Raw genomic sequence first — 144,179 nt, 5'->3', positions numbered from 1 at the left:
TGAAAATACTATGAGCTCTAAGTGACACATGATATGATATTGATAGAAAAAATGTTAGTTCCAGATTTATCATAATATCATTTATTATAACTCCTCGAAGACATTGCCAAAAGTTGACAGTTGCGGTTCTACAGACATGTGACCACTAACCATGTAACATTAATTTGTGTGCCGTTTTAGATTTGTGCCAGTCATGGTGACAGTGTAAGATCAAGTGTATAAGGCCCCAGTCACAAAAGCTTAGAGAGTGATAGGCAACCATCTGGCTGCCACCAACCATGAGGGGAAAAAATGAGTATTCATCAGCTGGTTAGGAGTAGTTGCCCTAAGTGGATGGCATTCGCAAGGAACATGAAATTAAATGGAAGAGACGGCCTTGTCTACAAACACTGTCCAAGCTACTCTGCAAGGTGTAATGAAACAGAAAAGTGAAACACAAATGGGGAAGGTTAGCCTTCAAAGTTGCACCAAGCATGTAGACTGCAGTGCTGAGGTGTAATTTTTTGAAGTCAAAACTTCTTCATTTCCAGTTTGCTACCGTTTTACTACCCCTCAGCTAGTAGTTAGCATGTATTTTCAGACAAACATGAAAAACTACGAGCAACCGTGGCAACCTGGTACCAACTAAAGCACATACTAGGACATTTTCGGTGCAGCATTTCACCCAGCCACAGCAAACAACTGGAACCACTGCTAGGCAGACCGGGAACATATAGTTTTCCATTGCAACCAGTGGTTGTATCAAATCCAGTAAAACAGACAAATTTTGAACAATGTGTGCATGACATCACGACCAAGATTAGCAACAGAGGCTTTAAGGCACAAGCTTTAAAGCATGTGCCTTAAAGGAGATGCAAAATTAAAAAGATACTTCCTTAAACAGATCTTTTATTTCCAATATGAACTCTGAATTTAATTTAGAAAGAAAATGAATAAATGCAGAGAAGAAGAATTTCAAGTTTTGTTGTCACATTATTTTTGGTGACATTTGGGCACCTGAGCCTGAATAGGTTTTGAAAAGGATGTTGTTTGGGACTTCAATACATCATGTCAAAATGTTAAAGCTGTCTTAGAGAGCGTGTCTGGCTAAAAGTCTAGCGTGCAAAACCAACTAATGTGGTTGTTTTATGAAGAAGGATGACCTCCCACAGAAACACACATTTTGAATGCCATAATTAAATAAAAATACTCCTCAAGGTAAAATCTATTGTACATTTTAGTTTTAAGGGGATATGTTTTTGAAGACTGAGCGTTTCAGGCAAAGCAATAGTCGCTGTTGATAGAAAATTACTCTAATAAAACCATGGTGAAATGTTTTTCAATTTATTCCACATTGTGGATTTTATTTTGTTTTGTTTGGATCTGCTGGACAGCCGCAGGAGGTCTACGTCTACAAATATCCCAATTGTGTCTTCTCACAATACGGCCACTTAAATCTTTTTTTTTTCTTTCTTGGTCTTCAAAATGATCTACACACAAATAAATTTGACTGATCGCTTGATTGAGTGGGCACACCTGTAGCACCATGCTTGTCTTTGTCTTTTTCCAAACTGACTAATAAAAAATTTACTGTCCCCTTGACACCCATACGAGAGTGAAATATTGCTTTACGAGAAGAAGATGACCAATCAAAGTTGAAAGGAACAGTTTCATTTTATTCTACAGCAAATCCAAGATTTATCTGAAGAAAAAAAAGCCAAAATTACTAACATGAAATAGGAATAGGAACAAGTTTTACTTACTTATTGTGGTGTAGGTGGTACACAATATGCATAAAAGGATAAATGGTACACATTTTTATGTTCAATAAAAAGTAAAAGAAAAACTTTAGGAGGAATTTCAGGAAGAATGTTTCTAAAATAACATTGTGCGCCAGATTTATTTAGCACTGATGTAGAGAGCTAATGTGGGTCATTCTGTGTATTACAGACAGTAAAAAGCAGCTTGAACACAGATGGTTTGGTGTATGAACAAAGCTTTGTCACCAGCTCTGTTATGACCCCAGAGGTCAAAGAGATGGAAGGATCAGATGGCCTCCGTCTTAAGAATGCTAATGAGGATTGCGTCTAAGGACCCACTATACACAAGGACCCTGTTGTGCAACACATACGCATCTATTTTTACAGTAGCCTAGCTAAAAGAGGATTTTACATTGACTATATATTACTGACCTTTAACCTAAATTATATCTCAAAAATTTTACTTTTAAGCTAATATTATTTTATTCATCATTAAAGTTATAACACACCGGAGTGTGACACAGCTGGTTTTTTGTGTAATATTTGGTTTTGAAGCTTGGTGGCAATAAATGAAAGGTTAGCTAGCTAGCAGACAGCTGGCTTTGCTAGCCAGCTAGTCTGGAAGTATCGAGAGCATGAGCTAGCACTTGTGTTTTTTATACTCCACAGAGAATTTTTTCACCTGTGTAAGACAATATATTTAATGAAAACTAAGGAAATAAATTTATGTTTGTGCTTATAAATGTATAGCTAGCAAACTCTTTAGCTTGCTTGTTTTTTTATGGCTCAGTCACACTATTTTATTTAATAAAATAGACTGCAACCTCTTTACAATTAGAAAAAAACACCCTGTAATTGGATTAAAATTTTGTTGCTATTGTTGACCGATTATAAGTAGATACAGCAAGCAATAGGTCACCTGGTGAGAGTAGCAACTTTTCTCCAGACAATCACCATCTGACTGAAATCACTCTCAGGCTAACTGGCAAAGGATTGCAAATAAATGCGCTGTAAATTATGAACACAGAAAGGCTGCCAACATGTTGTAATCAGTATGGGTCTGTTGATGATGAGCATGATTTGTCTCTAATGCGTCTTTTCGCAAAAGGAGACTTGACTCAGCTAGTTGCCAACTCGATATGTTTTGGTTATATTCATATATAAAAGTAAGGTTACTGAATGCCTGTTATTTTGCATGCATCCAGCATTATCAACATCACTTTTTTGTGGAGGAATCTCTCTGTCATATCTGAGGTTGGTAACAATTTGTAATTTTTAGCCCATTTATTCTATTGAGCTCAGGTTTATTTATTTATCACCAAAACAAAAAAAGTCAGATCTCAAGGAGCTTTATACAATAAGGTGAAGACCTTAAAGTCAATTGCCATATTATTGCAAATTGCAAACTTGACCTCCATTCAGTCGTTAATTAATAGCAGACTAATTGCACTCTTATCTCCATCTTGACCCAACACACTTGATTTGCGAGTGGTCACAGATCCGGACCCAACTTTGGAGCAGTCATTTCAAATTCATAATAATCTTTAGGAAGGTTGGTCAACCACTGGTTTCCTAGTGTGACCATCACATAAAAAGATACACTATTAATTTCTCTGTAACGCTGTCACATCTACACTATTTTATTTCACAAGAGCGTTGACTTTTTTTTTTTTAATTCTAGTTCTCTCAGTATTAATTGCCATGGCCTGCTAATAATTGGTGCTAGATCCTCTCAGCTCTGATGTCTGACCTAATCTACCCTGACCCAGTTAATCATCACAGCTCCTCTCTGTGCATCCCTCCAGGTGATCCAATCTAGCATCTGCCCTTGTTAATTAGTCATTGGCAAAAAATAAAAATAAAGTTGGTTAAAGTTCAGTTTAAATAAACACATAACACTGCTTTGGGTGGCCTTTACTGAATTTGCAAAGTGCAGGAATTACATTTAAATGAAAACAAAAGTCAAATATTCTGAATGTGAATATGTTTTGATACTAGCGTGACCTGGATTTAACACCGCTTCTCACAAGGTAAGCAATAAAAAAAATATCCACCCACTGGATGTTTACAGCTCCCTTTTACCTTATAAAAATCACTTGTTTTTCTAATCCGACAGCAGCCTTGTCAGTTGTTTATGGTCCAATATCGAGCATTTTTGTTTTTACTAGCAACGTGGACAGAGGGGGAAAAAAAGCACCGATGGTCAGTGTGTAGGTTTTTATTGGCACATACCAATGGTGTAAGTCATGATGCTGTCAGAAGCATTTTACAGCACTTTGACTGCTTGTTAAAGACAATTCTCAGTCAGATATGATTGGATTTGTCATATATTCACGACTTAATGCAGATCACCTGCATGTGCAATATGCGCCATATGTTTATCAAATCAGTCTTGTTTAAAACTAACAGGGTGCTGGGGACCAACACCTTTTTCTCCCCCCCCCCCTCCCTTTCTTGACATCATGCTGTGGTTGTCATAGCAACCATGCAATATGACAGAGCTGATGACAGAGGAGCGCTAAGCGGAGATCTGTCACTGAAATAGCCTCATATGGTGGAGCCATGCTATAATGATGTGTATACCTGTCAGCCTGCGTATGTGCGCGCACAGGCGAATCGGCGCACGTGTCATTACTTCTTCTTTCTTGTTCTGCTGTGTCCACAGAAAAGCCTGAGCATTTTTCGTTTGATTTGACCTGAGAGTTCTCCTTTCACCAGAAAGATGACAAAGGAGCGGTGTCGAGTGTGCTTTGCTGGTGTGTCATCTACTGATAGCAGACAAAAACTAATAAGGCTTTTCTGTTTCTTCACTTCACTGAAAGTCAAGGTTATGAGCAACCTGCAGAAAGACCTCTTGCTACAATAAAACCTGTCTGGCAAACAGTCTTTACAAAAAGCAGCGTACTTTTTATTTTTCAGGTCTTAGATGTTTCAGGTGGAGGCGGTATAAGGTGACGCATTTACACCGGGGATGAAACATTTCAGTTGTGATGTGTTGACTGAGTCCCCTCTTTGTGCTGTAAGGCCTGCGTGTGGTGTTCAAGTACTGGAACTGACAGTCCCTCTAGTTTATGGCTGTCACATTTTACTTGAAGTTAAACTACTTTCAACAATAAGGAAACTAAAATTCACATTCACAATTAAATACATGATGGGACCTTTTCTTGATTAAAAGATTCTCAAACATCCATTAAAAAAAGCGATGCAAAAGTTAAAGTAGTGCCAATGATGTCCTTTATGAACATAGCAAAATTTTGCTTCTGGTACTTTCAAATGGTTTTTTTTTTCAATAACCAAACAAATCCAAAAAAATTCAGCAATTGGGGGCAAACTCATCTTTGTTAACAAGCCACACAACAATATTGTGTAGCTGCTTATATTAAAAGAGCACAATTACAGGCTACTACAAATAAACCACCCTTAATATAGAACGAGGCAGGAATTTTACAAGTGGGATAAATGTTTTATTTTATTTTATTTTTTGGTCTTGAGCAGTCGTTTTCCAGGGTTTTCTGAAGGTCTTTCAAAAATTTTCTTTGGACATTTTCAGCTTTATACCTATTTTCAGTCCACTCATTTGTTGTTGTTGTTGTTGTTGTTGTTGTTGTTGTTGTTGTTTGTTTGTTAAGCCAGTTAAACACTAACCTATTAATCACTTAAGCACAAAAAGGCACCTAACTCAAAGGATAACAGTTCAACAAAGAACTGTATCTTTGCAGTCACAAAAAAAGAAAATTGATGGAATTATATAAGTGGAAGAATACCATCAGATTTTAATTCACCATGCAATATCATCTGGAAGGCACCTGATGACAGTGATTCCAAACATACTGTCTATGCAGTAAAAGCATACCTGGGTAGAAAAACATGCAATGGAACATTATTAGTCCTGTGCAATTCAATTTATCTTTATGTTTGCACATGTTTCGATAAACCGCTGCACCTATTTCCCTGACTCAAGAGTTTTGCACAGTAGTGTGGAGCTGAGTGGACATTGTGGAACTGTTTCACCAATTAAAGTTTCACAAAAATTTCACAAATTAAAATATTGCCAGATTTTTGTCTTATTTATAGCACTTTCTAAAATACTTTAGGACTGTATTTCCCCTCTGGCTGTCCACCTCAAAAACACACTGTAGGAACATTTGAACAGAACTGTGTGTTTAATGAGTGTTTTGAGATTTGTCACTTAAGTCCTGATGGAATCACTTTCATTGTTTGACCTTTAGTGGTCAGTGTGTTTGAACAGATCATTAGGGCGTGTTGGGGTCACCCTGTGTCCCAGTGGGGAGGTGTCCTCTTTGGTCACAAAGATCAAAATGTTTAAGAGGTTTAATCTCATGAGGGTGAAGCTCTTCCAAGACAGGGCCAGTGAAGTGTCAGAGATCAGAAAGCACCACTCAACCTTCTTGCTTCCTTTTCTAGCTTTCGTCTTCTGGTGGTAAGTTCTACCAAAACAAACTCACCAGGTGAGATGATGTAGAGAAGGACTTTTGTTACAGTCAGAGAGACAAAATACTTGAAGGTTAGAACTGAGGTTGTCACATACACAGTATGAGGGTAAAACTACCAACATGCTGCATTCCTCCTGGTCTGATTCTTCAGCATTCTCAAGGCAGAAACATCTCACTTCATGGATTTATTGCTGTTTTTCTTTTTTAAAAAACTCTACTGCGTTGGAGCAGTGGTGCAATGCAGTAATTTTTCTGCTATGTTTTCTATACAGGGTACAGGAACTACAAGTGTGGTGCTAAAACATGCAGGCAGCTGTGCAAAATATGTCTGTGTATAGGAATCTCACCCTTTTCACACCAGATATTGCCACTATTATAAATATAAAATTAAGTGTGTGAAAATATGATGTAACCAATAAAAAAAATAAAACGCTCCAAGATTAAAAGTGAGAAGCTTGCTCCGACCTCACTGCTAAGTATCTGGGTTATCTGTGAGGTTGCTTGACCTCAGAGGCCACGTTTTTGTTTTATGATAATTTCAACTTGGTCTGGGCTTGCAGCGCCCATAAGTAGCTTCAAGTGCTACCATGGCGAGCAAGACCACTCAAAGCTTTTAAAGCATTGAGGGATAAAAATACAAAGAGGTCTATTAGAAGTCCCAGCATCTAATCATACTAAACATAGTCGCAGCTCAATGTAATAGGTCTTAATGGCAGAGCATTAGGTCCATTTATTAGGCCATTTCTATGTCAGCTCACATGCTTCCCCAGCTCTTAACATTTCAGCACTATTTCTTTTCCTACACTGGCTATTTTTGAATACACCATTCAAACCAGTCATCCATGTATTTTGCTCCCAGCATTTCTAGAAAACTACAGAGACAGAATTTGTATGCACCTGTTCAACTGCTCATTAAAGCAAATATCTGATCAGCCAATTTGGTGCTAGATGGGCTGGTCTGAGTGTTTCAGAAACTGTTCTACTGGGAATTTCCCGCTTTGCCATCTCTAGGGTTCACAGTGAATGTTTTTAAAAAGAGAAAACACAGATTGTGCAGGAGTTCTTTGGGTGAAAATGCCTTATGTCAGACTGCTTTAAGTTAACAGAAAAGCTACAGTAGGTAGGGTATCAGTAAAAAACAGTAAAAACAATCACTTCTTACATAAAAACCTAGTGGTGTATTGCTGTGGTGGATATTTTTTTTGGCACACTTTAGGCCTCTAGGTTCCAATTTAGGAAAACAGGAATAACCAAAACATTAACAACTTGGTACACCAAGGTATGCAGCAGATTATCTCTGAATGCAAAACACATCTAATCTTAAATCACATGGGCTAAAGCAGCAGAAGACCACACCTGATGTCACTCCTGGCAGCTAATAACACAAAACTAAAGCAAAACTTTTGTGAACTTACCAAAACTGGTCAGTAGAAGATGTAAAAATATTGTCTGGTTTGGTGGGGACATGGGAGGGTCAGAATTTGGATTAATTATAAAAGCATCCTACCTTGTGTCATTGGGTCAGTTGGTGGTGTAATGGTGTGGGGGTATTTTCTTGGCAGACTTTTGGTCCCCTTAGTATAGACACAGTATTCAAACTGGTTTCTTGAATAAATAGTCTACACAGTCACCAGATGTTAATCCAACAGAGCACCTTTGGGATGTGGTGGAACGGGAAATTTATAGACTAGAAGCAAAGGGGTAAAGGGTGAGGGACAGAATGACAAAAAAACCAAAAAGTACAGCTTTGTTCTCGCCCTGCCCTATATAAGACAAATGGCAGTGTTGTGTCAGTATATAGTACATTGTGTATATATGTAGTTTGTCTCCCCATCTATCGGTGCCTGTCATGCTACGCTGCTTCCAATGCATGGCAATTATCCTGCTCCAGACTGTGAAAACAATAAAACACACAGCTCCATGAAATGACAACCTGCCAGCACAAAACTTCAGCTTTGGACAAGTACACTGTGGCTGCAAAACGTCTTGTAATAGTGTGGCTGTAATGTATGGAAACCATCAAAACTACTTAAGATTTAGGGGGACAAAATTATGATTTAGGTGCAAAACACTTGTCTGCAATACTGACCCTGCATACTGAAAAATATGTTTAAATAGCATGTAACATGACACTAGGGATCCTGTCTAAATGTAACAAGTTGGGAGTGAGACTGGGCTATCAAAACTTTATAAAAGCTGTTATACACTTGGGTAAAATTGTATGAGAGGCTGTATGTGCTATTTCATCAGTGTGGAAGAAGCCTGTGTGTGAGGAAGTGAGTGCTGACAGTGGATGAGAATTCAAATAGGGTTGTGTTAATAATCCATTTAAAAAAATACAAAGTAAATACAGTGTAAAATTCTGTAATATGTGGGATTCAAAATATGGTCTCCAGTGTAAACAAGTGAATAAAGCACCACACTGCCTACACCTCCAAATTCCAGATTTAAAGCTCTTTAAAAAGAGTAAAGATTAATTTTGTGTTCATAAACACCAGGAGAAGCCAGTCAGAAAACAAGTCATGTTCAGGGACACAAAAATAAAATTTGGATATTTGTGTCTGAAAACACGGAAAAAAGAAAAAAAAGAAAACACGATGCAAACCACTAAGATAATGAAAAGTAAAAACTTAAATATAACCAATGCGGTTTAGGGTTTCAGGTATTTAATCCCCATCAGTTTGCATTTTCATGCAAAAGATACCAATCATGTGCATGTAGCAAGTGTCAAATGTAACTCAAAACACGATGTCCAATTATCCCCCACAACACTCTGTAATATGGATTTATGTCTCTTTATGTCAGAAGCCTTTGTGTCCTTTTAGCAGTGTCACAGGTCATATACTTCATGAGTCACATAAGGTCAGATGGCCACAGAGGTCACATCAGAGCACATCCTTTTGTATTTATCATCATCAGCATGCATCAAGCCCACATAAAGTGATTGAAAATAATGAGAAATTCTGTGAGATTCTTACAGTAATAGTATTACTATAGTATTAATATCAACATTTTATTTGTTATTTGTGTTTATGAGTTAATTGAATCAATAAAAAATGATTGCAGCTCATAAGGAAAATCTTTAACAGTATATTCTGCTGCTTTGTAGAAAACTGTGAAATAATTAGGCTGCTTTCAAATTACAAAAACCTATATAAGCTTCAAAGGCTTCGTAGCAGGGAATGAAAAATGAGATATTGAATTTTAACCCGATATAAAAGAGAAGAGCATGGTGAATGTATTATTTAGTGTGTTTTTCTTCTCTACTTTTCAGGAATGAAGGATTTCTTCTTCTTTTTTTTTTTTTACTTTCAAACCGATTTATTCCTCTAATTAACCAAATAAAACCCACAGAAAGAAATTTAAGTGGCAACATCGATTTCAAGAGCTGATTCAAATTATATGAAATTGAACTCACAAACAGTGACAAACTAAAACAAGATCCATTAACTTCCACAAATTGGCACACCCCACAAAGACAGACACAGGCATACACAGTCCACGCGCATGGTGAGAAAGATTACAAAGACAGAGCCTCACAAATGAAAATAATTAATACAGATCAACTGATGGAGTTCAATTTTCGGCACAATCATGAGATGCTTATATCAGTTAAACACAGGGTACTTAAATGTTGCATATATTTTTCATCATCTTTGAAGATGACAAATTATACATACATTCAAAGGGCACTTTATAAAGATCACTAGTTCAGCTAGTCATTAATGCAATTATCTAATCAGCCAATGGCACATGGCAGCAATGCAAATGCTTTTAGGCATGTAGACATGTTCGAGACCTGCTTAAGTTCAAACTAAGGATCAGAATGAGGCAGAGAGGTGACTCAGGTGAACATAACATGGTTGTTGGTGCTAGATAGGCTGGTCTGGAAAAAAAAAAGCTGTTGATCTACTGGGATTTTCTCACTGAGGCATCTCTATGGTTTACAGAGAATGGTATGAAAAATAGAAAATAAAACCAATTTGGCATAAACAATGTGGAACAGATGAATCTACAGTAACCTGCTTGTATGACTGTGTGAGGATGGTGATTGCGTAATGTGGTGTAATGGTGTGGTTCATATTTTCTTGGCACTTTTTGGGCCTCTTAATGCCAAGTGAGCTATGTTTAAATGCCAGAGTCTACCTGGTACCTGCTAACTTATCTTCTGATAGCTGTTTTCAGCAGGATAACATCTCATGCCATACAGCTCATATAATCCCAAACATGTTTATTGAACAAGACGATGAGTTCTCTGTACTCAAATGCCTCCACAGCCACCAGATTCCAATCCAACAGAAGACCTTTGGGATGTTGTGGGACAGGAGTTCCCAATCCAACAGAAGACCTTTGGGATGTGGTGGGACAGGAGTTCCTTCTCATGGATGCAAGCCAACAAATCAAGAAACAGCGTCAATGTGGATCAAAGTTTCTCCAGCACCTTGTTGAATCTATAGATGGTTTTCAAAGGAACAGGTGGTCCAACCTGGTACTAGAAAGTTGTACCTACTAAAAATGCCTGTTGAGTGTATGGCTGCGTATATGCAGTAATTACAGTATAATAGACAAGATCATGTCAAAGTGTGATATAGAAATAATTCAACATTTCTAGAAATATGTATGTGTTCTTGTTAAGAGTTGAACAAATCAACATTTAGCACTTTCAATTCTGCAGATGAAACTGCCCCTTTCCTGTGATTAGATTAGTACAGAGACAGACTGTTGTAATAATTGATGAGTCAGCTTCTTGTGTGTGTTAACGGAATAGCACAATGCTTTTCTGTTTCACAGGTTAGCTCGTGAGTGGGATAGCTTATTTAGTTTAGCACAAAGAAAAGCAGGGGGGAGTATTTGCTAAGCTTAAGCTAGCAAACTTCTAATGGTAACTTCATAGCCTTAAAAAATACGAGCGAGTAGTTCTATCACCAAAAAAAAAAATGTTTTAAAAAAGTTGCTTTAACCAGGATGGTCTTTGTATTGTGTGTAAGATTGAAAAGCCTATTTTAAATGGCAATAGGCCTTATTGAGAGATTTAAGATAACTGTACTGCACATTCCCTTTGTTTTATAACCTAAAGCAAAAATTAATGTAGGCAAGTACAGTGCCAACATGTAACTTCAAAAGGTACTCAAATGAATAATGAGTGAAACAAAACACTGATTTTCAAGAAAGATTTTTCCTCCGGTTAATCTTGAAATGTGTTTTTGCAGCATAATGTGCAGATACAGGAAATTTGGAGAATTAATTAAATTACTAATTATATGAGAACATCTTACACTTTTTTTTTAGTAATGTTAACTCTTCTCCCAGTTGCAGAGTAGATATTTCTTGTACTCTTAAAAAGTACTGGAGTAAGCAATTAGCACACAGTCTTACTGTATATCACGTGTTTAAATCAATGCATGCTTCACATAGCATACACAGGAAAACTGCTGGAAGTACAGATAGCTCGCACACACATACTCACTGATCAATACCACAGCAAGTAGCTGTGTTAAGGTTTTGCTGGTCTTAAAGTAACCTTGTTTGAGGATTCAGAACTGAAGCCGCATAGGCTGATAGAGATTTGTGTTATTTGTTTCGCTACATCCTTGTAGCGGGAACCTGTTGACCCCTTTGTTCAGCTGCTGATTATCTTTTCACTGGCAGACAAAAATATGTTTCTCATTACAAGCATTGGAGATTGATTGTGGTTTTCTTACCTCAGCGCAGCATGTCTGATTGGCCCGCGGTGGAGATAATTGCAAGTCTTGTTGTCTCAAGAACAGGTTCTCATACAGAGCCTCTTTCGTGTGGCTGCCAATACCGGAGCACTCCGTTTTCATCAGTCCCAGGGTCTTCAGGTCACAGTTTCGTTCTGCACTGCACATGCAAATATGCTCCTCAGAACAATGGTTTCTATCTTTAGTTCTCGCAGAGGTTTTAGATATCACTCATTATAGAATAAAAGGTTGGACTGTGCTGCTCACAAAAAAAAAATAACTTGAAACTGTTCAACATCATCAGTGCACTTCTCAGCACCCGAAACTCTGATCTATCCAAACTCTCTGTTGAACAAGAAGCCTTTTTAAAACGTGTCACAGTCTCCTGACGTTTAATGTCTTTCTGGCCCGGTTTGTCCAGATGCTACCTGTAATTAGGAACCGTTTCAAAAAGCTCCAGACGCACCACAACAGCTTTGTACCTCTCAACAGACAAATGCGATTCATCAGCTACGTGCCGTGTCAGATTTTCAGTGACAAGCTCTTGCTCCTGAATTTGGCAGATTGTTTTGTTATATGAAAGCAAATGTTTCCAAAGTATGTGTGACAATGTGCTGAGAAAACGCAGTAAAATAAAGCAGTCATTGAAGGTGTCAGACTGATTTTGCTAGGCTAGAATTTGCGGCAAAATAATGACTTTGTGCAGCCTGCTTTTACCTGTCAAACGTATTGATGAAGAATGGATTAACAGCAGCACGTCCCTCTCCCCTCTTTCCCCTGTCTTTCCTAACAACGGTTAATAACTATAATTACTCATCATTGGTAGCTGCATCTTAAACTCAGCTGTCATTGGGTTCATTCTGAAAGTTGAAAGGTCAAGAAATAATCTTAATCATTTTTTTTTTCATACCACAACAGCATCTTTTAAGCCACACTGTGTTAAAATGCATGGAAGAACTGATTAGAAACGTGATTGCATGCTTGCATGAAAGCATAAAGCAGGTGTGTAAGACTGCAAGATGCTTGATTGAGTTCAGATGAGCAATAGTGTTAAATATTAAGAAAGATAATTCAACAAATGGTATCGACATAGTGATACTATATTTATTCTTTTAATATTTTTTGAGTTAGATGCTGCAGAACTGATCCCAAACCAAAAGTTGATGGAAGCAAATGAACATGCACATAATAAGCATGCTTTTTTGTTTTTTCAGCTCTTTGAAAGTTGTTTGCATTAAGAGTACAGTGATGTATCACTGCCTGACCTCATTACCCCAAAGACCCTGCCCTCTGACCTTTAACCCCATCCTGACGTTTCCGTACATGCTAGGATCATACCCCTTGTTCACTATTCTCACTACCTTAACCATTACACAGAATTAAGGCCAGAAAGTTTACTTGTTCATCCTCACGTAAGCTTTTGTTTTACCCCATTTGTTGATATGTTGGGGGGGGGGGGGTTGTCTTTAAATTGAATAGGCTCACGTGTAGTGATCAGCAAGCTATCCTCTCTACATTTAAGTAATTTAAGAAATTGGTTTAGAAATCACATCTGACAAAAGGTAGCCTGAAATCAATAGATGAGGGCTTACTGTGCAGATGGTTAATGGCTTGTTGAGAAAGGTCTGCTTTTTAGGATTTGCATGTGAACACAATCATAGACCAGACTTAAATCTGAAGTGAAATATGCTGTCTCTCTGTGAGCTGATCTATGAATGACCTGGCTTTGCTGGATATCTTTACATGAAAATTAAACATAAACTATTTTATTGAAGCCATTTTCATTTCACTGCTGATAGCATAAATAAAGAAATGTTATTTTTCAATTTAATGTAGGCTGTCTTTTTACTAAGGCCAAAGTCACACATGCTTAGTAATCGTTCGGGGACCCCCTGGCAACCTCTGGGTGCTATGGAAAAATGTGTATTCCCCAACTAGTTGGCAAGTGGTTGCTAAAGGTTGCTGGAAGCAGCAGAGCAAAATCAATCCCAAAGACAGCATTGCACAAAAACACCTTTGTGATTGCGATGTTCGTTAGTTGTCGCGATCACCAGTAGTTTGCTGATGTACCTTCTGTGAGTGTTTACATACCAAAGTAGGTTGATGATCACTGTTCAGTAAACATATCTACAGTCAACATGCAGGCATGTTAGCATGCTTTCATTATGGCACTTTCCCATTTTCACTCTGCCACCCTCGCACATGGCATAATTAGTAGTTAAGGTGGGAGTACACAGGCAGTCAATGCTGGATGATGTTTATTAGTCAGTGAACTCCATGGAACACACATTTATATGTAGATTTACTCTGTTTCCGAGACAAAACAGGCAGAGCACTTTCTTGTAGCAGACAGTGGTGGAGGGCGTTATAACCAATCCCATTTGATTCTTGTTAGTTTGAAATAGCATTTAATGCAACAAACCCTCCACATGAATACTCCATGTCAATTGGGTAGAGAGAGAGTGTGCAGGTGGTGGAGGTAAATTGGGTTTATTATTTCGTTTTTATTCAGCAAGCAGCCAGTATAACTTTTAGTCCTTTTCCAGGGCACATGTGGAAGACATGCAAAATAATAAAATACTCTTGTTAACTGTCCTTGAGTAAGGCGTTAAATCCCTACTTGCTCACATTTCTTTTATATCTAAAAAGAAAGAGACCCCTGCTGTTTGACTTTGAACTTCATGCAATCTTTTATCCAAATAGAACAATCCAAAAGAAGAATTCAATATCTCTTTTCAAAGAAAAGGCTTATGAAGGCTTGCTCCTTCCACCAGATCATATAAGCAACTAATCTACTTCCACAGAAGAGCTCTTGTGACATCAGCAGGGCTAAGGCTTATAGACACAGCTAATTTGTTTAATGTTCAGGAACAATGGAAAGAGAGGATTCACTGTGTCATCCATCAATGACTAATGCAAAGCTGTAGAATCACCTCAGCTGGGAATTAGCGGGACATGCCTCTTATTGTTTGAGGGGTTCTTTACAATGAGGTAGTGATGTCATACCGGGCGTGTGAATGTGAAACGAGTGAAACCTTTTCCTCCTCTCATCAGTCTTCACCACCCTGATGGGCAGCTGGTATAGAAAAGGCTCTTGCAGGTTATTTGTGCAGTCCTGCATAGGGGGAAATTATACCATTGCAGGCAGCGTGATGTTACAGTGACATCACAGACATCTTGCTTTCCAGGCCTACAGTGCATTTTAGTGTTTTCAGCTCCTTTTTTGTTTATTTGTTTATTTGCAGATGTTACAGATCTACTTTTTCTTTTCTCTTTTACCTCAATCCCATACCAAGGGGCAGACGTCTACCTAACTGAGCCTGGTACTGCTGGGCGTTTCTTCCTCTTAAAAGGGAGTTTTTCCTTCCCATTGTCGCCTAGTGCTTATCCATCTGATGGGCAACTTCTGATTATTGGGGTTTTTCACTGGAATACTGTAGAATCTTTATCGTGCAGTATTAAGCACCTTGAGGCGAGTGTTGTGATTGGGTGTAATATAAATAATTCTGAAATGAATTGAGCAGACAGTCCTGCTGGGCTGTCTTCCAAAGGTCTTGAGTTAACTTTTTTCAGCTTACACGGGTCGTCCTTCACAAAGACAATCATAAACAGAACACAGATGCTTCTCCAACCATTTTGCTGGGGCATCATTAAATAAATGACATTATTTCATGACAAGAGAACGTTAAGCAGCCTCATGTGGAATGAAACTGGCAGTCTTCTTGGAAAGATGGGTTTAGGAACTTTCAAAAAAGCAACTCAAACATCTGCTGTGCTGTTCATTTTAGCACCCAACTGTGGCACAGGCTGCAGCCAACCGTACCTCCCTTGAGGTTTCAACAACTGACAGATGGCAGCAAAGGGAAATCAGGCTGTGGATGCATGTGCGTCTATGTACCTGTCTATGCATGTATGCGTATGTGCAGATTTCTCTGCATCACATATCCAAAGGGAAAAAAAGAAGAAATGTGCACTCATCTTAACATCAGTTTGTGTCTGTCTGTATCTGACAAGTGGTCCCTGCAACATAGCAGCGCCTTCTCTTTGATATTGCATGATTCTCTCCAGGTGTCACAACCGAGTTAAAATGCCACATCTTGAGTGTCGCCAGAACTTGGAGATGAATCCCACTGAACTAGGGAGGGAAACTGAAAATGTGTCTGGACTAAAAAGCAGTGAACATTAAATGTATTTGTATAACCATGAGCTGACGTCTGTGCATGTCAAACAAATGTTTATGTTTGTATTTTGTTATGTGAATTAAACAATTATGTCTTGGGAGTAATTCTAGTCTGCACAAGGAGCCTCTAAATTGCATACCAACCCTTTCAGCTTTTCAGGAATACACCAAATGCAAGTTAAAAGATTTCACCTGGGGGAAAGGACTGCTACAAGTAAGTTTCATCTTTCAGCAGTAAGCCAGAATCATGGCTGAGCCATTAGCATTTTTTACTAACTTAGCATAATTTGATGCCTCTCTTGCTTTGAGCTAGGACTGGTCATTAAAAATGCATCTGTCTCAATTAAGGCAGTACCGCATGAACTCATTCCCTCACAAGGCACACTTTCACCTTTTGTTTTTGCATTTACTAAGCAAAGGTACATTTACGAAGTCTGTAAATGTACCTTATCTTCTGTTGCTCATGTGGAGATTTGCCAAGTGTAAGAGCAACAGCCTAGGTGTATCTCCGGGTTGTTATGAGAATGCATATTGGGTAGGTTTTGGAGATTTTCACTTAGAACTAAAGGTCACAGTGTGTCTGTCTGAATTTTAGCCTTTTTCTGGAGGGTTGGGGGTGGTGGAGTGCAATGAGAAGGGAAGGAAAGTTTCTCTGTTGTTTAGTTGGTTGACCTTTTGGGCCAAACTAAACAAACAGGGTTCCCAGAGGTTGAATCTTTCTGATTTGCTGTTGACTTTTGGGTGCTGGTGTCTGCTATTTAATGAAGAATCATCATAATATTTGGTGCAGACTTTTGTGGTTGTCCAGTAGTTTGGTTTGTGGAATGTATGAACAAATATCTGGATGGCATTCTAATGAGTTTTGGCAAAACTGCGTGGCAGGTCCAGATGCTTCCTCTAATTAACAAATGTTTGATAAAGCTATAGACACATTTCTGTACCTGTCAGAAACCATATGTGATTACGTTGCTATTTACCACACACCTGCTTTGGAAATTCTCTCTCTCTAATATAGAAGCATTTTTTTTTTTATATTTAGCACAACATTCAGTGGTTTATAGCCAGACTCCCTTCTGTGGATTAATAATTATTAAAAAAAAAAAAAATCCTAAATTTTTAGCAACTGTCAATTTTCTGCCATTAACAAGTAAACTGCTATATTAAAGAACTACCTCCTGTGACAAGCAATTTGTTAGGATATAAAAAACTTTATACACTCAAAAGACACTTAAAAGTTTATTAGTTGCTGATTTGAAACTCCTTTGTGCCTTCAGAACTACCTTAATACATTCAGCAAAGGTGCTAGAAGCAGATAGAAGAGATTTTGGTTCATATTGACATGACAGCATCACACAGTTGCTGCAAATTTGTCGAATCTACACCCATGAGGCAAATCACCTGCTTCATCACATCCCAAAAGTGCTCTCATGACATGTGGTGACAGTGTGTGTGAACTCACTGTCATTTTCAAGAAACTAGCTTGAGATGCGTTGTCCGCTTTTGGTGAGCCTGCTTGAAATGTCGCTTTAGTTTCCTGTTTTTAGCTGATAGAAGTGGCTCCTTGGTGTTGTCTTCTTTAGAGTTAAAGGTATTGAAAGTTCAACATTCTGAGATGCTCTTCTGCTCACCTCGGTGGTTATTTGAGTTTCTGTTGCCTCCCTATCAGCTCAAAGCATTCTGGATCTTTTCTCTGATCTCTGACAAAGCATTTTCTGAAAGAGAACTGGTTCTCACTGGATATTTTCTCTTTTTCAGACCATTTTCTATATGAGCCCTAGAGATGATTGTGTGGGAAGAAATAACAGTAGATCAGGAGTTTCTGAAATTCTCAAACCAGCCAACAACAATGACACATTGAAAATCACACAAATCCCCTCTTGTCCTCCTCATTCTGATGCTTGGTTTGAACTTCAGCAGGTCATCTTGACCATGTCTACATGCCTGAGTTGTATTTGTATTTGACCGATCAGATAATTTGCGATATCACATTTTCAGTGTTGGTCTCCATCCAGTCACTGTTCAGTCTACTGTAAATACTTCTTTGCATAGAAGGCTGATATTGGTAGCGTTTCCTCCATCACATTAGGAACAACAAGTTTGTTCATTTCCCTTCAGAGCAGCAGCTTCAACCAAATTAAAGCTTGCTGTTTTGTAGCCATAGCATCAGCATAATTTTCCCCCTCAGCAGTTCTCACTACCCTCGCTGTGAAGCTCTGCTTAGCTTGAAGGTGCTTTTCAAATTATAAACTTGGACCTCCTTAGCAGTAACTAAATAACTAATTCCCTGGACTCCATCGTAATAAAAAAAGTAATTAGAGTACTTTAAATCTGTAATCTGAAGACCAAAAACCACTCACAAGAACCAGAACTCAACATGCATGCTGCCAGCTCTGAAAGACACAGCAGACACTTGATATTGCCATTGCTTTCTACAGGAAATAACTGCAGGTTTAACAAAAACTACATAGAAATTTGGAAATAAATGTATGCATCTATCCATTTGCATATCTGTCACAGACATCCCTGATTCTAGTGTCAAAGTGAGAGTGAAAGCGTCCCTTTCGAAAGGCAAAGAGCTTGGCTTTAAGGCACGATTGTCATATCTGTAGCCGTGTTCTACTTATCTACCCAAGCAGGACATTACAGCTGTTTGAGATCAGTGTCATATACTCAGATAAAGAACGGGGTAGCATTGTTAAACCTGACAATGAAACATCTTTGCTACTGTTTGACCCACAAAGGGAAGTCATCATTCATAGGAAGTGACATATTTAGTGTTGTGTTGTTGTTGTTTTTCTGTAGAGATAAAATTTTATGGCTGAGGGTAGAGAACACTTCTCACTGAGGTGGACAGCCTCCACTGTGTACAGGTGACAGGCTGCATCTTCCATTTAATGCAATATCACTAATAACTCTTTATGTAACAACTCTTTTGACAATAGAGCTTGTCGCGGGGGCTGAACCTGAGCTTGTTTGTGCTCATAACACCTGGTGCAATCTGCTTGCCTTGCAAACACGAGTCTAAGATGAACTGAGTGTGTATGCGAGGAAAAAGGATTTCATTTGGCTTCCTGTCAGGGAGGAAAAAAAGGCAAAATCCCCCAAAGAGCTGCTTTTAAAACAGAGACAAAGGAAATTTACATGCACAAACAAAATATGCAGACACTAAAAGACACCGCACAGGTCCCATCTTGCTGTGCATCTGTTCCCACTTCAGATTTGGATGAAGTCATTTTAGACTTTTCAAGATGACATTTTCATCACAGCTTCCAGACAGACAGACATCTTGGAGCACACGGGCAGGATATTTTTGGAGGTTGTACCTAGGCACTGCTTTTAAACTATAACTAGATTTGCACTTTCATATCATCTCCTCACTGCTGGAAAAAGCTACCCGGTGAACAGGGACTGTGTGATAAATCCTGCCATTATACAGTGGGTGTGTAAAGGGGAGGATGGAGGTGATCATCCTGTCTCACGGGGACTGATAGAGCCCAACGTCATTTTGAATTTCCTTCCCCTTCCCTCCTTCTATTTCTCTCTTTTTTTCTGCCCCTCCCTGCTTGCATCCCTCCAGCTTGTCCTTCCAAACAACACAGGTATCACATTCCTCCTTTATCAACTGCTCATTCATCCTTTATTCCTGTGCGACAACTGAGAGCCCGTCTCCCCTGTCCACAGCACAAACAAGACAAGATTGCACTGATATATAACAGGAAAGATAAAATAAATATCAGACATTTAATAGGTGAGTTTCTACTTATATTCATTTGGAAATCCAGATATTATACAACCTCAAAGAGGTTTGATAACAAAGTGAATGCTCTATCAAATGATTAAATCTTGTTTGTGTCATTTCCCTCAAGTTGATATCAAGTAATTTAAATAGCTGTTTTACATGTTCGATATCAAAGTGTTCCACTTCCCTTTCAACCACAAAAAGAAATTAAAAATTTACTTACTTTAGTTACCAGCAGATAAGGAAATAATTTAATAAATGCATTGTTAGAAGTGGTTTCACTTAATAAAAAAACATTAAGTGGTGAGTAATTTGAACACTTTGCTCTCCTCCCTCGTAATCATTACAGGAATAGCAGACAGTTCATATCCTATATAAGCGCCATAGGTTTGTGCTAAATAATAAATGAATTAGACTTGATTAGACTTGTAAGGTTGTGCTTTGTGGGGACAGCTTTGAGCTAAACACTAAAATGGGAACATTATCACAAGGCTAATTCTGACACTAATAGACAGACTGCTATTTTCATCATGTTCACAGTCATGTGAAAGGTTTTTGTCACTGCTTCCACAGGAATTAAGAGTGGAAGGTATAAAAGCAGAAGATCTGGTAGTTTGCTGATCTGGCGCATTCAGGTGTGTTTAAAGGCGATGCCACAATCTTTCTAGGAGTGGACGTCCCAGCAAATTCACTTTAAGCTTAGACTGTGCAGTGCTCAGAGAAATGGCAAAATAAACAAGAACTATTTCTCAGACTCTACAGGACTCAGTTTGCATGTTAAAAGATCGAACAAATGTGGCTTGTTTAGAGTTTTCCATTATAAAGCTCTAAAAACAAACACCACCACCCTATACTGGCTGTCAAGTATGCTGGTAGAGGGGTAAAGATTTGAGCTTGTTTTGCAGTACTCGGGCAACTTGCAGTCAAGAAGTCGACCATGAACTCCTCTGTGTACCAAAGCACTCAAAGAGTCAAATCTAAAAAGCTAAAACCTGCCCCAAATGGGATCATGCAACAGAACAATAAATCCAAGCACACCAGCAATTCTACAAAACAGAACGGCTGTAAAACAAAAGAAGCAACCTACATGAAATGCTGTGGCAGAACGTTAAGAGACTGTGCATAAAAAATTCCCACAAACCTCAAGGAACTGAAGAAATAATCTAAATGAGTGAGGAAAAAATTCCTCGACAGTGATGCGAGAGACTGATACAGTCCTACGGAAAATGATTACTTCATGTTTTTGCTGCTGACAGTGGTTCTACAACCTATTGTAGCTACTGTGTACCTGAATACTTTCCTTTAACATGACTGGATGAGGTGGAGGCTTATATGCACACTGCTATATACATTAGATTAAATATCACCCAGGAGCTGAACATATACTTTCTGTTTAAAAGTGCTGCTACAGAGGTCAAACTATGACACATTTAATTGTTTATTATGTACGTACTGCCTGTTTTGCCATTTCAGCAATCACGCCGAATGAACATTTTCAAAACAAACCTGAAAAGGTATTTATACCGAGAAAGGTTCCTGGCTCTGTGTTAATCTTTAATTGGACTAAAAAAGGATTGGAAGCAGTTTTTCTGGCATCAGCATCAGCAAGCATCAGGTCTGCCAGCACAAGACAGAGACGAAAACAGAGAGGATTTTGTGCGTCTGCCAAAGCAGACTAGGGGGTCCTGGTGCAGAGTGAACACAAATCTGGCAAGGGACTGATGAGCTACACAAAACCAAGTCACACAGTAGTAAAACCTGTGGGTTGTTATTTCAGAATACAGACTGCACTGTTGGGTGTTAGATATGTAAGTTTCACAATTTAGGCAGTGTGCTTTCTGTGAGGGGAATACAAAGCGCAGTAAGCAATCAGTTCCCCTTCAATGCCACACAGTACAGCTAAAATGGTTCCCCTCAGCCTCAAGGTGCACATTCTTTGTTCACTAATAGTGAGACAGCACCAACATAAACCATTAGCCTGATAAAGTACCACCATCAAAAAGAGCCATATGTGAAGTAGCTATTCCTCACAGACTAAACAGGGTCATAAACTATCCATAGATGAGGCAATTACTTCTTGACCTGACACAACAACCCATTTCAGCCAATCAAACAGCAGTAGGGACCAGCATCCATGGTGTTACAGGCTGCTAACCAGGTTAGCTGTGCTGCTAACTCAGGCTAAATCTCTCACACTAAATTGGATGGGGAGATTTAGTGTGGCTCCTTCCAATCCTGGGAAGCCATCTGATGTTGCTCAGTAGTCCTCTCTGCTCTGTGGGACCAGTAGTAGTGACTTCTCTAGTCTGGGATAACTAGCTAAAAAGCCAGGGGGTCCTGCCAAACGCATGTGATTTACGGGCCAGTGCAGGCTACTTTGCATATGTCCTGGTTTGGCTCTTTATTTTAAGCCTCACCTAGTGCTCATAGCTTTCATAGTATTACCTTGTGTGTAATCAGAGTAGTTGAGAAAAACCCTGCTTACATTTATAGATTGCTGCTGCACAAAGTACAGTCTCTGGTTTATGGATAAAGATGGGGATAGCTTAGAGAAGGGAAATAGGACTAAAAGGGTTGAGAAAATTCAATAAAAATGCAACAATCACATGCTGGAGGCAGGAAGTCACACATGCTGAACCTGCTTTGAGCACTGAGGGCTCCAGCTCTATTACTAAGTCTATTTATGTACCTCACACCATCACAGGTTCAATCTGACAGCAAATGGATCAAATGGAAAGCAGCAAAGGGAATATCTAATATATAAATAATCAGCAGCATCCCAAAGAATTCAGTGTGAGTTTATTTACTGTATCTATCATATGCAGTTAGTTTTCCTTTTTTTTCCAGTGATCTGTAAGTTTGCAGTGATCTGTGGACACCTTAGGTTGGTGGTTCCTAACCTGCTATGTTAAATTATTAATTGTTGTCATGGTCCTGGTTCTTGGATAAAGGGGTTTTGATTTTCTTGTAGTTTTTCTGGTTTCTTATTGTTTGTTGGTTTTCATCGTTCCTTTTGCTCTTAGTTTTCATTCATGTTTGAGCTTTGTTGTTGTGATTTTTGGAGTCTTGCTTTTATCATCCTTCCTCCATCTCAGTCTGTATTAATTTCCCTTTGTGTTTCCATTCTCTGTTCATCTTGTTAAGTGTTAGTATTCAGACTACTACAGTTTTTCTCAGGTTATTTCCATTGTACTTTGTAGGTTAATTTTCAGTGGTGTCCTGTATTAGTTATACTTCCCACCCTCATTGTCTCTGTTGTGCTGATGTTAATCAGTTTCACCCGTGTCTGGTCCTCCACCTGTTCATCATCCCTTCATCCCATTCTTAAAATTATCTCATGGAGGTGGGATGTTGCTTTAAGCAATGCATTGGCTACAAAATGAAATAAATATTAAACAGTTATGTTGATCGTCCACAGTAGTGCTTCATCGATGGATCATTAATATCCCTAATATATTATACAGAACTTTAAAATTTGCTCATTGAGATTAAACTCATTTTATTTTCTGGACAATTTCTTCTACATGAATTTTCTTGTTGTTGTTTTTGAAATAGACATGCATCAAAATTTTTCTGCAGTACTTCAGTAAGTAAATTTAGTTCCCCTCACCGGTTATAACAATAATTCATTTATTAATTTCCTTTCAAAAGGAAGAAATGTAATTTCCTGGCTTGACTCCTAAATTGTCTACTGTGTGTGTGTGTGTGTGTGTGTGTGTGTGTGTGTGTGTGTGTGTGTGCGTGTGTGTGTGTGTGTGTGTGTGTGTGTGTGGCAGGTTTCCTATCATAAAAAAATAAATAAACTCCAAAGTCCAATATTTGTCATAGACTGCTTTAAATAATTGTTCAAGAAAAATAAATGGAATCAATTGCTCAAATGAATTCATTGAAAGCATATTCACAGATATCAGTGCTGGACTTCAGTTTGCATATGTATTATTCATCAGGTGATGTAACCCAATCGCCTTTCTCATTTACAGTAATGATCCAGAGGATTTTTGTGCTTCCTGCACATATCGATGTTCAGTATAACACATCCTCAAAGTGACAGTGTTCAGCTGCTATATGTAATTTTCTGAATATACATGTTGAAAATTAGTCTCATTTATCAAAACAGCCTCAAGTTCTGCTGACAAACTAAACACAATTTCACTGCAACAAACTCCAACAAAACTAACATTTAGCAGAGCTACTGCTGTCCCAGCCACAAACAATATATTTGTGTTCATTGTCCAGAGGAGATCTATACCAAGAATGCTAATAAAAGCTGAAGGAACCATGAATCACAACAGGCTTTTCAATATCCTTCTCTGGAGGACGACTCGTTCCCCTGCCATGGAAGACTCACCTTTGCACATCTGCTGTGATTGTTTGTAAATGACTGCAGCACTGATTTCAGCCTCGCATGGGATTTTCAGTGTTTGTGTAATTTGTTTGAATGGAAGGAGGTAAAATGGGAGAAAAGCTGGTAATGAAGGTGGCTGCAGGAGAGATAAAAGCCACCCACAGAGACTACTGTACTATATACAAGCAAGAGCACAAGTAAAAAGCATGGACTTACAAAAGCCTCCTTTTGCTCTCCAACAGCATCACAGATATTATGGTCATGCTGTAGCCACTGCTTTGGACTAAGCAAAGCAATACTGCAGTAATACGCTGTATGACAAAACTCCCTCTGGGATGCAGTGAATCCTTCCTTCTTCGTCTCTCTATTAGCTTGGAAATACCATAAAATCTATACTATAAATAACATAAATATAGAAAACTATGGTGTTTTTTTTTTAAGTTCTTCATTTATTAATGTATTTATTTCCACCCTCGTCTCACTATCTAGGATGTACGGATACAGAATGTTCTGGTGGATGCACAGGGGTGGGCAGCATGGGTCAACAGGTCACTGTTTCCATTTTCTTGACTACACACATCAAAGTCACTACATCACTAGACCAACACCCTAATAAACAGACTCCCTACTTTAGGTGTGGGGGCTGTTTTGGAAAGGGTCATGCAGTGGGTCAGCTGTCTGCTGACAGGCTTTGGGGAGGGGAGAACTCAAAACTGCACAATATCAGTCACAACAACAACAACAAAAAATCCCTCCATAGTACTTAAAACAGAGACAATCAACATATTTAACCACATAACAACAATTTCTACTCACCTGGTTGACCTATATGTTTCCAGTGCCATTAGCCAGTTGTTTTTAGGTACACCTGTTCACCTGCAAATATCTCATGAGCCAATCACATAGCAGCAACTCAGTGCATTTAGGGATTTAGACATGGAAAGACAATCTGCTGTGGTTCAAACTGATCATCAAAATGTTGATTTAAGAAAAGTGACTCTGAATCTAGCATGGTTCTCAGGGTGGTATCATTATTCCAGAAAATCCTGACCCACTGGGATTTTCTACACATCCATCCGTAGAGGCTTTAGAGAGAATGGTCTGAAGATGAGAGAAATGACTTGTTGGTGACAAAATTTAGAGCATGCCCAGACTCCTTTTAGTGGATAGGAAGGCAAAAGTAACTCATATAGCTCAAATAGCTGCTCAAATAAAGTATTCAGAAGAGCATTTCTAAGTGCACAACATAGCCGGCAGCGATTATGATACAGCAGACGACCACACTGGGTTCCACTCCTATCAGCTAAGAATAGAAAAATGAAGCTACAACTCACAAAGGTTCACCAAAACTAGAAGATTGTAGAAGATTGTGGAAGACCACAGATCCCGAAAACATTGCTTAGCGTGATAACTGTTTACTTCTGGTGCCCATTATCAGTGGTTTAGGCCACAGTGGTTGTATAATCGCGTGGCATACAAAATGAGCATCATTTAAACATCACAACCAACCTGAGTATTTCTGCTGACCATGCCCTTCCCTTTATGACCACAGGATAACACGCCATGTAGCAACGCTAAAGTCATCTCAAACTATGTTTTTATGAATATAATAATGAGCTCACTGTATATTCAAATGGCGTCCACAGTCACCAGATCTTCATTCAGTAGAGCACTTTTGGGATGTGGTGGAAAGGAGATTTTAGGCAAACTGCAGTGACTGTATAATGCTGTCATGTTAATATGGCGCTAAATCACAGAGGAATGTGTCCAGCACCTTGTTGAATCTATGGCATGAAGAATTAAAGCAACAAAGGGCTTAACACAGTATAAGCAAAGCAGCATAAGCAGTATGTGTATGCTAACATACCCGCCAAGCTCTCTCCCTGTTTTCTCTACAAACAGTGACTGTTATGGAATTTTATTCAGGTTAAGAACAAAACACTTTGCAAGTACAGTGATGGGTAACTAAAACAGTGGCTAACAACATGTAGCTGTACTGCCATCTGTTGACTGAAAACACACATCATATTTCCACAAATTCTCCAAAAATAATCAAGTTGTGTCATTTGTTGGGACTCAGTTGGGACGCATTGAGAAACTTTCACAAGAACACAGTTGTCATTTGTTTGTTGCATTCGGTTTAATGGTTTTGCAGCTTGACACAAAGGAAGTTAGCGTACAGATCCAGGTGATATACAGTAGTAGATGTCAAAGCGATATGCCTTTCATTGTTAATAACTCTGAATAATAATTTAGAGTCATTGCGAAACCCACAGCTCCCCCACCAACATTCTGTCCCCATCATTGGTAGCATTACTCCTGTTTCAATAAATAAATTTAAAAAAGAAGAAGAAAAAACGCTATTCACAAATAACTTATATACCTTTCATAAACACTTTTTAAAAATAACCAAAAGCATTTCTTATTATATTTTGTGTACCCACTAATGACTGATTTAACAAGCAGAGAGATGGAGACTGTGTAAAAAAAAAAATCATAATTTTTCCAACAAAAAAAATTAATAGAAAATAACTTAAGAGACTGGAAGATCGCACTTTTTGCTTGACGAACAACTTAAACTTTCTTTTCCTTGTGCATTTATTTCTATCTACACAGTGTTTGGAAAATTATGTGCCTTGTCATATAATCCATTCAAGACATTTTAGATCTTATCATATGATGGTATACAAATATGGTTGGTAATTGGTCTAGAAAAGCGTTTGGATTAACAACAAATCTTATTTTTGAGAAACAATTTGCTTTTTCCAGTGTTGTGTTACACCTAAACAAAAGCTAGAAGGATGCAAGATGTGGCATCTTAGACAGTGAGCATCAATGTGAAGACTAGATCCTCAATATGGTCCGTGTATTTGCTTCCCAGAGTCTGTTATATACATGTTGCTTGAGGCAGGCTTAAATTTCCAGTCCCACAACGCACAGTGCCAGCAGCACCAAAGACAGCAGGCTTAAGGTGGGCGTGATTGTAGATGCATGACCTGAGGAAGAAGAAGAAACAACATCAAACACACAAAAAAGTGATTGAAAAGTAGGTAAAATGGGTGAAGACTTTCATTTTTATTTAATGATTTTTCTGAGCTTTACCCAGAATCTTAATCCTCCTGATTGGGCCATCTCCTCCTTCATAACGGCCGCGCACCATCAGTTCATAATCTCCAACCTGAGGCATGGGGAAGTCCATGAAGTGCCAGCCAGTGATGTAGACCTTCCCATAGATGTAGCCTGACTTTCTGAACATGACCTGGCAGATGATGAGACACATGGAAGGTCTTCAGTAATCCTGTTATCGCTATACGACAGACGTGAGAAACTTGTTTTAACTCTAATTAAAAGAGTTAAAACAAACACTTTACAAACCTTGTAGTACAGCGGGAAGGAAATATTACCAAACCAGTCGTACTGGATATGATCCCACCACACATACAGCCATTTCCCTGTCCAACTGATGTATCGCCACATCCTGGGAGGATCTGGTGGTGCTGTAAAGAGATCGTTTATTGAGTCTCCAAATGCAGTTTTGCTCCTCATTATAAATCTTATTGTAGTTATGCTGTGAGTCGTCTGTCTTACGTGGCCTCTTGGTGAACATCTCACACATTTCTCCAGGGGGTCCGAGGCCTGCTCCATTGTAGGCACGGACCTCGATGAGGTAGTGTGAATCTGGCAGCATATTTTCCAGCCTTGTCTGATTGACTGAGGCTGAGACAAAAATACGATGGGCACCTGGTTCCGGATCATCATATTTTCTCCAGTATCTGACCTAGATGACAGGATATGGGATTGTTATGGAATGGACCCCTGTTCAACTGATTGTTAATGCAACTATCTAATCTCTCTGTGGTTCTGTACCTGGTATCCCTCAATATACTGTTGTAGGCCTGTTCCAGTGTCAACCACTGGCAGCCACCAAACCAGAGCTTCAGTGGAGGACACAGGCCTAGCGTAGATATCTGTTGGAGATTCTGTAGGTACTGGAGAAGATGGAGAAAAATGAAATTGAAAAAGGTGCTCATAGTTTCCACGGTAATAAAAACAGGAATGTGATCAAGCTCAAAGCAAAGTTCTTACCATCTCGTGGATAGTAGATGACCTTTGTGAGGGTGTAGGGTCCGTCTCCTTTCACATTAAATGACTTGATCTTCACCTGAAACTCTCGCACTTGGAAGTCTTCCTCAGTGGGGATGAAATAGGTGTCTCTGTGAACGTGTCGTCTCGTCTCAGGGTCCGAGATGGTCTCGTACCACCAGTCGTAAGCATCGTGAGGCTTAAACGCGACAATGTAGCCAAACTTCTTACCGTAGAAGTACCAAGGCTCCACGGGCTAAAGGTCACAAGTTGAAACAGTTTCCAGTAAAATTCAACTGTTAAAATGGAACTTGCGAATGAGGAAGTCAAGCGGAGACACCTACTGTCCACGTGATGATTATCTCACCATTTCGACCTCCATAACCGGCCAGATTGGTGGGAGACACAACTGGTGCTGAGGGCAGGAAAATAGTTTATCATTAGTATTTTTAGAATAGCATATCTAACATATCACAACTTCAATTTTTTTTTTTATCCTTACGAGCGTCCCAGGTTTTGATCTTGAGGGAGGGGATACTGGCCTCTCCAGAGCCATACTCATTAGTAGCAATGATCCTAAACTGATATTCCATCCAAGGATACAAGTCTGTCACCTCTGCTTTCTCCATACTGCCATCAAGAACAGTTGGAGCTGAAGGACACAAGGAACATTTAAATGATACAAATAATAATAATAAATATATCTATTATTTTTTAAGTAATTTATATCCAAAAGAATCACAGATCATACTCATTTGTTTCAGAGCCTAAAAATAGTAAAGGATGCTTTAGTTTATCATATCTGTGGCGTGAGTTGGCCCCCTGCTGGCAGCGAGCAGTACTCACAAGTGCTGGCATTCCTCCAGTCATCTTCATATAGAGCCCAGTAGTGTCTGGTCTGAATGGTATAGTAGAGAATAGGGCTATTATGCTCAGCTCCTTTAGTCCACCACAGCTTCACCCACGTGTCCCCAATCTCTTCCACCCGAATCACACCAGGAGGACCAGGAACACCTGGGGTTTGGGGATCAGATGAGGGAGGAGAATAAAAACACATGGAAAAATGAGTAAAGGGGTATAATCATAATATGATAAAAATAATTCCAGTTGTTCTGTAGTCTGTTCTGCACCTCAGAACAGACTGTAATGGCAAAAGATGTCATGCCTATTTGCTAGCATGGAAAAATATTGAGCTGGAGGTGGGTTCCAAAGTAGCTTGCAGATCTGCAGCAACACTAGGCAGGCTACAGCAGCTTACATAGCATACTTTTATATGAGATTTCCTCATTGGATCCATGAAAATGTAACAGCTTTGCCATCACTTGCTGATGTGGGCTGGCACTGAGAACTTTGCTTCATAGCTTTCTAAGACTATACTTGACTCTTTACATCTGTGTTCACCTCATGCTGAGACTGACCTACAATCTTGAGATCACAGTAGGCAGTGTCACTGTCCACAACAGTCTGAGCCGTGCAGGTGTAGCGACCTTCGTGCCAAATTTGAGTGTTCAATATTCTCAGGTCGCCAACACCATCTTCGTTCTAAATGACAGGAAACAACAGCATAATAGAAGGAAGGAAACCCAAAGGAGAGAAGGATAATGAGAAAAGTGGGTGAAGAAGACAGAGGATCTTTAGTCTGCATCTTCGAAGAAGGTTTAACATAACAATGGCTGTAATAAATCACCAATCCTACCATGACACGTTCATATTGTTGCCACTCTGCATTAAAGTCGATGACTCTGAAGTCTATAGCCCAGATAAATGTGATGTCCAGCATAGGGTCGTATGAAGCTTCACACTTCAGGATCACCTCGTCACCAACTTTGACCTCAGTGTCCTCAGGTGCTGCTGTGATGCTGGTAGCCTCTAAGTAAAAGAATATTATAAATACACTTAAAAATCATTCTAGATTGTGGGATCTTTACTCTGTTTAGATGCACACATATACATGCGCTGACCTGTGATGGTGAGATAGCCAGAGCTGTTGGCCTTTCCTCTGTCATTCTCCGCAAAGCAGGTGTAAACCCCTTCATCGTTTTTGGTGGCATTCAAGATCTCCAGACTCCCATCAAACATGATTGAAATGCTGTGAATGTGGACATAAGCAGTTAAGCTTCCTGATGTGCCCTTTTTCAACAAGCAAAGGAGTAAAGCTGAGGTATTAGGCTGACCGTGAGCTGTTGTAGAGGAGCTCTTTGCCCTTTGTCCAGGTGAATCGAGGTCTAGGAGCCGCTCTGGGTTTACACTCAATCACCACACGTCCGTCTTTAGCTCCGAGAAGCTGCCTCTTCACAGGGTTGAACTCGAATGTTGGCGCACAGGCTGGAGGGAGGTTAGAAGTGTCATTTTGTGTTTAATACCTGTCTTAAACCATAATGTAGCAGTTCAGTTGTGCTTTTAAATGTCAAAATTCACTAAATCAGAGTACCGATGACTCGCAGCTCAGCGTTGGCGTACTTGATGCCCCAGTAGTTCTCAGCGATGCACTGATACATCCCGGAGTCAGCAAAAGTCAGGCTGGAAAACTTCAGCTCACCTTTACCATACTAGAAAACACACAACCCAAACGTGTACTTGAGCCAAAGAAGACTTACACACAGCAACTGTAAAGCCAAGCTGAGATATCATATTGCCCAGTTTCACACAACATGTCAAAGAGTTTTTACCATATATCCATCTTTATACCAGCGGATGAAAGGGAAGGGTTTCCCTGATGCCACACAGCGCATGGTGTGCTCTGAGCCAATGTCTTTCATCGTGTTATTGATGGTCTCTGCCCACTCCGGAGCAGCTGGAAAAACACAATTGGAATCACTATACATTACTGGATAACACAGACAGGCAAGACACTCAGCTCTGACAAATGACTTACACTCAACGTAGAGCCAGGCCTTGTGCCAGTCCTTTCCTTTAGTGTTGATGGCTTCACAATCATAAAATCCCACATCTTCGTACTGTACATTAAACAGATGAAGCACGGCCCCCGATTCACTGATTTCATGATTAGCTGGGAGGTCTGTAGCATCAACCTTCCTCCATACAATATGTGGGATGGGACTGTGCAGAAAATACAGTTAGTTTGTTGATGTGAGAGTAAAGCAAACTAACCAGAGGCTCTTCTTTGATGCAGTCCCTACAGATAAAGGTATACAAAAAATAAAAGTATTTTAAAAAGTATAAAAAAATGTCTTAGACCACCAGCCAGTTTAAATTAACAGAACTGTTCATTACCCAAATCATTTTTCTATTTCTGTAATAGGCAATCCAAGAATATTCACAAACTCTTTGTACAAAATAATCTTAATGTAAAATATAATTGTTCTCCATAAATTTTCAATTTTACTGTTGTAAAAAAGCAGAAAAAAGTAAGACTCATTATTATTTTTGGATTAAGAAGCAAAATTACAGTTTTTTACTTGCATACTTGAACAGAAAAATTTGTTTTAATGAGATCTCCCTATATTACGAGATAGGGAAAATGAGGAAACATGGGAACCGTTTGGAATTAATCTGCATTCGTTTTACATAAATCGATTTGGAAAACACTATCTAATGTCTAAAGTCCTGGTTAAGCTTAGGGATAAGGTTATGGTTAGGTTTAAGGTAGTGCTGTCAGCGTTAATCTCGTTAAAATGACGTTAACGCCATAACCGCATTAACGCGGCAAATCTTCGTTAGTGAGTTAACGCGGATCTCCCCGTGTGTGGGGCTGGACTGCGCTAACGCATTAATGAGCTAACCACGCTGATGCGTTGACACCGTGCTGACAGCACTAGTTTAGGGATAAGGTTAGGGTTAGGGCTGGAATACATGGCTGGGACGTGTATTACCCCGGGAGAGTCATTCTACTGGATTTTATCCATAACCCAGCGCGTAGCATAAGAACGCGGAAGGAACACCTCAGGACTTGACAAAATCATCACTGTATTACACCTCGGGAGTGAGAACAGGCTGAATTTGAACATAACAATGTGAAGTGAGTTTGTAATTTGCCAATACAGTTTTTAGTTTTACACAGATTTTTGACAGATCACTCGAATAGTTTTATTTTCTTGTTTTTATGACAGTTAGTCAAATAAATTGGTTAGGCACTGTATATGAATGCAAACTTAAGAATAATTTAAACGATATAACACAAAATATTCAACAGATATAACGTTCCTATCTGGAACACGTAAGTATACCACCCCTTTAGTTACAAACTGTTTCCAAGTTTTTTTGAGTTTGAAACAGGACTATAATATTTCAGTGGTTTTTAAATATGGATTTTGACTCAGTCATTTAACAATCCAAACATTTTTTTCTTTTTGAGCCATTCTTCTTTGCATTTTTCTGCATGTGATTGTATTTCTATTGAAAGTCCAGTTTCTGTAAATGACTTACAAATGACTGCAAAAAGTTGTTTTTACGTGGCATCTGCTTGCATTTATACCAATTAATTATCAGTAAAAGGGAATCAAATGTGTGCTCTTGTTATCTTGCCTAGTTTTAAAAAAAAAAGTCAACTATTTCCATTATTGTTTCCACATAAACTCTTTCCTATGGTATTTGAATGCATCAGTGTTATGCAATGCTTGCATGTGTACATGGATTATACTAATAAAAACTTACTTTCCAAGAGCAAAGCATTCTAATGTAATATTAGAGGCCAGCATGGCAGTCGTATCTGGGAACTTCACCCTGATGTCTGCTGGGTATTTTCTCTCCTCACCTGGGAGAAAAGTCTTCATTATATATACAATAATAAAGCATGCAAAAATCCTTTTCTGGTATCGTTGCAGCATGGTGACTAACCATCGTCAGGAGGTAAGGGGATGAGAGGGATGAATTTGGAGAAAACACTCTTTCCTAATACAGGACTAGAAACAAAGCAAGAGTAGTTTCCTGCATCCTGAGCTTCCACCTTGGCAATGTAGAGGTTCCCAGTCTTCTGGGAGACAAACCTACGACGGTCTGTGTTCAGGAACACTGGGAACTCATTGTAGATCCAGCGGTAGGTAACCTCCTCTGAAAGGGAACAGAAAGAGGGAGAGATGCATGGGCCACTTTTTCTTGTTTGCACCTCTGAAATCTACACACTGTTTGAATGATGAATTTTAGGTGTAATTCTTGAAGACATGTACATACGTGGCCAGGCTTTTGGAGGTACACACAACAGAACTGCTCCCTGTCCTTCTTTGACATAAACTGGCTCTCTCTCTTCATCAGGAAACTCACCCAGAACTAGACAGAAAGTACACGGGGGCCAAGTTCAGCCACTGCAAAACTGCTCAAAGGTGTGAATAAGCTTTAGTCATTAAGGAGCTCAATGAGTCAACACAGTATTTGATAAGTATTATGATTCAAAGAGCTTGAATAATTGAGTTCAGGTCCAGATGGAATTACATTCCCTCAAAGATGAAAACTTGCTGTGTTGCTTTCTAGATTTTAGTCTCTGTTGTCCTCTCTTCTGTAAGTGGTACTTACATAGTGCCTTTCTACGTAGTTAAACGCTCAATTTGCTTTTACTACAAGTCTTTATCACCCAATCACACACAAATTTGTACTGCTCTTGTACTGGTAGATTTACTGGTAGCTTTTATTTGTTCGATTGGTAGAAGACCCATTCTACCACTGGAGCCTCAGCCTTAGTGATTTGGAACTGCCATACCTGGCTTAGGTTTTCTCCATTTGATCTCCACTTAGTCTTTATCTGTATGCCGTTACAGCTGAAATTAATACATAAATATCAACACTAAAACAATCTGGACCAGTCAAGGAACTCAATCGTCACAACCTTAATGAGTTGGAGATAATGCGCTGTCGAACCTGAAGCTAAAGCCAAGAATATATTAAGCTCAAGATGTCAACACTGAACTTAAGCAGGAATGCCGTGCTTGGTGGTATTCACTTTCAAATACATTTTTAATTTTATTTCTTTGACTTTTTGCTTTTAATTCAGTTCAGTTTCAGTTTAGTTTAAAAAGCAGGTTTGCTCATTTCACTTGCTTTTTTATTTCTTGGAAATGGTAAGTTTTAGTTTGGGTTTTAGTAGTTTCAGCCTTAGTTTTGGTCTTTATTATTTTTTATTGTATGGAAGGCATACGTCAGAGGCAAGACTTAGGAAAGTCAATACAGTTAATAGAATAAAAACACACAACTTGACTCACATTCTTGTAGGCATCCAAAATGTCAATAAATATGACCATCAAAGCCTTAAAAGACAAGTTTTAATAACAATTTTTCACTAAATTAACAAACACAAAAACTAAGAATGTTTCCTGTATATTTTTTAAGTTAGTTTTATTTTTTTTTTTTCAAATATCTAGTTTAAAGTTTTATTTGAGTGACCTAAAATGGTTTTTTTTCACATATAGTTTTAGTTTTTAGTTCAGTTTTAACTATATTAACATTATACTCACATCCAAACTTGACTCTGGCCTCTTTGCTGATAACGGTGCCGTAAATATTCTTGGCCACACAGACATACGTCCCAGCATGTTTTTTCTGTATTGGATTGGTGATTACCAAATTCCCCCCCACCAGGCTGTAGTGTTCATCCGGCTGCTCCATGAGCTTGATTTCCCAGTTATCGCGACGCCACCTAGCAGCAATTCAAATGTGACATCATGTAATGTAATTTAATGTATTTCTTATTTGGGAAAACTATCTTGCACCGGCTTGTAACCTGTATGTAGCTGGGGGGTTAGCACGTGCTCTGCAGTTCATGGAGATTCTCCCATCGGGTGAGTCTTCAATGTAAACCACATCCACAGGCTCCTCTTCAAATATGGGGCCGTAACCAGTAGCATCCTCTGACACAGAACAAATTAGTTAGCTCATACATATTAGATCAAAAATAATCCTGAATTAGCTCTTTTAGAGTCCTTTTATTATGACAAAATCAACTCACCACCGTATATTCTGGGCTCACCAAACAAAACCGCCACTAGACGAGTAGAAACATCATTACAGGCTGCACAGTAATACCTTTCTTTCTTTCTCAACATAATTTTGAGAGAGCATGTGTTATTTTTAGGCATCATTAGTTTCCTTACCTGTGAGGGAGGGGAAGGAGGAGAGAGCCAGCAGCAATAAAGCAGTGGAAGCCATGGCAGTCAGCAGACTGACTCAGATGGATGGAGTTATGAGGTGGATGGAGAGAAAACTCGATGGACAGGACATGAACTGGGGAGGGCTGAAAGAGACAGAGAGGAAGGAGAGCTTTTCCTTCAGGATCTACGTTATCATTTGTTTCATTATTCAGTTCAACTTATTTTATTTCTTCAAAACACTTATGTGACTCAAAACAGGCTAATGACACTACATGCTATTTACTGGACTTTGCAGACCAGAAGCAGTCAGTGCAGAGCAAGCTGGAATCCTCCCTGTGAATATAAATGATTCAGGATGTCAGTGACTCAGCAGTACAATGCAGTGTGAGCTGGGTGGGTGCACAACCACAAGAAAGTGCACCTGCACAAACACACATACCTGCACTGTCTGAGTGCACGCTCAAACACTGAAACTCCACAACTGCCTGCATACGCACAAAACACATTGTAGCTCAGCATTACTTAACGGCTCCCGCAGTGCCATGAAACAAGCTTACACATCACTTCTACAGGATGAAATGACAGTACTGCTGCTGTGTGTGTGTGTGTGCAACTGCAGAAAACTATGTCAAACATGACACAGTGTGAAAAACAGAAGGAACGACTCACAGAGGCATGGATATGTAAAGTATGACCTTGGATTGGTTAACAGGATGGGTTAAGCTGGAAATTGGATATCTCTGTGTAAAGTTTTAAAATCTCTTGTGGCGAACACATTTTATATCATTATCCCATTAAGAAATTGAGGAATCCCTGTATGATTATCTGTTTTTCCCCTGTCTTGGCAGTGTTTGCTACTTTCCAGCTGTGCTGGGGACCAAGTGGCAACCGGTAAATGCAGTTCCAGGACTGGCCACTTGAGGCTGACTCCAAGAGCCAATCAGTTACCATAACCAGGGGCGCACATAAGTGGTCCGCAGGTGCACATTCGCACCAGATAAGAAGTTGCAACGCACGTTTGCGTACATATAAAAGTCACTGTTTTTGTCCGCTAAAGTGGGATTTTCACGGCATATTCTGCACCACATCTCTGTGCGTTCATCATTTGTTTGAAGCCAGCTCACCTCCTGCAACCACCTCCAAGAATACACGCTTCTTTTGCGGTTTGGACTCCTTCTGACATTTCTTTGGAGGTGGAGGAACACCAAAGTAAATGCTTAAAGGAGCTTGCTTCTTCCCTCAGCCCTGGCGGACTGATCCCCGGCTGCCAAGACTGGCAATCGGGACATGGAATGTCACCTCTCTGGTGGGGAAGGAGCCTGAGTTAGTGCGTGAGGTTGAGAGGTACCGGCTAGATATAGTCGGGCTCACCTCTACGCATGGCTTGGGCTCTGGAACCAATCTCCTGGAGAGGGGCTGGACTCTGTCTCAGTCTGGAGTTGCCCCTGGTGAGAGGCGGCGGGCTGGGGTGGGTATTCTAATATCCCCTCGGCTTGCTGCCGGTACGTTGGGGTTTTTCCCGGTGGATGAGAGGGTTTGTTCCCTGCGACTTAGGGTCAGGGAACTGGTCCTGACTGTCATCTGCGCTTATGCGCCGAGTGGCAGTTCAGAGTACCCAGCCTTCTTAGAGTCCCTGGGTGGGGTGCTGGAAGGTGCTCCACCTGGAGACTCTGTTGTCCTGCTTCAATGCTCACGTGGGTAACGACAGCGAGACCTGGAGGAGCGTGATTGGGAGGAATGGCCTCCCTGATCTGAACCCGAGCGGTGTTTTGTTATTGGACTTCTGTGCAAATCACAGTTTGGCCATAACGAGCACCAGGACGCTCTAGGCCGCAGGTCGATGATCGGTTTTGTAATCGTATCACTAGACCTGCGACCATATGTTCTGGACACTCGGGTAAACCCATATGGAAAAGATATATATAAATCTTATAACGTTTGTATCTGTCTTGTGTGAAACTTGTGTGAAATGCACACAAGAGTGAAAACAGATATAAGATCCCTTGAAAAATTATATAAATGAAACTTGTATGTTCTGGATACTTACTAAAACAATATATGAAAGTAATGAGAAAGTGGCAACTTTCATGAGTAAATCATATAAGTTTTTACTATTTCTTTTCCATATGGGAAGAGAGGGGCTGAGCTGTCAACTGATCACCACCTGGTGGTGAGTTGGATCAGGTGGCGGGGGAGGACGCTGGACAGACCCGCGTCCTCACGCGTAGTGAGGGTGTGCTGGCAACGTCTAGCAGAGGCCCCAGTCCGCGAGATCTTCAACGCACACCTCCGGCAGAGCTTCAACAGCATTCCGAGGGAGACTGGGGACATTGAGTCCGAATGGACCATGTTCAGCGTCTCCATTGCTGAAGCTGCTGCATTGAGCTGCGGCCACAAGGTGGTTGGTGCCTGCCGTGGTGGTAATCCCCGAACCAAATGGTGGACACCAGAGGTGAAGGGAGCCACCAGGCTGAAGAAGGAGGCCTATCGGGCTTGGTTAGCCTGTGGGACTCCGGAGGTAGCCGACAGGTATTGACAGGCCAAGCGGAATGCGGCTCGGGCAGTGGCTGAAGCAAAAACTCGGGTGTGGGAGGAGTTCGGAGAGGCCATGGAAAAAGACTTTCGGACTGCCTCGAAGAGATTCTGGCAAACCGTCAGGCGTCTCAGGAGGGGAAAGCGGTGCGCTACCTGCACTGTGTATAGTGCTGGAAGAGCGCTGCTGACTTCGACTGGGAAAATTGTCAGGCGGTGGAAGGAATACTTCGAGGACCTCCTTAATCCCACTGACACGTCTTCCGAGGAGGAAGCAGAGTCTGGGGATGAGGGGAATGACCCGCCAATTTCCGGAGGCGAGGTCACTGAGGCAGTTAAACAACTCCTTGGTGGCAGAGCCCCTGGTGTTGATGAGGTCCGCCCCGAGTTCCTGAAGGCTCTGGATGTTGTAGGGTTGTCCTGGTTGACACGCCTCTACAATGTTGCGTGGAGATCAGGGGCAGTACCCCTGGACTGGCAGACCGGGGTGGTGGTCCCCATCTCTAAGATGGGGGACCGGAGGGTGTGTTCCAACTATAGGGGATCACACTCCTCAGCCTCCCTGGGAAAGTCTATGCCAGGGTGCTGGAAAGGAAAGTTCGTCCACTAGTCGAACCTCAGATACAGGAGGAACAATGCGGTTTTCATCCTGGTCGCGGAACACTGGACCAGCTCTTTATCCTCTCAAGGATACTTGAGGGTACATGGGAGTTTGCCCAACCAGTCGTCATGTGTTTTGTGGACTTGGAGAAGGCATTCGACCGTGTCCCTCGGGGTGTCCTGTGGGAGGTGCTGCGGGAGTATGGGGTGTCTGGCCCATTGCTACGGGCCATTCGATCCCTATACAACCGTTGCAAGAGCTTGGTTCGCATTGCCGGTAATAAGTCGGACTCGTTCCTGGTGAGTGATGGACTCCGCCAGGGCTGCCCTTTGTCACCGATTCTGTTCATAATTTTTATGGACAGGATTTCTAGGCGCAGCCAAGTGGCGGAGGGCTTTCACTTCGGTGGCCTCAGAATCTCACCTCTGCTTTTCGCGGATGATGTGGTTCTGTTGGCTTCATCGGGTGAAGGCCTCCAGCTCACGCTGGAACGGTTCGCAGCCGAGTGTGAAGCAGCGGGAATGAGGATCAGCACCTCCAAATCTGACGCCATGGTTCTCAGCCGGAAAAGGGTGGAGTGCCCACTCCGGGTCGGGGATGAGTTCCTGCCCCAAGTGGAGGAGTTCAAGTATCTCGGGGTCTTGTTCGCGAGTGATGGGAGAAGGGAGCCGGAGATCGACAGACGGATTGGTGCTGCGGCTGCAGTGATGCGGACGCTGCACCAGTCTGTCGTGGTGAAGAGGGAGCTGAGTGTAAAAGCGAAGCTCTTAATTTACCGGTCGATCTACGTCCCTACCCTCACCTATGGCCACGAGCTGATACAAGCGGCGGAAATGAGCTTCCTCCGAAGGGTGGCTGGCCTCTCCCTTAGAGATAGGGTGAGAAGTTTGGCGATCCGGGAGGGGCTCAGAGTAGAGCCGCTGCTGCTCCACATCGAAAGGAGCCAGCTGAGGTGGTTCGGGCATCTGACAAGGATGCCTCCTGGGTGAGGTGTTCCGGGTATGTCCCACCGGGAGGAGGCCTCGGGGCAGACCCAGGACACGCTGGAGAGATTATACCTCTCGGCTGGCCTGGTGTTCCCCCGGATAAGCTGGAGGAGGTGGCTGGGGAGAGGGAGGTCTGGGCTTCTCTGCTTAGGCTGCTGCCCCCGCGACCCGGCCCCGGATAAAGCGGATCAAGATGGATGGATGGATGGAGCTTGCTTCTTCGACATCTTTAAGAGTTCTAAACAAATGTCTGCCCTCTTCCAGAAAATCTTATGTACGCAAACGTGCGTTGCAACTTCTTATCTGGTGCGCGTCTTTTATTTTGACAGCGAATGTGCACCTGCGGACCACTTATGTGCACTCCTGACCATAACTCCCATTTTAAAATACTGTTATTTACAACAGAAATACACAGATTTACAGCCCTGTGCAGATAGGTTCTTTTTTAAATGGTAAATGGTAAATGGCCTGTATTTATATAGCGCTTTACTAGTCCCTAAGGACCCCAAAGCGCTTTACACGTCCAGTCATCCACCCATTCACACACACATTCACACACTGGTGATGGCAAGCTACGTTGTAGCCACAGCCACCCTGGGGCGCACTGACAGAGGCGCCCCAGGGGTATTAATGGGTAATTTATCTCTTCATAACAACTGCAGGGGTAGAGATTAATGTAACCCATTTAAGGTTTACAGTTTTGCACATGCTAGCTATCTATTTGATCTCACCATCGCTAATTAGAGTCACTGAATTTCTATCAGTTATCTAAAAGATAATATATTCTGTTTTGTTCTTCCAATAAGTCTATTTTTGTCATCAACTTTACCATTTTATTTGTGTGTTATTTAGCATTATTGTAGCACCCATTCAGTCTATGGATGCTCCTAGCTAAATAAGCTTACTAGCCCTCAATTCTTACCTTTAACTACGATCAATTCATGCTCCAAAAAAGCAAGATGGCAACAACAGTAAGTTAAGGTTTTAAATCAGCAAAGCCACATCTACAACCTAGTATGCAGATAGAATTTGGTTTTAATAAGCAAACAAGCCATCTCAGAGGTTATTTTAGTTATACTGTTTTATGCAAGGCTGCTTTAGTTAGCAACCTTTGTGTAAGCCCACTGATAGCTAACTAAAGGCTTCGCTCCTTTGTGATTTCAGTCTAAGTTTACTGTAAATATAGATGGAATTATGGAAAAAAATTTGCATAAGAATGACAACTAAAATCTTTAGTCGTATTTTAAGCAACTCTGTTATAAACTGTAAGCTGACCTTGTTGTTGCTTATATGACATTTACATTTCAGGCTTCAGTATTTAAAAAAGGAATGAAGGAAAAGCCTGACTCTGTAATTGTGACGAATCTTGTTATGGGATTAGTGGCTGTAAATGCTACATTTTGGCAGCTTCTTATTTTTGTATTAGTGTTGCAAAGTGCACTGGTTCGGCACAGAATAGACAACTACTACAGCTATGTATGTAAGTTACTTCACTTTACATAGCCAAATACGATTTATGAATTTCCTTGAAGTCTCTGCTGACTTGTTGAGGATACAAGAGCTGCAGATTTCTCTTTTGTGTCTGCCGCTGGTTCAAAATGCATCGGAAATCTTTCAATTTGCTCTAAACCATCATCAACTCAGGCTTACAATGGATAATCTTCATACACTGTCACATGGAATGAGGCCGTATAAAACTGAACATATTAAACATTACATTTATATAGTTAAAGGCGTATACTGTATGCATGAAAACTAAAATTAACATACATTTCACTTTAGTAATGCAAACTTTAAAAGGCAAATGGAAGCTGAACAGCTATGGTAAAAAGAATGTGGCAAAAAATAGACCTAGAAAGGGCCAAACAGCCATCATTCTCAGTTAGCAGCATCTGTCTCAAACAAGCAGAAAGAGAGAGTGAGAGAGCAGAGGCATACACCCAGTAGCTTATCCACATGCAGAGACTGCAGCAGTGACTTCTCAAAGGCCCTCGTGATGACTCAGCACTAATGTCACCACCATACACAGCAGTTAGCAGCTGCACAGCTATGCGTCTGTGCACCTTGTCCTAAGATGAAAGTACACCTCTTTTGCATCTACGATATGGGTACACAGATCTGTACACAGGCTACATTGAAAGTGTACACGTTCAGAAATCACTTTTATATATAGTACTTTCATACAGTTGGCTTTGCAGATTAAAGTTGCAATCTGTCATAATGGAAATTCTGATCAATTCATCTGAGTTTGTTTTCATGCGATTCCCAGCTGGCAATAATCCCACCACCATCCTCTTTGGACAGGCCAGAAAAAAATTTAGGTCAGCACACGTATTAAGCCTCAAGTCTCTCTCGGGGGCTGACTGGATAACCATGTTTGCATGCGGCTTTTGTGGCTGCCAGAAATCGCATTCATAGTAATGTTAGAATTCAGCAACAGGGCACTCGAGTAATGCTGCTTTAATCTTGAGTTTGCTGGGTTACTTATGCACGGGCATTTGGATCACAAGTGATGTAAATGACAGAATAAAGACACACGAGGCTGAATACGGAATATTCAGTATCTTGCAGCCAAATCCATTTGGTGAAGGACTTTTCAGCATCTGAAAGGAGGCGTTACACTCGTCACATCTTTTACAATCTGTTAAATCCCAGCAGACAAGGGGAAAAGAGAGAAAGAGTAGGGGAGGGACACAATCCTGCGATGGGAGCAAACACATTTGAAGTTGCCTTGGTTATACTGACTCTTACAGCTACTTCCATTTCTTTCACACTATGCAACGAATACACTGAACACTACAGTGCAGGCCGTTTGCGGCACTAATCTGGCTGACTGTTAAGTTCATATTCAAAGGGTATGCAGGATGTGGCTCTATAGCAATACACATTTAATTTAACAATAATTCAGAATTAATGTTTTAAGAGGATAGATGTTCCAGCGCATATATACAGTAGTTTGGGCCAATAAGGGAGTAGCCCTGTCTAATACTTTCCCAAGCAGATGCCATAATGGATCCACTGCACTCTGCGCCCTTGACGCATCCAGTATGAGACACTTTCACCTTGAGTCTCCTCCCTGCATCCACTGATGCACTTTTTTTAAAGCATGTGCTGCAGTCGTTTCACTCTGAACTAAACCTGCAGAGTGAAACGCAAAGCCAGACAGCGCTGACTTTGTCGCAGTCTTCAGTCTTTTAAAGTAACTGCGCAGTTCCTTACATCACTTCACCCCTATGACGACTGAGCGGCACCGGTAATTCACTGCTCTGCATTGCGGTACTCCAGAGCCGGTCCATTTCCACACTCCAGCTCTCAAAGCACCCCCGGTTTATTCTCACATCTCCGGACACGAAGAGACAATTGTGTCATGCACGCGCTCGTCTGCGGTGTCGTTCTTACCTTTTGAGGCGGAATGAGAAATTTCAGCGCACTGTCTTCATGGCACACCTGGACCCGAACCGCAACGTGCCACAGAGCCCACCCCTGAGCGTCCCGTTCAGATGAACTTTTCTATTGGATGAGAGAGGCTGAGTGGCAGGTCATGGTTAGCGGGGAGGAGGCGGCTGCGATTGGCTCTCGAGAGAGAGGGAGGATGAGGATGGGAGGGATGCGAGCATCAAGCTTGTGCGCATCCCAGACGAGGGAAATAAAGTCACAGTGGGGGAAAAATAATTGGTTAAGTCATAATAAGTATTAAAAATAAATCAATAAAACTAAAGGAGGAAATATATTAAGGCGAGTTATTGAATTACTGTCATCTGATTGAAAATAAAGTACAAGGGCAGGCTATAACTTGGCACTCCAACGCGCTAAAGATTTAGCAGGAATATGGAAATGTATTATAATACAAAGGGATTTGGGAAATTTGAAAAAAAGACATAAAGGAAAGCTTCCTATGGCTGATGCGGCCATGTGCTGTGCATCTTAAATGACCTGCAGATTAATTATTAATGGTGGATTGCAGACCAGGCGAGGTGAAAGGATTCCTTACAATACAATAAAATAAGTTGTGGTTCCAGGGTGGGGGCAAGAATTTTTTATTTTATTTTTTTTGCGGGGGGTCATCCTAAACTTAGTAAACATAATTAATCCTACAGTTTTGGTTTTTTTTACCTATCCTACAAGTTTTGTAAGTAAAAGTACAAAACTATTAAAGTAAACTACTTAAAGTATCTCAAGTAAGTTCTTACTCTATGATTAGCTAATTTTACAATGAAAAGAAGTGATTTAGTTACACATTTTTGTTGATAATCTGTCTTTAATACAAATGTAGAAGTAGAAAGGAGCACAACAGAAAAACTGAAGTATATCAAATGTTTGTATCAGTACTGCAGTTACTGCACTTTTACACACTGAGGGTCCTTCAGACAGTCCTCCTCACAGGATTTACAGGATGAGACGTATGGGAGGAAATGATTTGATCCACAGTGTGATTAAAGAATAGCTAACACATTAGCCTAAAAATAAATATGTTGTCTAGTCCACTGCATGCACTTATAGTGTTTAACAAATTTATCAGACCACCTGTCTTAAAAGCAAGAAAACACAAATATTTTTGATTACAAGTATACAAGTGAATAACTGTAGTTTGGCATCATAATCAAACAATAATATAGTGTTTTACTATTTTTTAAATTTTTTTTTTTTGCTTTTTTAAAAATAAAAGAGCACATTTGAAAAACCATGGATGACGACAATAATTATATTTTAGCATTAAAAATATAATTCAGATTAAAGCGTTTGCACATACTGGTGAATCAAAAATTATTCTGGTGATTAATAATACTGTCAGTTTAGGCTGTGGGATAAACCTTACACTGGATGAAGGTCTAATAAAATTGTTAATGTGTGTTGTCATCATTTGTATACATTTTTTTTCAAATTTGGATTTCCAGTCTTTTTGCCTTAATACTGTGTGAGCCTATATGCTGGTTTTTGCATTTTGTAGTCATCTTCTCTGATAGCTGTCATATTTACATGCATTTCCTTTTCAATAGAAACCAGTGTCACAGTGGAATTTGAATAAAGCACACACACGCCACACATGCGGTGCCCCAGATGTATGTTAATCTTGTGAGGATTAACTTTCAGTTTTTAATCTCTGCTGGTCATTAGCTGGAGAAAAGACAAATCATGCACTAGGTGGCGCCACACACATGCACATACACACTTTATGTTTTACCCCTTGTACAAAGTCAAAGAAAAACATACCAGTTGTGGAATCCTGAAACCAACATTTATTTCATTTTTTTAAACTTCATTTAAAATACAAAATATTTTGCAATATTATATCGTAGAGTAAACCATTTTGACAGCCTTTCATGCTTCTCGTGTAGCGTTAACATTAACCAGAATGTCATATCATATACTGTGTATCCTACTGTATGTTAACCAGTAACTAGAACATCGTTTCTGGTGTATTCACACTCCAATTTGCCAGTTCGGTTATAAATCCATGCTGACCATATTTTCATATGCTCCCAATTAATATTAATTGTGGGGTTTTTCGTCTTCTTTTTGCATGCACACGCTTTAAAAGGATATCATTTTTAACTGATGTCTAGTTTAGGACAATAGTTCTTGTGCAAGCTACATCCACCCACACGGTGTTGTCCCAAAATAGATGCATGTGTTTATTTTAAATGATATAGCCTATTTAACTGTGTGCCTTTTTTTTTTTTTAAATTTATTTGTAAAAAATACAGAAAATGTGCATGAACGGTCTAAGACAGAAACAATACAGGTGTCACAAGAGCTCAGTCACAAGTTAAATAATCTCCTTTGATACCTGATCGGCTAAACATTTGCAAAGTCACCTGACGGGTTAAAATATAAAATAACTTCACACCAAATGAAAAAGAATGATAACTGTAAATAGTCCCATCTCACACTGAACTGACTGAGGTCTAGCTCTCACCTTCGACCTCAACGTGCTCAATTCAAAGTATTATTTACAAAAATGCAACAGAAATATCTACACGTGGAAAGCTGACACGTTGCAACCTAAAAACTTGATGCAAGTTATGATAAACCCAACACATGGAAATGTTCTCTGAAAAAGAAAAGGAAAGGAAAGAAAGTTTTGCATGTCCCGTTGAGAGTGGGAGCAGACTGCTTGACACACATTGGAATTATAGACTGGTACCAATGGAAACAAAAAGCAACGGCATACATTGGGCACGCTGCAACGCGGTAGCATGCATGTGGTGCACACGCTCACTCTCGTGCACCCGGACATTCACACTTAAGCTTCATTCATTTTACAGTAATATAAAACTCACTGTGCTCAGACTGAGACGACATACAGCATAAGGGTTGAATGCATAAACCGAAGTCACCAGTGTGTTTTAACATTTGGAGTGAAACAAGCAATATTTTCACATGAACAGATACACCTGTTTTCACATTCAGTATCATTTTTATGACCGCGTCGCTTCTAAGCGCTACCAGCAAATGTAAGTCTATTCCAGATGTTGAGTCTGGTTCCCACTGGCAGTTACCTGGTGAGAAGGTTGGCAGTTTTTTAGTGCTCCCAACAGGTTGGGAGAAGTTTGAAATGGACACATGACACATTTTTCCCATTTTATTATCGAGTGTTCATAGCTGGATGGTATGATTATATGATGTGTATACACTGTGAGCTGATGGTAGCTGGATAATATGATTGTCAACAAGGGCATAGCAATCTATAGGTGGAAGCGATCCCTCACAACAAATGCCACTGTGTAACATCAAAATTGTTCAAATCAAGTCACGTTTATAGCACTGTGTAGGAACCCTGGACTCCACAATGAAAGAGGCTATTTTTTTAAATAACTAGCCCACATACTCACAATATTTAGTGGCATTACAGCTGATAAAATGGTCTTAGTTTTAATGTTCCCCTATGAACAACTTTATTATCAGCTAAATCCTGAAGCGCGTTATATTGCGGTGTTGAACACTCGCGTAGCTTTTAAAGCTGTTATTAAGGTAAGGTCGGGTGGTATTCTGAATGCATCGCAGCTGTAGACTTCTTGAACTGCTCTGAGCTCTGGTCTGTCTCATGTATGAAGGAAGGATGTAACTATGGATCAGGTTGCCGTTCACTACAAAGGCACTAGAAACCGTGCTGAGAGCTTCTCAATCATCAACATCCAAACATCCAGGCACCGCTGCGCCATCTCTCAGTGAACCTTTCTCTAAATGCGACATATTTGCAGCACAGTATGCACAGCACATATGCAAGAAGGAATGCTATTGGAAGCAGTGCTGGGGTAGCGGTTAGCTCTGTCCACGTAAAACAGAGGCCTGCGCAGGGGCCACAACTCGAGGTGGAAGCACCTGGCAATGACACTGGATCAATCACCGCTTAAGAGATCAGTGAGAAGAAGTGCAGGCTTGGGAAAAACACAAAAGAATGCAAAAAAGAAAAAAATGGGAGGCCGACTGCAGTTAAGTGTGGGAGGTCTGGCTAGCTGGCTGGTGTGATAAGTGGCTGAAAGCTGAGCTTATCTAATGTCTAGCCAGGTTTTTAATGACCGCAAATAGACATACCTGTCCTTAAAATATAGCTTTCTTCTTCTTCTACCACATATGTACAAAAAAGGTCCGTCTCAAAAACCTATTCTAGCTTCTACTTGGAGTCACACATTTCACAGCAGTCTCTGCAAAGACACTGCTGCCTTTTTCTTCTCTATATATCATACGTGATTTGACACTTTCTGACTGATAAAAAAAAGGAAACAATAAAAGACATACCCAGCTGCTTGTAGGCGTGCATGGTATACAGTTTCAACACGCAGCTTACCTCTGCAACAACAGACACGAGTGTGGGAAAACGCTTAATAGGATCACAATTTACTCCATGCACATGTTTATGAATGAGATTGGATGCATTTTTTTGCCTGCCTTCTGGTTATGTACTGTAGCTTGATAAAATATATCTTTCTTGATATTTCATATCTAGTATATTTTGCAAAGGATATCAAATGGCACTAACACACTTAAAAGATTCGTGCTCAGTCTGAGTGGTAAAAACCCCTTCGGGTACATTCCTTTTGCTTTTCTGTATTGTTTGCTCTCTCCTTCCCTCATTTCACACCTTCTTTCAATGGTTATGGGTGATGTGGAGCCGGTCTTTGCCATGTTGAGTGCGTCTTGATGAGTGGAGGTCACAGTGTGACCGGGGCTGGCAGGTGTGGGGATGAGGTCGTGTCAGCAGTCTTGGTGACAGTTAGCCATGGCCACCGGAGTGAGAACCACCAAGGGGTTAAGGTAGGTGTCCACAACAACTGTCACCTTAGCAGCTGTCACCACAGAGATGGTCACATTTGCCAGGGTGACAAGGGAGTGGCTGAAGCAAGCGTTGCAGCCAGGCCGTGGCCCTTTGTTAGACAAATGAATTCATGGCGTTGACAGGCGACGGGGCCTCCGAGCTCTCGTTGCCTTCGTGCGTGTCTTTTTCTTTCTTGCCGCTGTACTGGCCGATGAAGGAGCCATCCTCGTTGAACTGCCCGTCCCCACCTTCACCGTAATCCACCAGACTGTCGTCGCTCTCGTCACGCCGCACCGTTCCGTTGGACGGCGTCCGGCTACCCTTCAGCGGCTTGTGGTCCTCAGTGTCACTGTAAGGAGTAGGAAGATGGCTGAGAAAGAACTCGTGCAGCTTGCAGAACGTCTTCTGCACTTCTCATAACCTTTTAGAAAGAAAACAGGCTCTTCAAGCACATAAGCAGTCTGGCTTTTCCACTGCACAAGCATACCTTACCACAGTGACAATATCACTGCAACTTTATGCCATCTTTGGTACACATTTTGATGAAGCTCACTTCAAATGTGCAAATACATCCACAAGTGATTACTTTTTTAAACTAAAAACTTAAAATGAGCAAAATCATGGGTAAGTGATACATTACATGTTGTGGTACTGTTATTGTACAGTGGAGCAGCTCAGTTAAATATCATTTAGGGTGTTAGTGCTGTGGTGGTTTAAGTCCGGGTGCAGCGCTGCAAGAGGAGTTTGCAAATACGTGCCGTTCAGTCCTTTGCAATGTACTTGCATCCGAATGCAATTTCTGAAACACTTTCAGTCAATATGCTTTCGCTTTACATGCAGGAATCAGAAAATGCAAACAGCATCATTTAAACCATTTTGTCACGCTCCACCTGTATTAAAACATTGAGTTTTATTCAATACTATGGCAGCTACAGTGAGGATCATACAAGTACTTTAGCACTTAATGGAGATATTAAACAAATTATCATTATTAAAACAATAACATGAAGGGAGCTAGAAGCAGTTAAAGCAGTAATATTAAATGGTAAATCTGGAGTGTTAATGCTGGTACTATAATGAGCATCATGACACAGTAGTCTCTGCCTTCATTTTCTCTTTAATCAGGTTTTATAGGTTGCTTGAATTGCATGCTGCTTTTATCGCATCTCGTCTTACCTCTCCATCGACCTAAACCCCTCCCCCCGAAAAACAAAACAGAAAGATAAAAGTGGAAGGACACATGAAAAGCAATTCATGAGCCACAGTGAGTGTCTATTTTTTGTGAGCTTTTTTTGGAAACAGACAGCGCTTTCAGCTCTGCTAGACGAAGCATGCAAGATCTCACTTGTTTTAAGAGCAGTTAGTATACAGTTGAAGAGGCCAGAGATGAAACAACTTGTTAAAATTGACATATTGTACAATATGAAAAAGCTTTTTTTTTTATATTAGATGGGCAATGTGCAGGTGAGTTGGTAAATGTAAGAGTCAAAGCAGAGTAGTTTGGATTTCGCCTTGCCTCTGTGGAGTGTTTGGTAATCGAGTCTGGTGGGGGGAGTGTTTCTGCAGCCTGGTAAAATGTTCTACATATACAAACAGCCCAGTCAGGACACAACGGACGAACACAAAGAGAACGCTCATACACTGCTCTCTGCTCTGGTCCTATTTTAACCATGCTTCTCTGACTGAAGAACGTCTCTCACCTGTACTCTCCAAATGTCCCATCATCCTCCTTCATGGGTTGGATCTCTGGGTCTTGGTGAGCGTCTTCTTTTTCTTTCACTGTCAGTTTCAACAGCAATTAATTTAAATTTCCGCCCATCCCCGACTACAAGCTTGGACTCATAATGCACATAGATAATGTGTGGTTTACCTGGATATTTGCCACCCTTGTTTCTCTTGATGAAACACACTATTAGAAGCACCAAGATGAGGAGAGCAATGGCACACATCAGTCCAATAAACCAGCCCTGGGTAGCGATGTCTACCTGCCGGCTGGCTACAGCTGGAGAAAGAAAGAAAGAGGAAAGAAAGAAAGAAAAAGGGGTGGGGAGAAGTTCACAGAAATAAAATAAACATTAAGTGTCAGCTCAAAATTTACTTCTAGGCTCCTATAACAGTGAAACTGTCCTCTTCATGCTGAGCAACACTGAGATTAACAGAAGCTGTAAACACAGGATGGAACTGTGAAATGGGTTAATATGACGAAATATATGGAGGACCAAAACAGCCAAAATTTTAATAAAAAATATTTATAATTGGGGAATAAATAAATGACTCTAAATAAATTATTATGACGCTTATGGTGATGTTCAATAAGGAAGATCTGTAATCACTGCTGTTATCAGTGCTCAAACTGCTAGCCTATTCTTTACATCACTTCCAATTTCCCACGGTGTCAAACTGACAACGCTGACATCGTTACTCTAGACCAATCATTTTCTTTCCCCACCCCACAGAACAGAGCCAACTGGCCACTATTTTGCGTACTTCAAATCTCAGCACTCTTCTTTCAATCTGCTTTCGTGCAATCCGTCTCATCCAAGCCTTCATCTTCATCTTCACCACCACCAGCATTTACACTACGGTGGGTCTTGTCCTAATTCTTATCACCGCTGAGATTCTGTCCTGCTATGACAGGTCATCAGAGTCTAATCACCAAGTAGCTCAATTGAATTCTGTATCTCAGTAAATCACATTCAGTTCTTCCAAATGATCTCTCCTTATCGAAATTGTCTTTAATGCATGAAAAAGAATGCAAAACAAAAATACACACAATATTAATGCATTGATACATGCTCTTGCAACAATATTGTTTGGTCTGTGATTTTTTTTTTCTGTTGATGGGTGGTTGTCAGACAGCGTGACCATATAATCCACAAGCAGAGACCTTGTGGATCACAGAAAGATGTGTTTACTTTTGTACGTATTTACTTTTCTATAAATTTTCTGCTTCTATACACTTTCAATTGTATTAATTTCATATATACTTACCTTTCCATTTTCCTATTTATTTAGCCAGACTAAATTATTTCTGTTTTTCGATAACATTGTTTTTTTAGTATTGAAACTAGGTTGCTGTTGTTGTGTGCAAAGTGTGCACTGTAGAGGTCTAATTTTTTATGTTGGTGAAGATTACTGGAAAAATGAGGTGTTCGATTAAACTGGATAATCACTCATTTGCAAGATGAAGAAGCTAAAAGTGCCTGGAAAAGGGTAAAGAAATATGGGTGTGGGGGGTATTATTTTGTTTTACAGAGTCACGTGTTTCTGTCTTTGTTAATTTTTTATTTCAGCAGTTCTGATCCTCGATGCATGTAGGCACTAACACAACAAAATTAAAAGAGTTACAAAGGTAATAATGGGCACAACTTTAAATGACATGCATTAGACCAGAGGCTACTGATGGCAACTCCTGACATGCTTGTACGCTAACTAACTACCGTACATTCATGTCTGAGTGTAACAAACTAAATCTGATGACGAAGGAAAAAAAAATAAGATGAGGCAGGCACTGAAAACAAAAACCATCTATGTTGAGGCATGCTGCCTCACCTGGCACCGTAACCAACATTTCGTCTGTGCTGTGGACTGTCGGGTCGGCTGCATCTTTAGCTATCACTTTCACCCTATAGGAAGTTCCCGGCTTTAAACCTTTTATTGTATGTGAGTGTGAACCGTTTGCAAACTCCTTTTTCCACTCCTCTTTACCTGGAATCGAGGCAGTGGAGAGGAATTAGATTCAGGAATCTGATACTGGGATAAATGCTAATTTTGAAAGTTAAATATGGATCAGATCTAGTCAGTTGTAAGCAAGTCAAGACATGCACTGATGCTTTGAAATACAAGAGAAAGCCTTACTGTTCTCAACAATATACTCCACATATACATTCTTATGGTGTCCAAAGTATTCCCAACTGATCACTGCACTGTCCTCTGATACAGAAGTGTTAACTGTGCCAAAAGCACGACCCACAGGAGGCGCTGGGCACCGAAAAGAGAGAGAAAATGTGTTTTTTGCAAATTTAAAACATAAAAAGTACAAATTTTTTAAAGACACCTACATTTTCAACTTACTAAATTACATTAATCTAGAATAAATCCAGTAAAATAAGTAAAATTATATCAATGTTTACATCTATGAACATCTCCAGAACAATTTGCCAGCGTGTATTAAACAGCTGGTGTCTTTGATAGTTTTTTCCACCACACATTGTAAAGTGGACCACAGGCAAGCTTTAAAAAAGGCCACTGTTGTTACGTTTTGGCTCAATATATAAAGTGAACATTTATCTTTGGAAACTTAAAGTTAAAAGTCTACAAAGTACTGTAGCTTTAACGTTACAAAATAAAATTAAGAAAAGAATTACAAAATAAGTAACAACGCTGTGCAGTTCTAAGCTCCTGTTACATTATTAACAACAGGTCAGGTTAGCTGCTACAAAAATGTCCATCTCAATAAAACACCAATCAGGTGGTTAATATTACTAGCAATATTTTCTGAGCTTTTTTTTTTTTTAATTACTTTTTTGTGACCTTGTGGCAGTTTTGCCTCTGTACACCACCACAGTGGATATTAAACCAATCATTCAAGATATGATTAAAGTTCAAAATTTCAATATTATATTAACTGTTTAGGAATTACAGCTGAGACACAATTGACTCATAAGCAGTTTCATTGCCATGTGAGACCCGTTTTGCTCATTATTCTATGAGAAATTTAGCTGATGAAAAATCTGGACTTAGGTGCCAAATTGCTGAACTTGCATTTGCTATCTCTTCACTGGAGCTCTCAGTATGCGGACCAAAGGCATGTCGATGCAAATAAAGGAGGCCATCAGTAGTCTGAAAAGCCAGTAAGACATTTCACTGAAGCTAAAGACTTTCTCAGGGGCAAGAAATCGATGACTAAGTCGGCCCCTGATCTCAACCCAGCACAGCATGTTTATCAGTTACTGAAAACAAATCTGATTTCAGGAGGACCCAAATACAAGCAGCAAGTGAAGGGGGCTGCAAAGCATCATAAAGGAGGAAGCACAGCATTTGGTGACGTCCACTAATTGCAGACTTCAGGCAGTTATTGACTGCAAAGGATTGTCATCATTAAGCATTAAAGTAATGGTCTTATTTAATGAGATGTTAGATGTTATCTAATTAATGTTGAGCCTCTGAAAATGGGGGACTCTGTATAAAAATTGCAGTTATTCCTAAACAGTAATTACAATACTTTTGTTAAACCCCATAAATTAAAACTGCATTTCAATAACATCTTGATTGTTTGATTTAAAATCCACTGTAATGGTGTACAGAGGCAAAATGACAAAAATTGTATCAGTGGTAAGCTAGTTCATTACCATCACGAAATGACATTTGAGTAAAGTCGCTAAGCTAAAATTACTAAGATGGATCATTTCTGCAGGACTGAGTTCATGGGGAGATAGTGGGGGAGGGAGTAAGGGACACAGGGAGTGCTTGTACCCTTGTGAAACGGGGAATGCAGAGACTGAGTGATGGGGGAAGTTGGGTGAGGGGGCTCTGTGGGGCCTGAAAGAACACGGAAAAGAGTGAGACAAAATACATAAGCATCACAACAAAGAGCATACACTACTGACACGGAGAGTTAAAACGTGGCAACACTTCTTAATACTGAAAGCTAAAATGAAGCACCTGATCCAGCTCTGTATCTACACAAAGAAAAATTAGCAACTCTGCAGCAAATACATTTCTACTTTGTTTATAAAAACAGTCAGTTTATAGCATAAATGTTAGCGCTGGAATTCAAACCATCATGCAAAAGGAATCTGTTGAAACCATGCTCATTTAAAGAAGAGACATACTAAAAGATGAAAGAAAATATCATTTTACAACATAGAAATCCTATATTTCACACCGTGTTACCGTGTAAAAACGACCTATTCTTACAGAACAGGACACAAGCATGGTTTCTCACAATTATTGGATTACCTTAACATGCAGGGGAAAAGTACAATAAACATGACATCTATGCTAGGGCTGTTTTCGTTTCTAATATCTATTAATGCAATTAGCATGCAGATACTTCCAGTGGCAAACTTGGGTTACCTTTGCCTGCCTCTACAGTGGGCCGAGTACGAGCTTCAAGGAAGAGAGAAAGAGAAAGAGACAGAACCTCCTCAGGGTTGTCATTTTTACAGAATTCCTGACATCTGTCACTGCACTGTGGCTACCGTTAGGCTGCTTTAAAACGTTTTCTTCCTATTGAGCTTTTATTTGGTTCACCTTAAGTTAAATGCTTAAACTTCAAGTTCTTGGACACAGGACTCACTTGTATGCATGACTGTGAAAGCCTCCTCTGTGATGATGGGGCCAGAGCCCTTGTTCGTCTTTGCGCTTAAGTAAAACTTGTAGAGCATGCTGGAGTTCAGGTTACTCAGAGTAATGGTGGTCTCGTTGGCTAGAAAGGTCATGAACTGGACTGGTCCCAGTTCGCTGGTATTGTTGACTGCAGACACGGCAAGAAACAGCCAACAATTGGAAAATGCAAAGATGAAAGTTGAAAGGAAAAAGCACAAATGCTGTATAATACTGTGGCGATACACAAAGCTGAAGGTGATTGCAAATCCTACCTGGTTGGTATTTCAGAATGTATCCAGTGAGACGTCCATTGTTGTTAATTGGTGGGCCCCATTCCAGAGTGAGAGAGTCCAAACCAGGGTTGATTACATTGAGAAAAGAAGGAGGCCCTGGGACTGAAAACAAAACCAGAATTAAGTCTGAGTCTGTTGGCTACATGAGCATTTGTAGGATACAAATATTTTATATTTGAAGGGCATATAATAGTGGCTAAGGAGTACATGAACCTGTATGACTGTTAAGGCTTTAATTGGATGTTGGCTCTGTGTGCCCTTGTATTTGGTAGGCTGTCTTACTAGTACCAACAGTGCTACTAGCAGCAGGTAAAATATATATTTTGTATTAATATGTACATTTAAGATATTGTAGTATAGCAACATTCAAAGTGTGGTCATCCATTTAAAATATGGAGGAACTTGGCATCCTATTACAGTACAAGTTTTTTTTTATTCTTCTTTGGACCGAAAGACATACACACCTCCCTCAGGTGTCTCAAATGTCTTGCTTTGGCTAGAAGGCCCTTCTCCTTTGTTATTAAGGACTCTGATAGAGAGACTATAGACACTGTAAGGCTGGAGGCCTGGCAATCGTCCCTCACTTCGGTTTCCACTGAAAGTCAAAACTTGCATTTCCTGATCAGTCTCCTCTTCTGTCTCATGCAAACCATGCTTTCGCCTGTAGTATACCTGCAGAAAAACAGACCAAGAGTTAAATGAATCATTGCGGTGTTGTAACCAGGTACCCCAACACAAAACAGGAGAATCAGAGTGATGCTCAGTAAAAAAAAAGCAGAGAAAAGCTTTTTGGCTCTCCTTCAAAGCTCAAAGTAACTTTTTTCTTTCTTTCTTTTTTACTTCCTATACTACACTCATTCAGACATACACTCACCAGTCACTTTGTTAGATACACCTTTTCAACAGCTTGTTAATGCAAATATATAAGCAGCCAATCACATGCCAGCACCTTCGTAGGGTTAGCCATGTAGACGTGGTCAAGATGACCTGCTGAAGTTCAAACCTAGCATCAGAATGGATGTTGGTGCCAGATGCTGCTAATCTGCTGGGATCAACTATTTCTTAGAATATACAAAAAAATGATTAAAAAAAAAATCATATAGCAATAAAAGGAAAACAAGAAAATATCCAGTAAGCGGCAGTTCTCGGGGAAAAAATGCCTGTTGATTCTAGAGGTCAAAGAAGAATAGCCAGACTGTTTTGGTTTTGCTTTGGTGGGAGAGCAACAAGAACTTAAAAATAACCACTTGTTACAACCAAGGTTTGCAGAAGACCATTTCTGAAAGCACAGCAGCAGAAGACCACACTTGGTGCCTCTAGGCTAAAAACAGAATCCTGAAGCTACAATTCACATGGTCTGACTAAAGTTAAACAACAGAAGATCGGAAAAATGTTGCCTGCCCTGATGAATCTTGTTTTCTGCTGAAACACTGAAATGTTGAGGTCAACATTTGGTGTGAACAACATGAAAGCATGAATCCATCTTGGCTTGTATAAAAGGTTCAGGCTGTTAGAGGTGGTGTAGTGGTGTAGGGAAAATGTTCTTGGCATACTTTGAGCTGGTTGTGCAGCTGAAAAGTGGGCAGCAGACGAATGTTTCCAGCACCTTGTTGAATCTATGCCACAAAAAAATTAAGGTACTTCTCAAGGGAAACTGGGACCCAACTACTCAAGAAGGACTATTTTCATAGTATCTATAGTGTTGGTTGTATTTATAAGTGACATCTACTTTGACATCTCTGTGATGGAGGGGGAAATGTGGCATAAGACAATACCTTGTATCCCTGTAGTTTTCCTCTGACAGAGGGCGGTGATATGGGCTCCCAGTGTACTTCTGCCAGTGTGCTGTTATGAACCATGACCTGCACACTCTCTGGAGCAGACAAAGGCACTGCAAAACAGAGAATATGAAATATTAAGTTGAGCCAGTTTGAAAACACTGTGGTGATGGATCATGGTCTTGTAATAGTAAACACAGTAAGGTTTTATAGTATGTCACATAACTAGTCTTATTTATGACTTGAGCAATACTATAAAACAAAATGACAAGGGTTACAGCCCCTGTTATTAAAACCTTAAACAATACATGCTCATTCTCAAACTTCCCAGTCTGCTTTATCTTTTTCTATCTTCCATAGTTCTGATCTAATACCGAAAAGAAACGTATTTCCACATAATTCGCTTACAGTCTTCTCCAGAGTATCCAAACGCCACTTCAGGTTCAGGCCCGACACCATAATCGTTGAAAGCTTGAACTTTGATTTCATAGGGCACATAGGTTGGAGTTCCAGACACAACCCACTGGGATACATTGGCCACATTCTGTGCTGACCACTCCTTCTCAACATCCTTCTGTCTCCACTGCACTTTATATTCCAGACCGGGCCCATTGGACTGGAGTCCTGTGAGTGGCTACACAGAGAGTAATGTTAATTAGTACTTGCATATTCCATCTAAACAATACATTTAGGCTAACACTCAAATCAATCTGAAATATAATTAAAACCATCTCACTGTCCAGGAGATGACCAAGTTGCCTGGCTCGGTTCCTACTCCCTGAACACCTGACGGGTTTTCATCGGGAGCTGAGAAAACCAAAGAATCCTGGTTCAGTCTGAACTTATTTTTGTGTTAAGATGATTAACATATTTCTATTTTCAGTGACTTTTACCTGCAGGGTTGGTCCTATATTGACGTGAGGACTGGCTCGGCTCACTATAGCCGACACGATTTTTAGCCAGCACTCTGAAGGAGTAGTACACGTATGGAGAGAGGTGCAGCTGTGCTGTGGTGCTAGTACCAGGAACCTCTGTCAGGTTTGTCCAAACTCCTGGCTGGTGGAGAAGATCCTCATACTGGATCACAAATTCTGGAGAAGATAAAAGATTCAGATGTCACGAATGTTTTTAACAGCAGAAACTTTGTTTTCATTTGTACAGGTCATAAGTACTGTAGGTTAAATCATGTCTGCCGATAGTACAGTCTAAGCAAACTGCTCCAGCACTGAGAATTTCATACTCTCTATAGGACTGTTGTTTTCATCTCCTGGGGTCCAGGTGAGCTGGACACTCCTCTCTGTTTGGTCTGTCAGCTCCAGGTCAGTCGGAGGGTCAGGTTTCTCTGTGAATGCAATAAGAAATTTAGTACCGTGCTTCTGTTTCCATATAAAATGTGGCACCTATACAACACCTTTCCACAATTAAAAACATAACAGCAGTAAATGAAATGTACAGCAGGTATTTTGATGGGTAGCTAGTGAGGTTAACACCAACATTTGTTAGCTGGATTACATCATTAACTGCGTTTTTCTTATTTAAAAAACACGAATGTCAGTCAACAGTTTGTATACACTTGCACAGTCCTGAGGAGAGGTCTAAATATTGAAAACGTGGCTGCAAATATACCGATCATTAACAGTGACGAAAAACTTTTAAAACTCTCACATGCATTCTATGCAAGTATGGTGGGATTTAAAGTTTATGGCACAACACGCAAGTGTTAAGACAAAACTGACCAGAAATAATCAGACCTGAGGGTCAAAAGGTTAATGGGTCAATCACAGTCAAATACCCGAACGCTGCACATTATTGGCAAAGATTAGGACTGTTATATCCAAATTTTTGTGACAGTTTTTGCAGCTTAATCATTTTTTATGACAGGCACTTTTAAAATAATGCATTTTTATATAATTGAGTAAAACATGTCAAAATGTGTCTCATTTATGCAAATATGTATGTTGCATATAAGCTCTGTGATGTATGTCATATGCTGTTGTGAACACTACAGCCTGCAATGTGCTACACTGCATACAAGTGAGTCCAAGCAGGTAAAAAAACCCATGCGTGTCCCCCTCTCATTTGCCATAGAAGTATAAACATCAGTTTGAACTTTTTTTTGCTAACTTTGTTGTAAGTTACAAACTGAAAAAATATTAAACATATATTTAAAAACTAACTACTAGACCAAATGAAACTGTGTAATATCATAAAAAAAGAGGGCATTTGCATTCATATATCAAATAAAAAACAATTTTTAATTAATGATTTTGACCAAAACCTGCGTGATCTTCATCACCAGGACTAGCTTCATATCATCAACACCAGCTCATCAAAAGTTACTAGCAAAAGCCTGCCCTATGGGTGGTTCTGTACACGGGCAACATACGCTGAATACAACATACTGAAAAAAATCAAGAACTCAGATTTTTAATAAATCTTTAAAAAACAAAAAAACAAACCAAATAGATGTTAAGAAGCGCTATATGTGTGTCAAAGTTTGTGCAAAGTTTTGTTCAGACTGGCCCATCCGTTAAGCCATGATAGTTACACTTTAATTACTTAATTAACTTGAAAATAGCATTATTTTGTATCATTTTGTACAGTTTTAGCAGTTGACTGTAACCAACCCAACAGCACTGCTAGTTAGCTAACATCACCAGATTTGTTCAGGTGTTGCAGGTAAAACCTCACAATACATACGATGTGTCATCAGAATTTAGTGTTCGTGTGTTTTAAAACGATCTCTTCCATATTGTTAAAGGCACTACACTATGCAAAAGTACATAAAATGCAGTAGCTAGCATGACAGCAGCAGGTGAAACACTGCAAAGTCAACTTTAATTACTTGTGTGTTTGATTTGAGACAGCAGACTGCCAAAATTCAAGTAGTATAAAAGTAATGTACACCATGAAAGGAAGTAGCCAAAGGACACACACAATGAGTTAAGCTAATGGAAGCTACAAATTGCAACAATGTGGACATTGTTTACCGTAGACAATTGCAGGAGTAGGAGTCGCCTCTGACAGCGAAAAGCAGGAGCAAAGTGCAAGAAGAGGGTTAGAAGTTAGGGACAGACATTTAAGAAACAGCAGAAAGATCTCAATGGTAATGTTATTTTAGGAATGTAACTAAAGCTTGAGGAGTAAAAACTAAAGTTTCAGTGCAATTAAGAAACAAAAAGGGGTTATAATTGGGGGGAAAAAATCAAACAATAGAAGCAGGAAAGCAAAAAAAGACTCTGGGTCTGTGTTAGAGATAAATGATAACTACGTTAATACATTAAGTTGAGAACATACCGACAACAGTCAGCATGGCACTGGCTGAGTCCTGATCGAGGGTGGTGTTCATGATGCAAGTATAAGTCCCCTTATCATCATCGGTCACGTCTCTGATGGTCAGACTGTCAGCGTCCACCTCGAACCTGAAAGTATTAACAAGAAATAACATCAGGTATTTCTACAGAGTCAACAGGATAAGTGCAGTCTCAATGGTTGGCCGTACCTCTCATCATCAGGCAACTCTCCTCTGTCTTTGAGCCAGGTCATGGTGGGAATTAGGGAAGGGTCATGCTTGACTTTACACTCAAAGACAGCGCTCATTCCTCTCTGCACCACCTTGTACTCTGGCTGCTTCAGGATACGAGTGGGCTCTGCAAAATGGATAACCATTATGTCACCGCTGATAACCTAATGCCCACTGACAAAGAAGATTTGAACCACCAATGTCACTGTCTGAGTTGTGATTAGACTATACTGACCTTTAACCTCCAGAAAGACATGGTTCTCCTTGAGCCCAAGGTTGTTTGTGGCAATGCAGGTGTACTTTCCGCTATTTAGCGGCTGGGCTACATTTATTTCCAGAGTACCATTCTCATGGATTACATATGGGTCAGTATTCTTAATGCTGATCTGACTGTCTTTGAACCTGCATAGAAATGGCAACCAAGGCGGCTCAAGTACAGTACAGTGCATCTTAGCTTTGAAATCTAATAATATTTCAAATGAGCTGACAGTTACCATGTGATGGTTGGTATAGGCGAGCCAAAGGAAGCACAGTGTAGTAATGCAGGGTTGTTGGTGATGACCTGGTACACTTGGTTAGGTGGAGTGAGCACCCTTGGTGGTTCAGCTTTAAAGGAAAAACAAGAGAAGATGCTTGGTTAAACTCATTAATATGGCCATTTTCCAAATTGTTTCTAACTAAAGATTTGTATGGGGCAGTTCTCATATGAAATAAATATGTTTTAACTCACCAAGAACACTGACAAAAGCATTCGCCAAGAGGTAGCCGAATTCATTGGAAGCATTACACTGGTAAACAGCGCTGGACCCTGACTGCACGTTGCTGAGAATCACGGTGTCGTCTTCCACCTTGCGGTTGGGGTCCTCAGGAGTGTCTAGCACAGGGCAAGATGATGTCTACATCATCATCTTTAATTGAAAATGAGCTGGAACTGAGAATTCAGTCCCCAGCTAATCAACTTTACTATTTTGTCTGCTTTAAATTAGAAGTGATCTAATTTTTCTTACTCTCTATGGGAATTCCATTGACAAACCAGTCTATCCTTGGTTTGGGTTCTCCATTGACTCGACAAGTCAACACGCCAGTTTCATTAGGGGCGAGGATCAGGTTCCTGGGAATGCTGACCCAGAAAGGAGCCGCTGGGGATAATGAACAAGACTGAACATGCTCAGTGAAATTCTTGACAAGCTATTACTATAAATCTTTCTTTAGCTTTCAACGTAATATAGGAGAAAAGACACTGGTTGTTTCTATAAATGGAAGATTCAAATGTGCATTTATCTGCGTGCATTAGAATGCATTTATAAATAAAAATTGGGGTTCAGAATAAAATATGGTAATACTGTAAAACAAATTTAAGGGCATCAGTAACATGCCTGAGCTGATCTGCCTACCTTTGACAGTGACCTTGATGGTATGGTGTACAGTGCCCAAGTTATTTGTGGCTACGCAGCGGTAGTTGCCAGCATCATTTTCATTCACATCAGAAATCTTCAGTGTTTTCTTGAAGTTGTGGTAGGACATTCTGTTGCTTGGTAGCTCTCCTCCTTCTTTCTGCCACGAGATATCTGGAGTCGGCCTATCACAGAAGAAAAGAGATTACAACAAACAACTCTTCCAGTCAGTTAGTTTTTCTTCTCTTTCAGACACTGTGGCACTAATTTGAGTAAACATAAACCCTTAGAGTAGTTACTGCATATGCCAACTTACAAGCCCTCAGCGATGCATTCTAGCTCCAGAGTCTGCCCTCTCAGAACCATCTTGGTACTGGTGGTGCCGAGAGGCAGCATAAAACCAGGACGACGCTCGCCCTCTGGGCTGCCTGAACAGGTCAGAGCACAAGACCTTATCAGCAACAGACCAAAACATTATACTTTAAGACTGCTCTTCCTACAAAACAGAGCAGAAACCTCAGGGATGATTTACATTTTCAAAGGGCAAAGGAAGAGGCAAATGTAGTGTTGATGAAAAACAAATTGTGGATAGGAGAGATGGTTCAGTAGAATGTAAAAGAAAGTCTTTACTTACAGCATAAAGACAATACCAGAGCAAAGGGAATGTCTTTGAAAGACCTGAGCATTTGTTTCAGTAATCAACCCATGCATATAAATGCACAGCTGGACTGACTCCAGTTGTAAGCCAGTGCCTTGGTCAAGAGAAAAGTGCCAGCATGTTTTGATACAGGGTTCAAATACCAAAGGACCAGAATTTGCAGGAAAGGTCAGAAAATGGCAAATTATCCATATCAAGTTTCACAAGGTGGAGACGAACAATGTTACGTAAAAAATAATGTTAACATAATAATGTATTTTAATTTGTGACTATAGATAATTACTTAAAGGCCACAAACTGTCATTAACAATGAATTGATAGAGTTGCATTTTGCCTTGTATCACACTTTGTATCTTGTTTGTATTGATTAACGTTTAATTTGAATGAAGTAGGAGAAACCTGAGGAAGGGCAAGTGTTACTTACAGAGGAGGGGATTGAGGCCAAGTTAAAGGTAAGTGAGTGTGTAAGTCAGATATGGTTATGCAGGGCAGTAAAAACAGGTTCACACTGAAGGGGGCTGAATAGGTATAAACCAGCACTCACCACTATAGAAATCAGTGATATTGTATAAAGCAGCCAGAGTCTCATTCATTGTTTCCACTGTAATATAACAGAGAATCATAAGCATGCAAAACTAGGAAATGCAATGCATTTCCTAGTTTACATTGTAAAGCAAAGCATGTGTGTCACCCAAAGCCATAATTGAAAAAACAACAACAACAAATAAATAAAATAAAATAAAAATAACTACACAATTATTATTAGTGAGACTGAGATAAGGACATTATAAAACCAAAGCCCTTTTAGAGCTCAGGGGAGACAAACAGAAACTAACATTTATCTACGACAGTTTTGCAAGAGTGAAGTAAGGAAACAAAGTTGTAAAGTAAAAGGGTGTCTGACAAAGGAGAAAATACTAATATTCAGTTTACAATAAAAAACTGAAAGTTTTGACATGTGAAATGCTGGAAATGACTTGTGCAAGCTTAGACCAGACCTTTTTAGCTCCATAGTTATTTCTAGCTGCATAGCGTCATAGTTTAGGATTCCATTTGAGATGCTTTGCATGGTTTTAAAAACCCTTCAGTTCCTCTTCTATTTGAAACAAGTCGTTTTAGTTCCTTCCTCTTAAAAAGCCTGCGTTTTTCTGATTGGATGCCCTTAATCTGGCTTCCACAAGCAGAACCCAGTGCTTGTAAGCTCTGCCTTTTCATGTGAGATGACCATATGAGGAAATCTATGCTGAGCTGATTTAAGATTGGCTCAGTAGAAAATATTGTGAGAAATTCAGAAAAAGGTCCTTTTTTAATTTAAGTAATTGAGTTTTTGGCTTCTCTAAGGAGAAATCCATTGCTTATTTAAACCAGTTTTGACTTACTGTCCAGGACAGTGACTGAAATCGGCTGTTTCTGCTGGATGGTTTGTGTATGAGGAAAGCGAGCGTAACAAATGTAGTCACTCCTGGTGTCTTCTGGGAGAACATTGGAAAAGTACAAGTCTCCATTCAGGGCCTGGGACACTCGTTTATCCAGTGGTAGCTTCTGAAAGTCTGGGAGGGTGAGAGACAAGCAACTTAACAATGGAAAAAGCTTCAATTAGCTCATGAGATTGTTTTATCAACTACATTCAGAAATGAGATGGGTCAGAAAGGATTGACCCAATCTTTTGTTTGTGAAAGTGAAATTCTTTAGTCATTGCACCTTATATGTCTGCAAATATGTACACACGACTCACTATTATCCATCCAGAAGATGACAGGAGGGGGCAGCCCAGCAGGGGGTCGACATTGCAGCACAAGGGAGACCCCCTTCTGCACCATGATGGCCTCATTTCTCTCCTTTGACCATAAGGGGGACCCTGTGAGTCACAAACATCAACACCAAGAGGTTAATGTAGAGTGGATAATATTTATTTGTACTCAACTAGTCATCACTTTTAAAGCCCAAGTTTTTGGAGCTTATGCATTTAAATACAAAGAGAAGACTTACTGGACTGCCTGATAACAATGCTGTCGGATACGGCAGTGCCATGCTCATTGTTAGCTATGCATTGGTAAGTTCCCTCATAAGCTTCAGCCCTTTCGCTGCTGATATCAATGACCAGAGTTCCTGAACCGGGCTTCATTAAAACTTTAGAGTCTTTTTCCACATCAAAGTGAGTCCCATTTCTTGTCCAGGAGAAGCTAGAACCAAGAAGTATAGAGCCATGAAGGAAACATATGGAGCAGAAGAAGATGTTATGGCACATTTATTCATGTGTCAGGCCAATTTGAATTACTAATTTGACACTAAATCATTCATTAGGCATTGCAGGGATTATCTCACCTGGGATGAGGCTTCCCCTTGGCTTCACAGTGGATGACAATGTTCTCACGTGGATCAAAGATGTAATCCTTTGGGGACTGTAATATTATAGTAGGGGGCTGTGGCACTGAAGAAACACGAAAAGAAGTGTAATTTAGATACACAGCTAACAAAACCTGAATGTGTTGAATAATGCTGAATGTGTTCAAACAGAGGATATACAAGCAGCATGCAACAAGCAGCGACAATCAAGACATTTATAGATGAAACACTCTATGCAGCTTACCATCACTTCTACAAAGCACCACTTTTTACAGTGTTGAAATAAGTGCATGCACATCATTCGCCAAAAGATTAAAAAACTCCACACCAGAAACCACACCAGTGTTTGGGGAAACTTACATCCTTCCAGTACTTTAGCTTTTTGTCCACCGTGACATGCCACACCACAGTAATAGAATATTGAGGAAAGGTGTTAGTTTTTGCAAGGACTAAACAACAGGTTCAGGTGAAATAGATTCAGGTACTTTTAAGCATTTGACTGAGCCTGCACACTTTTTGAGGGGAGGGTGTTTAGAAAGGCAGGTGCAATAAATGCTAGAAAAGTAGATGAAGACGTTCAACAGTTCAAACAGGTTGTGTGATATCAAGATAAACAGAAATCCTTAAAATCTCATTGCAAAACACCATGCTGAAACATGCAAAGTTGAAATAGAATAGATAGAATAGAAATAGATTATTGCTACATTTTCATGAGGTAAAATATCTTCACTTTATCCCACAATATGAAAGTATTTCGCTGAAATTCCATTAGTTTGAGAAGAATTATACAAGCGTAACATCAAGTCTTACAATCACAGAGTGTGTAAAGGGCAATGCTTACGATCAAGAGGCACTTCAAGTGCTGAAGTCATGTGACTTAGGAGTGTCAGCAGCACAGCTCCGAAGCCTGGCACCCACTTCCTATTCCTGTCCATGCTCAGGTGTGTCAGTGGCACGGTGCAAACCTTTTCCCCTAGGTCCAACAGAGGTGAAGGTTGTAGACAGCGTGAAGAAGTCTGAATCTGCACTACACAGAGGAATAAAAAATACTAAGAAAAACTTACTGAGATTTGTCTTAGCAATTTTAATGGCAAAAAAGATTTCAAAAATGAGTGCACATGCACTATCCTCAGATGCATACAAATATGGTTAAATAATGTGAGCATGAGTCCATCCATTCAAATGAACTACAGGTAAATAGAGCTGAATATTTACTCTGTACTACAATGGAAAGTTTACTTTAGTTTTTCTACGAGGTTATTTCCAAAGTTGGGTATCTAGAGTCATGCTTGGCAAGTGACTCATAGTCATGCATAGGCTATCATTCGTTCAATGTAAAGACACTGGCAGGAGAAGTCCAAACAAACCGGATTCCCATCCTTGCAACTTAAACAACTTTAGCAGTGTGCATGCATCTGTCCTTCTTCATTTTGTTTACTTTCTCTTCTGATGAAAATGCCAGCGAGATAGACTGGCCCGGCACAATGAGCTTCCAAGTGTAGGTGCTGTCAGAATTAATCATCTGGGTGTTATATTCCAAAAAGCAGACACAGACTAATATGCTTGGGCAGTTTGTGTTGACTTATTTGGCGCTAGCTGCATTCACATCTTATTGACCTCCAGACAAAATAGCCACTCAAACATAGCATGTGCACTGCTGAGATGTCCCTCCTACCACGTGCGTGCCTGTAAACATATGGCATGTGAGTGCACTGGGCTGGAACGATCGCAGCTCTGCTGCAGATATAGCCTCACACGGACTGGCACATGCATGCAAATACATATCACATTAGAAGCACCATCGTTGCCAGTGTGTCATATATATCAAGTTACACATGAAACATGAGCCTCGGCTTCTGTTGCGTAGTTCTAAACAAATAGATGCAGATTGATGAGCCGTCACAAATACACAGAATTGTGTTGGCATTAATGGGCTGCTGTAAACTGGGCCATGGGGAGCAGGACATTATGTATGTTTGTTTTTCCCCTTCATGTCCTATGCAGTGTGCATGAACTGAAATCATCATCCTGTTTTTCCTTCATGGAAAATTCCTTCGTGCTTTACTTTGAGTTTCATGGGGGGAATTGTGAGGTAGTCCAGAATAGGTATGGCTATATGGAGCTGCAGCATAAAGGTTCTATTTAATTGAGTTCTGGATTTAACAGGTTTGTAGTCATGGTGTGAAAAAGCTTTGCAGAACTTTTAAAACCTTCTTATACCCCACACAATAATGTTTTGACTCCCAAATATCACTTTTGGGATCATAAGATTTCCCCCAAAAGGTTTCATGTGATAAGACAGTTGTGGTCACAAAGACAAGTATATGGAATTCCAGAGTCACTTATATGGCTAATTCTTAACCACATTAAAATCAGAAGAACACATGAGTTATATGTAATAAGGGATCCATGTCTCCGTGCATCCTGACATTTTGATTATTCTTAACCAGCACATGCATCTCTGTATACACAGCAGTGATCAAACACACCAGTAGATTATTTTGACAGAAGGGGGTTAGGTCCTCACAGGCATTTGAAGGTGAAATTTTCAGGCTCATTACTTGAGGCTATCTCTACTCTGCGGGACAGGAAGCATGTCTGATGATATGAAAAAGTATGGTAATGACTCTGACACAAGTATTGTGCACTATTGTGACAGGGCAGAGAGTGTGAGCTAATACAACCCCAGGACACAGCTAATTACGCTGACACGTCCTATTGGATATTCCTCTCACAAATTAGTCGAGAGGAGAGACACCAGGGAGAAAGAAGCACACAACAAAACCTTTGAAACTCATTGTGGAGAGAGGCAATATGATCATGCAAATGTAATGGGCTATCCTCAGATTAATTACGATCATAGTCCATGCAGCTATAACAGTAATGGCCTCCCACACAGTGTCACTAGCCATGCTGAGCTGTGCTGGACCTTGGGGCATTTTCCCACAGAGACACATTGAGTCTGAGTTCATTCAAAAGTGAATGAAGCTTTTAAGAAGTCGTTTGCTCTAAAAGGTAATGATTAAAAAAGAGAAAGGATGGTATCACTGAGAATGAAGAGAATGTTCAACGTGGGTTTAAAATTAAGATACCTATAGCATGAGTGAAGACTGAAATACGTTAAATCATCCATTTTACCATCCTATTCCACTCCTTTAATATGGAGAGACAAATTTTAAGAAACATTTTAAGCATAGCAGATTTAATTCACTAGGCATTCAATAGCACGCTCTTTCATTAAGCTAGGATACGGATTACGCTAGGCTACTGTTTTCTATGCTGAAGAATTGAAAGAGAATTCTCAATCAATCAATCAAATTTATTTATATAGCACATTTTAAAGACCGAAGTACACCAAAGTGCTTTCCAGTAAAATCATGATACAGATAAAAATCACAATATAAATATAAATTACAGATATAAATAATAAATAGAATATAAAATAATTACATAATCTAAATGCAAAGCCAGATGTAAATTACCCTAATTAGCCTTGAATGCCAGGTTAAACAAATACGTTTTTAGACGTGATTTAAAAGACTGAATGGAATCTGATGCGCGAATATGAAGAGGAAGAGTATTCCATAACCTGGGTGCGGCAACGGCAAAGGCACGGTGGTCTCCTCTGGTCTTCAGCCGAGACCTAGGTTGCACAAAGAGCAGTTGGCCCGATGATCTTAGTGCTCTCTTAGGGCTATACAGACAGAGGAGATCAGCTAGGTAGTCAGGTGCCATATTGTTTAGGATTTTATAAGTAAACAATAAAATTTTAAAATCAATTCGATATTTAATAGGAAGCCAATGTAAGTTGGCCAGAACAGGGGTGATAGAATCATACTTTCTAGTGCCCGTCAAGAGACGTGCTGCGGCATTTTGGACCAGCTGCAATTGCTGAAGAAGAGAAGATTGTAGGCCCAAGTAAAGAGAATTACAATAATCCAGTCTTGAAGTGATGAAAGCATGAATGAGCATGAATTCTTTAGAATTCTTTAGCATAGAACAAAAAATAGCCTTAAACAATGACCTTTAAACCATGTAACCATTTGAGAAATGTGAGGAAACAAGATTCAGTTGCTTGCTAAATTGGTAAAAATGTATTTAACAAAAGTACCTTTAGCTTAATTACGCTAACAACACAACGTAACTAAATCAGCAAACGAAGCTCTGCAGTATACATGTAGAATATAATTAAATATCAGCTGCCTTCAAATAAATTCTCAGTTTATTAAAATGTTTTCTCACTTGCTATTAACTAAAAAACAAATGCTTGAAACATCAGTTAATCAGTTTGTGCATTTGATTAGACTATTTTCCCTCTATTTATTTTACACTCCTAGAAATCCATATGTAACATGGTCAGTGGCAGAAATCTTCAAGTTTCCATCTCCTGCATATAATCTTGTCGTTGCGTTCTCTTTGTAAATACCAACAGTACTTTTTTATGGGAAAGCCCAGTTTGTATTGGCTCTAAGATTATTACGCTTTAACTCTTCTACATATATAAGATGACAAAAGAGCATGTTAGTTAATAAATGAGTGTTACAAGCTTTACAACTGATTTTTACATGTGTAGAAAAATCAGCTTTTATATCTGACCTAAGTCACATCTCCAGAGTGAAGATTGCCTGCAGGGTAAAAAAAAAAAAGGTAGACAACACAGCTGACATAGTGAAGCATAGACACAAACACACACATGCATAAAATTAGCTGCATGTACAAATGCCAGCATCTGCATATTTCTACTGCTAGAACTCACTTGGGTGAAACTGGCACAGTGCTTAGACATTCATGTTGTAAATACAGAAACTTTAACTTGCGTGATCATGTACAATACAACTGAACTCTCAATCTTTGCATGACAAGGACAAACAGTCCTTCAAACCTATTTGTTGCACAGTAAACACCGAATGTGTTTATGACTCCTGTTGATTGAATTCATCATAATTAAAGCCACGAGGCTGTACTGTGCAGCGTGGCAGAAGATATTTCTCTGGCAGGAGACTCATCCACACAAAGACGCTTATAAAAGTGTAATTACACACATACATGTAGAGAGCTGGACATTCTTCCTGAAGCTAGATGAGAAAAAATAGTTTCTCATTGCTCATTTTTTCAGAGGCTCCAAACAAAAAAGCCAAAGATGATGAAAACAAAGAGCACTCGATGGAGGATGAGTGGGATGACTGGCTAGTAGGCAAGTCATCTCTCATCCTTCTTTTTTCTCTTCTTACTGACTCAAAGGTCGAAGTCCACAGGTCAAAAAAGTCACCCTAAGGCTCTGCCTTTTCCTTCATGATCACTCTATCCTTTCCTCTTTTCTTTCAGCCTGATCGTCACTGTGTTCTCCAATTCTTTCTTAAACCAAGCCCATGAGCAAGATATAGTTTCACTATCTCATCAGTTTAATTTTACTGTAAAATACTCGATATTTTAATCATTTAAAGCAGAAGGTGCTCCTGTTTTTTCTTCAGAGTGAATGAAAAGAGTGTTCAGTGTATATCATAAAACAAAACACAGATCCTTGTATCCATGTACACAAAACACTGACCGTTAGCAACCTGAAAATAGTTTGATGTTTTGACAACTTTTTGCTTGCCTTCTTGCCAGAGTCAAGAGGACTGAAAGCGCTCTCACTATGAGCACACAGCTTCTTATCTCTGTGCTATGATAAACTAACCAGCTTTGAGAGTTAGCGTATTATTTAGCATATTTAGCATAGAATTGAGAGCGAGCCAGGGAGTGTCATGTGGTGCCTCTAACCGAAACTAAAGGAAATGTTTCCAGTAGTGAGAACACACCTGATTCAGAGAACAAAAAACTAAAAAAAAGATGATTCTGGATTTGGGAGAATCAAAAAGTGGTTAAACTGACTTATGAGGTATATTATATGATATCAAGTTCACTCCTTCAAGTACATTTGTACTGATTAGTAACATTCTCCCACTGAAAAACCACACTATAAGTATTTTATGTGGATTGTTATTTTAACTGTTAGGACAAATGACAAAGGATGTTGCATATGGAGCTGCTGGGCAGAAGAAAAAGAGGAAGACCACAGAAAGGATTCATGAATGTAGTGAAGAAGGACATGCAGAGGCTTAGTGTGACAGAAGAGGTGCGATGGAACCACTGTGGCAACTCATAAAGGAGAAGAAGAAGATCCTCCAGGTGTAGTGATGTAAGAGTAAATATGCATTGGTGTTGTAATTATAATTTATAATAGTAATGGTAATTCTAAATTCCCCATAGGTGTGAATGTGAGTGCAAATGGTTGTCTGTCTCCATGTGTTATCCCCGCGACAGGCTGGCGGCCTTTCCAGGGTGTACCCTGCCTCTCGCCCTATGGTAGGTGGGATAGGCTCCAGCCCCCCCGTGACCCTGTCATGGATAAGTGGAAGAGAATGGATGGATGGATGGGATGGTATTCGAAGGTAAATAAGTGTTTAACTAAGCAATTATTATATGTAAAGCTAATAAAACAAATCAAAGTAAACAGTGGAGAAAGTATAACCTACAAATGATCTCGAAGGAAAATTCAGCCTCCAGCTTCAGGGTTTGGTGTCACTCCTCTACCCCAACGGAGGCAGCAACAAATGGTCTATATGAATACTTGCTACATACAGTTGGAGGACTTGCTGCTTGCTACTGAACTCCTGGTTACTTTCACTCAAATTACCCTTGACACAAGGAGTCATCATAAACAGAGTCAACATTTCAGGATGTGAAAGCAGCTGACACAAACCCAACAGTCTTCTTAGTTCGTAAAACCCTGAAGCAACTTGCTAAGTTGGTCACTACGCAGCCCTCAGTCACACTGAGAGACACTGAGAGATGACAGCCTGACTAGAGAGATGAGTGAGGCAGAAAAGGGAAGCGGGAGGAGAATTAGAGGGAGGGACGGAAAACACAATCATCTGTAGTCGCATCAAATCATAGTGACAGAGATATTTGTGAACAATAGACTGAGTCAGACTGCTTTCAGCTAGACTGGACTAGACTGGATGCTCTCTCATCTGTACTGTAGCTCAGCACTCAGATAGTTCACTCTTTTTACATAGCTGACATCACAATAACATACGTTCAGTTTGTAGAGTAAAAGCTGCAGTTCACCATGTAATCAGAATTGACATCCGATACCTTTTCTTTGATTTCTGCGTTTCTTTCAGTCAGTGAAAGCAGAGTTTATATTGTCATTTCAATGTGGGTACCCAGAGTAGGGGTGGGTTTTGATTATCAATTTAAGGATTAAAATCGATTCTCGCTTGGATAACGTGATATCGATTCATTAAAATCCTGAATCGATTTTTTAATATAAATTTATTTTGCCCGAAATGCCAGAATCTCAGGTTAAACCTCACAAAATTTCAACAACCACCAAACAGCTAAAACAGTAAATGAGAGCAGGTACACGGATTCTGCACAAAGACGTAAACACAAAGCGCGGACCCGCCGACGGATCAGAATCAGTGAGATGTCGCCTTTCTCACCCGACGGCACGGACACGGACACGAGCCGAAAGCCGACAGCTCGCTGATTCTGATGTTTCGGCGGGTCCGCGCTTTGTGTTTGCTCCATTTTTGCCCTGATTCTGAAGCTGCAGGTTTTATCTCTCTCCAAACAATACTGACTGAACCAGCAGCAAAAGAAGCAGCAAACTACGCTTCACACAAACATCGTCATGAATTCCCTCTTATTGTTTTGCTGCCACCTTGATAAAATCACACTACATGCACAGCTCTCTCTCCCTCTCTCTCTGTACTTCAAGATCAGTTTCCCCTCTAAAAATCTTTTTTCTGCATTATTCGCTTGCTTGTTACGCACAAGTCTACCGTTCTTACAGCGCTGTCGGCCGCTGTTTTTTTCCCCCCTTTTACTTACTTCCGAAAAGAAAGCCTCATTTCTGCCGTTCAATACTGAACAAATTTAAACTTTTAAAAATTATGCAAAATTGCAAAACGCTCAGCTGTGTCTCTAATAAAACCTCTGTAACTTTGCTCTGCTTCACGTCAGCAGCATCAGGTACTGTTCATATGTTCATTAATGGTTTTCTTTCGTTTTTGATCTACTACAGAATATTTTTATAAAATCCCAGGCCAGGAAAATCACCTTCATGTTTTTCTGTGTTTTATCCTCAGCTACTTTGACACAAAGGTATCTGCTGTGATGCTTACACCTTTGATAAAGTCTAGCAAGTGTCAGATTTCTTTTTATAGATATAAAAATATAGAAATGTACTGATGCATGATCTGAATTATAATATTTCTGACTGTCTGAGGCAAAATTTCCCAGATTCAAATTGAATCGAATCGATTCAAATCAAATCGTGGATCGAATCGATTCGGGACCTTGTGAATCGGAATCAAATCGATTCTAGAAATGAGTGACGATACCCAGCCCTAACCCAGAGGTACAATAATTATATGAGTGAAATCCATTAGAAACATCAATAAACGTATAAAAAACAATACTGAAATAATACCAGCAGTTGAAATATATTACTCCAGGCTAGGGCTGTTCAATATAACGATATATATCGGATGACGATATAAAAACGTCTACCGTTTCCTATTATGCTATCGTTTGTTTCGTGGTGTCGTAAAATAAACTGTTTACAGCAATATTTTTCATCGTTTTGACGGTCACTGTAGTGGCTATATTAATTTCTTAAAGTTCTCTCTTTCTCTTATATTTAATATAACCACACTATGGACGGACAAGCGCCTGTTTTTACGTGTTTTCGTTAGCAACAATAACGGTAAAACCATCGCGTGGCTCCGCTGTCCGCTTGTTTGTTTTCCACATAAACCTTTCACAATAAAGGTCAAGATCCTGTTGAGACTTTTCAAAATAAACTGAATCACATGAAAGAGTATGCAGATAGTTTACGGATGAGAAGCAAAAAAAGAGCCGCCAGGTGCTAAAAAATAAACCTTAGACTCAAAATTTTAGAGAAAATGGTGGCCGTTACAACTTATGTCTAAAAATGTATAGTTTCATGCATCGGTTAAAACACTCAAATCCAGGTAAAGGACGCCCAGCTGGAAAAACTAAACGCAAGTCGAGTTGCCCGAGATTCACAGAATTTACAGAAAATATTACATTTTTGTGATTTATATCGTTGTCAGGACGATAAATGTCTTATATCGGGATATGAGATTTTTGTCATATCGCACAGCCCTACTCCAGGCTCCAGAAAAGAGAAAGGAAGACAGAGACAGCTTCTTGTAACTAAATACAAAAACAGTGCAGGCTGATACCAAACAACTGCTTTTGTGCTACCAGTGCCTGAGGATAGAACTTTACCTCTGTGGTTCGCAGTAGTTTCACAACTGATGCTGCATTCATTGATGAAAAGCAAGTGCTGGTGTCAGTCTATCAGGGAATAGTATCTTTTTAATTTATAATATAGGAAACATAATCCAGTGATACTGTTAGACTTTAACAACCTTTTTGTTGTAACCTTTTAGCTACTAAAACATAAACAGCCTCTGAACCCAAATTTTTAGACCAAACAGTGACAAACAATAGAGGCTCTTCTGTCCCTGAGGTAAATGATACCATCTTAAAGAAAAAGATCAATGATCATTATCCTTGTAGCTCAGCTTTGGTCTCCATCAGCTCCTTCAGATAGATAAATCCTACAGACTATTCTACACTAACGCCAGAGGAAAGCTACGGTATTGGAAATAAGCCAGAGATGTAATGATACACCATGAAAGAGACACTTACCTATCAGTCTTCTGAGTAAAGGGCTCGTGTTAAAAACACCAACCTACTCCTAGTGCTGTATCTGTCACTTTCATAACCTTATTGGCTGACTGCTCGACTCATGTTCTCTATTTCTCTCTCTCTCTAGCCGATCTATGACAATGAACTGCCTGTTCTTTGGGGCAAGGCCTCGACTGTGTGTGGAAAAAAAATAACTGGTAGCACTGCCTTACTAATCAGCTTTGATAGATGAGGTGCTATTCATGCACGCTCTCATATCTTTTTACAGAACCTAGAATTATTTACTTTACTTATCTATGCTTCACTGTAGCTCTCTTTGCTTGGACTGTAAGGTGAAGCAGTACTCGGTACTTGGTACCGGTCATAATCCCATCCCATCACAAATGGGAAGCTATGCAATGCAAATGCAGGTTTTAATGAAGAAAAGCACAAAAATTCAAACTGGTACGGATTTGATGAAATACCTATGAGATATTATTGATGTGTGTGTGCGTGTAAAATTATTTATAGGAAAGAAATCAGGAGGCTTGATGTGGTGCGGAGAATCTGAGAGGGAGCAGTTTGCCATCCAGGGGCAGTAGTTGCACAGGGATGAACCACTGGCGTATTGTTGTCCTTGAAGGTACCGGCCATGGCCAATTTGACCTCAATCCTTTGTGCTGTGGCTGACCTCTTGCCAACCTTATCCATTCTGCAAGCAGTGCAGGCCCATGCACTCTGAACCACATCTTGACTGCCTATTCCAAAGCACTGGAAGAAGGAAGCTCAAAGAAATGGCCAAATGGACATCCATAAAGTCAAAGCTAATAAATACCACCCCAACCTACTCACTCAAAGTTATTAGGTCACAAAAGGAAGGAAACAACTCCCAAGAAACTGTCCTGTTTTCTTCACGAGATCATCTTAAAACCAAAATGGCTGATCTCTAAGTGAAGACTTACTATACCTCATCTTCAGGTGAGGCGTACAGGTTAAGGGGTGAAATGCTGGTGACACTGCTGAAGGGTTACCAACCAAGACTATCTTGAGTAGGCCACATCAGTGATTTCCTCACCTCACCTTGCTTAACATGCACTATTTTTAAGATGCACACAGTCGTATACTTGGAAGATAGGGAGTATAAGTAAGTATACATATACATACATATATATAATTTATATACTTTTAAGCAGTGAGCAGTTTGTCTTTTGCCAAAGAGCATTTCAGCAGGATTTACCCAACTTTGTTTACCCTGATTTCACCATCAAAGCCTCATCATTTAACTGCTGACTATCTATGAGTCTATCTGCTATTTGGAAGTTGATGTAGAGGGAGCTTTCATTACACTAACACCACTTCTTTACAGTCAAAATACAGACCTGGCAGGCCCATTGTCCTCAATAGCCCCCAAACCGGATCACACACAGATAACTAATCAAAGCAAACTATCTAATGCTCTTTTGCATGTGGACACACATACACACAGTGTGGGTCTTCCCTTTTGGGATCAGTTATTCTAGCACCATCCGCAGAATCGCCCAGCGCCTGCTTTTCTCTGAGGCTTTGTGAAGTGCTGATGGTCAGCATGCGCCACGCCATGTCCATTGTGCTTCCTGTTGTTTACTAACGGAATAATGCTGAAATGGCAGGGGACAAGGTCACACCTACAGAAATAAAAGTTGTGATGACAGAAACTAATACACGTCGGTGCAAGTAGACCTGGTTTTGATACTCATACAATGTTAATTTGGAAATGGATTTATAATCAATTTGCTTGGTCCAAGAAATGATGCAATTTATAAGGGATGGTGTCATCTGCGTAACCATAAATGATACATATGCAGGCTGTGTGACTGTATGATCATTATATGGTCACATAGACACAGTTGTTTCCTTAAACCAAACACACATTTTGAAATATTTTCACTGAGTTTAATAATAATAATGGATTGCATTTATATAGCGCTTTTTGAGACGCTCAAAGCACTTTACAGTTCCACTATTCATTCACACACTGGTGGAGGCAAGCTACAGTTGTAGCCAAAGCTGCCCTAGGGCAGACTGACAGCAGCGAGGCTGCCATATTGCGCCATCGGCCCCTCTGGCCAACACCAGTAGGCGGTAGGTGAAGTGTCTTGTACAAAGACACAACGACCGAGACAGACAGAATAGGGGATCGAACCGACAACCTTCCGGTTACATATGAGCTTCCCAAACCCCTGAACCATGGTTGCCCCTGCAAGCCAAAGTCAAATAAAAGAAAAGGTAACACTTGAAGTTACAAAACTAGTTGTATGTTTTTAGTCATAAACACGCACAACTAGATTCTTCCTTATTTGCCTCTGAGGTATCTGAATATTCATGTCATTGAAAGGCATGGCACACTGACTGATGGTCTTGGCTTTCTTTTTTTTAGCTTTGTGCTGTTTAAAATTGTGATTTTTGTGCTAGTGTGCAGGAGCACACAGGTGACATGAAGTGATCGAACTCATAGCAGCTATATATCTGAATGGGTTGGTGAATGTCACCTGAGACCCCCCGTATTTCATACTGGGATTATCACTGGTTGGTCGCTGTTTGCCTGGGGATTAAAACATCGTGCCTTACAAGCCTTTAAAGCTGTCAACAACAGGTCTATTTATGAATGAGCAGTCAAAGTGAAACTAGGCTTATGTAATGTCATTCTGTGCTGTTTTACTGGCCAGTTTGTACATCTGTCTTGCATAAAAGGGGACATAAGCTGAAAATCTGCTGACCCCCCCACCCTGTAGCCACTTTCAAATTCAACCCTGTTGAAGTAAATTCCCATGCATATCCAACCCCTCATAATCCCATGATATAAAAGCTTGACTGTAACAAAGCAAAAGAGTATCTTATTGTCTTTCCTTTTTTTCCTATTGAGGGAAAGAGAGGAGCCCTGCCTTTGCAAGACGTGAATGCTAACAGCTTTGCTCCCGGCATATTCGTGTAAAAGAGTGAGAAAATAGCTAGGGAGGACTTTGAAGGTATCATTCACACTGCCTAACAAAGGAAACAAACTGCAGTGTTCATTTTGTGACAAAAAGATTAATGGCACTAAGAATGGGATTGTTTTTAGATCGAAACATGAAAAAAAACCCCCACATCAGACGATATTAGTTGTATAAATGTATATCATGTTGATAGACAATGAAGATCCAATAAGAGAGTAAATGACTCCAAGTTGTCTTTTCTTCCATCAAACCAAGTTTATATACTTAAACTATACAGGCTTTGTAAATGATAATTGCCTTAAAACAAGGACAGGGGGTATTCATCCATGCATAACTCATCAGAAGCTATTAACGATGGCTGTCATTAAAATTCGCTTCATCTGATGTCACATTTTACGGCTGTGATATCTGGAATATTGTGTGCATTTTGCCAGGCGTAGGGACATGCTTGCTGCTGGCTGCCGGCAGCCTGGTTGGGTGTGTGCAGGCATCAGTTGCGAGTGTCTCGCCTGTCTAAGGTCATCTCATCAAAAGCCATGGGCTCAGTCAGAGCCGGGGGCCGTGCTGGCTCAATCCATAAGTGATTTTTTTTGTGTTTGTGTGGGTGGCAGGTGGTGTGAGGAAAACTCGATAACCCTGAAAAATATGTTGATATCATGTAACAAAAGATTTTACAGCCTGTATAGCCATATTGTTTTACTCGTTCATTCACTGCAATAAATGTCAGTTTGAGCTGCAATAGTTTACAGAAAGATCCGCATAAAATGCAATGAATGCCTCATTTAATTGCTTTATTTTTAGTGATGCATATCCATCTTTTTTGCAGTTAATCCAAAACATTTCATCTAATCAGTGTATTCTTATTCTAAAATGATCTTTCACAAAGCATTTACTATAACTACCAAGGTCTTTACCATCAATGATTAAGTTTGTAAAATGGGAAAGAAATCATCTGCACCATCTCTCAGCTATGAAATGAAAAGCAATGTTTTATTTAGCAAAATGAAGAGTAAACGGTGGTTCCGACTACACAGAAAACCATTAAAATCATGTATCTTAAAGTGTTTTAAAATAAAGATAAGTTGACACCAATTAAGGCACTGCACTGTAGAGGCTTCTGCTTCAAGGTGGGGCTGTATAAAGTGTGAAAAAGTGTGTTTACTGAGAAGCAAAGACTAGACATTAAAAAAGCAGACCCTAAAATAAATGGGCAGTCTCATTCTAATACAGTGCTACAATGTGACAGGGCATGAACCCAGCTGGGCTTGTAACCGAGCCAAGACTCATTGGTATTCCTCTGGGGTTACTGCTAGGTAAAAGGTATCAATAGATGCACATGGCCTTGGTACGTGACTCTGACATGACTTACTGTGTGGGGTCCTATAATTTATTTTGTTTCCAGCATGTGGCTGTTTTTATCCTTCGGGGCAAGACTGTTACACCTTTAACTCTTTCCCACATATGGCTCTTGCAGTGGTGATATAACAAAAATAGTCACATTGTCAAACCGATTGACAGCCTAACTGACAGTGCGATCGGGGCAGGCGGGGAGAATGAAATGATGAGGGAGAAAGAAGACAGTGGGAAATTTTTAAGGCGGAACGGGCTGAAATGTTGACAGGATGGGACGGGGGAGGGGACTGATTGACAGTGTTATAGCTGCGCAACAAGCTGGCATGCCCCTTTTTTTTCTCCTCCACCCATCTGTTCGGAAGGATTACTCATAGAGACGGGTGGACAGGAGGAGAGAGGAAGCTGGAGGAAGAGGGCAGGGAGGAGAGGAGATCCATCATCGCAACCTGCGATAACTGAATTCAAACCACTTTTCCATGACTTCTTTTCAGTTAAATAAACTGCTGCGATAATGACTCACTGTTAAAATTATGGCTCACTGCAATATAGTAGAGGGCTCTCATGGGACTATTGAGGTAACAATGATAGTACCGGAAGGTGGAAACACTGTAGTGATGTGTTATGTAATTGCTGAGTGTGCTCTACTTACTAAGACTATTGCTCCCCAGCATGCTGTATAGCAGTGGCCTGTTGGCTGTGCCACTCACAAGCCATTATATTTGTTGCTGCTCAGTATTTATTTATTTATTTTGTATTTATTTATTTTGTTCCTGAATGGCAATGCAGATTTACGTTCCTAAGTGGACCTTAGTATTTGCTCAGTATTCCAAAAGCAATCACATTCTAATGCGTTGTTTAATTCTTTGTACCTCAAAGCACATTACCACTCTCTTTCCAGCCTTCTAACATTTATACATTACTACTTGATAATGACTATAAAACTTCCTGCACTGTTAATCTGAATGTGTTAATTCGCATCAATGCACCACGCTCCTGTCTGTTTGTGTGTCCTCTGCATGTGCACTGGAGTGTGCTGATTATCAGGTGAGCAGCAGATGATGCCAGGACATGTGGCTGCTATTTATCCAGTCATAAACAATCCCCTGTGTTCAAACAGTTGCTGAGTAATTACACTAACCTGTGGTGGCCTTTTAGGCTGCGGATTTATGGGGACTTTGGCTGTTTTTATTATGTGGCCTTAAGGATTTTCCATGTTTGCACTTGAATCTGTTCCCAAAAAACCTTTTATAGCACGTGTCTGACCTGTGAATGTCTCAGATAACCATACTACTCTAAACAAAATCAAACTTAAATGATCTGTTATAATAATTTTCATGTCTTGCACCCGAGTAGCTTTACATGATTCACAGTTTCACATTTCAAAACAATTGTCGAAAATAGGGCACTTCAGCTACTTTCACACTCCTTTTAAACCAGCTGTCTTCTGATTGGTTTTGTAAACAAAAGGGTTGACCAGGGTTATGGGTGATGCTGTGTCCCAGAGATAACCATATTAGGGATATCCACGCTTACTGACAGCATACAGAGCCAAGAGTAAAAAAAACAGTCAAAAACTGAGCGTTTCGAGCTTGAGCTTTTGGCCCATAGAGTTTACTCGCACATAGGCTAATGGGGTTGTCGTAGCTATTCAGAGGTTACAGCATCCACGAGGTTTATTCTAGTGTTCTCGGTTTTCTTACTTGTACTTGCTGAGTGTATACACTGCAGATACAAACAGGGCAGAGCCAAGACTGCAAAGGGTATCAGTCACTGCCAGCTGTGAGTCATGCTCAACACTCAGCACTTTTCATCTATGCTAACTGACCTTTTTATTTGAAGTACAGCCAGGGATTGAGCCGCTTATAAAGTTCATAAAATGATCTGTCATGTGTATTTACAAATTGAAAGATATTTGTAGGTCTGTTAGAGTCATACATTCGAGTAATATAAACGTCTGTCAGAAAGAAAAAAAATCTGTATTTAGCGTATAATTGCAACCAAGTGGAGTTTATGGCTTTGCACAAACTGCAGTACCTCCTTGGAGTGATACTAACCATAACACAATGGGAGCACATTACTAAGACGAAAATATAAAAAGAAATGCCAACTAAAAAAAAGCACTAGAACAGACATGCCATCAGCAAAAACTGGGGCTGGGGTATTCGAAGAAGAAGCTGGCTGACACATTCAGTAACATCATTGTGCATACGTAGCATGTAGCTGCAGTAGCATTACAAGTGAATCAGAGCAAAGCATAAGCACTTTTTATAGTCACTGAACCTGGGTGACCCTCTTCTTCTACTCTATAGGTAGAAGCAGTATTCTCTCGGTTACACACATAAACAATTAGAATAACTGAGGAAATTTAAAATCAACATTTCAAAAGATGTTTCACAATTGTTAAGAAAATGATGTGAACAAGCAGCCGCTTGCTCAACCTGTTCTCAGAGAAGCGTAACACAAACAGATTTTTGAATCACATTTACAGAAGAAGAATGGGTCAGCATCCAGAGAATGTCACATGTCACTCACATTGGAATAACCGGAACCAACCATCATTCAGACTCACAATTTCATCGATATACATAGAACTCGTTCAGACTGCTGTCTCCTCTCATGCTGCCATATCATCAACTACATAATGACATAATCTGCTTAGCTACCCATTAATGGCTTAAACCTCTGTTTTATGTATTCTCCCTATATAATGATTTTTTACATCTCTATGCTACTTTTAAATTCAATAACATATCACTCATTAAAGAGAGAACGATGTAAATTGGCACATCGTGGAGAAAATGTAGTCAAGCAGTCAAAATATACTCAGAAGCAATCTCTGACTCACCTCCGAGGATTTATTCTCAGCTGCTGTTTGTCTTCAACGGATATTTCAACCTGAAAAAACAAGACGAAAATGACTATAAATAAGGAGTTGACCTCAGATTAGAAATACTATAAATAATTAACGTCTAAGCATTCATGGGGAATGACGCTGACTCCTTTGACATTATGTAGCAAGGGTGCTTTTACTGCATAATATTTGGCAAAGAAATTCTAAGTCTATTTAAAGTCTATCACAGCTTCCATTTATGCAAACTCAGACCAGATACCTAATCAGCATCATGTTAGAGGGAAGGAGTTGGAGTTAAAAGACGTGTTCACTGCTCTCAAAAAAGACCTTGGATTTCAAAAAAGACTGAGAAGCTTCAATTAACTAAATACACTTGGCAAACGCTTATTTAAACCTCTTTGATTTATTCATTGCACAAGGCCAGTGTTACCCACCAGCACTACATAAATACGTGGGCACCTCCACTTATCTCTCCAGGGAATACCCAGTAAATGACTGCGTCTTGCTGAGCACAAGGACCTCAATCAGTAACCAAAATCTCTCCTGTCATTTTTATTACTTTTATCTCCAGTAGGGACACACGCACAAATGAAAGGTTACCCACCACCATACACGCACTTGCACACAGTGACCTCTGCTTCCCCCAAACGGGCGTCCCTTCGTGACCGTGAATGCATTATCATAATCTCCTGAGAGACACTCCATTCATCTCATATTAGCAAAACAAATGTGACAGACAAAGAACGGCGGCACATTTGGACATGAAGCCATTAAAACTGTAGTTAGCTCAGATGGGAAAGATGGTGAGTCATGCAATAAAGCGAGGTTGAGCTGTTTGAATTTACTAGATGATGTAAAAAGATGAGAAAGGGTTCTTGATCTATTACTTAGATGCTATCACTTAGAGGAAGAACCTGGATGATCCAGCCTAGGCCCAATATGTGATCTGAAGGAAGTAAACAATAAAAAAAGGAAGGCAGTTTGTTATTGTATAACCTCACCTTATAATTAAATAAACCCTGCATCGATTTCATCTTAATGAAGACGACTGAAAGTGCATTGATTTAAATGTGTCAGGATAAACTGAATGAATTTTTCAATGTGAACTGATCTGAAATGATCTGATCCGATTTGAACTGAGCTGCATTGATCTTATCTCAGCTGAATTGAAACAAATTGAACTGAGACAAAAGGGGGTACAGACACAGATCAGGGAAAGAGGAAGAAACAGTGTGAGACGTTAATGAATGGAGGCAGGAATGTAGCAAGACTTATAAAAAAGGGCAGAGCGAGGACGATGAGGGGGAAAGAGTGCTTTAAGAGAAAGAGAAGAAGCGACGAAGAAAGATGGGGAACAAACATTAAAAAATGAAGAGAGAGCGGGAATCAGAAACATCCATTTTTAATCGGCAAATCTAAAAGCGCTTCATCATCTTAGCGCAAGGAGGGGGATGGAGAGAGATACACATATAGTATAAAACGAGAGGAGAGGAGAGCTGGGAGGTGCTACAAGAGCAAAGCTAGCAGAGCTGACCCCATGCTCTAGCAGGTTGCCATGGAGACAAAAAAAGAGACATGCAGAGAAGAATAAAGAATACAGTTTCCCTTTAAAGAAAAAACACTTCAACATTTGGGGACCAAATCAAACTATAACAAAACTTTGGGGGTGTATGTAGGTTTGTGTGCAAATGTGCCCATATGGAAAAGATATATATAAATCTTATAAAGTTTGTATCTGTCTTGTGTGAAACTTGTATGAAAAGCATACAAGAGTGAAAACAGATATAAGATCCCTTGAAAAATTATATAAATGAAACTTGTATGTTTTGGATTCTTACTAAAACAATATATGAAAGTAATGAGAAAGTGGCCACTTTCATGAGTAAATCATATAAGTTTTTACTATTTCTTTTCCATATGGGTGGTTTCAACAGCTTCATAAATTGGGTGTAAAAATAGCGATTATTTGTGAGACCTGGGTTAAGGGGAGAAAGAGAGAGAGAGAGAGAGAGCTCCTTTCATATATAGCCAAAACATAAGAACAACTTGGCTCAAACAGAAACACGATTGTTTGTAAAGGTAAAAAACAAAAAAACAAACAACAAAAGAAAAAAATAGAAATAGAAAACTCAATAGAACATTAAATAAATCAAAACCTGTAATTTAGAATAGTTTGTTAAAAGAGGTTTCAATATAACCTGTCAACAAGAAAAGAAAACCCCCATAAAGCAAAAACTATAAGATCCTTGTCAGAGCAGCAGATGTACTAGTTAGAAATATTTGAACAGAATTAAGACATTAAAAAAAGTTAAATTAACATCTCAGTAAATAAAACAGGGATTTCAAAATTTTCAAATGTTTAACCAGCTGCTTGCAGTCTTCCTTTTCCATCGTTTCCACCAACATCCGTAGCCAAACAATATATAACCGCATCAGTAATTTCCATGCACCATTTGCTTTTCCTTTCACATGGATTCAGGTGGTGAGCGATCCCACGATGCTGGGTTGAGTTTTTTGTTTATTTAAACACATCACCAGCTGCTAACATCTCATCCTTGCATACCTTTGTAGCCTGGTTTTACTCAACAGAGTGATTTTACCTCAAGTGGTGTAACACGTTTGTTGTTTCCACCTTGAGCAGTAACAGTTTTCTTGAATATTTTGAAATGTACTGTGCTTTTTTTGGAGGTTGTTGACCGAATTTCCTTTTCCTTACTCCTGCTCCCAGACATGCTTGTACTTGTGCAATTTCTTTAGAACAGTGTTGTCTTTCCATCCATTTTCTACAGCTTATCTTTTTTGTTATTAGTATTTTAATTTACAGGCTGTCAGGGTAATTTGTATTGTTTTTAATTTGTTACTCTGTTGGCCTGGTTGGAAAACGTTTAAGATATTCTTTAAACCTTGTGCAAGGCACTAAAGGGAAAGTTAGGACAGCATAAACAGTATTTTAAAAAACATTTTAAACTGTCCAACAAAGAAAAATCTGTATTTTTCACATTCACATTGTTGTTTATCTTTTAATTTCTGTGATTTGCCAAAATTTGTTTTCTCCAGGTGCTACACTGACTTCATTTTAAACAAATTGGAATTATTTTAAAACCCAGGACAAGAGACAAGTTACCTCACAAGCACTTTACACACAGAACAAAGTCTTAAGTAAACATTTTCACTTCACCTTGAGAAGAATTCATGAGGTAGAAATAGATCTGATCTCGAAGAAACTAAAATAACTCTGTGACAACAGTATGAATGTGAACTGTAAGCTCCGATGATGAAGGCCACTGTTTCTCTACGTATGTGCTTACACCAACTAAACTGTGATCACCATTCTGGATTATTAAAGTCATATATGTGCCAAGGCCTGGTGAAATACCGCTTTGATTTATTATCTAGCTCCTGTTTCAATTAGCCTTCTGAGTTTATGAATCCACTGGGAGTCAGTAAACTGCAAGCGTCTAAATGTATCAGTGTGTGGATTTTTCATCCTGCAACAGAATAACCGACCCCAGGCATGAATAGAAATTGTGAGTGTGGGCTGTAATCCCTTAGGGCAAGGGGGCCAGAGCAATCAGCGATGGTGGCAGCTGCCTGAAAAAGCACACTTAACACATGCCCTGACTGCCTGGCCTCCTCACTCCCTACCTTTAAAGTAGTGAAATATTGTGTCCAGACAAGTGTGCCATCAAGTCTTACTCGCTTGCATTTGATCTCCACACACCAACTGACCTGAAGCCAGAGTGGGAGCAGCAAATACAGGCTTTCAGTCCCACAACAACAATAAGAAAGAGTTGCAGGTATTTGCGACCATGTTTTGGTTTCATTGTGAAATGAGAAGGAAAAAAACCAACAAAAACGAGTGCTTCCATTGGATGTAGCACCCGAACAGTGACAAATGTCTATCTGTAGAAGCTTTTTTGTGCACTTTTTCAGACATACCATCTGTGCGTAATAACATTTTGCTGTGATTGTTTACTACCGTGATTGTGCCCATGCACATCAGTCTACATGTTCCTTTAGAGACAGAAAATGACAAATGACCTTATTAAGATGCTAGCCTGGTTGGGTTCAGTGGACCGATTCATAGTGTTGTATAGATATATAGCTCCCTTGGGAAAGAGAAATTAAAACTGTATTTTATTTTTTTTAAAGCAAATCCCACCATTAATACAAGTGCTGCAGTTTAAATGTTGAAGATACCACCAGTTCCTGTCAGGCTGAACCTCTTTCGGTTTACAGCTTATGCAGTCCAGACAGATGGAAATTACATAATGGTATTTCTTATGATTCGGCTACATTAAAAAAGGCCACAAGTCAGTGTCAGTTTGACCTTTCAGACTGCTTTTGAAGCCTCCCCCACAACGATTTAAACCCATACATTCCCTTGTAATGGTTGTGTGTGTGCTAGAGACACAGACTGAAAGGGAGGGTTGGTTACCATGACTGTTCTAAGGGGGTTTTAATTTTAACAGTCTGTGAACATCCTTCAGATGACAGACAGCACACATAGTCCAGTCCCACACAGAAAAGGGCCGCCAAAGAGGAGCTGGTTTTAATCAGAGAGATTTATAACCTCCCGCAAGTTTATTTCTTCCTTCAGAGGTTAAAGAGGCAGTTCTCCCATCCGTGCTTTTCCCACTCGACACCGCACAGTGCACACAATGGAGTCATCAAGAATGTCAAACATACACACAGAGACGGAGGAGAAAGAAAGATAAATCAAGATTAAAGAACAGCAGGAAGTAGCTTTTTAATTTCATTGGCTGATTCTCTACTGAGCTTTCTGCAGCTGGGTGATGCATACTGTAAAAAAGAAATCCAGGTATGAGCTCTCTGGGGATTGATCCAATCAACAAACTCATCTCAAAGTCCCAGCAGAAGGATGAAAGCATGAGTGAAGCAGGGAGGGAGTAAAAACGTGTTTGGAGCAACAGAAGAAGAAACAGGCCGACTGTAGGGAAAGAAATGATGTGCAAGATGAGCCGATGAGCCAAAACTGGTGCAGATGAAATGCTCTGACTCTGATTTAACAGAGTCAAGTCACAGTAAGAGGGTTGTGAGTGTCTGGATTCCTGCAGGCTTTATATGGAAATGCTCATTTGGGCTATAAAACTTAATTTAACATAAACATGCACTCCTACTCCTAAAGCTTTAACATTTTACTTCCTTCACAGGCCAGAGATCTATGCAATTAAGCACCTTGTTTGAGTTTACTATTCAGTGACACTCCACAAGAGATAACAGCTGCTCTATCAATCTGACAAGAATCTTATGATGTCCTAAATTAACTATTATTACAGATTTCAATAACAAACTTAGAACATGAAAGCAAAGACCACACTGCAAAAATATTTGTCTATAGGAGTTTTTAGACTGCAGGAATTTTTTCATAATCCATGTTATTGTTGGGGGATTTGCCTTTTTTGGTGTGAAACTGAAGAACTACATTTGTGGTGGTCTTTTATGGTCTGGCAGGCTAAGTGCTCTCCCAGCACGGTCGACACTTAAGTGCTTAGACTAAGTGTTCTAACCAAGCGGCAACCTCGGGGCTGAAAAATGAAACCAACATGCTGGTTTGTTTATTTGTCACTTAAAACTGACATCAAATAAACTAATCTTTTCTGTAAAAAGGCCCAAATTTAGTCATGAAAAAAAAATGTGGTTATAGCATTGTACAAAATATAGTTCTCATCTCTCAATCTAAATTTCCTTTCATGACAACTTTTTATTTTTCAGCTCTTGGGTTTCTGTTACAGTATATATGTCTTATATAAGTTATGCATTATTTTTGATGGGCATGTCTGTGCTGACCACTGTCTGTCTACTACAGTAGGTGTCCATTCAACCAAACTGATCTGTCAATGAGCCGTAGGTTTGAGTACCAAACTTAAATGGTAAATGGGCTGGTACTTATATAACACCTTTGTTCTCAAATTGAGACCAAAAAAGCACTTCCTACTAAAAGTCTCATTTGCACAGACTCACACATGGATGCATTGGGCTCAACTGAACATTCAGTAAGAATACTTCAACTGTAGATGGATGAAGTCAATGGATCGATATACCGACCTTGGTAGATGATCCACTGCCATTCCTAAAGTACCGTTTCACACTAAATCAGCTGGTTCCAAACCTCAGAGCAGACCAGGGTTAGAGGAATAAAGACAGCGAGGGGATGTGTGGTCACTCCTGTGACATGTTGAAACCAAACAAACACGTGGGGCAATGGCGGCGGTGGCAAACCATAAACCAAAAACCGAAATCTCAGGTGTGGTTACACTTTTCAAAACTCAGTGCAGAAAATGCTTTCTATAACATCTTTATTGCAGAATGTAAAGCTGGATATGGCAACACATCTGATCTGAAGAAAAACCTGGTAAAACCCAAAATACAACTAAAAGCCGAGTGTACTGGATTTGAAGCTAAATTCATTGACACACATGCTAACTTTATCTGTTCTCTAGCATAGATCAAGCTGAGCCCCTATCGTAAACAAACATGTTATGTCAGATAGTATGTCTGAAACCTTAACATTTAACTCTAATCGATAATCGAATACCATGTGAAATTATAACATATTATCACTGTAAGAGTCATGTCAACATCACAGACATTTTTTTCAGGCAGTTTCCTTTGAAAGTACTAGTACCAGATTTGGTTACCTTTATATTTAAAACAAATTTCATACCAAATCCTTCTGTGCTGTTACTTTCTGGAGCATTTTGGATGTGCCGTTTCATTCATTGTATCAAAAATACTATTTAAGAAGTCTGTGCTCTGCTTTCTTGTCAGTAAAATGTTTGTATTATTTTATCCACGTCTGCACTAATTAGCAAGTATCTTTATCTGTGCATCTTGCTAACCAAGTTGGTTATATCCACTCCAAATACGGTTAGTTCACACTCAAGAAATGGCAATATTAGAGCTTCAAAACAGCAGTCCACACCCATATTTTATGTCTTTTACAGTATATGGGTCACACACATGTATAAATAACCTTAAACCACCATTTAAAAAAACTTGCGTAAACATTAACAAAAGGCTGAAAATTTGAACAACAGCTCTTAACGTAGGGCTTAAAAAACATACAAACACAAGAGTAATGTGTTGACAGTGAAGTTGGGGCTATTAAGCCTGCATGCAACTGAGGAAATACAACACCATTTTCACTGGCATACCAACAAATGACCAGCTTTAATCAATTCAGCATACATAAGAGCTAATATATAATGATATATTGAAGGTTATATGGTTCTTGGGGAAGGCCCCACTACACAAACACCTTCATAACAAGTAAAGCAGCGCAGTAAAAGAGCTGCACATTTTTATTGAAAGAGACCTTTTAGTCACCCATTCTGGTTAATGAGGCACAGGTCTACACCAGTATACTGGACATTGGTATGAAGAATTTGGTTTGAAAATATCTTAAATATGCAGTACAGTATGACTGCTATAAAAAACTAGGCTGCACAGAGCTTTAACTAGTGTCGCCATAGAGAGTGTCAAACAGAGTAGCACATGAAAACTTAACAGAGTAGGGATGTAAGGAAAAGCAAAGATGGAGACAGATGTAGAACTAAGCAATGAGAGTGAAAACGAGTGGAGGACACTGAGAAACAGAACAGTGGAAATGAGAGTGTGAGGAACAAAAGGCTTGTTTAAAAAGGGTGAGCAAACAGCAGAGGTATATGGCCCTATAGGACGCCTTGGAAACATCTAATATTGACTGCACGTCTTTCACCTCACAGAGAGAAAGGCAGAAGAAGAACAGATGAGGATTGAGGCCTCCTAATATTAGTAACAGAAGTGGAGAGGGATTTCTCTAAGTGATCTCATTAATTTAGAACTCCTCAAATACAAAAAAAAAGTTCTCAGGCTTAAAGCTGTGATGAGGAAGTGAGAAGCTCATACAAAAGCTTTCTGTGTCAGCGAAGTGCAGATCTGCCTGGCAGTGCGCTGTAACCAAGAGATTAAAGTAAATGGGATATCACTTTTTTACTTTGGTTTAAGACAGGCACAGCATGAAGACTGATGCTTGATTGTAGCTTTATCAGACTAAGAAGCACATTTCTCCCTCTCCTGTCAGTCTTACTCCAGACAAACAAACACCTTGCAGGAACAGCCATCCTGCACAGGAGACTCTAGCTCCTGTTTATTAGTGTGTTTATTAGGATGTGCTTACTGAAAGCACAGCAGGTGTGGTATTCATACATATGCCCTAGCATTATGTTATGAATGATTTTTCTAGTTAAAAATAAAAATATTACGCACCTATTTTTTTTTTTAACCTATTCTTTTCCATTTATGTTACATAGTCAGTGTAATGAGGCAATGTTAAAAAGGATTATGTTCAGGGACTAAATACCCGTGGCTAAGTGCTTTAAAAAGCCACTTCAGGGATCTGAACAGTGACTAAATAAGATTTGAAAACACTCAATCAAGATGTGGCTCAGCTATTAATTAATTGTTTATTTAAGATATCAGCCCAGCCTATATCTTATTGGAACGATAACGTCCTTTAAAAAGTCGATATGCCAGCCAGACCTCATGAACGTTTGTGAAATACTCACAAAGAGAATTCTATGTGGATTTTTTTTTGCATGTTTGTTTACAATTTTTACATTTTTTAATGCAATATAGGACATGTTTTATGTTAGGTACATTTAAAAAAGAAAAAAGCAGGGAGGTCTTTTAAAAGTATGTGACAGGCATTTTATTTTAAATGAACCTTCAATATTTTTGTAAAGGTAATCAACTCATATGTGGAGTTCCTCAGGGCTCCGTGCTGGAACCTATTCTGTTTTTAATATATATTTTTCCTTTAAGCCAGATAATACAGCAGTTTCCTGATGTAAAAAGATTTATCTTATCATCTTTTTGCTGACAATATTCAGCTAAACCACTCATTTAAGCCTTCAGAAGTTCATAAGCTCTCCGCTCTGATTGACTATTTAACCAACATTAAACAATGGTTGAACAACAATTGCTTACAGCTAAGTCCAGACAAAACAGAAACTTCGATTATTGCACCAGACAGTGCAATACCTGATATTAAACAGTAACTGGGTGATTTAGGTTCCTCACAGAAGCATAACCTTAGAAATCTAGGTGTTATTTTTGATGAAGCTTTTTCTTTGGAGGAACATTTAAATCAGATATTAAGAACCTGTTTTTTTCAATTGAGGAACATTTCAAAATTTTGATCCATCGTGTCAACAAGTGAACTTGAGATGATAATCCATGCTTTTATCTCTACAAGACTCGACTACTGTAACAGCCTGTTCACTTGTCTAAACAAGAAAGGGCTAGCTGATCTACAGGTTGTTCAAAACTCAGCAGTGAGGCTACTGGACCGTTCGAACAATGGAGCTCACATGACCCCTGTTTTAAAGTCACTACACTGGCTACCAATCAGATTTAGGTTCCATTTCAAAATTCTAGTTTTAACTTTTAGAGCACTACAGGGACAGGCCCCTCCCTATATTGCTGATTTGATTCGTACACATACCTCTTCTCGTACCCTGAGATCATCGAATCAAAACCTTTTAGTGGTCCCCCACACTCGTTTTAGAACTCGAGGGGACCGATCTTTCCAAGCTGTTGCACCCAGACTGTGGAATGCACCTCCTCTAATTCTACGGTGTCTGGACTCAGTGGAGATCTTTAAAAAGCAGCTAAAGACATTTTTATTTCAAAAAGCTTTTAATTAGACCAGGGTTTCTATGATGTATTTATGACTATATTGTGTTTTCTTACCTTTGTTGCAAAGCACTTTGTGACACATGTCTGTGAAAGGTGCTATATAAATAAACTTCACTTATTTACTTAAAATGTTACCGTAACCCAATACTTTTTATATACCTAAACTATACTGTACATAATTCATGATATGTTTGCTAGAACAGTGAAGTACTAATGTGTCAGGTGTCCAGGACCTGTGTGAATATCTGTTTCTCTGTATGTGTGCCTAAGCAAAGTGCTAATAGCCCTCTGCTCTGCAGTTGTCTTTCTGTGAACCCCTCTTTCCGGGGAAAGCTCTAAAATGTGTGCTCCATATCACTTTCACTGAACAAGAACAAAGCAGGGGGATATCTAAGCAGTAGCAGAGCTTTGCCATAAATGCATTAACATGTTTGTCTGTTTTTCTTTTGCATTTCGAAGTGCTATATTTGTTTATTGGCCTTGGGGTCAAATAAATCTCAGTTGCCGCTCGCATGGCTTTCAGTTCTGTGGCTCTCGGCTTTGTTAATGTGACAACATTGTCTGGGATAACAAAGGAAGGCTAATGTGCAAATTTCCCTGAGGCCTTCCTATTATCTGACAGCCATGAGTCATGCCCTCACCTGTTCAGAAAAATTATGACGCTTGGTATAACTTATTTGGATACTTTCATGGTTCAGTGATACAGTGATGCTGTTGTTTCCTTGCTGCAGTGTGCAGGACCACTGTTGCATGAACTGGACACAGATGATTCCATACAGTGCATACACTTGGCTCACACACACACTGCAAACCTCCTTTATTTGATTCCTACCTTTGCCTTGATTTTGATTAAACAAATTCTTAATCAAACACCATTGATCTAAAGTCAAATTCCAGCACACAAAATAAACCAGACAGCAAACATCAGTCTGAGACCTACAAACCTATCAAAGATTGGCAGGTTTGAAACAGGCTAATATCACACTTCTGCCATCATTTGGATAAAGCTGTTAAGATATTTTGATACATTTGTGACACTGTAGATAATAGACTGTGTCTGTGTCCCAGTAGCCTCATTCTTTGACACCAATCTCAGTACTATTAAGGACTTGCTATATCTATCTTTTCACACCCTTCCATGGCTTATGGAGGAGATTTAAAGACTTCATGTGTTGTTTCTTTCACTTCTGCAAACCTCTTATCATTCCTCATTAGACTAGCAAAAACCTTGTTTTGGGCCAGGTCTTTGAATCTGTCCATTCCAGCAAGTCATCAGCACTGTGACAATAAAAGGCAGCTGTGCTGTTAAAAGAAGCAAATGGTCCAGTAAAATGGAAACATGGGCATGGTAGGACTAACGACAAGTCACAAGCACGATTAACACCATTGTTGAACTGTGTCGAGCTAGGCATGGTTTAATAATATTCATGACTTGTATTCTCAGTATTCTATAGTGTAGTTTGTTTTTGTACTTCACCATGGCCACACATCACGGCTGACTGGTTAGTGTGACATTTTAGGGCTGTTAAATTAAGTAAATTCAGACTGGATACTATGCCACAAAAAAAGGAGGATGTAAACCTCTTTATTTTATATTTTTATTCATACATTTATATCAATAAAGTACCAAATGGTTACAGACATTTATGTAAAGATGTCAGTTTTTACATAGTGATGAATCCACGCAGGCAAAGTGCACTTAGTCTGTTAAGCATTTTAGCATCTTTGAGCACACTGCTTTGGATTTACATTGGAAAATTTGTGTGAAACAGTTGATGAAAACTTTAAATAGTATTAGTACTATTTAAGCACAATCACTTAAATAATACTGCCACACTGCAGTAATTCAAATAACCACTCATTACAACCAAGGTATGCAGAATACTATAATTTTATTGTAACAGTTTGGGCCTGTTAGTACCAACTGAGCATCTTTTAAATATCATAGTTTGCCAATAGACAGAATAAAACATGGACCTAGCTTCCTTGTCGGAAGAAAAGGAGCTATAGAAGTCTGTGTTGACCTGTGAAAACACTTTCCTGATGAGTTTATGGGCTTAGTCACTTGTTTGGCCGAGATCAATAACACCAGGGAAAACTAGGACTACTGGACTTAGCAAAGTAGCAGACCCCAGCAGCTTGCTGTCAGCACATCTCACATAACACACACACAAAGAAGCAGAGATTATTCAGTTCTGCCCACGGGGCTTCACTGCCTTGTTGGAAAGTGGAGCTGAGCCCATGGTAGGCGAGACAGCATGGACCCAGCTGTAAAAGAGAGGCTGTAGCTATCTCTATAGAATGACCCTAGTCAGCAGTTTAGTACTACTAAAAACAGATGCTGTCAGAACTAATGAGTGTAGCTCGCAGCATTGCAGCTCAGGGTTTACATTGGGACAGTCCACAACAGAATGCCTTCTATTTACTAGTCAGTTAGGAATATGTCTTTGAATAACATTTCAGTTGTTAGGTAGTGTTCTCATCTCTCAAGTAGGACTAAATCTTTGTCTCATTTGATGTTTTGTTTGTAATCCTGATATAATACTTTGCTCAAAAGAGAAATAACTAAAACAGTGTGTTGTGCAGGAAAGTCCTGCTTTCTCTTGCTCATTACAATATGGTTGACAATGATAATAACAGCAGGAAAGATTTGGGCAATCAAAGACACACTGAGTTAACCCACTCTACTCAATGCAGTGTTAATGAGGTTGTGAAGGAAACATGGGGCAAAGTCTTCAGCTGCACTGATGCACTCCTGGTCCCTAACCCTAATCCCAGAATCAATACTCTCCATGTCTAGATGTGATTTGAATGCATCCGCAACTAGATGTCCTGATACTTATGGATTTGTAATGCCAGGTCCACATCATCAAACAGAAGGGTGTTAATGAAAATGTCTACATACTAGTATGTGATTACATTTTGAAGTATTAAAAACTAAAAAAAAAACATATTCTCAGACAGAGAATAGCAGAACCACTACCCTGTGAGCCTGTATCCAGCTACCATTTTACTGAGAGGCAAACAACAGTATATCTCCACCACTTCAAAATGTGCCTCTATAACATGGACGATTGCAAGTGCAAGTGACAAGAGGGGAAAAGCCCTCAATAATTCACTATTCAGTGTAGTGTCTTGTAGCCTGGCTTTGATTCACCAAGAAGCAATGCTTCTAAGCAAGGAGATAAGATACATATTTTCATATTTTTGCATATACTGGATGCTACAGTCATACCTCCTCGGCTGTCTGCAGCATAAACCCCTATGTTGAAGTCAGGAACATTACAGGCTACATCATCATAAACCCACTAAAAACGCATGGCATGAGCGACTGCCTCTTCTCCTCAGAAGATGCTCTCTGAGGCACATAATAATCTTTATTTAGATATAACTGGAAATTGCACTTATGAAAATTCATGTCAAATGTGCACAGGAGGATCTGGTGACAGCCTCCAGGGATGGCAGAGGGCAGCCAATGATTTTTTTGGGCTGTGTTAATTACCCTCTGCGCAGCCTTCCTGTTCTCAGTAGTGGGCCCTGAGTACCAACCACCCCTGAGCACGCTCTCCACTGAGAAGTGGTAGAAGGCCAACAACAGCTTCTGGTCCAGGTTATTCTTCCTCAGGACACGGAGGAAGTAGACTGTCTCTGATGTGCTGAGACACTATCCACTCAAAACACTTCATGACTATAGACATGAGGGCTATAGGTCTCACCAAGGCTGTCGTTTTAGTGATGGGAATGATAGTGGAGGCCTTCAGATAGGTGGAAACGGTGGAATAGCCTGGTGAGGATCCCTGCCAGTTGGTCTGCGCAGGTTTTAACCACAGCCCCAGCCTCTCACCATCCTCCTGACCTCATTTTTCTAGAGGAACCGGGGGGGGGGGGGGTCTCAACCTGAGTAAAGCAGGTGTTTAACTGCTCTGCGTTTGAGGCTGCTGTCAGGGGTTGGGGGGCTCTGGCATTTGTAGTTGATGAGGGCCTGGTTGGCTCTCCACACGTCACAGGGGTTGTTGTCTGTGAAGAAGCCTCTATCCTCGTCCTGCTGACCTCCATGGCCTGTTTGATGCCCTGCCTCATGTTGTACAGAGAACTGTCCCTCAGCCTGAAGGCTGCGTTACGAGTTCTAATCAGAGCCTGTACATCACTCGTCATCCAGGGATTTCGGTTAGGAAAAGCCCAGATGGTTTTGGTCACTGTCATATTATCTACACAGCACTAAATGTAGAAAAGTACAGACTGAGTGAAGGTCTCCAGGTCCTGCTGTTCAAAGATGGACCGGTCTGTCAGATCAAAACAGTCCTGTAGCTGGAGGAGAGCATCATCTGGTCACGTTTTAATGACCTGGGTGCTTGGAGGGGTTTGTTTCCTGAGGGGGGTGGAGGCAGGGATGAGGAGCAGAGAGTGGTGGTCAGATTGTCCTAGGGCGGGAGCCATGTTGCTCTGTAAACCTGCTTGTTGTTACTGTAGACATGGCCAGTGTCCTGTCCCCCTGGTAGGACATTGAATGTGTTGATGGAATTTGGGGAGTACAGATTGCAAACATACCTTGTCCCCAGCAACAATATGAACATCCTCCGGGTGTGTGGTTGAGTGCTGAGTTAACATTAGCATTGGGGGGGGGATGTAAACAATAATAAATATGGCTACTGTCAGTTCGCGAGGTAGATAGAAGAGCCTGCATTGAATGACCAGGCTTCTAGGTCTGGTGAGCAGTGACTGTCTATAAATCTACTGTCATGGCACCAGTCCTGAAGCACATAAGCACAGAGCCAACAACATCTTCCCTTACCAGAGTCTTTGATAAAGCCCTGGCTGGGTCCAGCACAGTAACTCCACTGAGCCATTGGGGATGTTTGGATGGAGCCATGATTCAGTTACAATCAGTAGACAAGACTCCAGGACAAAGAAGTTGTAGTAAATCTATGATGGTAGTTCCCCCATGTTGTTTGTGAGGGATCTGGCGTTGGTTAGGAAGTGGGGGTTTGTGTTGTTGTGTTCACAGCTGGACGCGATAGCCAGCTCTGCACCCCTGCTTTTGGTTCCTCTCCCCACGCCATGTGCGTCACTTGCTGTTCCCAACAATAACCCACGGAGTGCCTGGTGGTCTTGCAATCTCGGGTGGGATCCTGTCCATCTCTAAGCAGGGCTCTAGAGTGTGACCAATTTGGTTGCAAATGCGACCAAATTTTTCAATGGTGGGACTAAAAAAATCTTAGGTAGAATCTCAGGTTAAGGCTCACAAAACTATTTCAACAATCACCAAACAGCAAATGAGAGCAGGTAAATGGACTCCACACAAAGACGTAAACACAGAGCGCGGACCCGACGCATCAAAATCAGCTTTCTCTTTCTCGGCTTTCTCACCCGACGGCACGTAGACGGACACGCCGTCGGGGCTGAAAGCCGACAGCTCACTGATTCTGATGCGTCGGGTCCACGCTGTGTTTGCATCTTTTTTGCGCTAGATTCTGAGCTGCAGGTTTTGTCTCTCTCCAACCAAAATTCACTGACCAGCAGCAAAAGAAGATCCAAACTACGCTTCACATTTGATAAACATCGTCATGAATTCCCTCTTACTTTTGCTATTTTGCTTCCACCATGATAAAAATCACACTTCATGCACAGCTCTCTCTCTCTCTCAAGAACAGTTTCCCATCTCAAATCTCTTTTTTTTTTTTTTTTTTTTTTTTTTTTTTTTTAAATCTCTTTTTTCTGCATTATTCTAACATTGTTTACAGCGCTGTCGGCCGCTGTGGTTTTTTTTTTTTTGGTTTTTTTTACTTAAATGTCCTCGGCCAAGAAACTTTTGAAAATTATGCAAAATTGCAGAATATTTTTAAGGTTATCTGCTATAAAAAGCCAGGCCAGGAAAATCTCCTTCATGTTTTCTAAGTTTTATTCTCAGTTACTTTGACACAAAGGCATCTGCTGTGATGCTCACAATTCTGATGAAGTCTCACAGTATCAGTACTGATAAATGATCAGAATTATAATATTTCTGACTGTCTGAAGCAAAATTGAATCGAATTGAATCGGGACCTTGTTAATCGGAACCGAATGGATTATAGAAATCAGTGATGATACCCAGCCCTAGTGAGTAGCCTAGGCCTGACAGAAGTGGATGTCGCTGTGGGTAATGACAAAAGATGAAAAGAACAATTGACAACTTTTTAATTCAATATTGTCTGTATGGACATCAATTTTACCCCCAAAAAAGTGCACATGTTAAACTGCGGTGTTAAGCGATGTGGTTGAAAAATTTGGGTGCGCCTAACTTTTGTGCTGGTGCGCCTAAGAATGAAATTTAGGTGCACCAGTGCAACCGTGGCAAAAAGTTAGTCTAGAGCCCTGCTAAGTGCTCTGTTTCTGAATTTTTCCAATCTATCCCCTGTATGATATCATAGATAAGGGGGCTACCTATTTGAAGTCCCATCCACCTGCCGTTCAAATCTTTGGTTTGTGAAAGGCAGCCAATGAAAAGAAAGTTGGCTGAAAGGAAGCGGAAAAGGGGGGCTTGTTTCAGACAGATGAACTGAGGAGTTCCATAAAGACCCAATATGAAATCAGTATGGGTTATTTTGATCGCTAAATCTAGTAGAGTTCAAGTACACTAATATGGAGCAGTAAATCAGATTAATAGGTCTTCTTTAATGGTCAAACAGTGTTTTAGTCTTTTTCTTAATAAATCTATTAAAAATTAGACAAAATGCTCAAACTGGCCATAATATACTGTATTTCAATAAATGGCAAATATTTAGATTTCTCTCACTTTTTATGCCCAGAGGCAAAGACAAAGGTAAAGATGGAGGAGCACAGGCAATGCTGCAATATTTATGAAACACAGGATCCACAATGGTAGGAGCGTGATGTCACAAAGAGTGTTGTATCCTGTCTTTTAATCATAATGAGCTACATTTTAATGTAAGGTACACACTCTTTTAGTCATGCCTTCTTTCAAATAACCAGCTTTGAAAGAAATTATAAACACTGGCAAATGGATAAGGAAATATGACAAAATCCAGGAGTATGGTATTAAGGCCATAATAACACCACTGATATGGCACTAGTAGCTGTTATCATTGTTGACCGAAAAAGTGACGGTTAATGTGATCCAACCCTGACAGGACACTCCCTTGTCACCTGATAGCTTGTGTTACCTGCCTATATGAGTGTGTACCCAGAGGAGCTTACCATGGGAAAAGTACATGATACCGGCTTTAGAAATGTAGCTGGTCTTCCACTTATTGAGGGTCCTTTTGTGGATTGACTATCTTGCAGCTGGTATATCACATAGCTGTAACGGATGCCTGGCTTGAAATAATATATAACAAAGCAACAGTGGTTTCCTGTGCCTTTGCATTTATCACAACCTGGGGTCTTTTAGGCTGTCATTTAATAGCTTAAAGGGGAAGAATTTTTAATCTTTATGGTTAAATGCTCCACATGATATACAGCACACACATTTGGACTGCCAAAAGCCACATTCTACAACATTTCCATAAAACTAGAAGCAAACAAACAAACAAACAAGTAAAAAAAAAACCCCAGCTTGCAGCCAGTGAATAAAGGTTAAATAGGCTTTGTGATTCACAGATCAGAGCTGAAAGTGGAGGAGAGATGGAGTGGGTAGAGGGTCAATACCAGCAGTGTGCATACGGTGGGAAAACGCTTGGAAGGACACAAGGGGGAAAAGAATGCTCGGCAAACAGAGAAGTGCAGAGATGTATGCAGTCCCTCCAGTCATGGAAGCAGTTATAATTTAAATAATGTGGATACATTCAAAACCCATAATTCATAACGTTACTTTTCTTCTGTTGAGAGAATTACCAAAGGAAGATATGTAACAATATATGACGTATATCAGCTGGAAGAAAAAAGCTTTACATAACTTAAAATTAAAGTCATTATTTTTTCAACTTAAAAAATACTGGTACATAGAGATGCACCGACGGACCGAGCAGAGACCGCAATCGGATGATTTCCAGTGTTCTTAGCCCAGACTGGTGATGATGTCGTAAGGCATGTACAATGATACAACTAGCAGAGTGCACAGTCACAGAGAAATGTCGTTACCATGGAAGCTCCTCACTGTGAGAGAACATACAGAGTTTGTAACAGCAAACCTAATCACCTTCACCCAGCTGAAAAGCAAAATTTTAAAGAAGTTAACAGACACAAAGTGGCTAAGGCTAAAGCTACCCAGGGTTCAGAGCCAGCCACAAGCCAGCAGTCTCGGTATTAGCAAACGATCAAAGCAGTTCCAAGGAAAATTATGGGGGTGAGTGGAAAAGAGAAAAGGATTGATGTCCTGTTATCTGATGAAGTAAAAATTATACTGGAATATGGTGCAAGTCACTAACATGTTTAATATACAAATTTAATTTATAATGATATAAATCTGTTGCACCTTCTTTTATTTGGTAAAATATGTCAGGTAAAGGTGGATGTACAGCAGCTCATTTTCATTTAATTTTTGTAGCTCTTTCCAGTACCACCAACACTATTATTTTGTTATAGGACAGGAAGTTTACTTATAGCTATATATTATAGTATATATAGTTAGCATATCATACAGTTTGCTTACGTGGAGGTAGCTTGTCTGATCTCAATCTTCCTGTGAGTATCTGCGGTCTATATCTTAGCATTACAAGCAGCAGAGGCCTCATGGTTATCTCTTTCCCACAGAACAGATATACAAAAGATCAAAAGACTGCAGAAGATCTAGTAGCTAATTTAGTAGGAAACTGCCTGATTGTAATCTGTTTAATCCTTTGATCAGTATCAGCCACTGAGATTCACAAAATTGCTTCTTGCTGAACAGATGTGCATTATCAGAAGCAACTAAGGCAGAATAAAGCAAAATATAAAATCAATACATTAGAGACATATTCTATTAAAGTGTTCTTCTCTTCTGTCTGTGAAGCTCCAATAAGATAAAGTGCTATGACAATAGCCAATGATGCATTTGTCAGCCAAGGTGAGTAACACAACCTGGCACTGAAAGGACAATACAGAGTAACTGGCAGTCCTAAAATACACCAGCTCAGCAGCTATGAAGGTAAAGGAGACAGAGAGGTCAGAGCAGCTAGAGTCACAGTCTGCAGCCTTCTCGCTGATGGGAAATGCTACTGACGTATAAATGCAGTCACACAAATGCATAAAAATAATGCTGAGTAAGAAAAAAGGGACATGACTTCTTCTTTTCCGGCAAGTCAGACTCTGCAGCCTGGTTTTCATCAAGTCAGCTAACCTAACAAATATGCTGGAAGTACATTTAAATGGACTGGTGCACAAAAAAGCATGATCATAAAAGCATATTTTTAGGTAAAATTGTATATTTGTTGTAATTTTTCTAGCAATTGTAATAGAAAAGAGTATGTAATTTTGCATTAGCAGATTAAATGCAACTCTGTACCTTTGCAATATATGTTATTGTGGTGACAAAAGAAGATCTGTGTTGGTTCAAACAGCATGGGGATTTCCAGTCTCTCCATAGTGCAGTTTAAGCATCTGAGCATATAACTCATCCGGTTCAAGTAAAATTACAGTTTGAATAAACAAGTATTAAAAGATATATATTCATATATTAACATGACAGATGCCTTTCTTTTTATCTCTTATCTTCAAGGCCGACAAACTTGAGGGTCTTTAATAGGTTTATCAGTCTGCTGATGGATAGCTTTTCCACACTGAGAACCGCTTGTCTTCTCGATCCTCCTCATCTGCTCACTGCACAGTTTATTTTTCTCCACAAAGCCATTCTTTCAGTCCAAGCCGAGCACTCTTACTGAAGGAGTGCTCAGAAGAGCCTTTCTCCAGGCTCTTCTGCGGTCAGACAAGCAGGGTTGAGGACATATGCGGGCTCCACTGAACCAAAGACGCTTCTACCACTCCTATAATGACGATTAGCAGACGCTCAATTCAGAGTAACCCCCACGAGCAACTGGGACCGGGCTCACTTTCTCCTGAGGAAACGACTCCAGTCTTCCATGCGGTGTAGGCTACTCGGGCTGGTGTAGGTGTGGTAAGAGCACTGTCTGATTCAGGTCAGTGAAAGCGCTTAAAAAGCAATGCATAATTACACAGTCTGCAAATCAAGTATGAAAACTTTAGGATAAAATTAATCCACTCCTATATAAAATGATGATGCAGTTATTTGCGGCTGCATATGTAGTTAAAAGCTGCCAGATTCAATTATACCCTATAAATACAGCCTTAGTCATTGTTAAGGCTGGTTGGTTCACACTTGTCATGTGATGCTGGTGCCTTGAACCAATTGGATGTCTGGTGCGATAAAAGAGGTTCTTTAATGGCTTCTTTGACTTAAATCCTTACTAATCATTTTAGAGCTGTGACAAAGATTCGGCTGCCTGGGGCTAATTTTATTTTTAAGCTGCCTATACAATGAATTAAACTCACACCGCCGGGATTTGAGCATGCTTCCTTTGTTTCCTTAACAGTATATTTTAAAAAAAACTTTAGGAATTAGAGGAACTGGAAGAATTTCTAGTTTGTCAAAAGTAGAAATATATGTGGTTTTGAGAGATCTGGAGACATCTGCTATATTGTGAAGATAATCATATCTAAATTTACTGTGCATATGTCTCAGTATATGAAATCAAATCAGCCCTTCAGAAATACATGTTGGACTTTTTTTTTTTTTTTTTTTTTTACACTCAGCAAGTGACATCTACCACCAGTCTGGCAACTCATCTGCTCTCACCCACTCTACCATCTGTTGCCCACCTGATCCCCACAAGCAACTCACCTGCAGTCTACAAGCAGGGTCACACCTACTGATTGCTTTCTATTCAAAAGGGCCTGAAAGAATATTGAGGGGCAGATAGTGACAGGGGCAAATAAAAGTCATTATTGATTATCATTTAGCCTTGATTGTTGTGTTACTATATTAGTGGACACATACAGGATTCAATATGTGTGTATACATGTGAGCCAGGAGTTCAAGATTGCTATGCCATGTATCCTTTTTATTAATCTTAGTCTTGTTGTGCTCCTTCACTCTATTCTCCAGCATTGTGCCTTCCCATTTCTCTTTTCTTTCCTTTCATTTCACAATTCAATTAATAAATATTTTTAACTTTTTTTTTTCAAATTCCACGAAAGGCTTTTAAGCTCTCTGTGCTGTAGCTGTGTCTTTTTTGCAGAGCGATATCAATTTAGGTTTTTTATGAACAATACCAATACTGATAATTGGTGATGTAAAAATCTGATATATCGGCCTATATATAGAGATAGAGATATATGCTTTGCCTGACTCTGCTTGGATTTACTGGTTGTTGTCTTTGTGACATTCCAAACATGTATTGTCTTGTGGACAAAGTATGCAACATCAACCCTTATAACATGGTTGAATGGTATTTCTCCTTTCTCTTCTTTACATTAAATTATTTACATTAAAAAATACCAACAAATCGGCAAATATTTAATATTAGCCAATAATATCAGCCTGCCCATAAATCAGTTAGGACAATATTGTTTTCTGTGTGTAACTCTGTACAGGGTCCCTGCCACTTGGTTTGGATGTTGTCAGCCCTGTGAATAGACATTATCTACTATTATCAGTCTCATAGTGCCAGTAGGTGGCTGTCTCTGCATAATAAGACCTTGTTTCATTCTCTCAGCTAATCAAAAGTTAGCCATTTTTTTTCTATGCAAGAAGGGCAACAAAGTTCATAAAAATAGACCGCATATGTGGAAAAGGAGTAAATTAACCAACTCTCAAAGCTGTACATAAGTTCAAGACTTGTCTTTTGGACTTCAGTATTTTGTATTTTGATCTAACTCGCTGTTAGATCGGCGTTGTTTTCTGAATTAAAACCACTTGATTAAAGTTGGAAAAATATCACAGTTTGGTTTAAAATACCATTTTTGTACAACATAAAGAACATGCTTCAAACCTGCATGAGCAGCTTATCCATGGCATTCAACACTGGAGATTTTGAATTTCTTTAAGAAAACCATCAGATGTCTCCTTCATAACCTAAATGTTTATCACTGAATGCAGTCTGCTGAGCAGTTAAAAATGCATTAAGCCTCTTGAGATATAACATCTCATTTTCAAAGGGGTCAGGTAGGTTTAGGAGGGGGGGTGCCTACTGGTAGCTGCAAGTAGACACCATTGTCATATGTCTAGCTTGAACGACTGACTTGTTTAAATGAAAATCTGGTTCTAGCTCACTGTCTACCCTACTACAGTTGGAAAGATGCAACTTATTGAGTTGATCACAAAACAAGACACAATCAAAGATATCAAGGCGAATCAAGATATCGCCCTCCCTTAGCTGGAGATTCAGTTTTTAATTTAAGCTCTAGCTTGGTGTTTATGCTAGCAAGACATCAAATACTTGAATTTAGTCTTGCAGAAAATCAGATCTGCTTGACACAACACAGCGTATTTGCTGTAGTCCTCAAAGCCCCTCACTGAGCAAAACTGGGTCTCTTCCATCTTCCCGCAACAACATCATATTCCAAAAATGGAAAACACACACACACACACACACACACACACACACACACACACACACACACACACACACACACACACACACACACACACACACACTCAATTACAAAACCATCTGTCTTGTATAAAAAGGAGAGGAGAACACTAGCATCTGCTCTATCAGAGACCTTCCAGCAGAAGCTATGTGTCACCCTCCAGCCCTGGCTTTAACTTGCCCCCATTCTCTAATTCATCAATCTTCAACCATTGATGCTAATTTTCATGTGTTCCAATCCCTTAATGAAAACAGCCACCCAGACACATTCAGCCATGAGCCAAGCGGTACAGCAAAGATGAGGGGTGATGTTTATGTTCCCCCACCCCGCCCCACCATCGCCGCAGGGTGCTATTAACCCACAGAGTACCAAAGGATCTATGATGTACTATGATGCTAATTGTGTTCATTCGGCTGCAGCTTCCACAGCACGAATGAGTAAATCTGGTCTGAAGACAAAACCCCAAGATGCTCCTGTTGTGACTTCATTAGTATGTGCACCTGAATACTTTATTGTTCTTATGTAGTATTAGCAAGAAAAAAACAATCTCTGTAAACGAATTTAACAAAAGAAGCAATGTTTCCTTGTTGTTTCCAATTTCAATATATTAAACACCAATTCTAAAAGAAACATGACACATCAAATACATACTGGAGGTCATAATGTAAGCTCTCCTATGGGAGCCTCATAATAGTTAAAGTAGGATACTTGTATGTTTTTCCAGTTGAATTTAACAACTAATCAACAGACAAGTTTATTTTTCAAGGTTTATGATTATAAAATGTAATTTTTACAATGTTTTTCTTTATTTTTCATGGAATAATTGGATCTGTTAGAACAAGAACAGGAATTCAAAGACATTTGAAATTAGGAAACTGTAAATGTAATTTTTTTCAATGGGATTCAATTAAGTTTATGAAAAAAAATTGAAAATGTATTAATAATGCTAACATATTATTTTGTCACTAATTAAATCACATTAACCTAAAAAATGGCAAAGTAAAAATTAAATTAAATTAAATTAAGAGGCTGAAATGTTTCATAAATGTACTATATTAATTCATCATTACTATTAGTTGCACTTTGCTTTACAGGTTGGATCTCGTTTGCCTTCAATATTAATTCTTAATTGCACAAATTCAACAAGGTGCTGGAAACATTCCTCACACATTTTGGTCCATACTGACATGACAACATCCCACAGGTGCATCTCCTCTCCCACCACATTCCAAAGGTGCTCTATTGGATTCATATCTGGTGAGTTTCGAGGCCATTTGAGTGCAGTGAACGGATTTCATTTTCAGGGCACCATTTTGCGATGATTTGAGCTTTGTGACACGGTGTGCTATCCTGCTGGAAGTCGCCATCAGAAGATGGTTGAAGGCTTCAGATAGAATGAACATAGTCAACAACAACACTTGGGTAGGCTGTGTGTGTGAGGCTGTGTAAACCATGGCCTCAGATTCAGCTTCTTAGCTGACTTGAGTGGTACCAGTTGTGGTCTTCTGCTGCTATAGCCCACCTGCTTCAAGGTTTAACATGATGTGCATTCATGCATTTTTTTCTCTTTTTCTGACCATTCTTTGTAAACCATAGAGTTGACTGTGTGGGGGAAATCGCAGTAAATAAGCAGTTTCTGCAATACTCAGAACAGCCAGTCTGCCACCAACACCTATGCTACTTTCAAAGTCAATTAAGTGACCTTTCTTCCCCATTCTGAAGCCCAATTTGAACTTCAACAGGTCACATTTATCATGTCTACATACCTAAATACACTAAGTTTCCGCCATGTGATTTGCTGTTTGGATAATTTAGTTAATGAGCAGCTGAACAGGTGTATCTAACAAAGTGGCCATTCGCTTCATACACACATATTCTTTCTTCATTCATTTTTCTGGTTTTAAAAGTTGACCTAATTATGCCTGTAATTCTTATTGAGGTTATTTTCCACTGTAATACCCTCAAGCTTTAATCACAGCTATACTATGGAAAAGAAAACCTTTTCAGAAAATGACCTGAACCCTGATCCCCAATCAGTCTGAAAACAATATCGCACCTGTCTCTGGTTTCTAGATCGTTCGATCATTTAAGTCGACAGCGGTTAGAATGAGAATACACCTAAACCAAAACTTCGAGGTCCATCGCCCGACTTCTCGTCTAATGGGCTGTGGATAAATGGGAGAGCAGGAGAGTGATGGTGACAGTGCATCTGCCATGAGTAATGGCTCAGTGCTGGCACTGCTCTGACAAGCCGGGGAGTTTTCACAGGAGACTGGAGCTATGTCGTCTGATGTCTCATGGGGGAAAAGCTCACCCACAGTGCCAACATGCAACACCTGCCATGCCATGGGATAACAAATATAGTACTACTATTATAACACTATTTACAGCTGCAAGAACATTTAAACAAACCCGGTGTTCACTACTTTTAAAAGAGAAGATTATTTTAGGTAACATTTTTCAATAAAGAGAAAAGGACCTGAAGGAATCGTTGACTCGTCATATAAAAGCTGAGGTGATATGTAATAGCGGTACTGTTATATTCAAGTGTCTTAATGTAGTTCAGACTTTTCATTTCATTTTGCAAACCTGTGCTTTTCCGTGCTGTGACTTGTCAAAATGTTTTCAGTGAAAAGCTTTACTATAATTCGGTACTTGTCAGTTACAACTGTGTCCAATCTTTTGCTTTCTATTAATTCTCACCTGTGTTTTTTTTCTGTGTCCTAACATGGGCTGGCTTTGACAGGAGATCGTATAACTGCAGAGAGCTTCGTCATGTACGTTTTAGAAGAAATTAAAACCTTAAAGGTAGTTAAAGTTAGATATGTTTTCTTGCAGTCTCAGCTCTCGCTGTGTTTTCCTGGAGATTATAAAAGAACAGAGAGTTAAATGCTGACTGGAGCTTTCGAAATGTAGGTTAGCAGGTTGATATTAGCATTCTGGTGCCGCCTCGCACAACACAATTATAGGCTTCCTGTTCACTGCAACAATTATTAAACCTGCAAATATTTTCTGTGCTCTAAAGTAGTTTCTTATGCAGGGTCAGTTTTTTCAGAATTTTTTCATAGGGGTGACCATTGGGGGCTACAAAAATATTGGGGTGGCACACCAAAAACAGAAGATTGTGAAGGATGTACAAAGTGACACAATACGAATGACAAAAATTGCATATGTAGTAATAAATAACAAGTTAGTGTTTCAACTCATTGTAGGCTGTCTTACTCTCGCTTGTGCTCACGTTTACTAAAATTATTACCATCTTCAGATAGTCAGCAAATTTTGGGTGTGGCCAGTGCCCCCCATGGCCCCCCACTTGGATGTGCCCCTGGGTCAGAGTGGTCACACGGCATCAAATTGAATCACAGAGCATTGAAACAAGAGCAGATGTATGCTGCAAATGTTAGCACCCCGTGGAAAACTCCCTCAAAACTCACACTTTAAATTCCACAATGACACACAGTGCCATTCTTATTGCCTCCAAAAGGATTCTACCCACTCATGGACTGTTTTGCAGCCAGGTGTGGAAGTCACTGGTTACTTTCTGCAGCATATACAACAAGCATGTATGCATTTAATTAAACACTAATTTTGCAAAGAGCACTGCTTGTTTTTTTTTTACTGCATAACAGGGAGACTGGGCTCAGTTCCTTGAAATCACAATGAATAAGCAAATCAGGCTCGCAGTCATTTACATTACGTTGCATTTACATTTGAGTCTATATTATGTAGAGGTGGAAATCCCACAACACAACACTATCACAATATTTCATTCGTGAATCCCCATATTATGATAATATGGGGATTTTTAACATTTTGTGATACGCTCAGTCAAAATATCAATACTTTATTTAATAAAATATCAACATTAGATATCTGATATCAGTCTCATATCAATCTGCAATAGAATGGGATCACGTTAGCAATTTCATGCAATTTCTTCCTGATAATACAACAATTAACTGTGATAAATTGTCAAAAATCCCATATTTTCTATCTACATATATTTGTTATCTACATTTCTGTCTATCATATCTATATAGACAGATATTCACATTTAACTGTTACAATTATGTCAAACTGCATCTGTTTGCAGAAATGTTGCCTCCTATCAAGCAACCTGTGCAATTACAATCAAAAGTGGTACTTGTGACTGAACTATTAGGTTGCTCTGAATTAGGAGACAGCAGTGTTTGACGGTTTTTCAGCTGAGCCGATTTAAAGTAAATTTGCTTAACTAACATTAGCCCAGGATAGCGGTGCATGAGATGAGCCCTCTTGTTCATAATATTCACAGAGAAATCAAATTTATTTTAAAAAATACTGCTATTTGGTGTTCCTGTATCGATACATCGCCATGCAAAATACTGCGATACTATGCTATATCAACTTTTCTCCCACACTTGTGCTGTTATAGCAAATACGTTCTGTTTATTCAGCTCCACCTCCATCTCATCCACCAACAGACTTTGGTTTATAAGCCAAGCTGTAGCTTCAGTCTCCAGCACATTCACATCTGTAGTCACACACTGTAAGCAACTTGTCTGTTAAATTACAGTCAGAACTAGTAGAATTTAAATAATTATTTACTTTTCATCCTGCCTACATTTATACAACAGCAGAAATGTGCTGTATGGATTCTACGCTTTAATGTATAATACTGACAGCTGTTTGGATGCATTATACTATTTTTTTTAGTATGCCTACCATAATCCCCACAGTGAAATCACATGTCGTCCCCCACGTGCCCTAAACTCAGTTTCTTGTCTTTCTTGGACTGCGGCAGGACATCAGCTTTGTCACAACTCCCTGCTGTATTGCACATTTCATTTCAAGCAGATGATCACTACAGCATCTACACCATCATGGCCCATTGATAACTAACCCTTAACACTGCATCACACCATTCTAACAAAGTGCAAACACACAAAGCACTCACATAACAATTGTAATATTTCTAGATGAATGGCAGAAACGCTCACATTCCTACTGATGTTGGAGCGCTGTCTAATCCTTCAATGACTGCAGTATTCTTTATTTCTAAATGCACATTTTGCAGTATTCAGGTGCACTCACTGAGAATCATAGATTTCTACATTTTACAGCATTTTGTGTTAAACCGTCTACACAAACTTAACAAACTTCCAACTCACAATTTCATTAGAACATGGCCAACATTTGCTCAGTAATATTCACTAATCGTTAATGACAAAGGACGGCTAAAATGCTACTATTACAATTATATGGCAAGGTGAACAACATTTTTTTTAGCTGATGTAATAATAATAATACCATTGGGTCTAATATGACTGCTGATGTATATTTCAAGCAAATCTTGATAAATATTAAAGGCTGTCCTCGTCTCTGGGTGCCTTTGTCCTCCAAACTCATGTAGAATGGTTTCGTTTTATCGACTATAATCAGTCCAGCTCTTACCCTACATCTCAAAATCTCTGATATGAAATCAAGGGCGGCTTAAGCTTCCCTTTAAGTCAAAACACTTCAAATGACACCGGGAGGAGGGGGGGGAGCTGAGCTACAGCTGGCAGCATCACCAGCAGACATCAAGTAATCCGCTCAGCGCTTTCACGGGCCTGCCCGCACCGGCCGGCAGCACCGACCCTGCTGCACCAGCAGCTTCATTCAGCGCCAGGGCCCACCGACAAACCGCCTTCCCTCCCCTCCTGTGGCTTTGATGCTACTGCTCCTCAAGATGCAGTGCGGCTAGTGCACGCACTGCAACGTCTGCCTCATGCTCGGCGGCATCCAAAATAATACCGGGCGTCCATATTGCTGTATTACCGCAAACCTGGGCATCCTGGACCAGCCAGCATCACAGGGACACCGCGGCAGATGACAAGACTTGACACACTCGCTGCACCATTATTCATTATTATGTCGTGGGGGGGGGGTGAAAGAATAAAGACACCCCCCTCCTTCACACCCCCCACTCCATCTTTAAAGAAGCAAAAGAGATGAGAAACACTCACCTTTTTCTGCAACCCGACTGTTGTTTCCTCCACCCCGTCAGTGAAATGTGTGTTGATGCTGCTGAAAACGCTGAGAGAGGCGCGCGTGTGTGTTGTGGGTAGGTGTGTGTGTTTCAGAGTCTGTGTCCGGCTGGTGCGTGTCCGCCCCCCCCACTCAGCCGCTGCTACAGCAAGCTGTGGTCCACACGGGTCCTCCGCTCTCCTCAGCAGCTCCCCTACCGCTGTCAAAACCAGCAGCGACAGAGATCGTCTACGCTCAGAGAGGATGACGCACTCCTTTCACAAAAAAGGGACCAAGCTTTAGCCCAACATTTGACTTTTGTGCTTTAAACGTTGTATAAACAAGGCCTACATGCCATGAAAACTTTTATGCCCTTTACCCCAGAAGGAAAAGAAGATCACCAGCATGTTTTCATCGTAATGGAGAAACAACAGTTTCTCCAAATAAGGTAACACAGACTCCCTATATGATTAGTCGGCTTTCTAAGGCAGGTAAATACTCTGTCAGGTACTTAATTAATATCATTAATCTATTAATTTTAGTCTAATATAACGGGGCTCAAACTAGTAGTAATCTAAAACCTCACAAAAAGAAGACAATTTTCTTTTAAATCAGAGTGAGACTCCTTTGCTTTACTGTTTTCAGTCGTTACCAATGTGACGCAGATTAAACAAAAAACGAAAAAAAAAAAAACCACCCAACTGAGCGCAGCAGAGGGGCCTGCGGGCGAAGGTGCGTGAAACAAACAGCCCTGCCGAACAGAGCGGGCTACCGGTGTCATTTCCTTTAAAGAGCTGTAAAGGCTTTATTTCTAAAACGTTGAAACCATTACTTTGGTAAATCATCATTAAGCTTTGTTTGCTTTATAGTTTTGCTTCTTGTTTTTAAAGACCTTATATTTGCAAGATTTAGATTTGGAATTGATACATTTTTCTTCATATTTTACGACATTGAGCAGTTTAGTCATTGGCACTTACGTTGGCTTTGCTGCCAGTGTTTTTCACTGGCACCTTCAAAAGTCTCCATTCAGTATAAAATTAACACAGTGTGCTGCTAATAGATGTTTCCCAGTGTCACATGCCTGGACTGGACAGCTGGCCTATACAGATATGAACAAGGCCTTGCTGGTGTCAAACACTCCACTGCACATTACATTTTCATTACTGGCCTGCCATCCCACTACATATTTCAAACTGCAGATCCTTCTTCTCACATGACAGCTGGATGCGTGAACACTCCTCACCTATCCCACATAACTCAGGTCATGTCATGTCAGGGACACAGGAAGTATGTCTTCTATAGACTGCAGCCATCAACACCAGTAATCTACAGACTCACTATCTCTCTCTCACACACCATCACTACATACACTACTAAAAAAAAGGAACACTTTTCGATCAGAGTAAGCAGTTAAACTTATGGTATAATGAAGTGAACAGTTAAGTAGCAGAGGGGGGTGTTAATCAGTTTCAGTTGCTTTGCTGTTACTGAAAAAGGAGCAACAATGATACAACTCCTATAAGAGAAATAGCTTTAGGCTACAGGTGGAGGCCACTTTTATTTTTTCACCAGCTTTGCATTTGTCTAGAGTGGGGGTGGGCAACTCCAGGCCTCAAGGCTCGGTGTCCTGCAGGTTTTAGATATATCCTTGATCAAACACAGCTGATTTAAATGGCTAAATTACCTCCTCAACATATCTTGTAGTTCTCCAGAGGCCTGGTAATGAACTAATCATTTGATTCAGGTGGGTTGACCCAGGGTGAGATCTAAAACCTGCAGGACACCGGCCCTTGAGGCCTGGAGTTGTCCACCCCTGGTCTAGAGTCAGTGTCAGAATCAAAAACAGACTTCCTGAGGGTGGCTTGGGAGCACGATGTCCTCGAGGACAGCAGCCCCCAACCTTTTTTGCGCCACAGACCGGTTTATGTCCAACGATATTTTCACTGCCTTTAAGGTGTCCCGGATAAATACAACAAAATAAAAGCAGTACCGGTACCAAAAAAGAAGATTTATTCATAACACATGGGAAAAGACCCAGGGAAACCCGTTTAACGATAAAAAAAACAATTAAAAAAATGATAAAAACCCTGAAAACTATAAATTTCACACCTGAGCCTCAACTCGGGGACCGCTGCTCTAGGACTCTGTGCTCACTACCCAGCACCGTGTGTTTTGCCATAGAATACCAGAATTAGCATGTCCACTACTAACAACCTATGCTTTTCATAGATGAGAGCATGTTCACCCTGAGCATATTTGACAGACATGACAGAGTCTGGAAAAGCCGTGGCAATAGTATGCACCTCAATCTGACCAGAAACTCAGTGATGCCCTGGTCCAGATCTGGGAGGGGATTCCTTGGGACACCATCTATTGCCAAACAAACTACTGAATACCATTTTGAGTTGCTGCAATGCAAGTTTGCAATTTGATGTTTGGAGTCTCTTTTAATTCAGCCCTCTATAATGTTGATCATTTTAATTTCTATAAAATGTTGTAGCATCCTTTTTGTTCCCAACACATTATCCATCCATATCAGTATAAATATCCAGCATGAGTTTTTTCTCCCATAAAGGTCTGATGTTTTTACAGTGTTCCTTTAATTATTCTGAGAAGTGTATTTTCACCATTATATTTTAGCAAAAAGAAAAACAGTGAGCTTGGACTTTGCAGCTGTGGCTTAATCGCATGCAGCTTCCCACAGGGCAGGCTCAGATCATCAACACTGTTTGGGGGAGGGATATACATACAATTTGTCCACGATATGTGCATGAAGTAACACTCATCTGGGCCGAGGGACATTAGCCTTCACCACTGTGCAGAGTGCTGTAACGTGGAGTAATGGTGACAAGGCCTGAGGGAAGGCCACCACCAAAACAAACACAACTTAATGTGAGATGAAAAATATGCTGCTGTGTCTGTACATGTACGTTCAAACCTCAGAGAGAAAGTTGTGCACCAGCTCATGGGTGTGACTGATATTATCCTTTTAAAGACGTGCAGACGTTGAAACGGTGGGCACAGGCACTGATGTCTGACATTTCCACAGGGCAAGTAGGATGTTTGTGTGTGTGTGCGTAGGTGTGTCCCCACATTAACTGGCTGACAGAGACCTGCAGAGAGCAATGGCACTGTGTAAACTCAGTTTTTGTTCAGTGAGAGACATGGCGAGACAAGATTATTTATTTATTTAATTTTTTTAAGAGTGCGACATTACTGGCAGACACACCACTAAGTGGAAAAACACTCCTGCAGCAATACTTTAACATATTTTCATGCATCAGAGGCTTTCTCTGTGTCCTGGAAAGCCATCGTATTCCTCATCTTTTAAGGCCAAAATATGTCGGACTTGGAGTGGGGTCTACACCAGAGCTTCTCTGTGCCACTGTATGATTTAAAAATAGTTTATACAGATCAGGATATATTATGGCAATACAGTATCGTGTTGACATTCACCAGATATATACTTTCATAGTGTTAATGTTTACACTGAGGAGCAATGTTCCCTCTAAACTGCGCGCGTGCGCAATCGCCCAATGCTGGCACGGTCTCTGCGCACAGAAAATCTGCGTTATGCACAAAAAAATCTAACCTGAATTGTAATTAAAATAAATACGTTAACAATTCATTCTGTTTTGCAGTGTAAGTAAGTGACCGGTGACTGGCTGCTCCAGCCAATGATGCGATTCACATTCGTATATACGCAGCTAATTAACGTCGTTGACAGGCTATGACAGCGTCCTATGTGACGACACCGGTGCTTTAGCTAGCAAAGCGGCGTGGCTGATGTGGAGTGAAGCCACGTTAATGACAACATGTACAACCATTGGAGATGTGAGCAGGACAGATGGAACAATTGACGGAAAAAGTGTGGACTTTATACCAGTTCTTAAATTGTGTTATAGGCCATGTAAAACCAGAGTTATGATAAAAAAATATGCAATGTTTGGTTTATTTCTGAATACTATCGTTGTTTATATTTACTGCTGGAAGAAACGGTAAAAACGGCGTTTTATAATGAAAGCGCTGGAAAGCACTCTCCGCCTGTGAGCAAAAACAAAACCAAAAAACCCCCCTTCAGCGTTTCCTATTGGTGGAAATATGTACCATGTCGACCAATCAAAAAGTGATATGGCAACATGGCATTTAGTTGTTTAGGAAGGTAGGGGCGGGGTTTGTTTTAGGAGTGTTTTGAGATGTGAGAGATTTTCGACGTTTAGCGTGTTTGGAGTCTAAAGTAAGTGTGTTGTCTTGTGTAGTTAGTGTGTTGTCTTGTGTAGTTAGTGTGTAGTGTAGTCAATAGTTTTGTTGTGTGTGTCAGAAAAATTAGGTGACTGCTGAATGTTACAGGTGTTACAGGAGTGATACATCTCCTGTTGTCAGGCCTGCAGGTATCAGGCTTGTGTTGTTCTCCTTTATCTCATAGTGGACAGAAATTATTTTTTGGAGTGGCACAAATAATTTGTGTGGCATCTTATTTGATGCAGAACACCTGATTGTTCTGTAAATAGTTTGAAATGGTTATTTAAAAAATTGCATTGGCTGCATTTTTAGGTAAATAGCTGCAAAAAAAAAACCTTTGTTGTTTGCAAAACTCAGTTACTTTTTTGAAGAAGTAACTACATATTTAATTGCCCAACATTGGTCATTATTTACTGTATTTTGCAGACAGAGAGTTACAGGACTCTCTCCCAGACCACAGACTCATACTCATAATACAAGTCAGAGCTTTATAAAAAAGAAAGAAAGAAAGAAAGTTGTGTTTTCAAAATTGGAGTTCAAGTTATTTTTGCTTCCAATAGTGTTAATATACTACACAGGTCATGAACAAGACTTTTTTTTTTTAATTTTCAATGTAAGTAGGGCTAAAGCAGTTAATTAAAAGTAGAAAAATTAGAGGGAACCTTGCTGAGGAGAAGCAGCTAGAATCTTCATCCCACTTATTGGGATGAGCAAGAGGTGGGTGGATTGATCCAAATATCGATAGTTTCAATACCAATGCTGGTATTGGGATGGGATTGATACTAGCATGATAGGATCAGTACTTTGTTTCTATCCTCTGACAGACCTGCTGAGAGCCACAGCTCTGTGTAAAGCCTGTTTCTGTTCCGTGATTGATGAGGTGAGACAAGGTTTTTATTTTTAATTTATTTTATTTTTTTAAATAGTGTAAAATTACTGTCAGATACACCACTCTACATGGAAAAACACTGGAATAGCACTTATTTTACACATATTTTCATGCATCAGAAGCTTTCCCCGTGTCCTGGAGCCCCATCTTATTCCGATCACCAAGCATCTTTTAAGGCTGTTGTATTTAAATTTGTGCTCTAGTCATTTGCAACATTTCTGGAGTGGGGTCTACTCCAGAGCCTCTCTTTGTCACTGTGTGATTTAAAAACAGTTTATACAGGACAGGATATATTATGCCAAGACAGTGTAGGTTTAACATTCACCAGATATATATTTCCACACTGTTAATGTTTACACTGAAGAGAAGCAGCTAGAGTCTTCTTCTCACTCATCAGTATGAGCTAGAGGTGGGCAAATATTGATAGTATCGATACTAATGCTGGTATTGGTATTGGATCAATACCTTGTTCTTTCCTTTAAGTTCAGTATGTAGCCCACTGAATTGTGTTGCATAAATTATTTCTTTGGAAATGAAAAAATATACCTTTAATAACAGAAATTGATCTAAAGTGCTTTGGAGACAGGCTTCTTTACATTCCAGGCACATTTATATGATACTCTGAAAAACCCAGTTTTGAAATACATGAAAAACTGAAAGGTTTGTTTTGTTGTGTTAACTCATTATAGTGGAAAATAAAAATCACAGTGATGTAGTGGCCATTAAAATGTGTTCAGAATGTGAAAATTGGTGATTATGCATCTCATAAGTTCAGCCCTGCACAAGTTAAACATATCAGTGCTGGTATTGATATCTGCAATACTGGCCCTGTCATGATCCTGGGCCATGTGGGCCCAGCATTCGTAGTTTTCGTGTGTTTTGTATTTTGTTCTTCATTTATGCCTTTGTCCCTAGGTGGTTCTGTTAAAATGTTCCTCATTTGATTTCCCCATGTGACTTTGCCCCGTGTGCCCCCCTGTGTGTCTGTGAGCCCTCGTCTCCCCTACTTGTGTTTTATTCCATGTTTTCCCCAGCCCGTTATGTCCGTGCTCTCCCCGTGCTCTCTCTCCTCCTGTCTGAACCTCTGTGTACTTCCTGTTTTACTTTGACAGTCTCCCGTCAGTGTTGCATTTACTCCTGCCGTGTCTTGTTATGATTATCAGTGTCACCTGTGTTCCCCGTGTGCTCCCACTTCCCTCGTTAACCCTCTGTGTATTTATGTCTGCGTCTCCCTCAGTTCTGTGTCGCGTTCTCCCTCATTCATGGCCGTGTGTTTCTCTGTGTATTACGTTATAGTTTCCCAGTTTAGGTTGTATGTTTTTTCTCTCCAGCAATAAAGCTGTGTTTTGAGTTCATTTCTGCCTCCATGAGCTTGCGTTTGGGTCCACTTCCAGCCTGCACACAGCCTAATCATGACAGGCCCTGTATTAACAAGATCCCAAACACTACTGGCTGAAATGCAGCCCCAAACCATGACAGAGCCTCCAAGGTGCTTTACAAATAGCTGCATATACTCACTATTGTACTTCTTTCCTTACCTCTCCCATATATACTGACAAAGATTTCAATAATATTTCATATTTGGATTTTTCAGTTCAGTTCATATGTAATTTGGGATAGCATGAATATGAATGTGTTCAGAGTACTCGCCCTGTGTCAACCCAGGGAATCGTGAGAAGGAAATACACTTAAAAAAACTGAGTGAGTGCTGGGCCATTTTTTTTTTCCTTTCTTCCTTATTTATATTCATATGAGGGAATTCGAAACCTGTAACCCCTTTTCCCGTGGGTGCACTCACACAATTGGAACTACTTTAGACTGAGAGATTGCAATCTCGCATTTAGGGGGTGGCGGCTGTGAATCTCAATACAGAGTAGAGCCACGATAAAAGAGAAGTCAGTCACCTTGTAACAACATCTGGTCACATGCTACACTTTTGTTTGTATAAGAAGATGGCAGATCCTGGCAGACGTTGATCTGATAATCACATAAGCCAAGAGCGTGAACTTGAAAACAAGAGGAGAAACTTGGCACATGCTTCAAACACTGAGCAAAACTCAAAGAGACCCATTTATTAAGTTCCAACTGACTTTCTATAGCAGTGAAATAAAGCAGGTCTGCTGTGTAACACATTTTTGCCAAAATCTGAGGCAATTTTAAGCAAACGTGGGCACACATACATTGAGAAGATTGTCAATGGGAACCAAAGCAGTTGCTAGGGAACACCAGGAAAAGGAGGCGTAGAGACAGACAGCTCTTGCTATAGTGCAGTGGTATGAACTATTTATATAGACGCTTCATGTAAACAGTGCTTGGCGGACTTCACTCTACCCTGGCATTTTGGCCTTTAACACCGAAGAGAACAGAATGAAAATCGCATGTGAGTGTTAATGTCACATTCACCTCATTTGTCTCTCTTGACCACCCTTGTCAAAGACACCCAAGTCTCTATTTCTCCATCTCCCCATCTATCTATCTGTAAATAAACATATGTAACTCCGAGAACAGCAAAGAGCAACAGCAATATTTCAACATTTTTAATTTGCTACATAAACAGAAAACGTAGAAATGCAGCCAACCCTGACCCACTCTCTGTCTTAAACCTTGAGGTATAAATTGCAGCACCTTCAGCATGAAAGTTTCACTTCTTATACAAACTCACTGGCCAGTTTACTAGGAACTCATTGGACCCTTACTTGCCTTCAAAAGCGCCTTAATTATACAAACTGGGGCTGGAAATATTCCTCTGAGATTGTGGTGCATATTGACATGACAGCATCACACAGATTTCCTGCACACACAGTGCTGCTGTACAAAGGTGCTCTACTGGATTCAGACCAGGTGACTGTGGAGTTCATTTGAGTACAGTAAAGTAATTTTCCTGTTGAAGAAACCGGTTTGAGATGATTTGAGATTTGTCACAAGGTGTGTTATCCTCCTGAAAGCAGCCATCAGAAGATTGATTACACTGTAGTCATTAAGGGGTGGACACGGTTAGAAAATACACAGGTAGGTTGTGGTGTTTAAATAATGCCAGTTGGTACTAAGGGGTACATGCAGAGTTGAAACATTTTAGCATGCAACCTAACTGTACTGAGATCCTGCCATGTGACTGACTGGTTAGCTATTTGTATTAGCAAGCTGTTGAACTGGTATGCCAAACAAAGTGGGCTGTGAGTGTATTCCACAGTAGTGAAGAGTGAATTCTCTGCCATCTATCAAATTTTGGACAAATAACCTAAAAACAAAAAATCAGTGCTCTATCAATCATGTTAATATATCAAAAAGGGTTGAACTTTTACTTTGAAACAGTCAGGGAATTCCCGACTCAAAGAGTATTTTGAGCCATGTTTACCACAGAAAGACACTTTCAGCCACACTGGTAGCTATACACACCCCTGCAGGATCTCTCATCCCCTTATCAGTGTTCACTTAATGAAAAATTCACTCTAGAGCAAGGACGAGAGTAGGCAGCACGATCATAAATCAGGATCTGACGTTTGGCTGAGGCCACGGTCAATCTCAAGCTGGTACTGAAGAGAGACAAAAATAAAAGGTCCATCAATCTGCATGTCAAACTGTGATGTTGACACATTGAAAGCAGGAGTGAGACATCAATGCAGTGAAATACTTGCACTACTCTGATATCTGTAGCTTTTGAGGGTTTGCAGGTGCAGCTTTTAGTGGCATGCCGTTTATGTTGATTGGGGTAACGGCAGCATGACTGAGAGGAATGATCCCGTGGAATTTTAAGCGACAATCAATGAGATCAAAACAACAAAGCAAAAACCTAATGCGCGCAACTGGAAAAAGAAAAGCAATTCATCATAAGACGACACTTGGCATTCTTCATTGACAAGTCTTTTGTGTGGCGCATTGTGATTTGCGTGTGTCCTTCTTTTAAATGACACTGAGGCAGCAGAAACTGAAAGCAGATATACGTCACACACGCACACACAAACACAAAGAGAAACAAAATCACTTCTATTTGCTCTTTAGGTGTTTAGGAACTAAGGAGAGACATTTCTGCAGTTTTGAAAACAAAATGATTTTCCATTCTTGCCTGGTATAGGATTTCAACGCAATCCTCAATACACTGGGTGTTCCTTTGTCTGTTGGTTTGTTTCCTCACACCCCAAATGTTATAAATGAGTGACAGGTAAAGATGCTACAATAATACAGAAAATCACAACAATCAGATGAGCCCACAGTGGCAACAGTGGGAAGGAAAAACTCCCCTCTAAACAAGAAGAAACTTCTGGCAGAACCAGGGTCAGGTTTAATAATAACTAAGGATTAAATTCAAAGTAGTGTGTAAACAAAGACTGAGTGAGTGAAGAACACTGTGTGCAAGAAGCAAGAGGGAAGAGTGGTTTGACAGTATAATTTTATTATATCATTACATTTTGCGCATTTTTGGCATTTCACTAAGTAATGAAGGAAGGGGTCAGGGCAGTAAGGATTCTCACAATGTCAAAAGTCTATTTAGTTTATAAATTGTGCAGAAATAGAAATCAGGCTTGATTGAGGTTCAAGGTAAAAGCTTTATATTAACCACGGGGCCACAACTAGCTGCTTAAAGTGGGATAGACATGCTTTTTACCAGATTACAACACTTTCTTTTACTTTAGTATCAGTCTTCAAAGTAGCGGTATGTGCACACTTTTTTAAATTGTTAAATTCTAACACTGCAAACACTTCATAATCACTTATGTCATAATTACCACAAAATGTATTTACATGATTCTCAACAGAGAGGCTAAGAATTACCCTTTAAAAAGTGCATGAGGTGTTAACTTGTGTACAGTGTTACAGATAGGAAGTCACGCTCATGTTCTCACGGTGCAATCATGTATTAATTACATCTTTATGTATTCAAGTTACTGAAAAAGAAAACAAAGCTCACTTCCTTTACCCAATAACCATAGGTAAACTGTTGTGTATAACAGGTATCACATGCCCATCTTTGTGCGTCCCAAAAACCAGTAAACCAGCATTTTCTTACATTTTCCTCCTCCCTCAGCCACTTAAAGGTTTCCGCTGTAGTGTCAAAACCTGCTCAGTTCTAGTAGAACATTCCGTCTCCATTATAGACACATCCTTCCCCACCAACAGCAAATTGTATTACACTTGTTAATTATTAAACATCAATATGACCAAAGGATCTTTTTTTTTTTTTAAGTGTTAGGTAGCTGCGGTAAAACAGTGTAAACATTTGGCATTTAACTTCAAACTGTCTCACCAGATGCATGAAAATGTTCCTAGTATGCATCTTTTCCACAACATTGATTCCATTGGGGTCTATTTGCCTCCCTCTCTGTGTCTTTATACCTTAAAAAAAAATAAACCCTTAGGGTCACACTGCTACCAGGCTAGAGCTTGGAGACGAAGGGGAAACCTTCGTACATGTCGGCCTTGAGCTTGGCCCACTCGGCCAGTCGCTGCATGGCGCTCTTCTCCTGGCCCAGGACGCTAGCCGCCTTCCTGAGCTTGGCCTCGTTGCGCTCGAGGTAGCGCTCGCCCTCGCTCTTGAGGAAGTTCAGCTTCTCTACACGGTTCTCATTCAACTGGATGTCCTCGCTCATGTAGGCGTTGAAACGGAAGTAGGTGTCCGGGGGCAGGAGAGCATCCAGCATGGTGTGTACCTCTGAAATAAGGATGGAGGGACATGTTTTTTGTTTTGTCCAATACTGGTTTTCATCACACCACCTCTAACCTTTAGTTTATAAATAACTGCTTGTGGGATGTCAAACACTGATAAATAACATGTTGTGTGGTCCTACCCTCTGTATCTGTGGCACTGCTGATGACGTGAGTCAGTTTGGTCTTGAGGCTTGTGTAGGTTGTGCTATTCTTGCCCGCTGTCTCGTATCGCCCGGTGCCCAGAGACAGCACGCACTGCAGGGGTGTGTTTGGCCACAGACACTTACACTCATGAATGGCCAGAGCTGTGGGGTTGTTGATTAGGAGTCCTCCATCCTAGAGAGGAAGAAAGGCTGCCATGTTTTTATTGTGCAGAGAAAGATTTTTTGGTGTGTCCTTTAGCTTAAATATATCTGTTGTGACAGCATGTTGAGGACAAATGAGGTGAAGTGGACAGGCTGTCCTGGAGCTACACAGCTTTGGGCGAGAGATGTGCTGTGCTGGAAAACAGCCATGTTTATCACGAAGTAAACAAGCCGGGAAAACAGTGGTTTTATCTGCCCTCAAAAATAAGTCGCATTTGGATCATTTGGACAGAAATTACCAACAGTGGATACAGAGTTTAATAAATGTAGCTTCACTGATAAATAACAGTGTGTTTTAGGATTTTAATCTTACAACTTTCTTGTATTATTCCATCGCTTTTGCACTACCATTTGGTGTGCATTTTTACTTAACAGTGTTAACAGATTCTTGACAGAATCACGAACAGAGAAAAAACAAGAAAAGAAAAAGAGAATAATCTAGCTCAATAGATGTCTGAACCGTTTTGCTGCTTCTGCTCTTTATCAGCCTTTCACCAAGTTCAGTTCTGGATTTAATCCAAGCACTGAAGTGCTTTTGGCTGAGATTAAATAGTGTGAGAGTGTGGCACTCCATCTTGCCCCGCAGAGAAGTGGGAAAAGGTTATTTCCACTCTTCTACAGGTGGTGGGGCAACAGAAAAGCAATGAAACTAATGCAGTAGTTTAGTTTGTAAGGATACATAACCAGCATAAAACACTTCGAAATTGTTTTAGGATGCACATTTATATCAGACTCAAAGTGTCATCTGATGAGAGTTCCCTGTTTCACTTTTCAGAGTGACCGTAGGCTGTGACAGGTCAGTAGCACCAGGACAACAAACAAAAGCAGAAAGCTCCTGGTAACAAAAATCTTTTCTTCTGCTCTTCACTTATCCGCACATTACATTAGACCACAGTAAGTGTTGATCTTAATGGGTCTGCTCTGCTCTCAAGGCGTTCTTATGGTACAATAAAACATTAAAAGTGTCATTTTAAGCCTGGTTGTGTGACTGTTAAGACAAAGGTGTAAGCAATTCATATATATTCGTATACTATAAGCTGCACTGCTGAGACAAACCACACAGATTCCTCTTGACTCTGACACTAAATGACATTCAGAACCCCTCTGATCTCGGTGACTGCAAGAAACTCCTTAGTAATGCTGTATGATGAAAACAATGGACTTGAGTGTGTTCATGTATTTTTTTAATCCCTTGCAGTGGCAGAACTCTCCTGAGAAATACCGCTGCAAGTGCTGAAAACTAGAGTAGGAGTGAGATCAGTGGGTGGCGAGGGTAGCTCAAAATGTTGATGAAACACTATTTGGCTCCAAGAGGAATTTGGAGAACAACGCACATAACTCTCTCAGTCTCTGTCTTTCCATCCCTGCTGTCATCCCAGTGCATGGGAAACAGATACTTTCTGCAGAGGTGTAAGTGAGGAGAGAAATGTGCAAACAGAAACACACACACACACACACACACACACACACACACACACACACACACACACACACACACACAAAAACATGTTATACATGCAAACAGAAATGTAACTGTAATTGTGTTGGATAGAAAGGGAGATTACAGCCATGTCATATTTGCCTTGTTAATAAATGGACAGAAAGCAGCAGACAGCTTAGCTTTTGTTAACTAAAGATTAGAGCACGTTTGCTGGGATAGTGCCACAAAAAAAGCTCTCTGGGCAAACAATGAGCAGGCCTTTAGTTCTAAACCAATAACATCTACAAGTATCAAGGCTTATGTAGACCAGAGGTGGAGATTATGACCTGTTATTGGCTAAAAAACAGAAAAGGGGGGTCTACAAGGACTACTGTATTAGAGAATGGCAGGGGAGAGAAGAAGGGACAAGGCTAATTTTGCTTAAGTAGGTTATCAAAATGAAGCTAAGCCTTAAGGATAATTGCTGCCTGTAAGACCATCTAAAGATATCCTGCCCTAATAATACCACTTCAAAATATAACACATTAATGTTAGTCTTTCTGGGCAACTTCCAGATTTATTAGAGTGCAGCAAAATACCAGTGTGTTTTCTTAAATTGCAGCACATTTGAACTCTCAGTGCCACCGTCTAAGCCCCACCTAATGCATTAAAAGCAATCAGTTTTTAAAATGAGAAAAAAACCAATACATCTGACAAGAATCCAAACTAGAACCTAAATGACATATTGGGCAATATTACGGGCTGACTGATGATCTCTGTAGAGTCTGCATGTTCTCACTTTGCTCCTATGGGTTTGCCTCCCACATGCTTGTTGGGTTAATGGCAGATTCAAAATTTTCTGTAGGTGTGAATGTGAGTGTGAGCAGTCCTCTGTCCCAGGTGTTACCCTTCCTTTCGCTCTGTGACAACTAGAATAGGCTCCACACAGACACGGTTCCTTTAAAATATTCTCTTTCATAGGGAATCAGAAACTTTTGCAATTTCCCTCCAGGAAGGCCTCTCGAGGTGTAAAAAGGAGGATACCTTTGATGTTTAAGGGCACAGACCAGGTCTGAGGACTCTCTCTCTCTGTACCGCCACCCCATTCTGTTGACTTTCCTCTCTGTCCTTCAGGCTCTTGACAGCCAGAAAAGAGGAAGAGCCAATTATGGGGCTGTTCCAAGGTTGTGAGTTTGAAATAGTGGAACAAATCTGCACATATATCCTTGATGCACAAACACACACGATGCACTGCAGCTTAGTTTATGGGTAATAAAATGCTCTATGTAAATAAAACTGCCACTGCTGTTGCAAGCAGTGCCTGTGTCCTTGGCACTGGTCCCTTAAAAAAGCAGCATCGTGGCAGAAGCGCATTGATTGGTAGATTTCCTGGAAAGCAAACCTCTTAGAGACGTGCACTTTCACATGCCAATCTCAATCCCTGTTACTTTCACAACACTGGCTTAATTTTAGGCTTAATTTGTGACAGAAAATAATTTTTATGGTTTTGAAAATGTGGAGGTCAACTGAAACCAAGACACAATAACTAAATTAATATATTGTGATTTAGTTAGTGAAGTGGATAAGCAGTTAGCAGCATGAGTGGATGGACAGATGAGTTCAGTTCAGACTTAAATTTAAGTTAAAAATAAATAAATAAACTGAATAAACTGAACAGTCAAACATCTCCCAGTTGTCTCACATTCATTTTGTACCTGATGAAGGTCTTTTCCCAGAACAAATTCCTGAAAGTAGCCCGGAGCGGCAGACGAGGCCCTGATAGCCTGCCACATCTTGTGTTTGCAGTCTCCAAGGTAGTGAGATCTCACTCCTGGCATGAGTCGATAGTTCCTGAACACATGTGCCTTCAGAGGAAGACCCCTATTCACAATAGTGCTCACTGCTGACACCTAGTGGGCATGAAAAGAACTTTTTAATTTTGAAATCAGTTTCATGAAACCCTTCAAGTCCTAAGTCCTCTGCGGTATAAACAATGAGAAGAGAAAAATGAAACTAAACAGACACATTAGAAATATTAAGATGTTAAACAAAATCCCATGGGTGTGCACTCAAACACTTACTTTTGGGCAGTGGGGATCCCTGGCACTCTCGATCATACGTCCATCACCCATCCGTTCTCTAAAGAAAACACAAAATTACATACAAATACTCTAGACTACCCTGGTGTCTTTGAAGCTGAGGACTGAAGAGAGGAAAGAAAGAATGCAAAAAGTGTACAAAAAAAGAAGAAAAAGAGAGAAAAAAACAGACCTTTTTTTTTTTTTTTTTTTTTTAAATAAGCAATGAAAGAGCGTTGCAGACTAACTTGAGGATGTTCTCCCACATTTCACTGTCATAGAAAGCATGACTCCAGCCCATCTTCATTGTTCCAACGATAACATTCTGTTTGAACACATCCGAGCCCAGCTCCCGGTACATCTTCTCACACTCTTCCAGGGGGACCTGGAAAATCCCCAGCATGAAAGCCAGAATGGCACCTAATGGAAAGGAACAAGTGAGGATAGCTGACACCCAAAATCCTTAAATCCATGAGATAAATGATGAATTAAGCTTATAACAGACCGACAAGAGAGAGGTGGCAACACTATACCTGTGCTGACCCCGCAGATGTAATCAAAGAGCTGGTGGACTGGTTTCCCTGTGAGGTCCTGCAACTTATGGAGAGTCTGCAGGGCCAGCAACCCCCTGGAACAGTTTAACAATATATTTCAGTCTGTGTCAGCAACACTTTTACTTTAGACAGACTAATGTCCGCTGATCACCTCGTTTAAAAAGTTTGTTTCATTTACATTAATGTGCAGTAGATTTGTACTCTGTATTAGTTTTAATATAATCTGGGTGTCTGTCTTTTGTCAAAAGCCGCACCTTGTTCCCCCTCCATCTATGGACAGGACTCTAATTCCTCTGCCTTTGACTGGTTCGGTGTAGCCAGTCAGGGCCAACGCTTCTCTCACAGCAGCCTGAAGAGGAAGATCTCTGGCCTGGCGCAGTCGTAGAAGACAGGGCAGCGCTTTCTCCTATCAGTCACAATAGTAAACACATAAATGAATGAATTTAATGACCGTGCAACCCCCATGTTACTAGAACAAGTTGAAATTACAAACAACACTAACCTTGATGGCCACAACTCGAGTCTCTGGGAATTCCAGGAGATGGTTGCTAAGCTCCTCCACTCGAGCAGTGAGGAGTTTGACGTCGGTGACGGCCTGCAGGCCTTTCACCAGAGCTCTGGTCCTGTTGTCTATGCTCACCCTGGCTATTATCTAGGTGACAAATGCAGACAAAATAAAGCAAAGGTCAAAAATAATGTGGAAACAGTTTGGATATGTGTTAAATGACAATGACAAATAGTAGAGCTCATCATTAATAACATTTTTAGGGGAATATCAACCATCCCTTCCATGCCCAAAGACACACTGCGCTACCTAATACATTTTTATATATCTGGGAGCTTAAGCAATAATTATGGGTAGTTCAACATGTGGAGGGGCAGCCTTTGTGGATTTGAAATGAAAGGTTATTACATGCAGGAAAGGATGGGTTCATTGTACTCCCTTCACACAACAAGGTGATCTAATTGAAACAGGTATGAAAGGAGAACAGGAGGAGGAGAAGAGGAAGATCCAGTCACGTGACTATGAGAGATCTGTAGTTTGAGAAACAGTTACCTCACGTGTCCTTAACTGCCAGCTTCATTAGACAGTAAAGGGAGCAGTACACACCGATGCATATTTCCCACATGGTGTAATCTTCATTTCTTAGAACTAGTGTTAATATAGATTTAGTTTTAGTCATAATCTTTTAGTCATAGTCTAAAAGGTTATAGCTTAGTCATTGGGATTCTTTTAGATTTAGTCTCATTTTAGTTCATACACAGTTCACAGTACACAGTTCATCATTAATGATTTACAAATAATTACTTCATTTTTCATTAAATGCCATTTACCACTTAGGTACAAAGAAATGTTCATTTTAAACAACAACCTCTCTAACCCACCCTAAGCTTTGAGTGTTAAATGTATTATTTTTATTGCCCTGCATGGAATTATACTTAGTGCTAGTACTAACTGCATCAAAATAAATGATTAACCTGACTTAAATTTTTCATTGTACTGCTTCTCCTCTCCTGTTCTGTTTTGCTTGTGAATGTGAATCAAAGCTCTGAAGCATGGATCGGTCATTAGCATCACATTTAACATCTCACCTTTTCCCTTTGAGTTAGCAGCTCTTGCTTTGCTTTGTCGGCTTTCTCTTCCTCACTCTCCGTCTTTACTCCTTCCTTCTCTGGAGTAGCATCATCCACGGCAACATCTGAAGACGTGTCTGCCATTTTTTTGGAATCGCTTCTAAATTTGGGGACCAGTGGTGCGATGTAGCTGCCGACAAAAGCCTGAACACTGGGCCGCGGGTAGGACAGATAATGAGTGAAGCCTTTTCTAGGGGAGGCCGTCGGCACAGCTTCACTTTCGGCAGAAGGAGCCTCTACTGGAGGACTAGGCGAAGAGGAAGAGGCAGAGGCAGGAATTTTAGCTGGCGCCTCAACACTTTTTCCTACTGGGGACAAAACAGGAATGTGGTCCCCCTTCTTCTGAGAGGAAAACTGAGGAACTGGTCCAGCAACATGATCAACCCCTTCTATGTGCTGCTGCTGCCTGCTCTCGCCATTTTCTCCTTCTGTGCTGGGTCCGAAATAAGCGTCAATGTGGTTGGCCAGGGTTTTGTAGGTCTCATCCATGTTGGTAGACAGAGCTGCCGGCTGGAGCAGCTGCATAGTTTGTTTTGCCACATTAGCGGAAGGGGCAGATACACTTGCTGCTGAACCCAAAGTGGACATGGATGTCTTTGTGGAAACAAAGGGCTTCTCTGTAATCTGCTGCTGCTCCTTATCCGCCTCCTCACCTTCATCTTCTACTTTCATTGTAGTTTCAGGTGGTGAAGCGGTGGCCTTTGAGGCTACTGTCTCGGCTTTTACCCGAGACTTTTCTGCGTGGGTGCTCTCAGCTGTGCCACCGCCGCCCCCCGCCTTGAGCCGGGAGAACTTGGAGATGAAGTCTGTGCCACCTACTGCCTTGGTAACACTGTCAAGTGTGATCCTAATCCGTGACATGCGTCTCCTGTTTCACTGGGGATTGCAGGAGAGAAATACTTTCCTCAAGCAAACAGATGAGGCGATAGCTTCTGGCAAATTCAGCAGCATTCTGGGAGGCTTTCTGCCATGAGTTTATTGTTCGCTGCTTGCAACACACTACCTGTAAAGATAAAAACAGAGATAAAAAGGAAATTATATAAAGAGGAACACTTGTATATCAGCCAGAGACCCTGTGTCCTCATATGGAAACCTTAAATTTGGGCTTTTTTTGCACTTTATATTTCATTCTGCTTAATAAAGTGTTTTAAACACTGTAAATCAGTGACTTTGTTTTATGCTGTAAAATAAACCTTATAGGGACCATATGGGCAAATACTTTAAAAAAATGTTCTCAGTTCAAATATGGTGCTTTTCTTTTATTTATCAGTTCAAACTAATTCCGAACAGCTAGGTGAAATCAGAAAATAAACAAAAACATCTCAAACAGAAGCTCAGGGCGATATTGGTTAACTTGCTTGCCATTGTAAATTTGGCCAACAGAGGCCGCCGTCTGACCGGTAACTATAGAAACAGTCCAACAAACAAAACAAATGACCGCAACTTTCATCAAGATATTGTTAAAAAGGGGGGCAAGAATGAACCTAACAACAGAGTCAGCTCAGCTTGTAAAAACCCTGCTGGACCGACACCACCGTACTGAGAAGGCTGAGATGGATGATATCCCATGGGCTGCCTGCAAGGACTTCACAGTGAATGTCGGGGAAAAACAGATTGGGGCTTACATTCAAACGTGGGAGCTCCCCTCTTGCTGGCTGTACAGTGTGGATTTTGTCTGCTCAACCGAGGAGGAGCACCGGACCTTCCACCACTACCGGGCCCGATTCAGCACCCCAACACCGAGGAAGCCAATTCGGGGGACAGCTAGCGTCTACTTCGTCGTGGATGTATCGAAGGTTAAACCTCAAACTCTACCAGTGGAAGTCCGCTTCATAGTGGAGTCAAACAAACTGGTGCACACACCGGGGAGGGCCAGGTTTAGAGAGAAGTGGCTGGTGGACGTTATAGAGAACAAGACTTTGCTCCAACGAATGGTAGACCTTTAAACCCGGCAGATAAAAAATATTGCTCCTTAAGTTCCTGGGTGTTAGCTCTGGACTGTGAGGGTGGTTTTAAACTTCATTAGTACCCCACCACACATACTTCGAAACACAAAAAGGCTAAATAACGACCATTGTCTGTTCTCTGGGTCCGCTTTGTACAGTTTGTTTTGGCGCTAGGCGTTAGCAGAACCAATTCAAACGTATTAGTGACTAGAAAGCTTCTTATTTTATATAACACGCTTATGTGAAGGAATAAGCACCTGACCCATGATTTCTGAAAGCTAGCTTACTAAACAGGCGTCTTACAAATACAACGCTAAACGCAAACATGTGACCCCGCTGGTACCTGACAGCAATACTAATGAACATAAAACACCTACCTTTCTGACACTATTGGTGATAACAACATGAGCATATCGTCTCCTTCTCACCTTCTGGAACCCAGAGCTCCTGGAGTGTTTCATTCAGTATGAGGATGGTACCTTAGAAAAAAATAAACAGGAAGAGGAGAGGAAGTTACGCATGTGGGCATAGTTCAGCGGACCGTTTCCCCTGCAGTGGTTTAGGTGTGCCACTAGAGGTCAGTAGAAAATGTATTAGGAATAAGGAGATAAGAGAAGCGTTACAACATCAGTTAAAATCTTGAAATCCTTTGAGAGCCACAGGTTTTTGTGGCTTCAGACTGATTTGTCATTTCGAAAATAAACACCATAGAGTAAGGGGGAAGTTCCTTTTCAACAAAACCCTCTTTACTGTGCTATGGTGGCAAAACACAACAAGAGTCATCTCAAGGCCCTTTATATTGTAAGGTAAAGGCCCTGCAGTATTAGAGAAAAAGATCCAATAATCAAGCACTTTGCGACTGTGGAGGGAAGAACTCCATTTTAACAAGAAGAGACATCTTCCTGACAGAATCAGGCTCAGGCAGGGTCTGTCGTGCACAGTTGGGAAGTGGGGGAAAGAGAAAAGAAGAAAGAAAAGAGGAAAGAAAAAGAGAGCACGGGGAACAGGTTTGGGATCATTGTCTTGTTGAAAAAAGTCAGATGCTTTCCAGGTGGTATTGCACGGTGGATCAAAATCTTTTTATGATCTTTACTTTTCTGTGTCCATTATTTCATTCGTTTTGGTAAAACTAATGGAACACCTGGGTGTCTCTAGACCATGACATAGCCTCCACCATCTCTTCTGTACATACAGACAAAGATTTGAACCAAAAATGTCACATTTGTTGGGTTTTTCATGTGTAGGATAGTGGATCAATACTCTAGTAGTTAACAAATATATTTAACACATGACATATAACACTTTGGTACAAGACTGAGCACAATATCAGGGTGGACTGCATCATTAAAGACACCTGGTATAAAAATCTATGGATCCATCTGTTGTGGCAACCCCATATGAAGCTTCTTGTGTAATTTGGCATACATCAGCCTTATGTCTCTGTTTCCCTTCATTAAGAATGGCTTCTTGACAGCCCCCCGCCCTTTGACTGAGACATAAGTGATGTCTCTTTAAATGTCTCAAAAGAAATTTCAAATAAATGTTTTTTTGTGTTTTTTAACAATTAATTCTTTTTCTCCAGTTAATATTTTTTTCACTTAATATGTTTGGTTCAGTCAATGTGATGAATCTCTGTTAAGTCATTAAGGTTGTGTTATCTCGTGCTCTTATTAATGCTTGGTTTAAATTATCTTTCCAAATCCAAATTGAGGTAATGTTACTGATCTGGTCACGACATGGCACTATTGCTCATGCCAATATGGATGGTTTCACAGTAAACACTTTTAGACTTATGACTTTTAGACTGAAGAACCCCTTCTGTTAAAACATAGGCAGAAAAAAAACTGTGTTCGCAGGATTTTTGGGGGGGTCTATTTGACAGTAAGGCATCTATATTCATTAATTTTGGGGCAATAATCTACTGCTATTCTTATTCAATCTCACTTTTCTATTATCCTCAGTCTATATGTCAGCTGTTTTTTGATTATACCAGGGAAACTACCACCAAGCCATATGCATAACTACTTCAGTAGCTCTTAGCACAAGTCACTGCATCAAAACCTAACCTTTTTAAGACAAAGATACATGGTATTAGGACCGCACCAGTACTTTTTTCAGTAGCTTGAAAGTCATTTTGGCCTACAGTAAACGGTTGTTTTAAGCAACAACAAATTTACAAGATGCTGTTTGAGGAGCAGGACAGCCAAAAAGCAATAGCTTATCCTATTTGTCTAGTTGTTGCTTATCCAAATCACAAATGCAAAAAGTCTGGACCTAAGAGATACGCTTATCTGTACGCTGAGTTTCCAAGGTCTGCAAAGGATATGGGCACAACCTTTAAAATCTCCCTAGTCATAGCAGATATTACAAGGTCAAACACAAAACAACTGGCCTGCACATTTCAAAGAGACTGACATTTTTTTAAATGATTATTTTTTTATCTTAAAACAAAAGTTTTAAGAACTTCACACACAGGTTCGCTGACACTGAGCACACAACTACACAACAAGGCTATATGTACAGTAAAAGGGTGCACCCAGACACTTAGCAGAGCTTAAAAAGTCAGTGTTCAAATAAACTTATATATAAGTTTTAGATATATCTTTTATAATCTTTTATCATTTTAATCTCAAAAGAACAGCGTGGACAAAGTTCACTTGTCATGATGCTGCGGATAATCCTGATGTTTAAAAAAAGAATATTGATAACATATCTCAAAAGATGTGTAACTGTTGTTTTTGCACAGCTTTTGTAGAGTTATAGACAACTCTCTCTGTCTGCCTTTGTTTCTTTTTGAGTGTTTTTCGTTTTTCAAAAAACGAGAAAGCGCACGAGTGTTGGAAATGTGCTTCCTCCAAAGGGTGGCTGGAGTCTCACTTAAAGACAGCATGAGGAGCTTGGTCACCTGGGACGGGCTCAGAGTAGAGCCGCCACTCCTCCATATTGAAAGGAGACAGCTTAGGTGATTCAGGCATCTGACTAGAATGCCTCCTGGACGACTCCTAGGTGAGGCATTTCTGGCTTGGTAACGCCTAGCTGTCTATAGACTGGACTGGGAACGCCTGGGTGTCTCTAAACTGACTTAGGAACGCCTAAGTGTCTCTAAACTGACTTGGGAATGCGTCAGTGTCTCTAGACTGACTTGGGAATGCCTGGGTGGTAATGTTTGCTTAGACTGCTGCCTGTGGTACCTGAATCTGGATAAGTATTAAAATAATGGATCGATGGATGGCTGGACGAAAGTAAAACACCTGGCTTGAAGTACTTCTTCAGACTTTTACTATTTTAGGCTAAAGCAGGCTGTAAGAATGACTTAAAACACTTTTTACTGTGGTGCACCAAAGAAGAAGAAAGCTGAGATATCTCTGAGATATATGGCAGTATCCCAATACTGAAAATGCACAGCAGCATTATTTCAATTCCAGTTTAAGAGGCATAAAGGCAACAACAGCAATTTGTGCTTAAACAGGTGCCAGCTGGAACAGCTGTGTAAAGACAGCGATGATGATTTTCTTTCTCCAGCAGGTGGAGCTGAAGCACAAAGAGATCTACATAAGCTGGATCACCGTCATTTTCAAAACATGAGGAGAAAAACAAATGAACACATCGTCAGTAGTCTTCAGCTCAATTTCAAACCCAGAAAATCTAGACTTGTGGTCACCTGACCCATGTCATTTGAATCTACACTGCACAAAAAATGCCCCTGTATGAAAACTGAATCATATGCTTAGTTTGCCATCATCACAATACACCTGCATCAATGTTCACTCAATACTCTTTTTGCAGACTAAATGTTTGAAGAAAAAAACTAAAAAATGAATGAATGCATTGATACAACAGAGTTAAAATGGAGAGAATTTACCAGCAGCACATCAAGGTATTGCAGTTTTTCCAGTTCTATTTATATTAATTCAGTCTTTAAAAAAATACAATTAAATGACTAATTGTATAACATGTAGCACTTAAGCAGCACACCAGTACATTAAATGTAAACCATTTAAATCTTGTTCAAAGAAAACATATGAAATGGATAAGTGATAACAGTGACATCGTGCAGCAAACAAACTGAGTATAACAAAGGAAGCTGCCGACAGACCACACAGTGAAATGCAACAACGCTGCATAGGGCAGCAGTCAAATAACCATTAATAAGTTAGGAAGTTAAAACTGATCACAAGATAGAGTAGAAAATTACTGTGCACAAGTCTTAGGCACTAAACATTCTCACAAATAATAGTTTTTATTTAGTAAACTGATATAAAGTGCAGTAATGCATTTTTGGCATGGCCAAAATTGAAACAGCAAGAACAGGAAAACTTTCACAGTTTTTCAAGCTTCTCAGCAGAAAGGCCGTTCCAAGCATCTCAGAGAAGTTGCCCCAGCTCTTTTGTAGTACCTCAGATGCATCTGGTGCAGGGCTCTTGTTCTTTATGTCTCTGGATTGCAGTCATGTTGCAGAATTTGGGACCGTTCAGATACCACAACTAAGGTTCCTAAAACTTCTGCACTGCATCCCATAATAATAATAATAATTATGCACTGTAACAAAACACTGAGAAGCTGTAATCCAGCTCCAGCAGGTGGAACCTTAAAGATGATCTGATACACGTGTGTAATAACAGAAGCAGGGAACTGTTTTGTAGAACACTGAGCTAGATAAAATGAGGCACAATGGCCTTCTTTCATTCATTCAATCAAAGATGGACACCAGCCAGTTTTCCTCAGCACTATACTGATAATAACCCAATAGGCATGTGCCACATGTTCCACCCCACATTTCTCTATATAGGAATGCATGGAGAGATGGTGATGTGTATGGTGGAGAAAACTGTGAGCTTACTGAACATGAATTCTGTGTTTGCACAGCAGTCATAATGGTTAAAAAAAGAGGAGAAAAAACCCACATCATATAAGCTTCTGTTCAGACAGAAGTACAAAGGTTTGATGTTAAAGACGCAATCAATGGACCAATGATGAAAGCACATCAGTCCCATGCTTATTTACTATTATTATTATTATTATTATTATCTGTCCCCCATTTTAACCACTTAAAGCTGGGATATGATCACAGGTGGGTATCCCCATTAAAGTGTAATGTAAAACATATTTTGTGTTTTCTTCATTAGAATGCATTACACTTATTTCTGTGTTATAGTTTTATACATTTTTAAAACTGTAAATGAATACATGAATATATATTACATTGTTATTATTGTCATTTCTTTTTTTAAATGTATCTGCTATATTATTTTGTTAGAAATTGTGTTTAAATTGTCTAAAACAGCCATGGCTTCATCCTTTGAGGATATGCATGGTCTAAGGCTGGTCTGACTTTATTATGTGTGTACGCATAAATTCAGGTCAGCATTAAGGAATCCAGCAGACATATGACTGAAGCGCAGCGTCTTCTTGTGTGCTTTGTGTAAGGTTTGTATGAAAGCATTTGCAACATGTCTACAAAAGCAAATTAACTGTAAGAATATATTAACATCTCGTTCCATCTTGTAAAAATTCAGACCAGCACAGATGATATACACTCTTCTAAAACTTTCTGCTTCTCTTTAAAAACAGCACCATCCCTCTTCAGGAGGGCTATCTCGTTCTCCAGGGCACGGATCTTAGCCACTGTGCTCTCCTCCCTGCGATCCAGTTCTAAGATCTTTGCATGCAAACTCAAGATCTTCCTCCAGAGCTCATCTTTGTCAGTATCCGGTCTGCAGTACGAATGCTCAAAAACAGAAACCTTCTCTTCATCAGTGAGTCCACTCTCTGCTAAAAAACAGCCTGTAGTTTTGTCCTTGACCAGTTCCATGGGGACAAAGCTAAAAGCCTGACCCAGCACTGCCTGGAATGCATCTCCATCCATGTTTGCCCCTGCATCAGAGAATGAACCTGGCTCACAGCACAATACAGTCACAGCAGACTCGGCCTGCTCTTCAGAACAGAGTTCCCCGCTTGGAGACTGTGCTGCCGTTTCACCATCAAGTGGTTTCTCACAAGCAGCAGTCTGTATCTCAGAACGTTCTAAATGAGAGTCCAACACCGCAGGTTCAAATGCCATCTCTGTGCGCTCCCCAGACATATTGTTTATCACTGCTGACTGGGACTTTCTGCCTGTTTTGCTCAAAATGAGTGGCCTTTTTTTACTGGCAGGAGAGTCGAATGTTGCAAGCTCAGGATCACCGAGTGAAATGTTGGTTTTAGCCTTGAGGCTTCTTTTCAGGTTTGTCGTTTTCTTCTCATCGTCCTGGAATAAAAAATAAAAGGTCTTCATTAATGGGAATTAACAGAAAATCAACAAGCCTTGGCGCAACAAACGCGTGGTAAGAAACTGCTTAAATCCTTGCCTGCACTCTCTTCGTCACCACTCTTGTACCCTGTCTCTTGCTTTGATTGGTTGACCCCAGGTATTTAAACTCACCTGCCTTCACTACCTCTTTTCCTTGCAGTCACTGTTATAACATAGTACTAATATATACAAATATATATATATAAATACAGGCTTAACTCCACAGGACCACGCTTTATACTCAAAGTTTAAGAAGTTATTAAGAAGCTAAAATTGTATTCTGAGCTTGATGTTTTCTAAATGCTTCAAGATACATACATCTTCACTAGAAGGAAAAATGGTGGGGATGGCTGTATTCTTCAGGTACCGGATTCCCCATCGAATATCGAAGCAGTCCGCTGTAAAGTGCTCACTGCACAGATACTGATGTCGACTCGGGGTCCACTGCTCCCTCTTCATGTTGCTCACCCATTTCTGAAGCCTGGACTTGTCTTGCAAAGGAAACCTTTGAGAGATAGACCGATAATAGAGAGCTTTAACTCTAAGCACTGGAGTGTGATTTGGATCAGCCCAACAGTCTACCCTCGTGTCATTACAAGCAAGCACTATGATATACTTAGGTGACATCCTTTTTACTCCTCCTGCAAGTGACATCTTTCACCAATTAAGCGAAACAACACTTTCTTACTGATTAACTAAAACAACAAAAACATACGGGTAGAAGCTGATTCTCTTGTTGTCTTGTCTTGATGCAGTCCCCCCACGGTTTCTGCAAACTCTCACAGCGCAGTAGCGTGGCATATCTGTAGTCGGGCTACATGAAAACACCATGAAGACCCGTTCGAGGCTACAATTAAAAAAACAAAAAACAACACAAACCAGCTCGTAGATGATTATATCCGGCTTGTAGCTCTCGTAACGGAAGTGACGTGTACAGCATTTCTTTTCTTTTTTACTGGCTCTTTCACGTCATCACTTATTAGAAATATTTCCATTGAAATTAAGATTCCCTATGAGGATATAACTTTTTTAAATAAAATTATTATTTTCATTATTTGTATTAAATAAAAACATACAAAATAATAACGCACGCGCTAAATAAAAAATGTACCGATGGCAAAACCTGTATAGATCTCACGGCATTTGTCTATAAAGTACAATCAAAGTTTTAATCTTTGAAATCTTTCATTTAAATTTACTATTGACTTTCAATGCTTCCGTTTTTCCCCAACCCTCGGATTATTTAAGTATTCTAATTCTGCTAAATCGATTACGTCAAAATTGAATAGAAAAGCAAAGGCGGAAAAGATGAGCAGATTATTTTCTTGCGTTACCTATCAACAACGTTCCGCCCTGGCCTTAAATCTTCCACGTGCGCATATTTTCCACCAATCACAACGGTCTGAATCACTGTGTTCGGAAACCCACCAATGGCGTTGCGAGTCGTGGTGTTACGGCTCAGGAATGCAGCTAGACAGCAACTGTTAGCTTTCGTTTCACATCAGCTGAGCTGGAACCTCCGGCGATTAACACCAGTGTCCCCGGGCTGTTTGTTACCTTGTATACAGGTAAGCTCTCAGTTTCAAGACGCTTTAACTTAGCTGCCGCCGGTGGCTCTTTATAGGGTATAATTTACAAGCTTTTAAAAGGTCAAACTAGTTTCTCCCCTTTTCCAGTAAAAGTTGTCATTTTTCTTGTTTGCGACGCCTTCTGCCTTCAGACTCGCTCGAAAGTTAATAACTGCTTGTATCATTTGACAAAACGGTAACAATTTTATCCTTTTAAGGCTTCCCGTGTTTCAGAATTGTGTGAAACGTTTTTAACACAGTTGTCTAAATGCTGTTCTCACAGACGGAAAGGTGTCTAAACCACCAGTATGACCACAGCGCAGTCGACGTTGCTGCTAGCAGTGCATATTCTGCTCATCTCAGAGTTCATTCTGGCTAAAAGGGACTACTACGACATACTGGGGGTGCCGAGAGATGCTACCGAGCGGCAGATCAAGAAGGCCTTCCACAAGCTGGCCCTGAAGTACCATCCTGACCGAAACAAGGGGCCAGACGCCGAAGACAAGTTCAGAGAAATAGCAGAGGGTAAGTTACACATTATGTCAGTCTGTATTATTGGGAAAGAGTCCTCATACAGTTGATCTAGAGACCTAAAAGCAAAGTAGTTGCTACTTAAAAGTTTGTTTTTAAGGATTCTGATGTGAGAGTGGACTTAAAGGGGAGGATCCGCCCCAGCAGTCACACCTTTCCTTGTTTTTGTTGACGTAATTGCACACTATGGTAACGGCTAAAAGGTTACACGGCCCATTCTGTGCTTTTTGTAACCCATTTCCTAATGCATTTAATCTTATATATGTATTTGTGTCCTCCAGCATATGAAACCTTATCGGATGATAAGAAGAGGCAAGAGTATGACCAGTTTGGACATAGTGCTTCATCAGGGGAGGGCCAGAGAGGAGGAGACTACGACTTTAACCAGCACTTCAAGTCATTCAACTTTGATGACATTTTCAAAGACTTTGACCATTTTGGTCAACAACAACACCAACACCACTTTCACTCCCACTCTAATTCCCACCACAAGAGACACTTTGACAGCCACTTCCAGGCTCATCGAGAGGCCATGAATGGGCACAGGAGGCAGTTTCAGCAGGGCAGCTTTGGCGGAGGACTATTTGATGATATGTTTGAGGACTTGGAGAAGATGTTTTCCTTTCACACGCACAGCTCCAGAACTGAGAACAGATTTCAGGGCTCAGGGAAGCAACACTGCAGGACAGTGACGCAGCGTAGGGGGAACATGGTGACCACCTTCACTGACTGCTCCTAAGACAGGCTGGATAGTAGGTGCTGTCAATAGCATCCACCTGCTCGAGACACCTCTGGGGGGTTTTCTTTGTGGTTTTTGAAATTGAAAGCTAATTTATCACTTGGTGAAACAGAGTGGCTTTGCGTGGCTTTAGTAATTGTATGTAATTTCCTGTATGAACAAATATCTAAGCTAGCCTGAAAAATGGCTGCTTCCAAGCAATAACTCATTCATATTATTATTATAGCATAGTAATAAGTCTTAAGATCAGTCAGATACCTCCCTGTCACCTCGCTTTCCAGGTTCATTATGTTTACTTGTGTTTTATGATGGTACAATCTGTGATTCTCAGGCATGGCCTATGCTTAGTTTAAAAATAGTACTTTTCTCTTGAGCAGTGAAGCAATGAGATGCGTTAGCATTCACATTTGTGAAAATGTGAAACCATAACTCTGCAGCTATATAGGCCATATTTTATTTTATCTCATCAATAGAAACCTTTTTCTCATCCAAAACCAAGATTTGCAGGTTTTGCACATTTGGTTTCCTGACACCCCCCCCCCTTCTTTTTTTTCTTTATTTTGGCGAAAAGATACATTAACAATCAATTCTTCTAACTGCATTTGTGGATGCACTACATTCACCTGGAATGTGTACAGTTTGGCCATTATCAACTGTTACCTCGTTTAGTTTTTTGTTTTTTTTTGGTTGTTGTTGTTGTTGTTTTTTTCCTCTTCCAACAGAGTTGCATCTACCTTTTACTCAGTCAGGGTTGGAAATTAACATCAGTCCTATGACAAAAACTGGCAGACTTGGCCACTTGCAAAGTCGGCGGAGGTGTGTGCATGCGTGATTGCTTGGCTGTTTTTTGTTTGTTTGTTTTGTTTTGTTTTTTTCATTTGGACCAGCTATCACAAAAACCGCCCAGGCTCATCTGCCAGTCAAACTGAGTGGTCTGACAAGTTAAGATTCCCTAAACTGATCATAATGTGCAATATTTAGCACCTTTGCTCTTCATGTTGCCTATCTTCTATAGACAGTGCTGTGTAAATGTCATTGTCTAATGTCTGCACTTTGAATGCGTGTGTGAGTGTCTTGAATATCAATTGGTTGCAAAATGTTTCGAGAATGAATAAAAAAAAGTATATATTAGAGGAAAGTTTGTGCTTGTGTGTTTAACTGAATTGGGAAAGGAGGGAGGCAGTAATGCACTTGTGTCATTGGTCTTTGTTATTAATGTGCTTTATTGTTTATGATTGTATTCTGATTATAAAATATGAATTATATTTGCATGTGAAGCACACACCAATGCAAATGTAGAATAAGTTCCGTGTCATGTGGTCTCATGAGATGAGATGCAACTAAAAGGAGAAGCTGCTTGATGTGTGAAGCCACACATGTTGCAAAGTGCAAGTTGCTGCACTGGCTTCTGCACACTGTTATCACTTAAATGAGACTGTAGTCTTACATGCATACATGTTATACAGTCTCAGATAAACAGACTGTAGCAGTTTTGTACAGTAAGTGAGAGATCCACTCAAGGATATTTACATAACGCAACTGCACATTGGATGATTCTTATGTGAAACTTAATAGTTGATTTGACTGAAAGACAGTTTTTCACGCTCTTTTTAAGGGTTCAAATGCATGCATCATAACCCACCCCCCCAATTTTACTTATTTGGGTCACCCAGTTACCAAAATACACAAATAACCCACTTTCAGTTTTGCCAGCGTTTTACCTGATAAGCAATTCTTGTCTACTTCCAGTAGAGGTCATACTTTCTTAAGGCAGGAAAAGTGTTTTGAGCGCAATCTGCAACATTCGTTGGCTTGTCAGGTGACACTGAGGTAACCTTGACAAAAATAACAACATAGTGGGTTAAAAACCTAGGTAATGCTTTTTATTAAAATTCGGGCTATAATGCATTACAAGAAGGATGAACTGTTCCCTTGATCGTATACTCACAGGGGTCTTTTGAAACACTCTTTGTCTGCTCCCTCACCCTGTTCCAATTTTCCATGGGAAACCCTACCAGGGGGCAAAATCTCCCTGACAGCATAACCCCTGGGATCTCTGGGACACACAAACCCCTCCACCACGATAAGGCAGCGATTCACAGAGGGGTATCTGTAACACCTATACACTCAATACAATACTTTTATTAAACACTTTTAAATAAAGTCAAAGTTTGAATTTCTCTCATAATCCACCGAGAGACTATATTTTCAAAAAATCTGCTGTTGTCAAAATACTGATGACTCTAACTGCATCTCCTCTCCTTAAATCCCCTCCCTGTTTTATCTTTCAATCTTGAAATCTAAAGTTGGCTTAATTACATATTTTTACCCACTGTTTATCCAGCACAGCAATAAATAACAGATAATTATTTCATTTCATGAAATGGCAAACCATTTTCCTACAATTTCTCTACGTCATTTAGTGGGTTTTTCTCAAGTACAAAACAAAAGCTATGAAAAGGTGTTTGCATGCCTAAAATTGTGCTTAACTTACTTAATTGCTGTACCTGAGAAACAAACATAGCAGGAGGGTTAAAGCATTAAAACCGAATGCTCATGAGATCCAACCACAAGATGATAAAATAAAATATTAAAAACAACAAGAGAGAAAGTAGAAGAAAAAAGACTGTGGCATAGCAATCCCCTTAACGTCTCCATTTGAAAAAAAATGAAGTGAGCATGTGTATTAGCAGAGAGCTCTGTGGTGGTAAGGTTGGCTAATAAGTAATAAACACTGGTTAACAAGTAATTCTGATGGCCATCATATTTTTCATAAACTTGAATAAGGTTAGAGATCCAGCACGCCATGGTCTTGCAAATCTGCAGCGTCACAGAGCTAGCATGACACTGCAGATTTCTTTGTCTCTAATAAAGCATTTGTTATCTTGTCTTTTATGACAACACACATCTAACACTGTGCTACAAATTAGGTAACTGGTTTGGTTTAATTGTAGGGCAGGCTCTGCTAGTTGGGCATGAAGCCATCTCACATTCAATACATATCATTTTTGTATGCAAAATACTCAAGCGTTTAATATCTATTTCAGAGGTGGTATTTCCCTTTCGATGTAAGTGGCCTCCTTGACTCCTACAAATACTTCCTTACTGTACTTAAGTACAAATTTCAGGTATCTATACTTTACTTAAGGTAGTTGTTTTTCCTGACCACTTTTACTCCCTACATGTTTTAACAAATATCTGTGCTTTCTTCTCCTTACATTTTCAAAACAGACTCATTACTTTAGCTTTAATGCATTTGAGGGAGGTTTTGTCATTGCCAGCTTTCAGGCATCAAAGCGATTTGAGACTAAACAGTAACATGAAAGGCAGTCCTGTTCGTGTATTAATCACCAGAGGATCGCCAAAGTCAGGGGTTAAAAGTGGGAAAGATATTCTTTCTTTCTTTCTTTATTTTTTGACACAACACCAGAATGACTGCAGGTGTCTATAAGTTGCGGTACTTTGGGATCTAGCTAGCCTTACTGAAGAGGAGCAAACATAAAGGGAGTGACTTTAAAAAAAAGAAAAAGTGACAGGTAGTTTCAAATGCAAGGTATCTATCAGCCTAACAAACATCAGCAAACACAAACTGTTTGTGGGCAGTTTGTCACACAGTGTGTTGCTAGCTAAAGGTCCAGTTGCTGTATTTCACAGGGAGAGAAAAGAAAGAGGGCTAACTTTAATCAGAGATAGAGAAAGATAAAGACATGAGAGAAAGAAGAGACATTGGATTTAAATGTAAGGACTGTTTAGTGGTATTTGATAAACTGTAAATGTAAAGCTTACATGTAATTCCTCATATTTTTAAATCAGATATTCGGTCTGTACATTCAACATTGTTTTTTTTCATATTGTGAAATGTGCTGTAAAACAAATTGAGGTAGACTAACTGCTATTTAAAAGCTGCATGAAAATAAACAGGTTAGGGTTCGCTGTACTGTGATGGTTCTGAAGTAAAGAACAGCGTGTGACTGGTGCCCAGTGACTGACGTTCATGGTCAGAGTAAGGTTACATCAAGTGTAGCAGACATTCATATGAACTTTAGCTGATGATGCTTAGATTCATTGACTGAATTCCACCTTCATACCAAATGTATACCATCTAGAAAAAAGGCAGCAGAAACCATGCTTGCTGTCAGTGTAGAGGATGGAATCAGCAGGACAACTCATGAAATATCTGCTGACATCTGGTTTAATTACGTTGTGTAAATCCACAAAGAGCAGCAGGTCAGCTGATCACAGCCTGTACACTAGTCTGAAAGTCTGCTGAAGTTCTCAATAGAAATTATTGTCAGTTATTTTTATTTCCCTCCACACTCAGCCATTACAACCAATTTTAGGGTTCCCCCACCTGCTGACTCCCACTTTACTGTACACATTTTCCTGTTTTGAAGCAAAGTCATCCTCTACAATGTAGGCAACAGAAAATAGATATATTTTCCTTTTTTTCCCTTCAGATTCAAGCTGAGTATAATTAGAATTTTAAAAAAGTTAGACTGAAAGTTTGTATTCCCATCTATTAATATTATTTTATCATTATGTTAATATAACACAAGGTTCATATAGCTTTGCACACAAATAGAAACATCCTCCAAAGAGCTACTTTTTACTTTCTTACTTTGAGTACACTTCAGAGCTTGTACAGTTTTATTTTTACTTAAGTAAAGAATTTGACTCAGTACTTCAACTTTTACTGGAGTAGTTTTTAACAGTAGTATCTGTACTTCTGCACAAGCACAGAATATCTGTAGTTTTGCCAACTCGGCTTGTTCATGAAAATCAAAACCACCTTTTTTGAAATCCGGCAACGGGAGAAAAACCCCCACCAAACTCCGTGTTCCCAGAGTCTGACGAAAAGCCACAGACTGAGCAGCAGGTATATTCTTGCCTCACCGTCCAACTTTGTTGTAGCGTTTATGTCGCATATTAATTACATCGCGAGATGCTCAAACGCTTTGCTATGACAATGACCACGCATATCAAAAGGTACTAAATTGTAATGGAAAACCAGTCGATTCAAGTTGAGTCCTGGCAAGCCATGGTGAGTCAATTCAAGTAGGTACTAATGCAAAAGGGACTTTGCGCCAGGGGACCAAATCTTTGGGGTGGCCCAGTTTTTAGTGCAGCGTGTTTTGGTATTTGAAAGCCACAGAGACGTGGTGTTTAGAGAAAATGCATCTCAGCTGTTCCGATACTGATGACAGATAAGAGATCACTAAGAGTTTTCGCTTATGCAGCAGTTGTCCTTCTTCTCTCCTGGTTTGCCTTTAGGTTCTTTCCCAGCTTTGACAAACATCCAGCTGGGATAACCACATTTACTCAGGGCCTTTTTGATATGATGTTCTTCTGCTTCCCTGCCCGCTGTATCAATGGGGATGGTATTTGTGCTGTGTTGTAACACCCTCCACTGCTTTAGTGACTGGAACACAAGTGACGAGAGATGTAACATCATACAAGACAATTGTTGTATCTGCCTCCATAACACCATCTCTTACCTTCTCAACAAAATCCAAGGTGTTCTGGATGTGGTGTTTAGAGCTGCCTATCAACATGTTGAGGATCAAAGACAGAAACTTTGAGCTGTTATAGGTGACCAAGTTGATCATTCAGACAGTTGTTCTTATAGGTTCACCCTGTTTATCTATCTTCGGTAAACCATATAGACTTCGTATAGCTTCCTCTGAGTATAGTCTGTGGTATGAGGTCTGGTCAATAACATTGTCTTGTTCTAACTGCTTCAGACAATCCATCACCCTCTTCCTGTAACCACTTTCTGGGTCTCTTTTCAGGGGTTCAAAAGTATTTTTGTCACTGAGCAGTGACAAAATTTTCTCATGATAATCTTTCTGATTTAGCAAAACCGTGCACTTACCCTTGTCTGCTGGACGGATGGTATTGCTGTTCTCATTATTAAGCGATGTGAGTGCTTTCTTCTCCTCCTCCTGCATTGCTGTATTATCACCGCAACCTTTGCATTCCTGGGACAGGCCGAAACCTTCATCTGTAGTTGCTCTGCTTCCACATCTGCAATGTTGTTATTTTGAATTGCTGTTTCTGTGACTGTGATCAGTTCCTCTAGTGGGATTTGTCTTGGTGTCACAGCAAACTTCAACCCTTTTGCTTTGCTTGGGTGAGTTGTCTGTCAGATAAAATTTTCACCCGCTTGTTCACATCTTCGGTGTGGCCGCTGAGGACACACTACATATTTTTCTGGTGTTCTTTATGGCATCAATTTCAACAATGTCCTGAAAACATTCCTCAGAGATTTTGGTCCATATTGACATGATATCATCGCACAATTGCTGCAGATTTGTCCTGTTTCACCACATTCAAAAGGTAATCGAGTAGATTTAGATCTGGTGCTTTGGAAAGAAAACTTTGGGCCTAACTTTTATCTCCTTGAAGGAAGTTTGGTGTAAAAGAGAAGTCATAATCAAAATCAGTTTGAAAACAAAAAATTGTGAAAATATATATACATTCCTAAGATTGTGTCTACATTTTTAACGCAACTGATAAAAACATACATATTATCAGAATAATAATGGATTGCATTTATATAGCGCTTTTCAAGGCACCCAAAGCGCTTTACAATTCCACTATTCATTCACTCTCACATTCACACACTGGTGGAGGCAAGCTACAGTTGTAGTCACAGCTGCCCTGGGGCAGACTGACAGAAGCAAGGCTGCCATATCACACCTGTAGGCGGTAGGTGAAGTGTCTTGCCAAGGACACAACGACCAGGACAGAGAGCCTAGGGATCGAAATGGTGACCTTCCTGTTACAGATACGCTTCCCATCCCCCTGAGCCATGGTCGCCAGAATCAATAGCGGGATTGACACAGTTACCTCCACAAAAGCATTAAATCATGAATCGTTTCAACTACACCCTCAAAAATAGTTATTCTTTTGGAATTCAGCCAAACAGGGTCAAGCACGCATAAGAACAAACTGTTCCTGACGAAGAGGAGGACTGTATATCTATATTAACAAGGTTGGCTAATGAGCAGAGAAAAGTTTTTAAAGTTTTTATCATTAACGTTGTGATCTTTGTGAGAACATCTGCATTTAGACATATTTCAATTTTGACATGTCACGTTTAACATATCATTGAATCTGCAGCTGTAGTTTTCAGTGTGTTACTGAAGTAATATTAACTGCATGATTCAGCATTTTGTTCTGAGAACAGAGTGCTGAATCACATGTT

The 144,179-nt window shown here is 40.0% G+C and overlaps 5 protein-coding genes across 18 annotated transcripts; 1 reads left to right on the top strand and 4 right to left on the bottom strand.

The window, feature by feature from the left end:
• Positions 1-26,280: 26,280 nt before the first annotated feature.
• On the bottom strand, positions 26,281-42,904 carry cntn1b (contactin 1b). Its single transcript, XM_063501416.1, has 24 exons — positions 42,798-42,904; positions 35,283-35,422; positions 35,138-35,173; positions 34,913-35,039; positions 34,647-34,828; positions 33,373-33,468; positions 33,040-33,252; positions 32,857-32,956; positions 31,118-31,302; positions 30,912-31,036; positions 30,674-30,791; positions 30,417-30,567; positions 30,204-30,331; positions 29,939-30,111; positions 29,661-29,784; positions 29,089-29,256; positions 28,745-28,894; positions 28,587-28,657; positions 28,246-28,498; positions 28,027-28,148; positions 27,748-27,937; positions 27,535-27,656; positions 27,262-27,418; positions 26,281-27,155 (listed from the first exon to the last, which is right to left on the bottom strand). Exons 2-24 carry the CDS (start codon positions 35,335-35,337, stop codon positions 27,073-27,075), a joined length of 3,129 nt encoding a protein of 1,042 aa, XP_063357486.1. The 5' UTR covers positions 35,338-35,422; positions 42,798-42,904; the 3' UTR covers positions 26,281-27,072.
• A 1,696-nt stretch (positions 42,905-44,600) lies between these two features.
• Positions 44,601-109,280, bottom strand: nrcama (neuronal cell adhesion molecule a). Of its 13 annotated transcripts, none has more exons than XM_063501263.1 (33): positions 109,073-109,280; positions 80,856-80,905; positions 64,819-65,004; positions 64,338-64,355; positions 63,957-64,062; positions 63,621-63,814; positions 63,367-63,489; positions 63,011-63,181; positions 62,176-62,232; positions 61,290-61,401; positions 60,974-61,158; positions 60,587-60,718; positions 60,310-60,453; positions 60,074-60,185; positions 59,815-59,981; positions 59,559-59,706; positions 59,354-59,478; positions 59,047-59,076; positions 57,297-57,398; positions 56,950-57,147; positions 56,793-56,863; positions 56,465-56,690; positions 56,054-56,169; positions 54,743-54,950; positions 54,258-54,380; positions 53,957-54,133; positions 53,734-53,766; positions 53,131-53,196; positions 51,514-51,636; positions 51,208-51,363; positions 49,526-49,657; positions 49,356-49,434; positions 44,601-48,004 (listed from the first exon to the last, which is right to left on the bottom strand). In XM_063501263.1, the coding sequence occupies exons 3-33, from the start codon at positions 64,910-64,912 to the stop codon at positions 47,770-47,772; spliced, it is 3,963 nt and encodes a 1,320-aa protein (XP_063357333.1). In that variant the 5' UTR covers positions 64,913-65,004; positions 80,856-80,905; positions 109,073-109,280; the 3' UTR covers positions 44,601-47,769. The 13 variants fall into 13 exon arrangements, with proteins under 13 accessions (XP_063357333.1, XP_063357335.1, XP_063357341.1 ...); XM_063501265.1 differs by having other exon boundaries at positions 64,819-64,999; XM_063501271.1 differs by lacking the exon at positions 53,131-53,196.
• Positions 109,281-118,582: 9,302 nt separating this feature from the next.
• On the bottom strand, positions 118,583-128,395 carry pnpla8 (patatin-like phospholipase domain containing 8). 2 transcript variants are annotated; one of them, XM_063460285.1, is made up of 10 exons: positions 128,274-128,395; positions 125,858-126,902; positions 124,767-124,916; positions 124,519-124,670; positions 124,244-124,338; positions 123,959-124,130; positions 123,714-123,771; positions 123,348-123,542; positions 119,988-120,183; positions 118,583-119,851 (listed from the first exon to the last, which is right to left on the bottom strand). In XM_063460285.1, the coding sequence occupies exons 2-10, from the start codon at positions 126,758-126,760 to the stop codon at positions 119,577-119,579; spliced, it is 2,196 nt and encodes a 731-aa protein (XP_063316355.1). In that variant the 5' UTR covers positions 126,761-126,902; positions 128,274-128,395; the 3' UTR covers positions 118,583-119,576. The 2 variants fall into 2 exon arrangements, with proteins under 2 accessions (XP_063316355.1, XP_063316354.1); XM_063460284.1 differs by having other exon boundaries at positions 128,223-128,347.
• A 3,337-nt stretch (positions 128,396-131,732) lies between these two features.
• LOC134647082 (THAP domain-containing protein 5-like) lies at positions 131,733-135,039 on the bottom strand. Its single transcript, XM_063501234.1, has 3 exons — positions 134,850-135,039; positions 134,453-134,639; positions 131,733-134,092 (listed from the first exon to the last, which is right to left on the bottom strand). The coding sequence occupies exons 1-3, from the start codon at positions 134,963-134,965 to the stop codon at positions 133,358-133,360; spliced, it is 1,038 nt and encodes a 345-aa protein (XP_063357304.1). The 5' UTR covers positions 134,966-135,039; the 3' UTR covers positions 131,733-133,357.
• Positions 135,040-135,603: 564 nt separating this feature from the next.
• On the top strand, positions 135,604-138,100 carry LOC134647005 (dnaJ homolog subfamily B member 9-like). Its single transcript, XM_063501107.1, has 3 exons — positions 135,604-135,702; positions 135,986-136,227; positions 136,515-138,100. Exons 2-3 carry the CDS (start codon positions 136,011-136,013, stop codon positions 136,970-136,972), a joined length of 675 nt encoding a protein of 224 aa, XP_063357177.1. The 5' UTR covers positions 135,604-135,702; positions 135,986-136,010; the 3' UTR covers positions 136,973-138,100.
• The last annotated feature ends 6,079 nt before the right edge of the window (positions 138,101-144,179 follow it).

The sequence above is a fragment of the Pelmatolapia mariae genome, linkage group LG17 (genome assembly GCF_036321145.2).
Source record: "Pelmatolapia mariae isolate MD_Pm_ZW linkage group LG17, Pm_UMD_F_2, whole genome shotgun sequence".
In the NCBI taxonomy this organism is placed as follows: Eukaryota; Metazoa; Chordata; class Actinopteri; order Cichliformes; family Cichlidae; genus Pelmatolapia; species Pelmatolapia mariae.
This window is presented reverse-complemented; position numbering and strand designations above follow the sequence as displayed.

Excerpts from the sequence above, each read along its gene's own strand:
- pnpla8 (XM_063460285.1), bottom strand. The coding sequence starts at position 126,760 with ATGTCACGGATTAGGATCACACTTGACAGTGTTACCAAGGCAGTAGGT. Across the intron at positions 124,339-124,518 it reads ATAGATGGAGGGGGAACAAG|GGGGTTGCTGGCCCTGCAGA; the intron begins GTGCGGCTTTTG and ends AAACTGTTCCAG. Across the intron at positions 124,131-124,243 it reads CATCTGCGGGGTCAGCACAG|GTGCCATTCTGGCTTTCATG; the intron begins GTATAGTGTTGC and ends CCTTTCCATTAG.
- LOC134647082 (XM_063501234.1), bottom strand. The coding sequence starts at position 134,965 with ATGGTGTTTTCATGTAGCCCGACTACAGATATGCCACGCTACTGCGCT. Across the intron at positions 134,640-134,849 it reads AAGAGAATCAGCTTCTACCC|GTTTCCTTTGCAAGACAAGT; the intron begins GTATGTTTTTGT and ends TATCTCTCAAAG. Across the intron at positions 134,093-134,452 it reads TTTTTCCTTCTAGTGAAGAT|GACGATGAGAAGAAAACGAC; the intron begins GTATGTATCTTG and ends TTTTTATTCCAG.
- cntn1b (XM_063501416.1), bottom strand. The coding sequence starts at position 35,337 with ATGGCTTCCACTGCTTTATTGCTGCTGGCTCTCTCCTCCTTCCCCTCC. Across the intron at positions 28,499-28,586 it reads AGATAATCATCACGTGGACA|CCCGTGGAGCCTTGGTACTT; the intron begins GTAGGTGTCTCC and ends TGTGACCTTTAG. Across the intron at positions 27,419-27,534 it reads CCTTCCCGCTGTACTACAAG|GTCATGTTCAGAAAGTCAGG; the intron begins GTTTGTAAAGTG and ends ATCATCTGCCAG.
- LOC134647005 (XM_063501107.1), top strand. The coding sequence starts at position 136,011 with ATGACCACAGCGCAGTCGACGTTGCTGCTAGCAGTGCATATTCTGCTC. Across the intron at positions 136,228-136,514 it reads GTTCAGAGAAATAGCAGAGG|CATATGAAACCTTATCGGAT; the intron begins GTAAGTTACACA and ends TGTGTCCTCCAG.
- nrcama (XM_063501263.1), bottom strand. The coding sequence starts at position 64,912 with ATGGACAGGAATAGGAAGTGGGTGCCAGGCTTCGGAGCTGTGCTGCTG. Across the intron at positions 59,479-59,558 it reads GAGTTGCCTGATGATGAGAG|GTTCGAGGTGGACGCTGACA; the intron begins GTACGGCCAACC and ends TAATACTTTCAG. Across the intron at positions 54,381-54,742 it reads ATTTGAGACACCTGAGGGAG|TCCCAGGGCCTCCTTCTTTT; the intron begins GTGTGTATGTCT and ends TTTTGTTTTCAG.